This window comes from Liolophura sinensis, chromosome 11 (assembly GCF_032854445.1).
Source record: "Liolophura sinensis isolate JHLJ2023 chromosome 11, CUHK_Ljap_v2, whole genome shotgun sequence".
Lineage (NCBI taxonomy): Eukaryota > Metazoa > Mollusca > Polyplacophora > Chitonida > Chitonidae > Liolophura > Liolophura sinensis.
The window spans coordinates 29,752,447-29,889,613 of NC_088305.1; the positions used below are offsets into that span (position 1 = coordinate 29,752,447).

The 137,167-nt window shown below is 39.5% G+C and overlaps 3 protein-coding genes across 5 annotated transcripts; 2 read left to right on the forward strand and 1 right to left on the reverse strand.

The window, feature by feature from the left end:
* Positions 1 to 35,246: 35,246 nt before the first annotated feature.
* Positions 35,247 to 84,632, reverse strand: LOC135477524 (fibroblast growth factor receptor 4-like). Of its 3 annotated transcripts, none has more exons than XM_064757662.1 (7): positions 84,502 to 84,632; positions 59,267 to 59,753; positions 51,473 to 51,648; positions 50,245 to 50,368; positions 46,139 to 46,314; positions 43,959 to 44,118; positions 35,247 to 41,489 (listed from the first exon to the last, which is right to left on the reverse strand). In XM_064757662.1, the coding sequence occupies exons 2-7, from the start codon at positions 59,370 to 59,372 to the stop codon at positions 40,861 to 40,863; spliced, it is 1,371 nt and encodes a 456-aa protein (XP_064613732.1). In that variant the 5' UTR covers positions 59,373 to 59,753; positions 84,502 to 84,632; the 3' UTR covers positions 35,247 to 40,860. The 3 variants fall into 3 exon arrangements, with proteins under 3 accessions (XP_064613732.1, XP_064613734.1, XP_064613733.1); XM_064757664.1 differs by lacking the exon at positions 84,502 to 84,632 and adding an exon at positions 69,497 to 69,806; XM_064757663.1 differs by lacking the exon at positions 84,502 to 84,632 and adding an exon at positions 64,295 to 64,965.
* A 4,471-nt stretch (positions 84,633 to 89,103) lies between these two features.
* Positions 89,104 to 109,095, forward strand: LOC135478303 (uncharacterized). Its single transcript, XM_064758578.1, has 11 exons — positions 89,104 to 89,266; positions 91,807 to 91,860; positions 92,689 to 92,763; positions 94,204 to 94,292; positions 95,962 to 96,080; positions 96,921 to 96,993; positions 97,607 to 97,661; positions 98,364 to 100,648; positions 103,673 to 103,786; positions 106,045 to 108,635; positions 108,955 to 109,095. The coding sequence occupies exons 1-11, from the start codon at positions 89,187 to 89,189 to the stop codon at positions 109,093 to 109,095; spliced, it is 5,676 nt and encodes a 1,891-aa protein (XP_064614648.1). The 5' UTR covers positions 89,104 to 89,186.
* Positions 109,096 to 110,099: 1,004 nt separating this feature from the next.
* On the forward strand, positions 110,100 to 119,547 carry LOC135478008 (breast cancer type 1 susceptibility protein homolog). Its single transcript, XM_064758258.1, has 8 exons — positions 110,100 to 110,191; positions 111,139 to 111,676; positions 114,145 to 114,761; positions 115,310 to 115,397; positions 116,306 to 116,430; positions 117,416 to 117,548; positions 117,886 to 118,029; positions 119,108 to 119,547. Exons 2-8 carry the CDS (start codon positions 111,172 to 111,174, stop codon positions 119,239 to 119,241), a joined length of 1,746 nt encoding a protein of 581 aa, XP_064614328.1. The 5' UTR covers positions 110,100 to 110,191; positions 111,139 to 111,171; the 3' UTR covers positions 119,242 to 119,547.
* Positions 119,548 to 137,167: the final 17,620 nt, after the last annotated feature.

A 137,167-nucleotide genomic window follows, 5' to 3' on the forward strand; every position in this document is an offset into this window, starting at 1 on the left:
GTTGTGTGAGGCTTATTGATGAATAGTTTTTGCAACATTGCAGGTGTTATCTTTTATACGAAAAATCACCTAGTTTTCCATTCTGATAGTCTGTCTACCACTAAGTTCATACAACATGAACTGAATTCACACGATGCGATGTTTTCCGTACTGACTTACAGAATTCAACAAAATCGAATCGTGTGAACACTTATTATAGCAATTTTAGACAAAATGCACAAGTTGTATATCCTAATTTTGAGTAATACCAGTGACGTGTAATAAAATTGCAAGTAACATTCCTGTATTTGTTTTACATAATTCTGCTAAGTCATGGTGCCAGGTTCGCTACTATATAGGCATTTCCATAAACATTTAGAATAAAACCCTAACTCTGGCGAATGAACAAAAGGCTGTATTTCACCTATTAAATGTGACTATTACACCCTTGCGCTGCTCTGGGTTTTACTCTCTATGCAGTAAGTCTTTTATACTTGACATTCATTCGATTATAGATGAGTTAAAAGGACATCTTGCGCTTTGAGAACATGGTTTGTGCTTTGACATTCACTCTTAAAACAAAGTGTTGCACTTAACACTTTAAGGGCCGGAGGTGTGACTACACACGTGTTACCTACAACACTTGTTAGTGCTATATACAACACTTGTACGTATTACTGGGAATACTGCTGCAGATGAAGCCGCTAAGGCGGCTCTGCATTCCGTTACTACCCAAACTGACGTTCCATATTCGGACTTGCGTTCACTTATTTGCTCCTATATCAAGCGCTTGTTTCAGGCTCAATGGGATGGCCAGACAACCAACAAACTGCATGATATTCGTCAGTTAGTTGGTCCAGCGCCTTCCCTTTCACGGCATCGTCTCCGCTCTTGCATTTTGAGGAGGTGTCGTATCGGTCACACACGTGCTACGTATGGGTATTTGTTAAAAGGAGAAGATGCTCCTCATTGCTTTGCTTGTGATCAACGGTTCACAGTCAAGCACATATTGCTTGACTGTGGCGACTTTGCTCCTGTACGAGATTCCTTTTATCACGTGAGCTCTCTTTCAGAACTTTTCAATTCTGTAGAAAGTGATACTATTTTTGACTTTCTCTCTGCCACTGGTATGGCAGGAAAGCTGTAATTTTAAACTACCGTCTGTGTTTGTTATGTGACTTCTGGTGTCCTTCTTGACTGAATAGTAAATGAATTATCCGTAGTAGATCGACTATTTGACGTTTTATTGTCGCGATAAAACTGAAATATTGTTGAAAACGACGTTAAAACTTTCACTCACTCACTCACTCACTCCTGTACGTGTTACATACAGCAGTTGTAAGTGCCATATACAACACTTGTAAGTGCTATATACAACATTTGTACGTGTTATATACACCAATGGTAAGTGCTATATACAACACTTGTAAGTGCTATATACAACATTTGTACGTGTTACATGCAGCAGTTGTAAGTGCTATATACATCACTTGTAAGAGCTATACACAACGCTTGTAAGTGCTATCTACAACACTTGTAAGTGCTATATACAACATTTGTACGTATTACATACAGCAGTTGTAAGTGCTATATACAACACGTGTAAGTGCTATATACAACACGTGTACGTGTTACATACAACAGTTGTAAGTGTCCTGTCCTACACGTTTTAAACACCTGCTGTTTTAAATGCAACACTTCGGTTTTAAGACTGTTTTGTATCTAATTCCGCTTAACCAAGGCTAATGAATGTATATTCATCGTGCTGAAGTAGATCGTTACGTTGAATATATGAACAGTTGCAGTCAAAGTGTGTCTTGAGATACCGGTAAAGATTTTCTTCCCGACAGTTTACACTCATTCGCCTAGAACATTCCTTGCGTCTCTCCAACATCATTTAAAAATCTTGAGTTCTTCTCCTTGCGGGATCCCGTCTTAATTTCGTACTTTTATATTTTCTTAATTCCTTGGTGGTTTGTGTTAAACATCGTTTTGGGAAATGGCCTTACGATTATTTAACCGGAACCTCTATTTTGGTTCACGACTAATGTACTAATATATTATGACGCATAGATTTTACATTTCATTTACTAGCTACAAGTGACAGATTGGTTATGGGTGAAGCAAACGATGTGGTAGAGGGATACTGATACGCAAGAGAGTTCAACAGCTGTGCCTTACGAGTAATGTGCTTGTACAGTCAGAATCTTGGAGAAATAATTAAGATGAAGCTGGAACAGACCCCATTTAAACTTGTGATAGATTATTAAATGTGATAAGTACGTGGGAAGGGATGCCAGTATTCTGCTGAAGACCGTGGGTTCCCCCGTTCTCTGTCCGGTTTGCTCCCCCAATAATGCACGCTGATGTAAGAAGAATATTCTTGAGTACGGCGTAAAACGCCAATCAATAAAATAAATCAAAATGAATTAAATGTAATTACAACACACCGTTGTAAGTAATTCTAAATCAACAACTTCTAGTAAACTGCGACAAATATGAACGCATTCCTTTCACCTAATTTCGCTGAAGCCTATGTGCTACAGTCGCACAAGTTGGTGCTATGTAATGTATTTACCTGTACTGTTAGAATGATAGGAATGGAGCAGATAAGGGGCCGGAGTGCACCCATTTGACCATGTGACCATTTGTCAATTATCACACTGATATCATGGCTCTGGTTTTGCTCTCCATCCTGATTTTGTAATGTAGAGGTTAAGACGGGGCGATAGACATGAATAATATGAATTCTGACCAACAGCAGATTAGGACAGAAATTCGGTCAGTTCTTCACATTCTTGAAAACGGTATAAAGAACTAGACCGAACCGAGCACAACATGTATGTCGTAAGCCATTAGAAAAAATTGTTTTCTTTGATTCCCAGCCTTACTCAGGTGAAGAACAAGTATACTGAGTGTTACCAAAAGAACGAATCAGACAAGCAATGGGCGCGGCACCTCACCTCCTTGGAACAAAATGTTCAGTCTGAAAATTTGAGTTCAGGGGCCCGTTTTACAAAGCTGTGGTAACATACGTCAAGAGTAATCACCATGGCGACACACCCCTTCACTGTGTTGTCATGGAAGTTACCTTAGGCGTAGTTTGCGACCACTTTGTGAAACAGGCCCCAGGAATCCAGGCCCATAGAGTTAAGACTAGCGGTATATTATCACTAAATGGCTGCCTCTTGGCAGCTGTAATGTCAATACCTCTTGGCATCGCAGCTTTTATAACGCTGATATAACATAATAAACTCCTGTTCAGGCCGGATAAGAACACATGAAATCAATACAGCCCACTTCGTGTAGGATAAAATAATACAAACTTTATTAAGGGTCGATGTTTTCGTGGACCAATAAATCAGGATCAATCCACTTGGCTCTTCGATGATCTCCTCGTAAACGGAAGATGCAGCATGTACAAAACGACCTGTACACGCCTATTGCAATCGAAGTGAGAGAAAAAAAAATGAAATAAAGCTTGATAAAAGAAATTAAAAATGTCTCACTGACTTAGTGAATTCTATGTCACTGACGAAAGTGACAAATTTCGTACTCTCAAAAAATTAATTTGTTCGTTTCAACAGAAAGTCTGTTGTCTGAATGATGCTAGAATGTATTCAGCTATCGCAGCAGATTATTCAGTTAAATATAACGCACATATTCTGTTAAATCAACATAAAGATTCAAGTAAACTAGCAGGATATTATGTTGAACATGACATAGTATTATGTTATAATAACAGAATACGTTCTAGAATCACTCAGACAACAGACTTCCGGTTAAATTTAACAAATTAGTCTTTTGAGTGCAGCGATAGCTGAATATAGGCCGCAAGTTGAAAGAAACGGACTATAAGCATTGTGACTTGTCAATGTCATTTGTAATGTGGCAAGGTTTTAAGTTTTGTAAACTCTTAAAATGAAAGACAACAAATAATAATAATAATAATAATAATAAATCCAGCATTAATGGAACCACCAATGACAACTAAATCTCAAAATGTCTTTACTTATATTTACGAAGTTGTTCAGAGAAGCTATCTGAAATTATGCAGATAGCTTCATTTCCTCTTATTTTATTTTTCATCTATTTATCTATGATTATTTATTTATTATCTCGTTGATTGCTGTTTAACACAATACTCAGAAACTATATACTTACTTCTACTGTTGGGATCAGTTTTATACCTGGAGGAAACTGCAGTGCCCAGTATAAACCCATGACGCCTGCTACTGACGAACTTTTCAAGATCAGATCTGCACATATACATACCATATTGCAAGAAGATAAGTGGTCCTCAACGGAGATTGAATGATCTGGAAAGCGATTAACCCGCATATGGATGTTGTGAATGTCTGTTATGTATTTAATTAACTGATGTATAATTTATTTATTTATTTGATTGGTGTTTTACCAAGTACTCAAGAATATTTATACGACGGCGGCCAGCATTATGGCAGGAGGAAACCGGGCAGAGATCGGGGAAACCTACGACCATCAGCAAGTTGCTGGGAGAACCTTCCCACTTACGGCCGCAGAGGAAGTCAACATGAGCTGGACTTGAACTCACAGCGACCGCATTAGTGAGAGGCATTTGGGGCATTGCGCCGTGCTGGCGTGCTAATCCCCTCGGCAACTGAAGTATAACGCTGTATGTATAATGCAAATTTTTTCGCTTATGCGATAGTGGTCGGATTTAATGATGGCGGTTATCGGAGTGACCTGGAAAAAAGTCTTTTGGCAAGTTACTGACAAACATTAACCACATCTGACGTAAAGATAAGTATAGCATAATGGACGAAGAGCAGTGGTTTCCAACGACGAGAGTCGTCGACGGCCGATTGTCACCAAGGTCCACACATGCAGAGACAGCTGGGGAATCGCTGACTGACCTGTCCAGTTCTAAGGTTGGTTTAGTGTATGGTTTTAATGGACGAAGTTAGCATTCAAACCATAAATTCAATGTAAAAGATAGAGATTTAAGAAGTAAGTGAAGGTCTCTAAAGAGCTTTGTGTTAAAGGTTACATAGAAGACAGGGAGGGCATATGACAAGTGAGACAGACGCAATCTAATTCGAAGTATTAGGAAGTTGTGGGAGCAGCCTCTGTGGGTGTTTGTTGTCGCCCATGGCCCGGAACTCTCTAATGATCCGGGTAAATCTAATAGATTTCACCCACACATTCAAAACAGAAAACCAGCGTGTAGAGCGAGACAATGAGACAATTTGATTGACATAAAACAAGACATCAAATGAGACGTTGTCGTCTCCACATGGTTCTCGTTTGCACATGGAGTGTATATTTTAAAGAAAATGACTATGACTTTGTTCGGCAACACTGAAGGCCTCTTTGTGTTGAAAACAACGTGCAAAATGTTAGTTGGATTTTGAATAGCACAAAATAAATATAGGCCTTTACAAAAATTACAGCATATAGAGTAAAATCAGGCGACAGTTTGATGGTTGGAAAACGGTCATACGTAAACCGTGAAATCTGGCGTCATATCAATTTACCTCAGTCAGGATTTTATTCTAACACTTCAGCTAAATGCTTGAAATGTAGCAACTTAGACTCCCCCTAGCCCCATGGTTTAAGCAAAATTCTTGAAAAATGCAGGTTTAAATTGCAACTTACCAGACGACTGATCTAGAATTACTCAAAATTCTGTGTTATCACCAGATTCGATAAACAATCACATGGAAACAATGCTATTTGACTTCTACTCTTCCAGCAGAACCCTGATTTAAAACCAGTGTGCTAGTTAGCAATGGGCACTTTGGCGGCATGGACTCGCCCTACCACACAGCATACATGTATGCACGGACACCTAATGACTCCTCGTTGTTACATGAATGAAAAATTGCTCAGTGCCACGTTAAGCCCCAAGCATACATATATCATTCTTGCCTGGAGCATCGTTAGGCAACTAACGAAGAGCAATTTTGCATGTTTAAATTAGGCAACGTTGACGTCACAAATCTTTTCAACGACTTATCCTCAAATCCTTCATTCATCAGATTTCCAAAAGGTCTTAGTGACAGGACACAAACTATAGGTCCATCATATCTCTTAAACGAACACTTGTTTATTACGACATAGAACTCCATGCATATATACATACATACATACACACGTACCTACCTACCTACCTACCTACCTACCTACCTACCTACCTACATACCTACATACATACATACATACTGTACAATAAAATAACCTCCTGTGCGAAGCTGGCTGATCAGAGACCGGATGTTCTCAGAGCACACCACCCTTACTTCTTTCGTTAGAATGATAAGGTTTGTAGTCAATTACGAGGTCCAGCATAGGCGTCCGTGGGCTTAAGAGAAAGCAGATTACCAGCAGTCGTGCTGATAATGATCCCCCTATTGTCACAATCACCCTATAGTCATAATTAGGCGTCAAAACAGACATTCATATATTAGCTGTCAATAATCGCATGGCCAGTTGCCCAAAAGACGTTAAACACCAACCATCAAAGTACTAAGAAAGTTTATAATGTACGAAATTAAGACGGTTTCAGGCAAAAAGAAGCAGTCAACAGGTTTCAATGATGTTGGAAAGGCGCAAGGAATGTTCTAAGCGAATGAATGAAATTACTGTCTAAATCGTGTACCATGCCAGTTTATAAGATATCAATAATAAACTATGTTTCACGTGTGCTTTGATTCAAACTATTCATATATCCTATGTGGCGATTGTACAACACGAATGTACGTCTGGGGCGACAGGCCCCGACGGTGGGCCAATAGTATCACATTGTATAAAAACACATCTTGTGTGGGTTGTGATTTATCAATACGTGATTAATTCACCTGCATTACTGATCTGTCGCACAAGCTTTCATTTCCTGGCATTACAGTAGCAGGTCTGTCTGGATCAGAATTTCATTTATTACAAGCGTGTATTAAAATTATTTCTCATATTTTACGGGTGGCTGTTTGATTTATCTATGTCTCGGAGAGAAGAAATTTATTGATTTACCCCAAAAAGACATTATAAGCCATTTTACTATTTTTCATACAGCTTTTAAGGTGTGTGTACAGCTGAAATAAGAAAAGAAAAAAAAGGAAGGAAGAACAAGTGTCAAAAAGCTTTTAGGAAATAGTTTTAACCTGATGCATTGTTCCATTTTTTTTTTTTAATTTTCCCTTTTTGTTTTTAGCTGCAAGTTTTGTCTACCTGGAACAGCAAATGTTTTTTGTCATTATAATATTTTTAAACTGAGCAAAAAGCAGTTCGAGCCCTACTGTTGCCAAGGCCTCTGCGAAAAGAGGAATATAAAAATGCCCTACCCAAAGCCGGGATTGATTTTGCCCCTCGTGTGGCTCATCGTTAGGGTTCATACATTTTAGTTCTATTCATATACGATACATGATCTTCACATATTTCACGGGAATAGTTTGGAGTGCAACCAGACAATGTCATGCAGAAAATGTACAAACCAAGTCGTTAGAAACCTTCACATTCCAGCGGAAGATGATTGGCTGAGCGCCCGAATGTCATTTTCCGGAGAGACAGCGTTGATAATAATACCTGCGACCAACTGCCAACTATTACACTGTCGTCACTGATCTGGGGTCGGTTTTATGAAACATACTTAGTGGCAAGTAGTACTTAGGTACACTTCATATCTATGAAACATACGTTGTCATGGTAGGTAAGGACACACTTGGCTAAGTAAGCTTCATGAAACCGGCCACAGGTTTTACTCTCTACGGTATCGTTGGATGTCACATTCCAGTATATATTGCTATATGTTTCATAGTACTAATCGGTTTCACATTTACCGTATTTTGCGTAGACGTATGGTCATGGGTTCCCCACAAGCTCTGCCCGGATTCCTCCCACTACAACGCTGGCTGCCGTTGTGTAAGGTGAAATATTTCTATCGATATGGCGTAAAACACAAATCAAATAAAAAAGTAAGTAAACTTACCGTCTTTTCCATTAATCAGATGGCTTACTTGTGTATAAATATGCTTCCGCATCTGTATTATTTAATTTATAAATGTATGTAAAGACACGTTCACACGACGCGATCGGTCCAATTCAACAAGTCGGGTGGAAATATGACGTGTGCTGTTTTATGCTATTGTAGCATTCCACAGATGGCATTGTCTATATGCGGCTTATCAAAATGAACGTCCTCGTTCCGCTTGTCGAATTTGGCAGATCGTATCGTATGAACTCGGTTCTGAACTAAAATAATGTCGTTTCGGGAAATGTATCGTATAAAATGGACCAGCTGTTGTTCTTTTATTATTCTTACAGAAACATTAGAGGTAATTTCTACATTCACGTTAAGTATGCTGTGCATAACGAATCATCATGTGTGCTGCAGATCCGATGTGGACGTGGATAGCTATACCCGACAGCTGATACTCTAGCGATTGACCTTTTCATCAGGACGGGGTCCGAGAGTTTGACATTACGATATCTTGTTCATACAATCCCTAGCTAAGCAAAACTCCATGATGGAGTTCTCTTCCATCATGAGACAGCTGCTAAGGGAGATATTTGAAGGAAATCTCTGTGATCGTTCATTAGCACTCACACGCATACATGTAAGCACAAGAATTGGTAGAGGTTGTACTTACCATCAGAAGGTTGATGAAAATAGATTTAGTCCCTGTTTTTAAGAAACTTACACATTTGTCCCATGTTTTCAAGGTGTACAACTCCCGAATCTAAGAAGTTATTTGCATTAGACGGTTTTGTTGCGAAAATCGCCACAAACCGAAAGGCCACATTTGATTTGATTTAATGCTTTTATTTAAACTGATGATCTGATGTCCATAAATCGAATTGCGGAGTGATTTTTTCCGCGCAATGACCAATCGGGTCCAAGCCGGACTGACCCTTGTCCTCCTTTATAATACAAAAGTATCACATTAACAGCTTGACCACCAATCGCCATCACAAAGGTATATGGATGAACAATAGACTACACAAATTTGAGCCGAAGTACTACAGGCGGGAAGCTATGGCTGCCGGTAGATTTGCTGTACAGCGTTACACAAAACCTCTGTTGACACAACAATTTTCAGCTGTTCATTGAAATTCGGTTAATGTTGTCTTTGCTGTTTTGGTTTTCATTATCTGTACAGAACCTTCACATTTTGCGTATTAGTGAACTGAAATATATATGCATGTATGTGTAGAATGTGTGTCTGAAAATTATGGAGTTTATTTATTTATGCCAGTATTTTTAACACCATATTCAAGAATTTTTCACTTCCACGTGGTGTCCAGTCTTATGGGTGAAGGCTACCGCAGAGCCCTGGGTAAACCAACGACCTTTGGTTAGCCACTTACGAACTTTTTTGATCGCTTGTTGTCACATAGCCAGCAAAATAAGAATCTACAAATTCCCTGTCCAAGGCCAGTTTTGAACCTGCACTTCGTACCTGCTAGCAACTGAAAAACAAGCGTCTCTAACCACTGCATAACGTTCCGAAATTAAAGACATGACAACAAAATATTGATCCTTTACACTAGAGAAAGATGAGACTTAATACCTTATATGGCGGGACCTTGTTTCATCCAGGAGGGAAACCTTGAACGTTAATTAACCCACACGAGAGGTTTTTACACGTCTTCCTTCCCGTCGGGAATCTGACAGATCAGATTGCTATTGTCTAGAAGCTGATAGAATGACACAGCTAAACAACAGACCTGGGGATATTCATCATTCTGGTCACGTGATGTCTCTGGCCATACGCATAATACAATTGATATTTCAATTTCTCAACTGGATCTGTTTATTTGCATCCATTATAGCCTTTAAGTACCGTATTGAATTTGTGCGGTTACAAACATTATTCAGTAATTATAGTAACTGAAGGTACACATTTACTAATTAGTAAATCTTTCCTGTTTATAAGTTTCGTCATTTTTAAAATATTTTGAAGGAAAACACATGATTATATCGAACTATAATTGAAGGAATCTTTGCCACTCTCTCTGTCTCTTTGTCTGTTCTATGGTTTTCGCCCCAACTGTTCGTCCGATCAACTTCATCCTTGCCGGGTGTCCTTACTGAGGGTCTAATGGAGTGCAGCACCAAGTATCGGAAAAATGCATATTCAAATTAGGCAATGATAACGTCATAAATCTTCAACGTCCTGGATTTTGTATATAGACCTTACATCAGCCAGATCTCCAAAAGTGGCTTTTAGTAACCATTTCAGTAGGCTGAGGGGTGTGTATATAATATAATTAAAGACGTGCAGCACAGAGAGTAAAACCACAGCAGCGACGACAATGTGATAGCTGACAAATACCACTGAAATACGACCTCTCGTCAGTTTACCTGTCAAGGTTTTAGTCTAAAAAACCTACATTCTTCAGATCTTCAAAGGACTTAGTAACATCAAAGCAGTTTCTCAAAACAAATAGTTTCAATGGGCACTGCATTAGTCTGATAACTTTCCACGCTTAAAGGAGTCCAAGGAGCAACAGTTGAGAAGTCAATGGGATATTAACACCCGAGATGTACCTTTTAGCGAATCATCCAAGCAAACAGTTCTCTCTCTGCCAATGACATGTAAGATTTCCCACCTCGAGACTTGTGTACAAGACAGTTATGGACGTTCGAAAATACTGTGTTGTCACGCACGATTCAGTCTGGTCTCGCGTTACAGGGCATCCAAACCACTTCAGTAACAGAACTGCCAGGAAGTAAAAATGCAAAAACAACAAATAGGTTTTCAATACGAGTATTTCATTGCACTTCCATTGCCTTGTCACTTTGTATATGCTCTCAAATGCCTTCCTGTTCCAAATTATAAGCTAGATGATGTGTGGAAATTACTTATTCCTTCAAAAATTCAAATGTGGGTGTGTTTAATTTTTTAATGGCGTCGCTGCCAGATTGCCCCCTGTATGAATCCCATGTAACGCTTATTTCGTAGATAGAATGAGACGATCCCCCCCCCCCCCCCTAAGCTACACTGGCAACGCAATCAGCTAAGTACATAGACAGATATTTTTAGTGAAACAAGGATTGGAATAACGCCCATTCTTCATGCTCTTAAGGCTGCTTAGTTTTTCTTAATTAGATTGTATCACATCCCGTGTGACGTTTTTGACAAAGTGTTGACGTTTTGTCATTACAAGACAAAAGTGTCTAATCAGCGGATGGAAAAAGAACGAATAATGCGGTATCGCTGTGATGTGCCGTCTGTCGTGATATATATGTTAGGAAGCTGTTGTATATTGTTATATAGAGCCTGATGTGGTTCATGGGAAGGGAGCTCGACTCCAAACCATGGGGCACGTGAGGGAAGTTGATTCATCCTCTCTCACCTTTCGTGGAATTTGCGAGTAAAATGACCAAAAAGCGTCCGCGAAAGTAAGTCAGTAACTTGCCAATGGTCGTTGGTTTATGCCGAGCACTGCGGCTCCCTCAATAAATGAAAATGACCGCCATCCTATTACTGAAAAAGTCCTGGGTATCGTTTTAATTGCACATTTGTTTTCCCCTAAGTGATTGATTGAGCTTTTCTCGAAATGATTACTTTATTGGCCAACTGAGTGGATACATTCATTTATCTACAACTGCATGGCTGACTGACTGACTGACTGACTGACTGACTGACTGACTGACTGACTGACTGACTGACTGACTGACTGACTGACTGACTGACTGACTGACTGACTGACTGACTGACTGACTGACTGACTGACTGACTGACTGACTGACTGACTGACTGACTGACTGACTGACTGACTGACTGACTGACTGACTGACTGACTGACGTCCAGTTCCATCGTCATTCTGCTAACGGTGAATGAACAGACTTATGTCCGGATGCTTATTAAAGTAACTCGTTAGTGGAATAATCGACGGTAAATGTCACAGAATGATGTTGAAAATGGCATCCAAACAACGCCCAGTGAAGCGGAGAAAGCCGTGTGGTTAATATGTGTGCAGATGTCATTATTGAACTACAGAGCAGGCTATTGGATGTAGAAGTTCATGGATGCACACATTTGAAACTTGAATCTGATGTGGTCGGTTTGAGGAGAGACGAGGTGGGTGGGCGGATCTGATAGGGATGCAGAGAAATGCTTTACAATACAGATGGATCCCTCGAAACAAACCTTACGTTTATTGGACAGATAGAGATCAGCCTTTAAAACATAAAGCGGCCTTAGGATGTTATCTTCCCTTATACTTTCACTTTCACTTGTACGACGGCGGCCATCATTATCCTTGTGGTATTGTACAATACTTCAAAACCCTACGTTTATTGGACAGATAGAGATCAGCCTTTAAAACATAAAATGGCTTTGGGATGCTAACTTCCCTTATACTTTCACTTGTACGACGGCGGCCAACATTATCCTTGTGATATTGTACAATACTTCAAAACCCTACGTTTACTGGACAGATAGAGATCAGCCTTTAAAAAATAAAATGGCTTTGGGATGATAACTTCCCTTATACTTTCACTTGTACGACGGCGGCCAGCATTATCCTTATGGTATTGTACAATACTTCAAAACCCTACGTTTACTGGACAGATAGAGATCAGCCTTTAAAAAATAAAATGGCTTTGGGATGCTAACTTCCCTTATACTTTCACTTGTACGACGGCGGCCAACATTATCCTTGTGATATTGTACAATACTTCACAACCCTACGTTTATTGGACAGATAGAGATCAGCCTTTAAAACATAAAATGGCTTTGGGATGCTAACTTCCCTTATACTTTCACTTGTACGACGGCGGCCAGCATTATCCTCATGGTATTGTACAATACTTCACAACCCTACGTTTACTGGACAGATAGAGATCAGCCTTTAAAAAATAAAATGGCTTTGGGATGATAACTTCCCTTATACTTTCACTTGTACGATGGCGGCCAGCATTATCCTCATGGTATTGTACAATACTTCACAACCCTACGTTTACTGGACAGATAGAGATCAGCCTTTAAAAAATAAAATGGTTTTGGGATGATAACTTCCCTTATACTTTCACTTGTACGACGGCGGCCAGCATTATCCTTGTGGTATTGTACAATACTTCACAACCCTACGTTTACTGGACAGATAGAGATCAGCCTTTAAAAAATAAAATGGCTTTGGGATGATAACTTCCCTTATACTTTCACTTGTACGACGGCGGCCAGCATTATCCTCATGGTATTGTACAATACTTCAAAACCCTACGTTTACTGGACAGATAGATTTTTTTTTTTTTTTTGATTGGTGTTTTACGCCATACTCAAGAATATTTCACTTGCTGACAGACCTTCTCACGTACGGCCGGAGAGGAAGCCAGCATGAGCTGGACTTGAACTCACAGCGACCGCATTGGTGAGAGACTCCTGGGTCATTACGCTGCGCTAGCGCTTTAACCGACTGAGCCACGGAGGCCCCCGGACAGATAGAGATCAGCCTTTAAAACATAAAATGGCTTTGGGATGCTAACTTCCCTTATACTTTCACTTGTACGACGGCGGCCAGCATTATCCTTGTGGTATTGTACAATACTTCACAACCCTACGTTTACTGGACAGATAGAGATCAGCCTTTAAAACATAAAATGGCTTTGGGATGCTAACTTCCCTTATACTTTCACTTGTACGACGGCGGCCAGCATTATCCTCATGGTATTGTACAATACTTCACAAACCTACGTTTATTGGAGAGATAGATCAGCCATTAAAACAAGATTGGACCGGCCCGGATAGCACAGTTGGTAGAGCGTCCGCTTCGGGACCGGTAGATCCAGGATCAATCCTTGATCGAGTCACACCTAAGACTTTAAAAGAGGAAGTTGTAACTTCCTCGCTTGGCGTTCAGCATGAGGGGGATAGTGCAACGACTGGTTGACCCGTATCAGTATAATGGCTCGGGCGGGCGGCTTACTTGCCTTCGGTAAGTCGTCTCAGTGAAGCAGCACTAAATAAAAGAGCGGTGGAAATCCGTCCTGCAACAAGGAGGCACATTACAGATACATGCACCCTAATGATTCCTTCGTCGTCATATGACTGAAAAATTGTTGAGTACGACGTTAAACCCCAAGCACTCACTCACTCACTAAAACAAGATTGTGTAGAGATGCTAATTTGCCTTGTGGTATTGTGCAATAATTCTCACGCTGTGCGAATAATTGTGTTGGAATTTAAGAAATACACAGATAACACCACGTCAAAGCAATACAGACGATGAGTTTTTAAACACCTTAGGACCGATTTGGTTTACCGACAACAGTTCCACACAGGCGTTATCTAAGCACATCCATAATCGATTTTATATTCATTTGATTAGTGTTATATAATCGCAGTTCGATAAATGTGTGGAGGAGCAAATCCTTCAAAGTAACAACACCTGGATTCGAACAAGCGACGGTTCAAGGGTCTGTTAGTTGCTGCGAGCCAGTGATTTAAGCATCTCAGGGACTGAAGGAGTCTGTGTGTCTGTTTCTGTATGCCTATCCGTAAGTTTCTCAAACGGCTGTCCGTGCCATTCATTTCATGATTGTTGTGCGTAACACTAAGCAAATAACGAAGAGCAGTGTTGTGTAAGCAAATGAGGAAATGATGACGTCACAATGACGGACACAAACCATATAGCCATCGAATCTAGCTCCAAAATGACTTTTATGACGGAGATCAGGTTTCTTTTTGGAAGAAACCATTCACCTGAGAACCCTTCAAACCGCAGCGAGAGTTGGAGTCGAATCCGCGACCTAATGGGTCTGGTACCGAGCAGGTAAAAAATCTTCATCGCTTCAGAAAAAACACCCACATAGACAACATTAATTATAGACAGTTCATCTGTCTTAACAATGGTTTATTTTTTCCAGCAATCAGCTATAAAACCAAATGATGTGAACAAGACAATTTCATTTGGATCTTATAATTATATTTCATAACGTTGTGTGTCATGTTTTAGTGCATTAATTGCAAATATAATCTGATTTTTTAACATTCCTATCTGACTGTGGTAAACCCAAAATCGTATAACGAGTCTTATAAATATTTTAACACAAATTCAAGGTGCTGAATGTCAGAATATAAGCTTGCGACACAAAGTAAGGCTTTATCGTCAATTGTAGGTAGGATTCTCAGTTGTGGTTCTAAGCCAGTAAACACAATGGTTATCCATCGCATTTTAGCGTACATTTCGTACTATTGGTAACAAGATGTCTTGTTGATCACGTCAGAATTTTGGTAATATTTTATTGCTTCCTTGATTTTAACCAAGGAATACATTCAAATTTTTCGAATGTTCAATATTTCAGGCACAAAATTTTTGACTTTGGCCGCCCCCAAATGCAGAGAGGTCTTTTTTTTAAAGAGACAAAGGTAGATGTCACATCCGTTGTGCGGAAGACATTCGACATTGATTCGTCTTATGCAAACCAATTCATTCTTAGTTTTTTGACGAAATACATGTTACATGGGAGCCAAAAAAAATATTTGTGCTACGGACTGAAATAAATTAACCCTTTACATTTAGCCGACTTATTTCGGATAGCACGGGTCATGAAATGAATAGTTTTCAGTCACACTGTAACGCTTATATGCATTCTGATAAATGTCACTGACCTAAGAATTTCTAGTGAGACCACCTAATGGGGCCTGCAATTTCCACGCTTGACATCCGAGGCAAAAACAGGAATCGAAAAGTGGTGAGCACGTTTGGTGAATTTGTGACTGGTTTGAAGCAGAACTAATGAACAAAATAAGATATTTGACGGGCAGAATGTATGATAAACAGCTTTCTCTCTTCAACAGATTATTGGCGATTGCCCCCAACAACGAGTCAACGGATCAATGGTGGTTTGTTTCTCGGTGACAGCTTCGCTGAAGTTCAGGATGCTTTCGGAAACATGCTGTCATTCATCTGGACACCTGTGGATGAAATGTACAAATGAGTTAGAGGTGCTAACAAAGTCAAAGTCAGCGATGATAAATTGATTGATTGAATGATTGATTGAATTGATTATTGATTTACATGCATTCACTTATTGATTGATCGATTAACTGACAGATTAAATGATCGATTAACCAGATGATCATCGCACTTAATAAGTGATGGATTAATGAGATTGATTTACTGATTAATAAAGAGATAATTAGCTGATCGATTGACCAATTCAAAAACTTATTCATAAATTAACTGACTAATTAACTGATTGATTAACTCATTGGCTGTTTGTTTGTTTGTTTAAAATACTGATGCTATGGCCAATAATTTATATTCAGATGAAAGGGTCGATTTGACGACAAAACAAGGATAAGAACTTTGTGAAAATCGGAGACCATTTGCCTCTTTATTGATCCTTTCGTCGAAACACATGAATGTAAATATCAGACATACGTGCTGAACTTCACGGCACAAACCAGAAGCAAGGGCGACGAATGAGTATAGGGCAGACGTTGAATGAATGAATAAATAAATGAGGGATTGAATGATTCAGTGATTGACGCTTTCTGAGTCAAAATGCATTGGTTGGTCGTCATAACATAGATTTCAATGCAGTAGTAGTACACTGCGTTTATATTGTTCACTAGACTGGAAAATTAAGATTCTGATGTTTAAAGTCATTGGGTTACATCAGTAATGGCTGTTATAACAGTGGAGAGTCACAGATGGTGATCAGATCTATAGATTAGCTCTCATACACCTTCCGACAGCTGATCAATCATCTCCTCTCAGGTATGGTTAATAAATGGAATATTGCCGCGGATAATTAGGTTGTGGCTAAAAGGATATTGGGACTCCGGCGTAAGTAAGGGCCTTAGGGAAAATACCAGCAGATGAATTGGAAATAACACGGGCTTAGATATAAATAAATATATCAGGTCTGACATTAGAGGCTTGTGCACCAGGGGAATTTATACCTGCATTACGATAGCAGATCCAGGTATGAACAGGCCCATTTTACAAAGCTGCCTCAGCACAGTGCCAAGGGCATTCGATATGGTAAAAGAATGGATGAATGCTTGGGGTTTAACGTCGTACTCAACAATTTTTTATTCATATGACGGCAAGGAGTCATTAGGTGTGTGTACATAAATTATGTTTTCTTGTGACAGGATGCCGCCAAGTGCTACCGCCACTGAAGTATTATGCCGAAGACACCAGACCTGACACCCCATCCCGACACATTATACTGACACCGGGTCAACCAGTCTTATTTCTTTGCTCGAACCTCTCAGTGCTGAGCGCCGAGCAAGGCCACAACAAGTAATATTTTTTAAAGTCTTTGCTATGACCTAATCCGGGTTTGATCCCGGGTCCGCCGACTTCAAGGCGGACGCTCTAACCATTAGGCAACCGAAGCGGTCACCATGTACCAGGATGACGTATTTTTTCATGATATGTTGTCACGGAAGTTACGACAGGCGCCAATCGGAGTCCTTAGTAAAACGAGGCCTGGTGAGTTGCGTGCATTAAGATAATAGATTAGACAGAAAACGTTTGCCCCAAGATAATGTGGCCAGCATGTATGTAAATAGATGTCCTTCAGTCAGTTTTAGAATTCAAAGCTCATCAGCCAATATTCGTGAGTCTATGTGCTCTTATCCTGCGTTACAAAGAAGGGACTATAACTAAGTCTGAGGTATCATGGGCAATGTATCGTTTCACCTCCATTGTTAGCAGCGGAAAAGGCTTATCGGAAAACTGCGCTACTCCAAACAGTCCCGGCCTTGGTCATTTTGTTCCTAGCGCCTGGGTGACAACAAGCGGTAAAGGTAACAATAATAGAAACGTTTTTGCGCTCACAGATTAGCTGAACATCAGTTGTCTTATACCAATGTGCCTTAGAGATGGCGAGTCAATATCCGAGGATTGGTGTGATCGATTCTAAGCTCGTGTACAGATAGCTGCCATCGCGAGGACGATTTCCACAAAAAATGCTGGTAATGAGAGCTGATCGTGCTTATGTAGATATACTATATCCCTGTTTCATTCATGCTGAAATATTTATTTATTTGTATATTTATTTGATTGGTGTTTTCATTTATACGACGGCGGCCAGCATTATGGTGGGAGGAAAACAGGCTCTGAACCCCATGACCATCCGTAGGCAGACCTTCTCACGTACGACCTGAGAGAAAATCTGGTAATGGACTTGAACTTACATCACTGGGTAATGATGATTTTCCAGTGCCCAATGAAGTAGTTATCTTTGCGACATTTCCACCGTCATTTCCATCTTAAAGACAGACAGTTTTTGATACTGTCTCTTCCGCATGTACTGTCTCTTCCGCATGTAGAGGGGATATCATTGTTATAGTGCGCCCTGTTTATGAGAAACACCTCATTTACTAAATACTGTCGTGGACTGTCAAGATTTGTAAGTGCGGAGTGTGACGTCATGGACATGATCCTGTGCGTATATCAGAAGCTCAAAGAAGGTTCCAAAAGAAAACGATCTAGGCCTAGACTCCAGGAGGAAATAATTCTCATGATGGACACAGCAAGAACGATTGCGGCAATCTTCTCGAGGCTAATTCAATTTCCCTTCATTTCACCCACAGGAACAGGTGTCGTAACAGCCGAAGTGAGTTCCGCACCTTGACATTCAGTTATTTGATTGGCCGAATTTCACACTGTACACGCTCAAACTTGAATGTTAATTGCCGTCTGTTCTCAGATTCAACTGCTTTCTAATTTGGTTTTTGCTCGCCTCTGGAAACTGTTCAAAATTGTCTTCGAAATTTATTCACGCTGAACAGGTTTTGCGGATTTGTCTCTGTGATCTAAAAGAAAGAATGGCCACTCACGTTCTTTTTATGACGTGAGGGATAATGAAAGCGTCGACACCCCACCTTCCTCAGTCAATACATGGGGTATACCTATACCTCGGCTTACCTATCACTTCTATGGTATCTAAGCTCACCTATCTCCCCGATAATAGGCGCCTGTCCAAGATTATGGAATCAACTATATCTGATATCTTACATGTTGAATTCATGCACAAACCAACATAATTTACTAAGAACACTTCATCAATGACTTCACTCAAAGTTTAAAATCGTGCATCCAGTACAGCACTGTTATAATCAGATATGGACAGAATATTAAGCACCTGTGACGTTCTGTTTCACAGATTTGTTTAATTCTGTTCATATACCATAAATGATTTGGTATTTAAAGTTCACACTTTTTACAATTAATATACAGACCCAGTGGCTTAGTATAAAAAAAAACTAATGAATAAAACCGGAGCAATGACGGCGGTTGGTAAATTGTCGCTTTAACCGGTCAAATCCTAGCTCATCCAGCCGATTTATGATCAGTTAGTAGACCCATCTTATATTATCCAGCGGTTAAATTTCATTTATCTTTACAAACTCTGGCTAATGTTTCGTAAACAATGAATCTTAAAATCAACCGGGATATATAAATGTCAAAACTTGCATCGGCAATCATCTTCAAACAATAACTCAGCCGTTGACACTTCGGTGCTCAAACCTGGGTCAATGTACGCACTGACAGCTAAAAAATTCTTCCGTCCATACATTTCGTTTAAAATTTGATTTGTAATTGGATCCTTTTGTTTTTGCCTTAAAATAGAAGATCGAGTACGATTTTTGTTATATTTCGTTGTCGCAGTACATTTTCAAACGGTCAGTTTGAAACATGGTGGACATCTCTTTGACTTATCGAATCGGATTATTGCTACAGGAAGCTGACCGCTTAGGACCCTCGAATAATAAGGAATAATAAAACTAGAACTGATTCCGTGACAATGGCCAAGATTGAACCCGTACTTCGGGCATGTGCCTTTTTGTCCTGGAGTAGCTCAAGCCACACGTAAGACATCAATCAAAGCTTATAATATAAATGAACGCTTGCTGATGTTATCCTGTCGTGACTTACTGCGCAGAATCTTACATATAAAAACTACCTGATTTTTCAGAGAATCTCTCGACTGTCTTTCAGTCGCACGGAATCCGCTAAAAACACCTGATAGTTATATTCCTTTAACTTTTCGCTTGGCCCACAGTGTCAAGGCAGAATGTAAACTCTTCCAGTGTGACATGCGCAGTGGAGGAATATAAAGGATCGCCTGACCTGACGAAAAGAGTCAAATTATGTGAAACCATACACCAGTGAACATGGGCATTCCCCAGTGACAAAGGAGAGAGTTGGCCGAGTACGGCAAGCCATTCTCAGATAGACACATACCTCCGGGGATATGGCTACAGACTGCCTTTCCGACACGAGGGTCAAGTTGTACACAGTCGATCAAAAGTTACATAAAAACCCTTTTGATTTCTCATCAGTAACCATAGGCAACAGTTTAGACATCTCATGCAAGCAAGGAATCTCAAATTTCGTGAGAATGAGCGAGCACTGAGGTTGTTTGAAAATTTTGCTGAGGAAAGTGACATTTTTTTGTTTCCTATGTGCGTGTTTCATTTCTCCAATTCTCAATACGTCTTTAATTTTCCAGTGCGATGCGATTTAGGTTTCGCGATTTTCCTTTGGTTTTGAACTTGTTTATTTATTATTTTAAACATTTACTTCTTTATTTTTTTCATTTTTTGTTTATTTATTTGGAGTTTTGTCATCTTACACAAGACCAAGGCAGGTTTATTGGTGTACGGTCACCTCGCCGGAGGTGACATACATTGTGACATCACTTTTCCATTCTAACACGTGACACAATTGCCGGAGAACTATTTGTTCAAGACTTTAGCATGCTACACCACTTTTAGCACTGCTAATATCTGTCTCAGAAATTGAAATAATTTCAGTACCTGTTAATCTATGCTTTGATTTATCTGACGATTTATGCCAGCAAAGTTATATTTTTAGTGAACCGCTGACTACATTGGTTTAAATGAATTATCTACTAATTTATGTACTGATTTATGTGTTGATTTATCCATTGATTTATTTGCCCTTAGGGCTTAGAGTAGAACTGATGCAAATCCGAGACGCCTTGTCACCTTGCCAAGAAAGTGAAAACTTTTTACCTACAAAGCCTCTAGAGTTAGATTCGATCCCACATCCCCCGACCTGAAGCTTTCATACGACCGGTTTCTAAAGACAACAGTTAATACTTACATAACGAGACAAGCGGTGATCAGGGAAAGCTGTCATTACAATCTCTCGTTTTAGAATTGCCAACTTCGGTTGTTTCTTTGACGGAATTTGTGGCCAGCAGTGGAAAAACTTTTAGAAGGATATGTTTTCGTTGATGACTTTTTCAGAGCACGAATCAGACCATGTAGGTCGTATATCCTCGGGGTGGAAGGGTTGCTCCTTTCCGTGGGGCGATGCCTTAGCGCCGACTCTGCCTGGATCCGTTTGAGGCGCCAGTAAGGGTACGAGCTATCCCAAGAGTGGAACACTTGGGGATATTTACTATAGCGTCCGTAAGACACAATACTGTCATCACTGTTTATTCCGTATGAAGCGGCCACGCTTATGATTAGTCCCCAGTATAGCAGGCTCCAGCTGTTGATGGGACATAAACACCTTCTCATTGTTTCAGCTGATGATCCCGTGCTGTTTTGGGGAGGAACAGCGTTTTAGTTTGTGACCTTCACTCGCGGTACCTCCTGCTTCACTGGATCGTCTCCAGCTTCCAGCTGGGCTTTAAAGATGGGCAATCGCGTGGAGAGACCTTGTCGGCTCAAAGAGAGACCGGGAGGGAGAAGACAATTGGTCTTTAGATCTGACTTACTGCAGGCTAATATAAAACACCCATGCAAAACACGACAATTTACTGAGATGCGTTTGTCAAAAGATGAAAAGTTCGTGGGGAAAATTGTACTATGGGCGTACGTCACTTAATAGCGGGACTCACGGCACTGTGGAGGACGTCAGGGAGGGGGTAATGAAGCCAGTGTCCCCAGGGAGATGGCTAGGCTAGTTGTTGATCTATCAATGAGGTAGAGGATTGCGATAGTTTTTAACGCAATGGTAAAATTCTATTTTAAACCTCCTATCATCCCAATGACAGTGACGGGGGCGGATTGTATTAAAGAAGGCAAGCCATTCTTAATCGCACGCGTCGCTGAAGGGCACTATTGAACGACACTTGCGGTACACACTGAAAAAAATCAATTACTGCAACGTTGAATGAAAGTTGTGTTTAAATATATTCCGCAAGGGAGGGGCAAGATCGCAGGGTTATAGTTATATTTGCCAATGACGCTTTGCAGACATTTCTATTCTATTTAGCTCGGAGTAGAAATAGTCCAGATGCCAAGATAGTGTATGTACGTGTCTAGTGCATTAAAACATTCATACGTCTTTGTACTCGGCCGACAAGAATAGTAATCAAAGATTTTAGGCTCGCATAGAAATTATAACAGTGTGACCTGTGACTTTATTCTTTCCCCTCGTCCTCTTGACAATATGCTTCATGATTGTGTCTAATTCTGCTTAACCTTGGGCTAGCGAATGTATATTCATCGCTTTGAATTAGATCGCCACGCTGGATACATGAACAGTTGCAATCAAATCGCAAATGAGATACATATTTTATTATGGACATCTTATCTTGTATGGTGCACGGTTTGAATACTGATTTCACTCATTAGCCTGGAGCATATCTTGTGCCTTTCCAACATCATTGCAAACTGCTGACTGCTTCTCTTTGTATAATTCCGTCCTATTTTCGCATTTTATATACTTTCTTGATAGCTTGTGTTAAATTTCGTTTTTGTGAATTGGCCTTGCGATTATTGACCCAGAACGTCATTGTTGGCTGACCGCTGGTATATGAATGTCTGTTTTGACGTATAGATTCTCAGATGTATTAGTTTGAGTGACAAATCGCTGTTTAACTGTTTGAAAAATTGGAGTGGAGGAAACCGAAGTGTTCTCGAATTAAACCAAGACCTGCACGTAGAAGAAAACTTTATAGGCTATCTACCTAGGCTTGATTGCAGTTTACCAGGGCTAGCTTGTAGTTTATACCTAGGCTTGGTTGCAGTTTACCAGGGCTAACTTGTAGTTTATACCTAGGCTTGATTGCAGTTTACCAGGGCTAGCTTGTAGTTTATACCTAGGCTTGGTTGCAGTTTACCAGGGCTAGCTTGTAGTTTATACCTAGGCTTGGTTGAAATAGTTTGTGTATCAAGGATTGTGTGTAGACTGCACTAAGATTGCAAGCTTGTTGTACCAAGGTTTTTAGGTAGCCCGAACGAAGGTTTAACAGATGACTAACAGAGATGTGAATGCATGGGTAAAGCTTGCAATCACTCCTAGACTTGCTGTAGCTCACAATGACCGCGCCTATATTCTGTCATTCTTTGACAAATTGATTCCACAGCATCCAGTGTGATTGTAGACAATTCTTTTGGCGTGATGTTTTCTATAAGGGAGAACTGTCGTAAGTTGATGGTGTATAGGTTTTTGATGTCAATTTGAAGTATCGGGAGTTGGCCTCGGGGGGGTAACAATAGGAAAGACTGTTATACTTGGTGATTTTCAAAAGATAATTTCATTCCATGTCATGTATTTTATTTTGGGGTTTTGTAGCACTAAACAATGGCCTTTGTGGTTCTTTATCACTAATCTATGGCCTGTGTGGTTCTGTAGCTCTAAACAATGGCCTTTGTAGTTCTGTAGCACTAAGCTATGGCTTCTGTGGTTCTATAGCTCTACGCAATGGCCTTTGTGGTTCTGTAGCACTGACCAATGGCCTTTGTGGCTCTGTATCACTAAGCTATGGCCTTTGTGGTTCTGTAGCGTAAAGCTACGGCCTTTGTAGTTCTGTAGCGTAAAGCTACGGCATTTGTGGTTCTGTAGCGCTAACCTATGGCCTTGGGGATTCTGTAGCACAGAGACGATTATCACAAGGGAAAAAGTTGAACATGCGCAAGTTGTCGCATACGATCAGTGGCTAAAACTTAGGTTTAGGTCTCACCACCACAATAGTTCCTTATAAACTCGGTAGAAAACGTGTACAATTTCGAGGGTTTTGAGGCATCCCGCAAAACGTCGATGTCGTATTGCCCTCCTCATTAACTGAAACGCCTCCGTGGCTCAGTTTGTTAGCGTGCTAGCGCAGCGTAATACAGAAGCCTCTCACCAATGTGGTCGCTGTGAGTTCAAGTCCAGCTCATGCTGGCTTCCTCTCCGGGCGTACGTGCGAAGGTCTGCCAGCAACCTACGGATGGTCGTGGGTTTCCCCCGGGCTGTGCCCGGTTTCCTCCCACCATAATGCTGACCGCCGTCGTATAAGTGAAATATTCTTGAGTACGGCGTAAAACACCAATCAAAATCAAATCAAAATCGCAGTGTTTCATGAGCTGAGGGTTTGTCAAGATTTGAAGCTTGAAAACGATTCCATAAAACCATTTTTGACGAATGACTGAAAATTTCAAAGCTTGAGACAATGTTTATTTCTTGTTATTGGAAGCTAAAATTTTGTTACATTTGCAAGGTTACAATTTTGAGAAAACCCAAAATACCACGGAGAAATGTTATCTGCTGTCAGCATACTAACGCTGTGAAACCCAAGAAATTTGGGGAAAACAATCAGTATTCTAATCCTGAGACCAAACAATGCCTCGGAGAAACTTGGTGTCAACCATCACTATACCACTGCCATGAAACCAAACAATACCACAGAGAAACCCTAAGGCCTATAGGTTAACCGGTGTCTGAACCAAGCCTATTTATAACGTATAACAGTGTCTTGGTCCATATATAGTCCTGTAACTGATTGTATGTTGCAACAGTTATTTTACCAACTTTCAAGTGTCGAATTGTGTTTTTATGTCAACCTTAGCGTACTCGTATATTTTCTTTCAAAGAGTGGAGAACATTTGTAAAAGATGAGTTTGCCCAATCCCTTTCATCTATATATTCATGTTTTCATCGCAATATTTTACCAGATATGTATTTCTGTTGATGTAACCATCCAATTTAGAAACCACGTTACCGCGAAAAGAAAAGCATTGGCATCAGGCCTAGGCCTGTATACAACTAAAAAAAAAAGGGAGAGTATTGGTGTTATCGTTCTACATAACCTGCCTACGCAAGCCAGTTCCACCTAAGCTGTGTTAAAATACACTATTCTCCGTTGTTACGATTTACACAGTGCTTGTGAACTACGTCTTTGGTTTAGGAGAACACTGATTTATACAGAAACAGTGACGTATCTTCACTAAAAAGAAGAATAGTACGCCGCTTGCGCCGACAGTTTTTAGGCGGACAACAATAAGAATCAGCCATTGCTATGATTTATTTATTTATTTGATTGGTGTTTGACGCCGTTCTCAAGAATAATTCACTTATACAACGGGGGCCAGCATTATGGTGGTTGGAAACCGGGGGGAAAACCCACGACCATCCGCAGGTTGGTGTCAGACCTTACCACGTACGGCCGGAGAGGAAGCGAGCATGAGCTGGACTTGAACTCACAGCGACCGCATTGGTGAGAGCTATTGCTGTGAATATCTGGTTGTAATAATATCGGTTTCTACAGTACAGATGAGATGTTTATAAATTACACGGATAGATGTGTGACGAAGACGAAGTCCTAGTGATGATTTAATTAGTCAGATGTATACAGCTGTCTCTTCTTTCGTGGATAACGATGTTATCGGTGACTTCATTACTTCAAAGAGGGTTTCGTTGATTTCATACAGATTTATACAAAGTCGTACACGAGTGTCAGGTCTTATCCATTAAAATGGATAATGGCCTATACACGTGATCGTAGATGTGCCATTAAACCCATCCTTATACCGAGTTAATGACAAATAGGGCATATATTCAGCAAAAATAAAATTACATTATATAAACTGCACTGAAACAAAAAAAAAAAAAAAACGGGGGGAAGGGATTCGTATACCTCGCCCCCAGGTGACCCAAGTCAATAGATTTCAGTTTAAAGTTGTATAAGTTTAGATTGGAAAAAGACAAAAAGCGTTGATGAAAAAAAATAGTAATCAATAAAATAAATGAGACAAGACAATGATTTATAGCAATATGCCGTACGCTCAGTTCAGATATAATCTAATTTAATCTGGTTAGTTTATCGTAGAATTTAAATTTTAAAATGACCGAAAAAAAAAGACGCGATGGCTGATAAAGAAAACGATTCAACGAAATAAATGAGATCATCAGTCGATGTTGAATGCTGCATCGTGCTCCCATGTGACCATGCGTAGCCACACATAATTTAAAGTTAGAACAAGTTTATGTTGGACGATATCAACAAAATTAATTCACCAATCGGCTGAGCGCTTTTTCGAGCGGCTATCAATCAAAACACCTATCAGCCCACTGTATGTATATACAGCGCCGTCATTTTGTCCGTCAAGGGACCAAGTTTAATCAAAAGGTGTTGTAACCTTACAGTCTCTCTCCGAGAAAGATGTTTATTGATGTGAATATTTATTTATTTACTAGTAAGTGCCGATAAATACGGGAGATAAAACCAGGATAACCATGCCACCCCATAAATATGGGAGATGAAACCGGGATAACCATGGTCACCCGATAAATATGGGAGATGAAACCGGGTAATCATGTCACCCGATAAATATGGGAGATGAAACCGGGGTAACCATGTCACCCGATAAATATAGCAGATGAAACCGGGGTAATCATGTCACCCGATAAATATGGCAGATGAAACCGGGGTAACCATGTCAACCGATAAACACGGGAGATGAAACCAGGATAACCATGTCACCCGATAATACGGGAAATAAAGCCGGGATAACCATGTCACCCGATAAATATGGGAGATGAAACCGGGATAACCATGTCACCCGATAAAATATGGGAGATGAAACCGGGATTACCATGTCACCCCGATAAATATGGCAGATGAAACCGGGGTAACCATGTCAACGGATAAATACGGAGATAAAACCGGGGTAACCATGTCACCCGATAAATATAGCAGATGAAACCGGGATTACCATGTCGACCGATAACTACGGGAGATGAAACCAGGGTAACCATGTCACCCGATAAATATGGGGGATGAAACCGGGATAATCATGTCACCCGATAAATATGGCAGATGAAACCGTGATAACCATGTCACCCGATAAATATGGGAGATGAAACCGTGATAACCATGTCACCCGATAAATATGGCCAGATGAAACCGGGATAACCATGTCACCCGATAAATATGAGAGATGAAACCGGGATACCCATGTCACCCGATAAATATGGGAGATGAAACCGGGATACCCATGTCACCCGATAAATATGGGAGATGAAACCGGGATAACCATGTCACCCGATAAAAATGGGAGATGAAGCCGTGATAACCATGTCACCCGATAAATACGGGAAATAAAGGCGGGGTAACTACGTCACCCGATAAATACGGAGATAATTCCGGGATAACTATACCACCCCATAAATACGGGACAAGAGCCGGATAACCCTGTCACACGATAAATACGAGAGATGAAACCGGGCTAGCCATATCACCCGATATGTACGGAAGATTTAGCTGGGATAACCATGTCACCTGATATTTACTTATTTATTTACTTGATAGGTGTTTTAGGGTTTTTTACGTGTTTTTTACTCAAGAATATTTCACTTATACGACGGCAACCAGCATTATGGTGGAAGGAAAACAGACAGAGCCCGGGGAAACCCACGGACCATCCACAGGTTGCTGGAAGACCTTCACACGTACGGCCGGAGAGTAAGCCAGCATGAGCTGGACTCGAACCCACAGCGACCGCATTGATGATGTCACCCGATAAGTACGGTAGATGAAAACTAGGATAACCATGTCACCTGATAAATACGGTAGATGAAGCCGTGGTAACCATGTCACCCGATAAATACGGGACAAGAAGCCGGGGTAACCATGTCACCCGATAAATATGATAGATGAAGCCGAGATAACCATGTCACCAGATAAATACGGGAGATGAAGCCGGGGTTACCATGTCACACGATTTATACGGTAGATGACGCCGCGGTAACCATGTCACCCGATAAATAGGGACAAGAAGCCGCGGTAACCATGTCACCCGATAAATAGGGACAAGAAGCCGGGGTAACCATGTCACCCGATAATAGGGGTGGTGAAGGCCGGGATAAATCTCCTACATTAAAGCTTCCGTTAGACCGCTTTGCGCTAGATTCGTGGATGAATTTCCTAGTATCATTTCCATTAATTTGATTGTGTTTAACGTATACGACGGCGGCCAGCATTATGGTGGATGGAAACCGGGCACAGCCCAGGGAAACCCACGACCATCCGCAGGTTGCTGGCAGACCTTCCCACTTACGGCCGTAGAGGAAGCCAGCATGAGCTGGACTTGAACTCACAGCGACCGCCATTGGTGAGAGGCTCCTGGGTCATTACGCTGCGCCGGTGCGTTAACCGACTGAGCCACGAAGGCCCCGCGATCTAATTCAACACGATGAATATACTGTCCTTAGCTTCGGTTAAGCGGAACCAAACACAACCATGAAGTCTAGCGCCAAAGATTCTGGACCCTATAATTAAGGTTAAAAAGGATACTACATTCTCCCAAAACAACCAAGCATACATCGTGTTAATCTGTTACAGCTTGGCAAGGTGGACGATTCTCTCCCTGCAGTTTTACGTGAAGTTCACTGGACATCACTTGTGTGTTATATGGAAAAGTTTACCGGTGTAAGTTGCCAAAGGTCGGTGGTTCCCCCTGGGGTACCTTGGTTCCCTCCTCTCATACTATACTGACCGCCATTTCATCAGTGAAAAGTTCTTGATTATGGCGTCAAACAACAATAAAATCGAGATGAAAGATATATCATAATAACAATATCCTGAAGGAAAATCTTTCCCAAATTCTCTATTTTGTCATCTTGGTCACAACACCAAAGAAGTCGGTATCCAAAATAAACGTTTGGCCATACTAAAATGGCCTCTAAGCTACAAATCGAACACCACACAAAACGGCCTTGGAATTATGCATTATTCGACACTCGAGCACAAGCCACGTCAGAACAACGTCCAATATTACCTACTTTAATTCTGTGATTATTAAATAAAAATGTCTGCTGATATAGAATTGCATTTGCATGAGCTTTCCGTAATTGAATCCGTAATTGGTGATTATGGAAAGTGCATTCTCCACTTAATGGTGTTTGTCAGGCAAATCTCGATCCCAGGAGATATAGATAAGGTTACACGATCTGCACACGAGAATCCGTGATTACGTTGGCGACAGAGTTTGCTCTGGAGTGGTTCGCCTAATCCAATGATTACACAAGCCAAAACGGCTTGTGTAATAATCTCAAAGCTAATACAGCGCTGTGAAAACATGTCGTTGTGGCTTGTGCAATCATACACGCTGGTGATATGTTGGATGTTTGGAGGATTTTTAAAGACTGAATAGGTGGCCTCCGTGGCTCAGTTGGTTAGTGACCCAGTGACCCAGGAGCCTCCCACCAATGCGGTCGCGCTAAGTTCAAGTCCAGCCCATGCTGGCTTCCTGTCCGGCCGTACGTAGGAAGGTCTTCCGGCAACCTACGGATGGCCGTTGGCTCTGTCCGGTTTCCTCCAACCATAATGCTGTTCGCCGTCGTATAAGTGAAATGTTCATGAGCTCGGCGTAAAAACCAATCAAATAAATAAAGAAATAAATAAGACTAAAAATAGTAATCTATGTAATGTGACATAAACGTATATTTTTAGACCCGGCTCCGGGATCACGAAGCGAACTTAGACCTTAGTCAAAACTTCAATCATTAACTTTTGTTGCACAATAACTTACCCATAATTTACGTTATGAAGCAAACGTTTAACCTTGTAACATAAGAAACAATACAATTTATGTGCAATTTTGATGCCAGCCATATCCTTTTCTGCTGGTACATATCGAAGTAAATTTATCTAACAATAAGCTAGTTATTTTTATTTATTTCGTTAATCAGAGTTTAACTCCGTGGACGTAACCGAAGTGCCCTGATGTATAACACCTGCCTTGTGGCACGCAATTGACGGACTGCTCTACATGTGGTGTACAGATGTTTTTTCTGTTGATGATCCTCAATGAATTTCATGTCAGATGCCAAATATGGCCCGGACAGCACTGGGAGTCGGGGATAGCGAGAATTCCTCGTGCAACACAGACATTGGATCCACATCTCATGTCCTAACGATTGCATGATGAACATCTTTATCACTCGTCCAGGATCCGCTCTCCCATAACATAATGCATGCTTTGCCTCTTTCTCTATTAAATTCCATCGACGATCGATGCCCTGTCTTACCTGAATACGCGAATGTGGACAGCTCGTCTATCTGGGGTCAACATACTTGGCTTTTAGTTGCTCAGAATTTTCTAAATTTTCCTGTCCTCACATTTTCGCTGATTTGCATGGTGGCAAAAAATGCAGAGAACGCCAGTTGGGTCATTTAGTTCGTCTTACACGAATTTTATTGCAGATCAGTTGCCTTCCTCCAGAATGGCACACCGGTTCGCACTGAGCGCTCTCTGTTGGTGAAAACCTGTGCAGCCGTTAACGGGAAAGCTCGTCAATTCGGTAAGGTATCCATACTCCACACTCTCTCATTTCATCAATTCGGTAAGGTATCCATACTTCACACTCTCTCATTTCATCCAATTCATGAACTGCTGCTGTTACAGCGAAATATTCTTGAGTAGGCATTAAGTGCAAATAAATCGATCGTAATTCACTGCATAATCAAAATTTGGGAATCAACCTTGAATACAATTTACCCAATCCAAATGTTTAAATTCATTTTTTCATCGATTGACATCCTTTGCACTAAATGGCAGCCCCCGTCTTAATTTAATTGGTGAAAGTATTACATTAACTCCTCTTAAAATGTTATCAAATACAAAGCCACGAAGAAAAACAGCCCCAGCAGGCGTTATGTGAGCTGTCGAATCCAATTGTCTGGCAGGAGTGTTACCCATCTACTACGACCCATCCCTGAAGAAAACAACTCGCTGTTGGAAACCTGAATTTCGCTAACCCTGAAACTGTAACAGATCGTTACGACTGTCGAAATTTTAGATTTGTACCGCGTGCCTTAAGTCAGCAATCACGATCCCCAAAAAATCAAATAGTAGTCAACACTTTGCGTGTTTATGGGAACTATAAGGAAAATCGATATTTTACTGTTACTTTGGCATGTATAAGGCCTGCTAGTACAACGATAGGTATCGTCGTCATCTGATTGAATAATTGCAAAGTACGACGTAAAACCCTAAGCGTACATATATATACCACACCAGTCCACACTTTGCGTGTTTTGATGTGGACAATAAGAAAGGTCGGTACTTTATTCTTATTTCGGGGCCTATTCCTCAAAGCCATTTCTGACTTAGGCCAAGATATGAAACCTCTTTAATAAAAGTGCTTATTTTGTTTTTGTTTTTGGTGGTGGAAGTTGAAATTCGGACACGTTTGTCTTATGACAACGTTTATGAGGTGATCAAACTTTTAATTACAAGGTCCAAAAATATGCTTTAAAATCATATTTCAGATTTTGACTTAAGTCACAGCACTCGCCCTCATTACGACATCCAGTTGAACAGAAAAAACAAATTTTACTGTTATATTTCAGCACGTATGTCACAGCACTCGACATTTTTGCAAGATCACCTGGACGAGAAGATCGATAATTATAGTGATATATTTTAACACGTATATCACATCAATCATCCCGATTGCGACATCACGGGGACGAGAAGATCGATACTTCACGAACCAGCGTATCTTAACACTTATATCACAGCACTCACCTTCACTGCAACATCACAGTGATGAGAATATAACTAAAGACGTACATCATAGAGAGAAAACCAGAGCAGAGACGACCGTGTGATAGCTGGCAAATGGCCTCTTGTCAGTGTACCTCAGTCAGGGGTTTACTCCAACTGTTCCTGTAAATGCATAAATAGTCAGCAATTAACAAGCCTCCTACCACAATGGTTTAAACAGAATTAAGTAAAAAAAAAAATGCAGTGATGCTAATTGCAGTTTATTAGACGTCACTGGTCTAGAAATACTCAAGCACAGAGAGTAAAACCAGAGCGGCGACGACAGTGTGACAGCTGGGCAAATGGTCACACGTAAACCGATGTTAATACGGCCTCTTGTCAATTACCTGAGTATTTACGGGTATTATTCTAACTGTTCATGTAAATGCATAACAGTGGGGATTTATAAATGGATGAGAAGACCGATACTTTGCTGATCAATGTACAGGGTGTCCCAGACGTCGTGCACCATCCAGGTAGAGGTTGAATGCTTGAGCTACAGAGCGGTGTGTTGCCCCATCTCTTCCAAACATAAAAACCAACTCAGCTATTTCTTGTACTGTTAGTTTATTAGCCATAATTAACTCTGAAAGAGACAAAAAATTTAAAATCAGCATTAAATCTGAAACACAGAAAAAAATGGGAATCATGGTGGTGCACGACTTGCACCATCACAGCACTCGCCCAGAATGCAACATCCCGTGGACGAGAAAAAAAATATTTTTACTGGGTATATTTTGACACGTATATCACAGCACTGGACTAAGATTGCGACCAAACGTGGAAGCAAAGGCACGTACTTCAATGTTGCCCGGATTGCGACATATTGGGGTGAAGAGGACACGTATTTTATTGCACTTTCCCAGATTCCGACATAATGTCGACGAGACAACCAGTACTTCACTGTTACCTGTGACATGTATTTTACAGCGCTTCTCCTTACTGCAACATCACTTCGAGGATGAGACCAATATTTTACGGCACTCTGACACACTGAGACATCAAGTGGAAGAAAAGACCTGCATTTTAAAGCACTCCCACACACTGCGATATCATTTGGAGGAAAAGATCGGTATTTTACTGTTATCTCTCACAGGTACCTAACAACACATCTCCCAACGTCACACGGATGAAAAGACCGATATTTTACTAGCATATTTCTACACGCATTAACGCATATTTCTACACACGTTAATTTTTTACTGTTAGAGCTAAATATGAATATACAAAGTCGCTTTCGCATGGTACGATTTAGTCGTATCATCGAATCCTACTAATGGAACAAAACTATAGAGCAAAGCTATTTTATAAGAGGGGCCTTCGTGGCTCAGTTGGTTAGCGCGCTAGCGCAGTGTAATGACCTAGGAGTCTCACCAATGCGGTCACCAATTGCGGTCGCTGTGAGTTCAAGTCCAGCTCATGCTGGCTTCCTCTCCGGCTGTAAGTGGGAAAGTCTTCCAGCAACCTGTGGGATGGTCGTGGGTTTCCCTCGGACTCTGCCCAGTTTCCACCCACCATAATGCTGACCGCCGTCGTATAAGTGAAATATTCTTGAACACGGCGTAAAACACAAATGAAATAAATAAATAAATAAATATTTTATAAGACGTGTTCAATGGAATGGGTCGAATTCTACAAATTATTTGAAATAACGTTTCTCCCATAATTGCACTAATCGAATTTGATTTCTCTGAAATGCACTATTGCTTTTTCTCTTCGCGATATGGTAAATTATATATCTGTACAACGTATAAACACATATCTTGTCAGCAACCCTGTAAGATTCAATAAATGTTCATGTGATACTTGTCGAAAGAGAACTGGAAAACTATCGCCAGGATTCAAATCTCTTGCTTTACACAACAGAACAATCACTAAAATAAGATTGACTGGGATAACTGCACACTGAATTAGGACTCATTTTTTTTTAAATTTCAGTGACACTTCAAACTTGTGAAAGATCACTTTATCTCTTCCCCCGAGGCATCATGTGAAAATTGAACAATAAAGGGTTGTCGAATCCAATTGTCTGGCAAGTGTATTAAAACAAGCCAACAGGAGAATATACCGGATACAAAACGTCGTACGTAATCTGAGAATTGTTATAAGCTGTTTTGGACATTTCAGTGCCCATGGATCAGAGAAATGTACCAGTGCTCCTTATTTGGTGATCTCCAATTCTGTCTAACCCTGCAATGTCAGATTCGATTGTACGGACCTTGAATGTCCAGTACGACCCAACTTTGCGTCGTAAAGCAGAGAATTGAAATGTTTCACTGCTAACCATCTACCATCCCTGTTTCTGTTTCTTTGTCCATTGCCCCAGAACTGACGTTTCGTTTTGCTTTGTCAGTACTGTGTGTTCGCTGTGACCTCTATCAGGTTTTGTCATTAAAACATCCCAAGCAATAATATTGGAAAGTATACCAAAAAGTGCTCATAACTGTATGATATAGTAAACGAGCTATCCAAATCAGTCCAGGTCGTTAAAACAATACACCCAAAGTCAAATTCCAAAGAACAGATTCATCAGAAATAAACATCGCAATCTGTTAAAAATGTATGGAATTTTAAGAGAAGAAAGACCTATAGTTACAGGGAAGTAGAAGTAGTCAACGGTTTCCATTGATGTCCGTGAGAAATACGTGTATGTTACGTGGCCATGTTCTAAACAGGATTTATAAGGAGTCAAGGTAAATATTTATATTGTATCAAGGCGAGTGAGCGCAACAATCATCCAAATGATATTTATCACCATTGTACCAGTGGGTTCTAACCAACAGCAGCCGTAATATTTCAAATATCAGGCTCACGTGCAGTTCGGACATGAGTTATCAGCAAAATTTCACCAGAATGCTAAAATTCACACTGCGGTTTGCTGGATACATAATGTAATATAATACATCTATCAAAGTAGCAAATGAAGTCTCTGATCACTTTGGTGGCCCAATGGTTAGAGCGTCCGCCTCGAAGTCCGACAGATCTGGGATCATACCCAAATACTTTAAAAATGGTACCAACGCTGCCTCGCTTGACGCTCAGCACCGAGGTTAGAATAACGAAAATGGACGGGTTTATCCGGTGTCCGTAAAATGTGACTGAGCTATGTGTCATGTCTGGTGTCTTTGCAATTATACTTCAGTGACGACAGCACTTTGACGGAATGGACTATCCCTGTCACAAGATATATATGTATCTTCAGTACCATTTCATGTGCTTTCTCGTAAGAGTATATACAGCCCTTAGACAATGGGGTCGCCAGTTCGAATTCAAATTTGATGTGGATTAACGCCAAATCGTTTCTCGAAGCCCTGTAACCAGTACCATCTACCGTATTTTTAAACATGTATTTGATTGATGTTTGACGCCGAACTGAATTTTTTTTTTCAACCAAGGCAATGGTCAGATTTAAGTGGAGGAAACATTTTGACGTATCATAAAAGCTGCATTTGATTTTTATAGTTTCTTGACAGCTGAACACCAAAATATTCAACAGAACACACAAGGGACAACTTCAAACACCCTTTACTTTCTTGTTTTAACAAAGGTTTATTATTACGTGTAAACATCTCTACAACTGAATGGGCATGAGAAACTGAAGATATTAAACACATGGGGAAACAAATATTCCATTGAGTTTAACCCCCAAAATAATTGTAATCAAATAAAAAAAAAACACGAGTTCTGTTCTTTTTTTACGCAGTGTTTTCGCTCTGTTAACAATCACAGATTCTTCTCTTTTCCACATCTTTATACTCACACTGGTTTTCCCGGCGCCGTTCTAATGCAGAACAAACTTCTGTTTTGAAGATTGGTATAAAGAATTGTACGTTGACATATAGCGCACAGTGTGCATTCTCCTAACTTAAAACTTCCAGCAATCATGCTGAATCACACGTCTGGTTTGAGGTGATGGATGTCTTGAAGGTAATTTCTTAACGTTTCAAAATGCGCCGAAGCCACAGTCCAACACCGTTTTGTAACATCATGTCAAAACAAACCAAAGTTTGAATCCAACATCATTTGGTAACATCAAGTCTAAATAAGCATACGTTCGAGTTTAGAGTCTTTGTGTAGCGCGTACTTTGCAGAAGTTCACATACTAGAGTCCAACATCAATGGATGAACATTTCCTGCCTGAACAACTCGGTTCCAAGCTGTGTGTAAAACACACCATTCTTTGCTGTTACACCCTAGTGCTTGTAAACTGTGCTTTACGAGCACATCTACATATAAGAACGAATAGTTCACCGCTTGGACCGACTTCATTTTGGCGGTTAATGTTTCTCATTTGTAACACACAAAAACGAGAATACATTACAGTCCAATGTCAATTTGCATCAACGCACATTTTATAGGACACTCACAACATATCCTTTGGGGTCATCACACTTTGGTATGGTTCTCAAAACTGACTAAAATTTTGGACCAATTTCAGTGACCTGACAATCATCAAGTAAAAGAACATGGAATTCATTTTATAAAGTGAACATTCAAATAAAATGTTTTCAAAAAATCAATCAATTGAGCTATAAGCTGCATTGGAACATACTTACTAAAAACAAATAATTAAAAAATAAGAACCAAAACTTATAAACAATCGCAGAATGATGTGAAAATGTACTCATACAAAAATGTGTAGTTTAAATTATGCCTTAAAAAGTAGATTAACCATTGCATAATGTACGCAATGACATAACACATAAGGAAGATACCATTGCAATTCGAGGGAGTATACGTTGAAAATGATCTCACTAGAAATATTTGGCACAAATCGTTTCCTTTCAGCTAAAATACATTAAACCATGAACTGCTGCCTTATCCAATATGCTTTAAGAGGGCGAGGGAAGGGGGGGGGGGGGGAGAAAAAAGGGAACGAAAAGATTAAACGCTTTGCACAATACCGTTTGACTGTAGCACTCTTTGATCATGTTAAAATGAAACCAATGCAATACTTCACAACTGTTTTGTAACCACGGAGGTAGATATATTCTATACCTCAATTCTGTGACTAATACTGTATGGTTCTGGGACTGTAAGATAATAAGGCTTCACCCGAGGAACGGAAAGTTGAAACTAAAGGATTTCTTAATCTGCCGACTTTCTGCCAATGGGGAGAGGAAATGAATTGGCAACTCAACTTTCAATAGTTATAGCCCGGCTCTCATAAACCTGGCGGATGAACGCCGGTGGCCCACCGTTGAATCCAGCGGGACTCTGGAGTGTTCTCATGACGTTGTCTACTGGCGATGACCGGAAAAGTTGAACACCTTAGAACATCAAGGGTGCCGACCGGCGGTGGACCTCTGGCTATAAACTGCCGCCGGTGACCATGTTCTCATACCGCCGATTCTATGAGAACCAGGCTTAATAAAGCCGTGAACCACAACATCCACCAGAATTCTTCAGAATACAGCCACTTGTGCCACTATAAACGGTTGCCAAGGAAAAATTAACCACCAGAAAATCAAAAGCAAATTCCTTTCCGGAGACAAAAAATATTGAGAAAATGCTTATAAGATGAACGGTAATTGTATACGGCTAGTCAGAGACTAATAAAAATAGAAGTTAATGCGACAAGATGATCAACACACAACAATTTTAAATACCTGCAGGTTATTGTCTCAAATTATCCCACATTTCACCCAAATTACATAAAATATTACACATAAAATACAAGATTCAACCCTTACTAGATGTACTTCAATCATCATACTGGCCACATTCTCGAAACACATAATTCTTCCTCACCTTGCATATAAAAAAAACAACACTGAGAGTCCCATAATTAATTATTGTGTACATTTAAGACAACATCTTGAGTACAAAGAACGAAGATCTACATAGCTGCTGTAAGTTTATGTCATATACAGAAGATGATTTCCTAGACAAAATAGGCCTAGATGCTTTTGCTTTCGGTGTATATCCTTGAGACGGTCAGTGATACGAGAGCACTTCAAATACATTACGCATAGCCCTCATAATACACCAAGGTTAACTGTTCTGCAATCAGAGGAGTTCCTGATTGTAGATGGTGTCACAGTGACACCATTTCGTGCGGTGACTGATGGGACAAAAAGCCGTTTAAAAAGTTCGTTACCTAACAAATTCCCTGACTTTAGGCGGCAGCTGATCTAGCAAGATTTGGTATCGAACCTTACAGGTGAGGAAAGCCCCTCATCAGGCTATGTCCACATGTATCTCCTTTAATATCTCCAGTTTGTCTGTAAAGGGCATCACTTGGTCTTTTTTTGCAGCAAACAATATTACTGCATTTACTGCACAGCACTGACTTTGCATCTCAGTGTAAACAGCTCTGTAGATTCCCCCTCCGATTTCCAAGATACTAAGGGCGTTGTACACGCCTTCAATCTAGAGTACTACCCATACAACCCATTCCGAAGATTACAGTGATGCGCAGGGCATGTGGTATAATAAAGTTTGTTGTGAACACAGCTAACGAACTGGACGGCTTGACTGGATGACTGATGAAGTGACCGACTGAAAGCATATTACAGGAGTAACAATACAAAATGTAGCTAAAATGGTTTTACTAATTTTACATGCATTAATACTTCAGGCTTGGATTATTTCCCTTTGAATAAAACACGATTTTCTTTTTCATTCTGGGCTGCCACCTGCTTCTTTTTGTTGATCTATTTTCTTTACGTTCACTTCCACTCTTTTTAGCATAGTATGTAGTCTCCCCCATAAAACCAAGAAACTTAATTTCTCTGAGGAAGATTACGGCAAATTGATTCTGTATCCTTGAAAGGATGAGCCTTCAGTTTAAGAGAAAACAAATCATTTCAAACCCACGTCTGAATTCGTAATAAAATAAAACATGGCTTGGTATCATTTACATCTGCATGTAACTTTGGAACATCAAACTTACATAAACATGCATGTGCATTACTAGCCTGAGAATGAATCGTTTTGATTTTCAGAGCAAATAAAACACCTGATACATTTGTGTTTTGACGGACCAGTCATCCTAAACCTGCAGCATCTAAGTCACAACAACAAAAAAACTATCTTAACACATTTACATATTCACTTACATGTAATCATTGTCCACAAATCCAACCATCATATCCCACAAATCTACATGCACGTGTGAAAATTATAAACTACTTGAAATACAACAGCAGAGCAGTTTGCACATTTGATGATGTACAAGAGACATTTGTTCACATGAAGATATACACAGATACACACACACACCTGTGTATAATGACTTCCATGTATATGGCACAGCTTGTCAACATTTAGTGATGAATTCAAGCCTTCTACATGCATAATCGTACATGTACATAGATCAATCTTTATAATGTCTGTAGTATTTGTCAACAAAGACAGGCGTGAATAGAGATCTTCAGTCTTCTTCCCTTGTTCTTCTTGTGTTGCTAGTAGGACACACTGAGCTGTGAAACCCAACGCAATACAGTTATCAAAAGTTCTCTACCCCAGCCTGACACCTATAATTCTGTTCCTTCCCTGAAGTAACGATTTCAAAGGCATTAAGAAGACCATTTAAAAGCCGCCAATTTTAGCTGTCTCCACAACACCTACATCATAGGTGCTCCTGTCACAGATTCAAATGTACTAAAGTCACCACCTCATTCATAAGGACAACTGTACGAAACTGTGCTATTTGTCATAATTTCTGCTCCTCTGGTGTATCCTCAGTACATATGTATCTGCATGGCAACTACCATTTCAATCTTATGCCTGAGATTATGTTAAAAACATCATCCACATTTTGACAGATCTCAGTGATACCTGTGAGTGCATACACCATTGTCAACATCTAATCCTAGGTGCATTCCACTTTACATGTCAATGTACCCACAGATACAGGTTTCTTATAATGGCATGATTCTGTCAGATGTTCCCACACCTATGACACAGTCACCATTTAACCAAACTTAACAACCTACCATCATACATGTGCTTGTTGAAGACTTCATAGGTGTACACGCTAAATTCACCATTTCAGCATCGGTGTTGAAAGCTTCATAGTGCTGTGGTACACATACTAAAGCCATCATGTGATCAGACCTAACACCATTTCAGCATGGGTGTTGAAGACTTCATGATGCAATGGTACACATACCAAAGTAACCATGTAATCCGATCTAACACCATTTCAGCATGGGTGCTTTCATGATGCCTTGGTACACATATTAAAGCCATCATGTGATCAGACCGTACACCATTTCAGCATGGCTGTCGAAGACTTCATGATGCAATGGTACACATACCAAAATAACCATGTAATCAGATATAACACCATTTCAGCATGGGTGCTTTCATGATGCCTTGGTACACATACTAAAGCCATCATGTGATCAGACCGTACACCATTTCAGCATGGGTGTTGAAGACTTCATGATGCAATGGTACACATACCAAAATAAACATGTAATCAGAGATAACACCATTGGGTGTTAAAGACTTTATGTGGCTGTGGTACACACCCTAAAGCCATTATGTAACATTAGAGTTGAAGGCTTCATGATGGTACACATGATGTACTGACGTCACATTTAACAAGCAGCAAAATTCAGTAGTCCTTATGATTTTGGATACATGCAGTTCTCACATTTCACATGTACACACAGGTACACATATACACATTTGTGTATACTATACACACAAGGATGCAGAAGTCCTTTCACCTGAGAGAGTTTTTTTCCTCTTCCTGTACTACACCGAAGTATGTGAGAATTTAGTGTGAGTTCCAAAGAGATCTGACCACACAAAAATACAAAATGTCTTTGTGTTAGCCATGTTATTTTGTCTTCAAAGAGTCTCTTTTCTGTTAGCCATTGTCATTTTCCACATGCACAGTGCATGATGAAGTGGTTACTCAATCACAGTAGAGCACTCCTTGCACTCCTTCTTTCTTCAACTGTTGTTGAATTATTCGATTATTCATTTTTAAAATTTTTTATTCATTTATTTTTTGGCACCTTATGTGAAATCACGAGCACCATTTGGACACCATCACACCACTGTGATGAAACATTTTTTCAAGCATTTATTCAAACAAATCACCTATTTTTTTTTATATACACACATATATTCCTTTATGCAAGAGGACCTTGGTGATCCAGGGGAGACAACTCACTACCTTCATAGTCAGACAGTAGTTGACTTGTTGAGAGGCCCATCCTCTCTCCTGGCACAGGCTACTGCCACAATCAAAGTCACCAGACCTATCAAAAGAATGCCGCCAGCCACTGCACCCACAATAATATACACCGTCCACAAGTTAATACTTCCTGGTGAGCCAGCACTGCTGTCTGCAACAGCTTTGTCTGCACCATCCTCGTTAGTTGGCTTCTCCTCTGCCATCGTCGGCATGTTGTATACATTGGGCTTGTCAGTTGTCTCAGTTTTCTCCCTTGGGTCATGCTCCAAAACAGTTGTCTTTTCTTTCTTGTTCTTCATCATATCCTTACGTTTAGGGGATCGAGTTTTCGGAGTCATGGTCATAAGTGGTGTGTAGAGAGGCGAGATAGGTTTCCTTTTGGAGCCCCTGCCCCGGCCATTATCTTGGTTAGGCTTCGAGGTTAGTTTGGGTCTTCTCTGTCTGGGGGCATCTGTAACTGTTGTAAGCTTTCGGTTTTTATCCGGTCGCTTTTTGTGCGTTTCTTGTGTTGTATATACAGTATAGGTCACCGGAACTATCCTCATCATGGTTGTCGTGGTTTGTACAGGAGCAAATGTAGGAATTGTTTGTTTTTCCTTCTTTCTTTTTGTTTTTTCTGAAATGTAAACACATGAATTTTTTCAGAATCTTAAATTTACTCCCAGATAGCAACATGCTGAAGAATCTTTCCCTGATATGAAAATTGTCAATTTTATTAGAGGATAAGACCAAAGTGCCTGGTGTAAACCACTAAGATTTTACTGACTAAATATCAAACGCCTGAGGAACAGACTTTATACTGGTGGAAGAAAAGTGGTTTTCAGTAAACATCACACTGAGCACCATGGCCCCAAACTGTAAGAGCAGGGGAATGTACAAACACTTCATTAGAAAACATGTCTTCCTGTTTGTAAACCAAGTGGATCCCAACATAAGCACTGTCCTTTCAGTACCATCTGGCAAGTCATCAACCCATTTTGTTACAGACATGATTTCTGTTTGCAGACCATATTTGCCATTCATTTCAGTCACTGAATCCTGTACAACTATACATACACTAAAATCACGTAACAAACTCCGAGACAGCAGAGACGTCATTTTCATGTATGAAGAATTTTAAAGTTCAAGGTCAACGATAACACATGTACATGTAGAAGTTCATGGAGTGCACGCCTTAGTCTCTACCACACTGAGTTTATACTTGTACTGTACCACAGTCTTCACCACACTGAGTGTATACTTGTACTGTACCACAGTCTTTACAACACTGAGTGTATACTTGTACTGTACCACAGTCTTTACCAGACTGACTGTATACTTGTACTGTACCACAGTCTTTACCACACTGAGTGTATACTTGTACTGTACCACAGTCTTTACCAGACTGACTGTAAACTTGTACTATACCACAGTCTTTACCACAATGAATGTATACTTATACTGCACCAGTCTTTACCACACTGAGTGTACACTTGTACTGTACCACAGTCTTTACCACACTGAGTGTACACTTGTACTGTACCACAGACTTTACCACACTGAGTGTACACTTGTACTGTACCACAGACTTTACCACAAAGAGGGCACACTATATTCATTACCATTCTCTGTGTATTCTTTATCATAATCATTTACTGTAAAGTACTTATTATTTGCCGGAAATTATTTTCGTGGGTTTTCTATAAAAATATGTTCGCAGGAAGTAATTTTTGCATATTTAAGAATATACTGAAAAACAGATCTTAAAATCTTAAAATTTTCAAAGATATAATATGGCTGAAATTATTCAAGCTTGTCAAACAGGTATCATCATGGGTGGCTTTAATCCTCCTTTGTTTCCTGCAACGTCGCTAATCTCTGGATCAGAGACAATGTGAGCTGTATTATCACTAATCAAAAAGATTACTTTCGCACCTACCGTGAGCAGTACTCATACACGTGTCACTTCTTTTCGAATCATTGATAAGCACTTTAAAACACCTGGCAAAGTGACCTGTCACCTTTTAAGCAGTTCAACACAAAACATATGTATTTACCGTTATCATTCTTTATCAAGAAACACTGTAATTTCAGTTGTTTTCAGTTTTAATAGTCCTCTGTAGCAGGCCAGAAACCTCAAACTTTGCCGTAGCTGTCAAATGACCATCGCGTTGTTGTACACACTTCACAGTGTGTTAGAGGCTCACTCACTGGACCATAGGAGAGACACAGCCAATGGCATAGTGTGTATCAGAGCGACATTTATTAGAAGCCAGCACATGCTGGTATCTACTATTCTTTCACTTTGCAGGCATAACGAAGATTGATCAAACTGAAGATGAATAAATCTCCACTTTGTTTTATACCCACCAAGCCTTAGCACCAGAGTTTGTATGTATTCCAACCATAATTTCCCTTCCCTGCTGTTAAAACATTAAGCTGGCCCGTCAGGCTTTCTTAGCGCAACTCTCGTCCCTGGCAAAGATTTCACTTCATTATTACTACTACCTGTAGTATATGATTCAATATTGGATATTTTTTTTGGTGGAATTATTTTTCGTGGTAAATTATTGGCCACGAAATCTGTGAAAATTAGTTCCACATGAAGATTAAGTCCTTCACAGTATACCATACAGAAGGCACAACAGGCCACACAGTTATCATCACCATCCAGAGGGCACACATTATCATTACCCTTCCGTGGACATATCATTAAGATTATAAACAGCTAGAGTGCATGACAGATTTTCACCTATCTTTTATCTAGTGCCGCTTCACTGAAAAGCCTTACCGAAGGCAAATAAGCCGCCCCGCCCAAGCCATTATACTGATACGGGTCAACCAGTCGTTGCACTATCCCCTTCATGTTGAATGCCAAGCGAGGAAGCTGAAACTTCTTCTTTTAAAGTCCTAGGTGTGGCTCGACCCAGGACTGACCCTGGATCTACCGCTCCCAAAGTGGACACTCGACCAACTGTGCTGGTGGGGCCGGTAACCACCATACAGGAGACACCATGACCATAACAATACGTAGCCCATCATTACAACAGGTAGTGCATTTTATTATTGTTACAACACCATAATGTGTGCGAGACACTAATAATACCTGTGGTGGGTGTGGACTTGTTCCTGGGTAACACATTTAACCAGGCATCAGAGTATTTCAGGCCGTTGAAATTCCCCACCAGACATTTGTAAAGACCAGAATCCCCCAGCGAGACGTTCTTCAGGACTAACAGCTCTGGGTCTTCTCCTGTCGGAATGAACTGTTAACAGAAAAAGCATACAGGCTGAATTACCTCTGTCAATCATGTTTTAATGCGTCAAAGGTCATTTGCAAGATCGACCTCTGATGTTTTGAGGGACGCATCCCTGAATACATCTTCTATGAAGTTTCAATGAATTTGCTTTAGACATAATGCTACTAAACTTAATCAATAAATCGTCATTAGACAATACCTTTTGACCAAAAGTTACAATAACTTAAGCTGGATAGTGTATATAACATAAATCATTTTCATTCGAAAATCGCTGCCAGCTCTTCCCTTTTATCCTTGTGAATCTCAAGGTCTCTCTGGTCCCCATCAGTTTTTCTGACTCTAGTTCGGCTATGGTGGCCTTCCCTTGGCCCAGGCCATACCAGGCATGACGATTTCACGGAAAGAATCGTTCCGTTTTGTGTCTGTTCCCAGGTTAAAAATTCACGGAACCGAAAGTCCCACAAGAAAAGGCTTGGCTACTCATGAGACTTAAGATGTGAGCTTTCAAATGGTGTCACTAGGCGCTCGTACTTTGTTGCTACAAGCGGTCTCATTAAAAATGGACCTTTTTCAATCTCTCTGTGTACAGCGAGCCTGCACTGCTATGTGCCACAATGGACAGGAAGTAGCACAGCCGATGAATTAAAAGTACGACCAAAAGAATCAAGGTCTTTGACCAAGTTGTGATTCATGTGAAATTTGGATTCTAAGATTTGTTTGAGTGAAAGGCTCTTCTGGTAGTTGTATTTATCACATGCTGCACTGTACTCTTTGGGTAGAGATATACATTCAGTGACGGTTTTAAACAAAAATGTTGGGGGGGTTATGGTAATTTTTATTTAAGTAAATGATAATTTGGTCTGCAAGAAACACCAAACATTTATTTGATGAAATGCTATTAATACTGAAATTATTACAGGTAAATCGGTTCCCATGGCAGAAATTGTTTCCCACCGTTTCCCAGGCCCAAAAAATGTTTCCCAACAATTCTGAAATCCTCATGCTTGCCATTCTCTACTCACCACCTGTTTTTCTGACTCTAGTAGGTAGTGTTAGCCTTCCCTGGGCCCAGAGCAGTCTTTACTCACCATTTGTTTTTCTGACTCTAGTTTGGTTGTGTTGGCTTTCCCTGGGCCCAGAGCAGTCTTTACTCACCATTTGTTTTTCTGACTCTAGTTTGGTTGTGTTGGCTTTCCCTGGGCCCAGAGCAGTCTTTACTCACCATTTGTTTTTCTGACTCTAGTTTGGTTGTGTTGGCTTTCCCTTGGCCCAGAGCAGTCTTTACTCACCATTTGTTTTTTTGACTCTAGTTTGGTTGTGTTGGCTTTCCCTGGGCCCAGAGCAGTCTTTACTCACCATCTGTTTTTCTGACTCTAGTTTGGTTGTGTTGGCTTTCCCTGGGACCAGAGCAGTCTTTACTCACCATTTGTTTTTTCTGACTCTAGTTTGGTTGTGTTGGCTTTCCCTGGGCCCAGAGCAGTCTTTACTCACCATTTGTTTTTCTGACTCTAGTTTGGTTGTATTGGCTTTCCCTGGGCCCAGAGCAGTCTTTACTCACCATTTGTTTTTTTGACTCTAGTTTGGTTGTGTTGGCTTTCCCTGGGCCCAGAGCAGTCTTTACTCACCATTTGTTTTGCTGACTCTAGTAGGTAGTGTTAGCCTTCCCTGGGCCCAGAGCAGTCTTTACTCACCATTTGTTTTTCTGACTCTAGTTTGGTTGTGTTGGCTTTCCCTGGGCCCAGAGCAGTCTTTACTCACCATTTGTTTTTCTGACTCTAGTTTGGTTGTGTTGGCTTTCCCTTGGCCCAGAGCAGTCTTTACTCACCATTTGTTTTTCTGACTCTAGTTTGGTTGTGTTGGCTTTCCCTTGGCCCAGAGCAATCTTTACTCACCATTTGTTTTTCTGACTCTAGTTTGGTTGTGTTGGCTTTCCCTGGGCCCAGAGCAGTCTTTACTCACCATTTGTTTTTCTGACTCTAGTTTGGTTGTGTTGGCTTTCCCTTGGCCCAGAGCAGTCTTTACTCACCATTTGTTTTTCTGACTCTAGTTTGGTTGTGTTGGCTTTCCCTTGGCCCAGTGTACGTCTTAGCCATTGTATCTGAGCCTCAGGATCATTCATCACGCGACACCGGAAATTTACATCCTCTCCTTCATACACAGTCTTGTTTTCTGGCCCCACAACTTCCAGTGGCCAGATCACCTCTGAAATCATACAAAGTTTGGATGCAAATGAATCAACATAGTAAAAATAGACAGAATTAAAATTCATATCTCGTGAACATACTGTATGCGAGGTAGAACAGCTTGAACCAGATTTATGAGTTTTGTGTATCATTTGATTTTAGTGAGTGAAAAATAAACAGCCTGGGAACCCTTTCAAAGTTTTGAAATTTATTGAATATAAAAAATAAAAAAAACACTATAGTAAGATAATTCACAGATTTTATATTCCAGGTTAAATATGCACAGCTTATGCATGGATCAACCTGGTTTTTCAGAACATGAAGGTCACAAAAAGAATCGGCATACAAAATCTTGTCAAATGTGCATGGCAACCTACGATTAATGAGAATCAATTAACAATTGTTAAATCTGCAAAATTTGTGCAACAGATCAAGGTAAGTTTCAAACTTGATCAGATGTTCCACAAATGTCTACCTGCACACCAGATTTTATGAAAATCAGACACCATTTAGAGTTCTTGCATACAAACCAAAGAGCTCCAGACGAACAGATGGACAGACCCAAATGAATATTTTAAGGCTTTTTTTCTTTTGGCAAATATGTTGGATGAAAAAAAAAAAAAGAGAGAAAAAACCCTTACACCAACAGAAGTCAGAGTAACTTTACTTTTCTTCATCTTACTTATTTACCTACAAAATTCACTTTAATCTTGATATTCATGAAACCCTACACTGTTCTGCAGGTGTTCATTTCACCTCTTTTAGACTTTTAGACTTTTTAGGTTTATTTGCATACTGTTAAATTTGAAATAGTTAAGCTTGTCTTCCCTTATACATTTTAACAAATATGTAACTTAATGGCACCCCTTTATGGCAACCGTAGGTCTATTTTACTACCTTTTTAACATTTAGCATTATTTATGTTTAGACAAACCTAATAGCAGAATATTATTATTTTAGCAATGTTTGACACCAAAACCCACTCAGGAACATCTTTCTGTATGTTAATATAATGCTGTTTAATAACATTTCTACATTCTATATACCATCTAATGTTAACATTGGCAAATTCATCCTATAATATCATAGTAATGAAATCGCATCACAAAGAGACATCACTCAGTTGCCGTAATGTTGTATCTCACGTCTCCATTGCCACAACCTCAACTAAAAGGGGGTAATTAGACTGTTATAGTTTCCGGTGTTCTCACTTTCTTGTTGGGAAATATGGTGTCTGAGCTCAACTGTTACAACGACACAGCTTAATATTAAAACAAGAAATCTCCAGGCTTTCTTTCCTGTTTTACGTTAGAATTTGACTAGTGTAAAGGTAAGATTAAACAGTGCTTTCACTCCTGTGTCAGTGAGAAGTATTAGCTAGGGATAGGACCCCTTTAAGAGTGAACCACAGCACTCCACTGAATTTTAAAGATCCACAAGCATACAACAAAATTGTTACAGTAATGCAAAAAGTACATAAACACAAAAAAAAAAACAAGCTAAAATAAAAAGACAGCTTAAATACATTACATTAGAATAAAATGGAAAAGAATGAGAAAAAGAATGAGTGAGTGAGTGAGTGAGTGCTTGGGGTTTAACATCGTGCTTCACAATTTTTCAGTCATATGACGACAAATGAGGAAAAGAAAATATGTGTGCAAAATGAAATATTGCTTCACTTGTAGCAGTTATGTCAGCAGTGATTGTCTTCAATCTGTTTACATTTGATCACATCAGTCCACTGTCTGTCACATTAGGTGTCACTACATAACATTTCCCATACACAGTAATGCAATGTCAAAGCCACAGAGCGAAATAAAGAAAGTTGATAGAGTTAACCGTTTATATCACTTAAAAAAACTGTACACAAAGAAGTAAAGTTTGTTACAAATTAATACCACTTGTTTTGGTTATCAAAACCTGTACATACCCTTTGCTGAAGATTGATGGAAAGAAAAAAAATCGAAATGGTAATCGTTTAATGTACGAAAATATACATACATATAACACAATATTAAGAAATTTATGTTGCTCAATACACACTTGCCCATTTAGTATTACATGAAAACACATGCATTATTTTGACAAAAAAAACCCAGCACATATTGTTTCCAAAATTTGACTGCTATAATATTGTTGGAACTATTTCCTCCTTGTCTGTGGTCACACTACATAATTTCTCTAAGAATGATTTACAATGTATTAAACCCATGCTTGTATTCTGGCAGAACTTTTTGTCCAACCATCAAGATTATGCAGTGTTTAAAAATTCTGCTACATCATCAGCAAGAGTACAAAATATTATGTGTACCAACATACTAACAGATGCAGTTATCTGCCTCTCAACTGTCTTTACCACTACATCATAAGATTCCACATGGTAAGACTATTATATTTGCACAACACAGACAAATGTATAATGAAACTACATGAACATGGATGTGGCTGCACAAAACCCTTGTTCTGTCTTGTATTACCTGGCATCAAGCAGACTAAGCCCACACCTACACATATGACAAGCTAAGATGACCTGCCGTCAAAAAATCATTGGTAAATTTTGATCGTATGTTAAGTTGCTGGGAATCTTGGCGAATCATAACGAATCTGAAGTTAGTGCTAATGAGCCCAAGGTTCGGAGTTCGGAGTGCTTAAAGTTGGGTTTCTGTGCACGCCCAAGAACCAGCTGTGGTTAAAAACCTTGTGGGTTATTGTACACAATTCTCTAATTTTACATCTCTCCGGCCTTGATGTACAAGCATCGCACACAATCGTCAGGAGTCAAATACACATTATAGTGACTGCTGCGAATAAATAGGGGATCTGCAAACAGGTGTGACAGCAAACAATTTGTTGGGTTTGAATCTGGAGTAAATCATCCATGATTAACCAGGATCAAAAGATTGCAATGCATCTCACAGGTAAAAGGTAATTTTTAACGCGAGGGAGACTTGGCGTTAACAGAACAGTTGTACTGTTTCAAATACAACACCATGTGCAAGCCGTCTTTGATAGGCTCTGTATGATCAGACCTTTTCCTGGTAGACGTCCAGTACAAATAAGTTCACATGCAGAAATCAACATCAATTAATTCAGAATTCACTTGCATTATCGTCTTGAACAGCAGTGTTATGGGTGAATATGATTTATTTATTTATTTATTTGATTGGTGTTTAACGCTGTACTCAAGAATATTTCACTTATATGACGGTGGCCAGCACTATGGTGGGAGGAAACCGGGTAGATCCCGGGGGGAAACAACGACAATCCGCAGCTTGCTGGAAAACCTTCACACGTACGGTCAGATAGGAAGCAAGCATGAGCTGGACTTGAACTCACAGTGGCCGTATTGGTGAGAGGCTCCTGGGTTATTGCCCTGGGCTGGTGTGCTAACCACCTCAGCCTCGAGTTTCCGAGAGAATTTGAAACTTTTTAACCGTTCCACTACCATCAGTAGGCTCTCCAATAGCATGCCAGGTAATAAAAAATTAAGAGACAGACAAGGCTCTGGAAGACCAAACACTGTACAGATGGATGAACAGACAGACATCACTATCATATTCCTTGACCCTCAAATAAAGACAAACAATAGTTGTCTCCAATATATTAAATGTTTGTTCTGACTTTATTTCTTGGTCTGTGGCACATGCAATAATGTACACTACTTTTCTCTATGTCCAGGTATCAAAGACACCAACCTTTTTTTTCTACCAGAACAAATTATTATCTGATCATTACAGAATCAAACATGCATGCTGCCCCAGTTAGTTATATATGACACTGTGTGTTAATTAGAACAATTAGTGAGTCCTGGGGAGTTGGCAAAGAGACACTTGTAACAACTGATCTTGTAACTACTTCTGTAAATTTGTCCTGACCTCTGGTTTTAGTCACACTGCAGGGATTTTTCAGTTATTCAGCATATTAACTACTGTAAGAGTTTCATACTTACTCATAATGCGTATGATGTAAGTCCACTTAATCTCGCCCACCTTGTTGTAGACTTCACAGGTGTAGTTACCTGAGTCTGACACCTGCAGGTCTGACACCAACAGGTTGAACTTCTTCTCCTTAATCTGAAGATAAAAACATCAACATGTAGGATTATTATATGACGGGAGTAGCCAGTGAATAAAAATTCTGTCCTCCTAATAATTATTTCAGTCAGGAGATCTCTCCATAGTCGGGCAGTGCAGGCATGAGGATTTAAGAATTTCTGGGGAAAAGGTTTTCAGTTCCATGTGTTTTGGGGCCAGGAAACAACAGAAAACATTCAATTGGTTTCCCACAATTTCTGCTGTTGGAACAATTTGAACAATTTCATCAAATTTTACTGTTTTGTGTTTTTTCACCACTATAATAAACTAAAAACCACTCTAATCCCTCAACCTTTTCAATAAAATTCCTCTATTTTGACAAAAAGGGAAAGAACCACAAAGTTTACACTTTGTCACATTGAGTTATCTCCCCTGCACAAACTGTACAAAGCAGCCGGTCAACAGCCATTGCATATACTTTCATGTAACAATTTAACATTAAGCACCATTTTCTTTGCCAAAAATCTTGACTGGCTAATATCTACTTCTTGTCCAACCCTTCTGCTATTTCCTGTCCATCTTGTCCACATAGCATGGCTGGCTCACTACTCGCAGTTACTGAAAAATCTCTTTCGTGAGAACAAAGTATAGCCTATTGCATACTGATTTAAGTTTAACAAATTAATTTCATATGGCTCACACCTCAAATCTGACTTTAAATGGTTTTGTAACAGAGTTTCAGTTCTGCGAAACAGACTTTCAGTTCTGTGACTTTTTAACTTGGGAGCAGACACCAACTGGAACATAAAATCCTTATGCTTGCAGTGATACCTAAATCCGGGTCTAACAAAACTTTGTACCGGTATGTATCTCTGCAGGAATTTCAGCCTACCTGAATTTATCTTTTATGCTGTGCTGCAATGTACTACAAAAATTACAGTAACAGTCACTGAGAGTTTGTAACCCAATGATGAGTGGCTCATTCAAGAGCAAGTGAGTAAAGAGCCAATAAATAAACATAGCAATAGTAAGAGCTACAATCAAATACGAGACCTGATTCGTCTCGGGCAGACTGGATGCCATAAGGACAACACCTCAGTTCCCGCAGCCCCTCAAGCTACTTGATATTCACTGCATACTTACTCGTCCTGTTGGAGACTTTGGAATGGGCTCTCCATTCTTCAGCCACCTCACTTTGGGCTTGGGATTTCCATCAGCTGGGCATTTCAACAGCAACTTTTGTCCAGCTTTCTTTGAAAAGACAGCATCACCCTTGGCAGGGTTTGACTTTGGTTTCCAGGATGGCAGTTCAGGGTCATCTGAAAAACATGAACATGTACAATGCATATTTACAACGGACTGATTTCCACACATTTCTTATTTCTCGATCTATCCACCTATCTGTAAAGATTATTCTCCCTAACATCAGCTTAAATGCATTTTATTTCACTGGTGTTTTAACTTCATACTCATGACTTTAATATTTCTAGAATGGCACAGAGTTTGATAGGTGGAGTAAGAATTTATTTATTTGATTGGTGTTTTATGCTGTACTCAAGAATATTTCACTTATACCACAGGCTGAGCTTGCAGCAAACACACGACCATCTGCAGCTTGCTGAAAATCTTCCCACTTATGGCTGGGGACTGCACTAACTATCTTGGCCATGAAGGCCCCACTTTACACCAAAGAACTTCACCAAGAACTAAGAAAATGAGTGCAAGTCTATAACTTCAGTGGTCAGAAACCCCATTGGCGGAGATTAAAATGATGTGTAAGGCAAACGAGCCGGGGAGGACCCCTATAGCCCATATTTGGATGACATGCACATATCTATAGTTGGTCAGATATAACACACACCTCCGTTTTCAGAAAGTTACTGTTAATCAGTGGAGCTCCTGCAGTGCACAAACCTTCCTTGTTTTTCTGGCAGTAGATGAAACTGGATCCACATCATTGGGTTAAAAATTGTACCTCAGAGATTTCTTGTGTTCATGTTACTTTTTGTTTGCTTCTTCACGGCTTAACGTCAACACAGGCAATATTATATCCTCATGATTTTCCTTTAGCTACAGTATTACAGAGATAGTTTTAACATCAACATACATGCATAAGTAGTGGTGCCTCACTGAAATGCCACAACTAAGACCCTAGCCATGACACCCCACCTAGTCACAGTAGATGGACAATGGCCCACTGGTCAGATTGGCATTGCTACATCACTGGAAAGTCACAACAAAGACCCTAGGCATGACACCCCAAATACATATAGTCGCAGTTAATGGACAACTGGCCACTGGCCAGACTGGAAGTGTTGCCTCACTGGAATGCCACAACAAAGATCATAGCCAGGACACCTCACCTATTCAGAGTATATAGACAGCATGTCACTAGTCAGGCTAGTATGCAGCCTACATTCCCTTATACTAAGCAGGGCACAAATCAAGATACTGTACATGAATATTACATGCACATCCACTGACAACAGGCACAATAGTGTGTTCAAATTATGAGAAGTGTCTATGCTTAAGATCTACAACCATTGACATGCTCAATTAATGTCTTAGGGAGGATACACTATTCCCATCAAGCTGTCCCCTTATCGCATCGAATAAAAGACATGGGACACACACATACATATACGAATGTGTAACAAAGGAGTCCAAGTAAATATGTAACTCATGTACATGTACATATACACACATGCTCCACTTGTTTTACATTTTTGCTCAAAACAAACCAAAGACTGATCCTGCGCTCATTTACTTTGGGTACCTTCACCCCATCCCCTCACCTCCCTCTCCTTCCACAGCCTCTGAAATCAGTAGTTTGCCAGCTGCTACAGACAGCTGAACTCTGGCCTCTCCAACAAAATCTGACATTCCAGGGCATGGATTCCCAGAGCAGCCGCCTAGAATTACCCCAGCCCCATAACATTATAGCCTGATTCCTGGGGGGGAGGGGGATTAAACACTGGGCACTACAACAGCAGCCAGGCTGTCTAACCTCTGGGAGTGGGCCTGGCAAGGGGCTAATAATGTTTAATATGACAAAACAGATAATAAGACATCACAGGCTTCAGAAAGAGCCCTTGATGCTGTCAGCAAGGCACAATTATACTGTCAGCCTGGAGGAGGGTCAGAGGCCACCCTGGGGCCAGGATAACCCAGCCCAGCATCCCCCAGGGGACTGTGAGTTATGACAGGGGTTGACAGCCAGGGGCTGGCCTTCAGGGGGTGCTGCAATAGGAGCTGGTATGTTAGTGCCAACGTGGTGCATGTACAGTAATATATCATCTCAAAGCCTAAGGCTGCACCAGCTTGTGATTGTCATCTATGTGCAAACTGTGATGAGCCAGATAACACAGGTCAGCACATGTATGTTTTACACTGCTTCTGCTCCTCAAAGATAAAACCTCTGTTTGGCAAACTTTATAGAACCCTCCACCAGCAAATATATTTAACTGTATCATGTGATATTAGAGTACTCTGAAAAGACCATGTAACTTCAGCAAGAAACGAACAAATTTCAGTACTATATGAATTTAACGCTCAAATTTCAAAACTTTTTTCACGAACAGAGACTTATTTTTTGAGATCATTCATGGAGTATTTACCTACATTATTATTACAGTCCATGAACTGTTTAGACTACTACTTAACTCTTAAAAACTGGTATATACCTGAAATTACATACGTCAACTTTATTAAAAGAGAAGACAACACCAGAACAAATGTATATATGCATCAAAGTGTCCCACGTAAAATTTATTTATTTACTCATTTGATTGGTGTTTTACGCCGTACTCAAGAATATTTTACTTATATTACGGTGGCCAGCATTAAGGTGGGAGGAAACTGCGCAGAACCCGGGGGAAACACAAGACCATCCCCAGATTGCTGGTAGACCTTCCCACTTACCCCCGTAAAATATAAAACAGTATACTTTTCTACTTTGTGATGTTGCATTATAACCCAAAATATCGCAGTTCATAGAAAGCAAAATCCCACAGCAAAAGGAAACCTAAAACACCACCATGTTGTAAATTTAAACCAATCGCGTGAAATTTATTTCTACAATCGAGAGGGCACTGGTTTCTCACGACGACACAATGATGAGCATTGTTTGGCCATTTAGTATTATTAGCATAGGGTAAGAATGACGCAACATCTTATTTCTGGTTTCCTCAACACGGCATATACCATGGTCATGACGAAAATTTCCCGTCAGAATAAAATAAACGTCGGTTATTCCTCTTCTGAAATAACTAAAGGTGTTTCTTTTAAGTATCATATCATCAAACATTTGTTTAAATTACTCCTTGAAATTTGTCATTTTAATTTTCCACAACTTTTCAAACCTGGAAAAAAAAAAAATAAGCAAAACTGCATGACTTCCAGTTTTTCCATTTCCTATGCTAACCCTGCTATAAAGAAATTAGGGCTCCAGGTTCATAGTCTATTGCTCAATTCCATCTCTTTCTTAAGTGTATAGTCTATTGTTCATTTCCATCTTTTAGTCTATGAAGTTAATTTCCATCTTTGGCTTAAGTGTATGGTCTTCACAGTTAATTTCCATCTTTTGCTTAAGTGTATAGTCTACACAGTTAATTTCCATCTTTGACTTAAGTGTATAGTCTACACAATTAATTTCCATCTTTGGCTTAAGTGTATAGTCTACACAGTTAATTTCCATCTTTGGCTTAAATGTATAGTCTACACAGTTAATTTCCATCTTTGACTTAAGTGTATAGTCTACACAATTAATTTCCATCTTTGGCTTAAGTGTATAGTCTACACAGTTAATTTCCATCTTTGGCTTAAGTGTATAGTCTATATAGTTAATTCCATCTTTGGCTTAAGTGTACAGTCTACACAGTTAATTTCCATCTTTGGCTTAAGTGTATAGTCCACACAGTTAATTTCCATCTCTCACTTAAGTGTATAGTCTATGTAGTTAATTTCCATCTTTGGCTTAAGTGTATAGTCTACACAGTTAATTTCCATCTTTGGCTTAAGTGTATAGTCTACACAGTTAATTTCCATCTTTGGCTTAAGTGTATAGTCTATATAGTTAATTTCCATCTTTGGCTTAAGTGTATAGTCTACACAGTTAATTTCCATCTTTGGCTTAAGTGTATAGTCTACACAGTTAATTTCCATCTTTGGCTTAAATGTATAGTCTACACAGTTAATTTCCATCTTTGGCCTAAGTGTACAGTCTACACAGTTAATTTCCATCTTTGGCTTAAGTGTACAGTCTATACAGTTAATTTCCATCTTTGGCTTAAGTGTATAGTCTACACAGTTAATTTCCATCTTTGGCTTAAATGTATAGTCTACACAGTTAATTTCCATCTTTGGCTTAAGTGTATAGTCCACACAGTTAATTTCCATCTTTGGCTTAAGTGTACAGTCTACACAGTTAATTTCCATCTTTGGCTTAAGTGTATAGTCTACACAGTTAATTTCCATCTTTGGCTTAAGTGTATAGTCCACACAGTTAATTTCCATCTCTCACTTATGTGTACAGTCTATATAGTTAATTTCCATCTTTGGCTTAAGTGTATAGTCTATACAGTTAATTTCCATCTTTGGCTTAAGTGTATAATCTACACAGTTAATTTCCATCTTTGGCTTAAGTGTATAGTCTATATAGTTAATTTCCATCTTTGGCTTAAGTGTACAGTCTACACAGTTAATTTCCATCTTTGGCTTAAATGTATAGTCTACACAGTTAATTTCCATCTTTGGCCTAAGTGTACAGTCTACACGGTTAATTTCCATCTTTGGCTTAAGTGTATAGTCCACACAGTTAATTTCCATCTCTCACTTAAGTGTATAGTCTATGTAGTTAATTTCCATCTTTGGCTTAAGTGTATAGTCTACACAGTTAATTTCCACCTTTGGCTTAAGTGTATAGTCTACACAGTTAATTTCCATCTCTCACTTAAGTGTATAGTCTATGTAGTTAATTTCCATCTTTGGCTTAAGTGTATAGTCTACACAGTTAATTTCCACCTTTGGCTTAAATGTATAGTCTACACAGTTAATTTCCATCTTTGGCCTAAGTGTACAGTCTACACGGTTAATTTCCATCTTTGGCTTAAGTGTATAGTCTACACAGTTAATTTCCATCTTTGGCTTAAGTGTATAGTCTATATAGTTAATTCCATCTTTGGCTTAAGTGTACAGTCTACACAGTTAATTTCCATCTTTGGCTTAAGTGTATAGTCCACACAGTTAATTTCCATCTCTCACTTAAGTGTATAGTCTATGTAGTTAATTTCCATCTTTGGCTTAAGTGTATAGTCTACACAGTTAATTTCCATCTTTGGCTTAAGTGTATAGTCTACACAGTTAATTTCCATCTTTGGCTTAAGTGTATAGTCTATATAGTTAATTTCCATCTTTGGCTTAAGTGTATAGTCTACACAGTTAATTTCCATCTTTGGCTTAAGTGTATAGTCTACACAGTTAATTTCCATCTTTGGCTTAAATGTATAGTCTACACAGTTAATTTCCATCTTTGGCCTAAGTGTACAGTCTACACAGTTAATTTCCATCTTTGGCTTAAGTGTATAGTCTACACAGTTAATTTCCATCTTTGGCTTAAGTGTATAGTCTACACAGTTAATTTCCATCTTTGGCTTAAATGTATAGTCTACACAGTTAATTTCCATCTTTGGCTTAAGTGTATAGTCCACACAGTTAATTTCCATCTTTGGCTTAAGTGTACAGTCTACACAGTTAATTTCCATCTTTGGCTTAAGTGTATAGTCTACACAGTTAATTTCCATCTTTGGCTTAAGTGTATAGTCCACACAGTTAATTTCCATCTCTCACTTATGTGTACAGTCTATATAGTTAATTTCCATCTTTGGCTTAAGTGTATAGTCTATACAGTTAATTTCCATCTTTGGCTTAAGTGTATAATCTACACAGTTAATTTCCATCTTTGGCTTAAGTGTATAGTCTATATAGTTAATTTCCATCTTTGGCTTAAGTGTACAGTCTACACAGTTAATTTCCATCTTTGGCTTAAATGTATAGTCTACACAGTTAATTTCCATCTTTGGCCTAAGTGTACAGTCTACACGGTTAATTTCCATCTTTGGCTTAAGTGTATAGTCCACACAGTTAATTTCCATCTCTCACTTAAGTGTATAGTCTATGTAGTTAATTTCCATCTTTGGCTTAAGTGTATAGTCTACACAGTTAATTTCCATCTTTGGCTTAAGTGTGCAGTCTACACAGTTAATTTCCATCTTTGGCTTAAGTGTATGGTCTACACAGTTAATTTCCATCTTTGGCTTAAGTGTATGGTCTACACAGTTAATTTCCATCTTTGACTTAAGTGTATAGTCTACACAGTTAATCTCCATCTTTGGCTTAAGTGTATAGTCTACACAGTTAATTTCCATCTTTGACTTAAGTGTACAGTCTATACAGTTAATTTCCATCTTTGGCTTAAGTGTATAGTCCATATAGTTAATTTCCATCTTTAGCTTAAGTGTATAGTCAACACAGTTAATTTCCATCTTTGGCTTAAGTGTATAGTCTATATAGTTAATTTCCATCTTTGGCTTAAGTGTACAGTCTACACAGTTAATTTCCATCTTTTGCTTAAGTGTATAGTCTACACAGTTAATTTCCATCTTTGGCTTAAGTGTATAGTCTACACAGTTAATTTCCATCTTTGACTTAAGTGTATAGTCTATGTAGTTAATTTCCATCTTTGGCTTAAGTGTATAGTCCATATAGTTAATTTCCATCTTTTGCTTAAGTGTATAGTCCACACAGTTAATTTCCATCTTTGGCTTAAGTGTATAGTCTATATAGTTAATTTCCATCTTTGGCTTAAGTGTACAGTCTACACAGTTAATTTCCATCTTTGACTTAAGTGTATATTCTATTGCTCCTTCCCACCTTTGGACAATCCATTGGCACAGCATTTGCTTACTAGAAGAAAACAATCTGGCTTGGACCAGAATATGCACTGTGCACAAAATGGCGTACAGCCCAGAGGACATCACCACCATCTCACAAACCTCAGGACGAAGTACAAAAAAATCCATGTACATGTGTAAATGCAGGTCTGCAATTTATTCCTTCAAGCTCCTTAAAGCTCACTGGTAACAAAAGTTCTATTATGTGATCATGCAGAGAGCAGACAATTAAACCCAAATGTGACTGGTTTCAGCCTGCCATTTACAAAGTACAAGCTGTGCATTGCTATGTCTTGTACTGTGACAGGTGTACATATATGTCCTGCTTTCTTTGTACATGTAGATCTATGTTTTTAGGCGGAGAGCTACAACATGCACATAAATAGTGAACAATCGACGCACTCTAAATAATAAATGTAGCTATGAACGATGTGTCCTAACCAACTTGGAGCACACTTCTCGTACATGTACGGATGCACCTTTCTCATTCATTAGTTCGCTTGCACTCAAGTTCAGGCTACCCACAGATTTCCTACACGTAACTTAAATCTTCATGTGCCTCAAAATATTGATAAAAATTAGCATTTAAATCTTACTGCAATGTTGAAAATGAAGATTAAAACATATGAATGCATGAATGTACGCAGCATTTAAAGCTGAAGTGGAGATTATCATAACAAAGACTATAACTGATGTCCATTTACACTGCAGTTAGAATGTGACCTCGGGACAAAGTCTTGTCTATATACATGCAGAATGGAAGCTTGGGCTTCCTCACCCTGTGGAACATTAGCCTCCTTTTGCCAGTCTTGTCTTACAAGCTGTGGGATTTCTGACAGCATCCACTTGAATAAATAAAACTTGATGGAAGAGTTCGTAACACTGGAAATAAGGGCAAAACATCTATTTTTTTGTTTTCTCTCATTTCATTTTTTTTTTCTTTTTTTGTTTTATATTCGGCACAGAGATTTATGACGTCCACACTTACCTCTCTTTTTACTCTTGCGAGACCCCCGTTTGGCAGTTGCCATGGAAACTAGAAGAGCTGAGGTAAGGACAAGGGTTAGGAGTATGGTGATGAGCTGTAACTTCATGATGGAAGGGGACAGAGGTGGTAAGTCACAGAGAAAGCAGCTATCACAACCCTGGCCAGAACATCAGTCTCTCTTCAGGGATCACTCACAACAATGACAAAGAGTTTGAAAAGGACGGTTCTCTGTTGGTGAGGTTTCTTTGTGTTGGCTTCCTTTTGGTAGAGAACAACACCAACAATACTTTGGTATCCTATTCCTGAAGACGCTGTTCTCCCTTTGATATCACTCCAAAAAGTGAAGGTATCTTCCTCCACAGGGTCAAAGTTCCTTCTTGAGGTCAGTGATATCCTCCTGGAGGTCACAAGTGCTTAACTGTGGTAGATCCCGAAGCTTTCCCGAAAACTCACACTCGCATGGAACTCACTTCAGTCATCTAGAAACCTGACAATTACAAGGAAATTTATTCATTGATCAATAAGTTCAGGCTTAACACTTCTGTTCAAAACGCAGATTGTTCTGATCCATCACGTTAAGCGCATAAGTGATTTGCACCAACTATTTGATCAACCAGTTCAGAAAGGATAGAACAAATAGTAAATGCCAGATGCTTTTGACAGAGAGCTTACACACACACACCTACATAATTATACACGTACATGTACACTGCAGATCATGAACAAGTGAAATAACAGATTTTATCAACATCTAGAGTTAATTCTTGTCTGAATCTGTGATAGGAACATTAAGGCAGTGCAAATCTACATACAAATAGCTAACCATTAAATTTCTAGAATATGTAGATATAGAACTTTGCAAATTACAGAAAGTATACACTAATACAAGCAAGTTCAGAGTAATAAATTACATGCATAATGTATATACATGTAGGTACATGTGTAGTAGTACTCATGAGGTAAAATTAGCAATACATGTAAGTCAAAGCGATGTTTCCATTTCCCTTTTTTTAAGCCAAAAACTGACCTACAAATGTGCATGTATCACAATGATGAAAGCTTTTGGCACATCTGACATGTACATGTACACATCTGAAAACACATTAAATAATGTGTACATGTAAATCTGGTACAACACATACTCTGCCAATTCAAACCCTGGAAAAAAAAACAAACACTTATCGCACATCCACTGCATCCAGATACACAGACTCGTTTCATGCACACATGGCTAGATCAAATCCCTAAAAACCTGTTCAAGTGGGCAATAAAATGGAGCACAGATTGAATCCAGTCACACTAGGCTAGTCGTTAATGTAGAGGAACAACTGCATCAAGATGAATGGGAACCAGAAAAAGAGCCATTTACCAGGGTAGTCAATGGAGGCAGGAATAAAGCAGGACAGAAATGAGCTCCTTGGCACACACCCTTGACAAGGCTAAAAACCTTCAAGAGAAGGGAATGGCATGGAGTCACTTGTAGACAAACTGTGGGGCCCTTGGGGAGGCTGAGGTGTGGGGGGTGTGGAACAGTGGACTCTCCCAGACCCTCCACCAACAGACTGCCTGGAATGAGGGAGATTCCCAGTTAAACAAGCTGGGTTGACTCAGATCTGTCATCTAACATTAACAGCTGTGGGCTGCTGGCCCCACTGTTCGGCCCCCTACTTCAGCCTCCTCAGCTAACAGTGTTGTGCTGGCTGCATGTCCAAGATGGCTGTGGCATGCCTAATTGACCATGGCTAATAAGATACAAGATGACACCAAAGAAGGGGTGAGGACCAGTGGGGTGTGGAGAGGGGAGGAGATGCGCATGGAGATGGATTAAGTAGAGTAACATTAACAAGACCCCAATGTAAACACTATGGGTGCTAATTAACTGGATACAAGATGAGGACAGTTCCTACAGATTTAGAATCAATACATGCAAATTTCTGAGGTATGACTGCATCGAATATTCTGTAGAGCTGAATCAACCCTGACAATGTGTACAATTTGTCCACATTGCTTGCTATCCCTTGCAACAAATTCTTGTAAACCTTATAGAGAGATTTTAACCTTACTGTAAGTGCAATAGAGGGTTCTAGAAGACCTCATACATGAACATGTAATTATCCAGCCACAAAAATATTTACTTGACTGTGAAGTATACTTTTCTTCCACTATCAAATTTAACTTTTCTCCCTTGTGACTTTATTCTCGTTATCACAGAAATGATGTCAAGAAGAAACTTTTTCAACAAGGAACATGTTTTATACAGTGCATTTCATCATATTAGACTATGCAATTACCAGACATTTCTTGACATTTTGAAAATTCAAATTTTAATTTTTTTCTTCTCCAGAACATGCATATCTGAATTCCCACTGAGGTGTTAAACATTGTTATGTCCTAGATGGAAAGGAATTGACAGAACGTGTGAGATTTGTACTTTGTAGGAAGCCTTTCACCAGCAGGTAAGTTTATGTGTGTGACGAATGCAGCTGTGCTACATGCTGGTGAGAAATCAATGTTCAGTGCTTAGTGAAAGCACACATATTTGGTATGTTTTGTGAAGGTATAAAACTTTATATATTTCTAGTCATAAATGCTCCATGGTCTTACTTTAGAAAGACTTCTCCAAAAAATTCTGCAAGAGATACATGCATTTGTACAGTACATCTTTAGCTGAGTAAGACTTCTGGCTGTAACTATACATGTCTTAGTTACACTGTATGCCAATCTCTTTACCACCACATTTATGTACATGTATATCTTCTGCCATAAATGTACAGTACTGACACATGTATTTGTTATGTATTAGGGAGTTAATATTAACCAAGAAAGTACAGAAATTTTCACTCATCGGCCTTCCAACTAAAGTCCTCAATTCTTTTTCCTAATTTCAATTCAGCTCTTTAAGCACAGGAAGCACCCAAATTAGTTTTTTGTGCTTTTTCTCAACATATCAACAACTCGTAAATCTTATCCTAGCCGAGTCTGTGCTAAAATTTCAATTTGATCTTTCAGGAGAAATAATCAATATTCCACATGCACTTTTATATATTTTTTTTATTAAGTGTATATTCATAAAATGTTCAATTTGGCTTAGAGGCAATAGCAGTTTACTTTTCACACCATGGAATTGAGACATGGAGAATAAACTTAATTAAAATGTACAAGTTTAACTTTAAATTTTTTAAAATAAAGTCCTGAAACTGAGACATAAAGTACAAAACTGAACCAAAAAGTACACATCTAAATCAAATCTGAGTCTATAAACACCACAAAAACACAAAATGGGTTCCTGGTACAAGTTTATCTCTACCCAGTTTTGCAATCTACCCTAAGGAAAAGATCTATCTGATTTTGATCTATTGATATGGGTATTTTGCAGTGCTTCAGAATGATTACCTTGATCTTAGGGCTATCAGGATTATCAGGCAGAGTTCAACTGCTACATACCTGACAATCCTACACGACTTCAGGCTGCAGGGAAACCTGTGATTCTAGCCTACATCTATGACTTCATGGTGAGGATCCTATAGGTTGCTGGTTTTAGTGCACTGAGCCAGCAAGAGCCCTTGCAGTTAGATGTACATGTAATGTAACAGGGCCAGATACATGTACATGCACACTATACCTGTAGGAAGCATTTATCAAGGTCAACTATTGGGGCCTCATGGCAAAGGTCTAGGCTCTGGTTAGCCCACTGGTAAAGGGTTTACAACTTCTGATCACAAACACATGGGTGGATAGGGCCAGTGAGAATTGAGGACAGCTGTACATGTACATGTACATCCATGTAACCTTCTAGTGCATCCACCTTGTCACTCCTTATGCTTGTTGGGTCCCCATGAAAGTTAAGCATTAAAGAGTCAAACAATTATTCTTTCCCTAATTCTTTCTTTCTTTCTAAGAATAATACAGAACTGCAAAATTTCCGCCCCTAATGTCACATTCAAACTTGAATTGTACCCAACCCTGGGTCTAACTTTTCAAGGCACTGAAATTTTTTTCAGATATTTTCCAATTTTCAATAAACAGCTACAAAAAAAAAAGAGTTTTTAGGGAAAAACATTGTGTTGGCAAGACGTGGACACTGCTCCACCATTGTGTCGACATGGTGTTCTTCTTTCACAAGACTATTTTTTTGGTGTACTGTACAAATGACACCAAGTGAACGGAGATAGTGAGTGCGTGCTTATTGGTATTAAACAATTTTTTAGTGATATGATGATTGTATGTGATGTGCCTCCTTGTTGCGGGACAAATTTCCACTGCTCTTTTATCTAGTGCTGCTTCACTGAGACCACTTTCCGAAGGCAAGTAAGCTACCCCACCAATGCCATTATACTGATACGGGACTATCCCTGTAATGCTGAATGCCATGAGAGAAAGTTCCTCTCTTTCAAGGTCTTAGGTGTGACCTGACCCAGGATTGATAGGATTGATCCTGGATCTACCATACCCCCCCCCCCCCCCTACCCCAGACACACAAAAGTGGAGGCTCTATCAACTGTGCTATCAGGACCGGTCTAAGTGAACGGATAAAGACCTACAGTAGCTTCATAAATGAATAAAATGAGTATTAAAAATTATTCATGCACAACCAAATATTTTCATGTTAACAATCACACGCATCTATGAACTCATTTACTTTTCAACTGATTGGGTTACTCAAAAATATTCATAGACCAGAGAAAACTACCACCCTTCACCAGATATATGACAAACTTCAAGCCATGGCCGATCCAAAGAGAGATGGATTCAAGCATGAAACCAATAAAGAAGAAATCAGCTGTGATGTCAGCACTGCTTAAACCAAAAAAAGCCAGTGAGGGCCTCCTCCATATTGCATTCATATAAGCAACAATCAGCATGCACATCAAAGACCTGTGCATCTCACACTTATATGTTCATGTTTACAAGTGATTCTGATACAACGTACTGTAATTAGGAATTACACACATTACATTCACCTGAAGAGAGAGATTTAAGTTTACCACATTTCCTCCTTTACATGCTACATGTTACCAAAAATCTCACCATAGGAAACCCCAACAATATCCCTTGTGTAGCCTTGAATGAAAGCTTAAGTGCTGTCCAGTGTCAGGTAATCCAAGACAGGGCACAATGAGGAATACAGATCCCTTCTTGCCTAATCTCCAATAAAGCACTTGCTCAGAGTAGTAATGCGTAGCTGGATCCAAGCACAGTTAAGAGAATTAGTCACGCATCCATCCAGAGGATCCAAGTCAGATCAGGATATAAAGTGGCAGTCAAACTTTCTGGTACATGCATATACATAGACTGGGACAGCAATCCAAGAACACACTCCTTGTTACTATCCCTGAACGGAACACAGTAGAACCGTTTTAAACAGAACAAGGCAGAAACGAGGAAGTCAGCAAAGAACAGAACGGTAAAAGGTCACTAGAAAGCAGAAGTCTCAAACGGAGTCCCCCAGGAGTTGATATCCAGATGGTAGTGGTGAAGCTGGGGTACATGTAAACACTGCAGAGAGCAGCAATGGAGGGAGAGAGTTGGATACAGGTTCCAGAAGTGTACCCCAGCTAGTACACACATACACCCTTGCCCTGGCACAAGACAGAGGGAGCCCTGGAGAACTCCACTGATGCCTTTAGTACTGACCCAGGGCTTAACTCAAGCACACTGCCCATTAAACTTGCCAACTACATGCACAGTTCCCTGGGTCCAATTCCATAGGCAGTACTAGCAAGGAACTAAATTCACTTGAGCCCGAGAGCCAGCAGCCTCAATGGGTCTATACCCTGTAGTAGTACAGCACAAGATGAGAGGGGCCATGTGGATATGATAGCTGGAGATGCATCAACCAGAGCTCTACCACATAAGCCTACAAAAGGAGGGGTGCAAGGTTGGCACATGTCCCTAAGTAATCCAAAACGACTGCTATCTGTGCTGTAATACACAGCTACCAGAAGTAACAGGACATGATACATGCACGAAAAAGTCTTCAAACTTTTAGCATCTAAAGAGGAAGGGAAATAATTGGCGGCTCACAAAGCGCACTAGTTTTGACTGATAAAAACAGACACCCGCATCGATGTATGTAATTGATAGCTGGCTAGAATGAGGAAAAAATAGCTCTGAAAAAACCTGCAAATTTATTATAGGCCCCACAATTGCCTGAGACTGAAATTCGAACCGGCACAAATTGGCCCAGACAGTAAATCAAATCTACCGACAGAGAAGCTTCATTAGGCGTAGAGCTCATCTTTATCTGTCAACTTGCACCTCGGGCAACTGGACTAGCTCTCCCACTAACCATAATCAGCAGACATAAACTCATCCACGTAAGTTACCCTGATATAACAGATACACAGGACAGAAATTCTGCAACACATTTATAATCTACTTCGCAGAGCTATAACCAGCAGGATTTGTCACACAGATCTTGACATCTGGCATAACATATATAGTTCATACATATATTTGTGACAGGAGCAGCTTTCCAGTGCTTATACTGGAATTATGAATATTAGCTAGTGTGAATTTAGCTTTAGCTAAGTTGGAGGGGGGGGGGGGGAGTGCTGTATTTAGGGAAGGGAGACCAGAGTTAAAATCCCTGTGTGACCCACAGAGACTAGTAAAGCCTTGAACCAAACTTAAATGTACATGTAGTCATGTATGTATGAAACATAAAATCTTTGCCTTCTGGAAAACTCTCACAGTCATATCGACATGCATTGTAAGTTCCCACTTGTCCTGTCTGTGATTTTATTTCTTTCCAGTGTGTTGTGTTTTCTCCCATTCATCACCTCTTCTATTTACATACACCTAACCCACATAACAAATTCATGCATCAACAACACAAAGGTACATCACTCGCACCAGCACTTGGGCAGCATGGACTCACTCTGCCACAAGAAGACAGGAACATATGTACACACACCTGATGAATCCTAAATGTCATATGATTGAAAAATGGTCAAGTACGATGTTAGAACCAAAGCATACATTGTACATACAGAAAAAAAAATGCTACTTGGATCATCATACTGCATAATACCAAACATTTTGTGTAGACATAGTAGTGAAGGCATCCAAAGCTGGAACTTCAGGGTGCAGCACCCACACTTAATTCAAGCTTGCTTCAGTATAATGAAGAAAAAAACCAATCCACCAATTGTTCAAATTAACAGGCCAGAGGATTCAGCTTAAACGTATGTCCCATTTGGAGAAAACAACTCCTCAGTATCAAGATTTCCCACTATGATTTGCACACAACAGTAATTCAGTTGGTCATAACTGTACGGGTTTCTTTGCTTGCTTCATTTCTCCTGCATGTCCGGAGTCTTAAGTATTAGGTTGTTCAAGAACATCTATCAGTGCCACATTAGTGGAGGGTTCACAAGCAGTGTTTTATCTTGGATAATGACCACAAATAGCTTTAATGTTTTCCTTATCTGCGATCCCACAAACCCGATATTTTGTCAGGGAACTTAATTTTGAGGCTTAAACAAATTGATCATTTGATCAAGCAGCATGTGAAACAAGCTCTGACAAAACATGCACATGCGTATAGCTACATGTACTTGTAGCTCAAGAATCTTCCAATATATTTCCTGGAAAGTGTGTTTGGCACAGAAGTAATTTACAGTGACATGTATATTTCTAACACACATACACACATAGGTACATGTAAATGTAGTTATCCATAAAAGTGCTGACTGGTTGTTAGGATTATTTGTGGGAACGGAGACTAGTATATGAAGACCAATCTATTCATTCTACACTAACTTTTGAAGTGACTGTCGTGACCGTTGACCACAGAGGTCACATGTTCAAATCCACCTCTTGCTGCTTCAGATGCGAGTTAGGGATATTTGTCATGCACCTGGTGAAGGGTGTTTTTTTCAGAGCTTTTTTCATAAAACTTTTTGAACAGAGCGTTACACGCTAATTAAGTAAGTACATGTAAATAAATGTACATGTACTTGACTTTGCCACACCTCCACAATAACACTCTACTGCAGTAACGATATAGGAAATGATTTGATGGGACTTAAAAGAGACGACCAACAGTGTATTTATTAAGTGACCTTCGTTTTCACTTACTTAAATTCCTCTTCTATATTTTTCAGAAACAGTTTGTTCCCTTACTTAAAGTGTCTTAATCCAACTTCAGAAAGATAACCTTGGTTTCGGAACATCTTTACAAAAGCGGCTTCTTCCCTGTCCCCTAAAGTAAATAAAATTTTCAATACCATATAAATCTTAACACATTTTTGTTTACTTGTACAAGTTATAGACACATGTACATGTACTTATTTCTTACTTATTTGGTGTTCTGCATTGTATTTAAACAAGAGTGTTGCTTCCCTGATAAAACTGTACCCGGGTATGTTGATGCGAGAAGAAAGAAAATCTGGGCTTTCTTTTCACTTTGTGAAACTTAGTAAATTATCTAATTCCTCTCTGGCCATAGGTGGGAATGTCTGCCAGCAACCTGCACATGGGCGTAGGTTTCCCTCAACCATAATGCTGGCAGCCACTGCATAAATGAAATATTCTTGAGTATGGCATAAAACACCAATAAAATAAATAAATAAATCATTATCCTGTAATCCTAGTGTTCTAGATAAGTTTTTCTGGTTAGAACATTAATTTCTATCAATTTCTGTGCAGGTATATCAGGCAAGTGAACAGGCATAGAGTGCTAGTTTACTCTTTTAAGCCTTAGCAGTAAACAACAACATGTGAGGTGTTATATGGGCCACATGAATACATGTACTATGGAATCTGTCAAAAATAACTTTGAATTTTTCATTACCTTTTCCCCTTCTTTACTCTCAGCCTTCCTCTTAGAGGTCATAAAGGGCATACAGTACACCAACTGGCTCAGTTGATGAATTTTTCTGCTGCCTGATTTTCCTGTTTCCATTTATAATCCTGCTTTGTTTAGTTTTGTTTATCAGCCCAGATGTCAGGAGAGAGTCCTTCCTTTGTTGATGGAGGTCCCCCTTCTTCACCATTTGTGTATCACTCTGGCCATTATTTGTTTTAATATGCAGGAAGGGTGACTGGATGGCTGCTCCATCAACCATCTGGGAGGAGTCAAAGTGTTTACCAGGCTGTCTGTAGTAGGTGGATTGTGACACTTCACACAGACTCAGGGATGTGCACTACACAGTGAATCTACTGTAAATCTTCAAATGCTTTCCTGTAATCTATCAATGGCCCTCTCTGTCTCATTTGACTGAAGCTTTATTGTCCCTGTTTTTATTGCAGCTTGAAGTCAGAAGATTTTTCAGGGATTACCTGCCCCCATACCCACCATTCATAAACCTGACCCAACAGAAGTGTTCAACACCAATGAAACCAGAACATCAAATTCAGCATGCTGCTGAACAACTTACAATCAGTACAATCCGTATGTGGAAAGGTCTTCCAGCAACCTGCCGCTGGTCATGGGTTTCCCCCACGCTCTGCCCAGTTTCCCCCTACCATAATGCTGGTCGTTGTCATATAAGTGAAATATTCTTGAGTCCGGTGTAAAACAGCAATCCAATAAAAAAATATTCCCAAGTATGGCATGAAACACCCACCAAATGAATACAATCACAGGATACTGGGTAAACAAGTAAAAAGTACAAATTAATAGTCTGCACACGTAAATTTTGGGATTATTTTTACCCTGGCATGTACAGTATATATGCTAGACAATATTAACATGAACTGTATTTCAGCACATTAATTCCTGAATTTAAAAAAAATCTAAAAATTCAAATTATCCATTTTCTCACCAAGCATGTACATGTGCCTAGGAAGACATTAGGATCATCTTAATTACGACTGAACAAAAATGTTTACAAGAACTTGAACCTATCATACCTCCATGTCCACACTTCTCTCAATGTCTGCAACCAGATTTTCCCATCACCATTTTCAAAACATGAATATTTATGCTATAATTTATGTCAAATTATGAATTTACTATCATGCAGATATGTCAGGTAGCACCATCAAAATCCCAAGCAAAAACAAATCGCGTTAATTACGTCATTTGGCCAACTGTACATGTGCCACCCACACAAGATTCAGTACACATGTCTAAAGGGCTGCTTGCAGTGCGTCCTTGCTAACTCAAGAGCATTTCACGTACAAATTGATCATACTTTCATGTGTTACTTTAACATGTAGGCTATCTCTCCACTGGTGTATCTCCAGAGAATGCTTGAAAAGTGGATCTGTCAGTTTACCCACCTTATTGATGAAATATTACAGCCATTGCCGAGCCAAGCTGGGTATTCATGGCAATTTGTCAGAGGTGATATGCAGCCAAGGAGGTTCAACCGTCAGGCCTATCCCAGGTAAAGTCTGTTATCTACACCCAGTCAAGCCCATCAACTTGTAAACACAGGGCAGATTGATCTACAAATAGGCACCAAGCTGTCCCCTAACAGGCTGTAGGTGGCAAAGTTTTGATAGCCACTGATGAATTGAGGTTGATAAATTGGAGTAACTGGTCAGTGAAAGGGCCACATTCACTGAACCATTCAGTGTAAAGTTCACATTTAACTTTATCAGTCATTGGACATATTTTCCTTGATGTAACATTCAAGCAAATCCTACATGCAGACATATCAGTATTGCTAAAAATTTTCAATCTCCTTCCAAGAACAATGTACATGTAAGTTAATTTTTTTTCAGTATTGAGGAATTGACATTGCCAAATCTAACCATGAAGCAAATCACATGTAATATTTTTAGGAAAAATCATACCCCTGCCATTCAGGGATAAGAGTTAACCCATTGATAGTCTTGCCCCCCCCCCCCCCCCACACACACACACACACCCACCCACCCGATTTTCTAGTCCTGCTGACTGCAGTTGATCAAATTTGAAACCCAGACGTGTGTTAAATAGAAACCAACCAAACCATCAGATGTCTTGTACATATATTTCCCCTCAATCACACAACATGCTTTCCTGGAAAGAATATCAAAGATTTCCCTTACAACACACAATTTAAGCCTCATACTCAACGGACAGGGTTTATTTAAAAAGTATACATGTACATAGCCACATACGTAAATATGTATATATATATGTACTTAATTAATTTGTGAGCCTCTAGTCTAACAGCCAAGTCAAATATTTTTTCCTGAAAATGCACAAAAACTACTCACCCTCACCCATAAGAGAATTGGTTCGTTCCACTAATCTGTGTCAACAGGTTACAAGGTGCCCCAGTTCAGAGCTGGGACAAATCTGCCTAAATATCAGTGAAATAAACTCTTATCCCTGGGTGCCAATGAGCCATATAAAACAAAGAACCCCTGACAACCCCTGACCTGTGAAACCTCTGACCCTGATACCACAGGTCCCTGCCGCAACACTAAGGTAGCACCCTACTGTTCCTCTTACCATGAAGACGTCTGGGTAAATCAGACCTGACAGAAAGAGTCATAGTCTCTCCTTACCATAGAAGGCAGACCATAGACTTATCAAACAGCAGACATACTTAAAGCCAAGTTCAACAGATGTACCTTCTGACATGCAACTTTCAGTACATACATATTATCTAGGTATTGCATGGCAGGTACACTTTTTTGATCCTAAAGGGCATCTAGGAACCAGACTCTGAATTAACCTACAGCAGATTGTGCCCCGATTATGTGAATTAAAAAGCATCACAAACTTTGAATATGCTTTCACAGTTTACTTTCATAAGCAACATTTGACTTCCATTTCCTGCAGGTGAAATATTTCAACCGAACAAATTGGACACGCATGAAATTTATACAACTATGAACTTAATGCAAGCAGTGGAGAAATCCTTTGGTACAAATTAGATTCAATTTTCTTATCTAAATGCAGACCATGTAAACTCTTCCATAGACTTACGCATCTTTATCATGGGGTTTACTGGAAGGCACTGACCAGCTACGTGTAGCCTGTTACTCCTCCTGAAAATTGAGCAGGTAGCTGTCTACCTTGAATAAAATTAAGCTCTTATTTTATTTCATTTGATTCTCGGTCACTACTTTTGCACTGTAACCTTCATCACAAAAGACAATGAAAGCCCTGTTTTATGACTGGAGTTTATTAACCTGGAGTTCAAAATGTACAAGTTGGCTGAGGTATATGTATGCACAGTTCCCATAAAAATTCTTGAATGGCACTTATTTCAAGGTTTGTATGCACATGTACATGTACCAGAACTTGTCCATGATTGTAGTTTAGCAACATTTCTCTCCTTACAGACACACCCACATTCTCACACCCAGACCGACACCGTATCACTTTTTCGTCAGCAGAAATGGAGTCAGTTAGTGAATGCTGGAAGGTGCTAATGCCACAGATACTAATATCACTTTTTGCTGAAGTCATCTACATGTACTTAGGTCTCAGAGCCTAAAAGCATTAAACTTTCCCAGAGGGATAATTTTTGTATAGGGTAACATTTCCAAGCATGTTAAGAAACACGTTTCTTTGGTGCATGGACCAAAACTTCTTAGCTTTGGAATTCAGAAGAACTTATGAATTCAGGCCATGTGAGCACTGAGTAGGAAAAAAATGTCACATTTCATTTTTAATTTGTTTTTATTTTTGGGGCTGATGTTTATCTAGTGCTAGGTTCACATATGTGTTCCTAAGGTATCTAATGTCTGAGAAAAACACAAATCTGCCCCCTCCTCCTCCCCTCCTATAAACCCTCTTATTTCTCACCCCCCTCCTTCCCCATTCATCAGCCTTGTCAGACTGGCACAGTGAACCAGCATGGCTTCATCTTCCCTGATCCCTAAGTTTTCATCCTGAAGCTTCCATTATGGGACTTCTTTAGGAAGCGTTATAACATCAGTTAGATGTTTCACATCCATGCTGGGAAATGTTTGCTACATTCTTTTTCCAACACACACACAAACACGTATGTGCACGTCTGATATATAAAAACCATTCTACTCACTTTGAAAAATTCCAACAAACTGAATCCAACTATCTTCTTGGACAGAGTTTAATGGTTGTTTGTCTAACAAATACTTCGTTTTAGTCTTTTCTTTGCCTTTAACATTAACTTTGCTCTCCTCTGAAAACATAAACATGGTAAGCTGCCATACATGAATCCCTAAAAAGTACTTTCTCTTTTTGATTACTGAATTTAATCTATTCCAACTGTTGAATGTTTATTACAAATACTTTTTCAAGAGGCTTAGATACATGTAACAGGGTTCTGCCCACGGTGGGCGGCCGCACCCGGCACTGAACACCCAGTGTCATGGAATCATGGAAGGGACAGGATATGTAGACTAGCAATCTGTCGTACCGTTTGGCAACCCTTGTGAACACTGTCTCTCAAAAGTGATCACACTGCTGTAAATGATTGTAAATGTTGTAAACATTGCCGAAAAGTGGCATGTACAGATGTTTGCAACACTGTCTTCGGCACATTTCTCCATTTGGCTAATTTCCTCTCCCTGACGTCGTCAGATGGTGCTATCGCTTTAGATTCAAGGTACCGATACGCAGAATATAACAGGGAACTAGACCGATCTTTTGGTAAGCAAGGATTCCGAGAAGTTGACTCAGTATGACATGATCAAAGACATGATCAAAAATACACTTTCTGACCGTATGACAAATATCCATTCACAGTGGCAAATGCAAACTTAAATAACGAACCATAAATAGTCTACTCTCAGTTCTTTTCTAGTAGTAAAGCTATCCAAACAACAGAAAAAAATGCATTGCTAACTTCAATTTGAAATTGTAAATACAACTTCAAAAACAACTACAACATTGAATTTACAGCGTACACTGTGTAGTAGGCCTATAAAGTATTTTGCATCCTACATTTCTGCTGATATTCTACTGTATTCCACAGATTCTGTTCCAGCTTTCTTTTTACCCTGCATACATGTAGTTCAGATCGATGCTCTCTCAGAGCACCATTAGATGAGAAAGTTTTGAACAACTTATTCCATGTGAATGACACTTCGCCCCCTCACCGTCCCCCACCCCCACCCATTTGCTAGCTGCAGTGTATTTCCATACTTGGTGCCCACTACTCAACATTTTCTAGGCAGAAACATGATGTAATAACCTAATTAAACATTATCCCAACTTACATTTTCCCATCACAGACTCATACACCACTGTCTATAGCATTTACCATGAAACAAATAAATTACACGTTTATTTATTGGATAATAACACCTTTCACATGCATGTATATGAGTGCAGCTCTGCCAGAACTTGTTAGACACCTCTGCCAGAACCTGTTAAGACACCTCTGCCAGACGGGTCCTCTCACAAATACATGTACATGTCTCCCAAAGTGACTGGGTGCATCAAATTCAGTCATGTAGATCACAAGTAACATAATATCCCAATAAAGCTTTTTGTCCATTTTTCTGAAGCCGTGTATATGTAAACTTTGTTCCTAAATATTGAATCTGGAAAACATAACATACATGTATATGTAGCTCCACAGCCAACACCCATAATACTTTTATCAAGATTCAAAACAGGAAATCCATCCACTTCAGCCTAGTCCTGTCTATATCCTATCCACCGCAAATATGATAAGACACAAACAAATGATATGTCCAGAAGCATTTTCAAACTGAGTTTACAAAACTTTTCTGAAGTCAACTTTTATTGTCAAATATTTACAAAGTAGGACATATTTTGAATTCCTCGGATAAACATGGAAACGTTTAATCAAATTTTCTGTAAATTATTGCCGAAAACAGTATACTGTATTAAAGTACTGTACATTACTTATTACATGTACATTAAATATTGTATATTAAGTCGCACACTATGCACCCAACTGCTCCGCCTTGTATTTATTTATTTATTTATTTGATTGGTGTTTTATGCCATACTCAAGAATATTTCACTTATACAACGGCGGCCAGCATTATGGTGGGAGGAAACCGGGCAGAGCCCCACAACCATCCGCAGGTTGCTCCGCCTTGTATTACTCCTGCCCAACATAATGTTGTATGTATAAGTGTACATATTCTCCAACCTTAGTTAGTGTATGTGGCAGGTCAGGATGTCCATGCAGTATCTCAAGGTAAATGCATGTGTATGTACACTGCTCTTCTACCATGGCCTGTGGCACAGCCACACAAGGGCAGTTAAGGGGTTTGGAGAATGTGGGGCTTGAGTGGGAGCAGCTGTACAAACACCAGCACCCTGGATGACCAATGCCTCACTGTGGCCTCTAAGTGGACATGCCTTTCTAAGGCTTCTACAGGAGAGAAGTGAAAACACTTGCCAAGCAAACAGAATAGACACTGATTGGCTGAGTGTGGAGACAGAGGATCATCAAGCCACCACAGCTTTTACATGCTGGTAAGACACACTCAAATGCAGTGCACACAAGCTGCATTCTACTTGTTTGTATACATACAGTATACAATTCAGGCTCATCTGCTTTAAGACTTCTTAAAAAAACCTGACCACAGGGGAAAAAGCCAAAAAAAAATTACCACTGAATATGCCTATGGATCTCGGAAAAGTATCATCGATGTGAGTGAATGAATGAGTGCGTGCTTGGGATTTAACGTCGTACTTAATTATTCAGTCATATGACAACGACAGAGTACACGTAATGTGCCTCCTTGTTGCAGGACGAATTTCCACCATTCTTTTATCTAGTGCTGCTTCACTGAGACAGTTTATGGAAAGCAAGTAAGCTGCCCCACCAGAGTCATTATATTGATACGAGTCAACCAGTCGTTGCACTTTCCCTTAATGCTGAACGCCAAGTGAGGAAGCTACAACTTCTCTGAAAGTCTTAGGTGTGACCCGATCCAGGATTGGCTCTGGATCTCCCTCCCTTGGAGCGGATGCTCTACAAACTGAGCCATCGGGGCCGGTCTATTCATGGTTATGAATACTAACTTTACCTACACGTTCATGTACAAGAGGCAGATACGTGTAGTTTGTCTAAATCATCTTTGGGTTCTTTAAGAGACGTATAGAATTTGACAGAAAATACAAGTCTTTGCTTTGACCATCAGCAATTACTTACGGTTGGAGGGTGCCATACAAATGCCTTGAGAAACCATGGCACTTTGGTATAGACACCATAAATCTGTTCATTTGATTGATGTTAATCAAGAAATATTCACATATAAAAAGGTCAGAGATTAAGTTCACAGATGAAACCAGAATGCTTTGAGTAAACCACCACCTTTGTCTGGGTACCTGAAAAAATTCTTGAAATTTATAAGGTCACAGATGGACCAGGGAGAACTGGATTAGAGTCTGACTCCATTGATCAGGGACCAAACGACTGCAATCAGAGCAATCATTCAGTCAAATGAACCAAGAAGAGCCTTCTACATAAATATAACCATATACGTGTATATACATGTGCATCAAACTTAAGGACATCAGACTAAAATTTGCTCTGCGGGAATTACTAATCCACAGTTCAATCACTGAGATAACCTGAAGGAGATACACACATACATATTGTAGATGTACGTGTGGATACATACACGTATGTTGTTAGGACACATTGGCGACGGCCGACCCGTTTGCTGAAGTACATGCATGAAATGCACTTGAACACTTAAATCAGTATTTCCTACATGAGGATAAGCCACTTAGCATCATCCTGACCAGACAGCTAGGTCATGGCAGTATCTCTCTTCAAACAGTGCAGCACACGATTTTAATAGTAATATGATCGATTGCTGGCTATCTTCTGTCTCCATAAATTTCAAGCTTCTATGGATGTTTTCCAAAACTTTTGGCCTTACAGTGATGCATTTACTACAAGTATGTCCCAGTTTCCATTTGTCTCATGTTGGATCCATTAAAAATTTCCACCCAGAAAATTTCTGGCATTCCATAAATAAATGGCCAAATCCTTAATGCCTTATATACTCGTGCAGAAATGATAAAGGCTAAGCTGTTTACAACTTTGGTCAGTGTGTTTGTAAGTTTTGACTGTATGGAAATCTATCACATTGTCACTACTATCCTCTGAAGCTTCAGGTCAGAAAGCTGAACTTAACACTTCCTCTGGTCACCAGATCATCTCATACATTGATCAGATGTTGAGACTTAGCTGAAAATTTAAATAAAACAAAAACTGATCCTTTAAACTGTGTTCAAGACGTTTTCGTCACGGTGAGATGGTGTCCTTCACAGTGAGATGGTGTCCAACTGTAACACACTGCATGCTACCAATAACTACATGTACACTGCTGCCTCACAAGGTTACTGGGCCTAAACAATCATGAGACATGACAACCGAAATCCAGTAACGGCAATCCTTTTTCAAGGGTTGAAATATTTAAAGCTTCCTATCTGTCGCTTATGACATAGCCTGTTTTTCTTCCTGCATTTTCTCTTCTTTTACATGCATATCTCCGGGGTGGCTAAACAACATGCTGCAGATCAAAATGTGATGTTGTAAGTTCCACTAATCTGAATTGGACCCAGTTATATCTCAGAAATTTTTAATGAACTATGTACTAAACTGCACCTGTTGCATTTGACAGATATTTTGTATTTATAGTCACCATATCAGAAACAATTTCCTGTCCACATAAATTTGGCCAGAATTTGAAATCAGGCCATCTCCCTCCAATTTTCTTCTATTTTTCCTATCTTTCCCATGTCAATTTTGTCAGAATAGAAATAAATACTGCAACCTGCTGAAGAACCAATTTTGATGAAACAGGTGTAAATCTCAGCCAGGATTGAACCTATATCCCATGCTTGCCCACAATAATACTTAAAGTCGTCAGTAACCAGCCACTCATTTGGCTATGCCATTTTGCCATGTTATAGCTATCTAGAGTGATGTCACAAAACCTAGGAGCTCTCCCTTACCATCTGTATTAAATAATGTGACAATGAGAAAATGCAAGAGCGCCTGATTCCCAACCACACAGTGTCAGCTCTGTTCCATGTTCAAAGGGTTGATATTTCTTTTAGTTGGCGCTCAGTCAGAGCCATGTTCATGGACACAAGTGTCGTGTTTTAGTCATCCTGCTGGTACTCGTCCTGCATGGGTGTAAGCATTAGGCCTAGCTGGCTGTACTCACTTCAGCGAATTTACTGAACATAGCAGGACCCTCTGATTGATAACAGACTATCTCATTCTGATTTTGGGAAGATATATTTGTAATAAATCTGACTTAGCCAAGGAAAAATAATGCAAAGTCGCAATACTTTTCTTCAAGCAATGACTCTCCTGAGGCGTTTAAAGTTAATGCAGTGTCCTGGCCAACATGTACGCACCGCAACATGGGCTGCCATTCTCAGTTGTCTGCTCTTAAATGTGTGGTCAAAAACGCACCAGTTTAACACTTAAACTAACGGCAAAATCCAATTTATTGCATCAATATCTGTCTATCCACCATAAGAAACCACGCTGACAATCGAGAGCTAATGGATTTTTTGACATGACAGCCAATTATCATGTGAGACTTTCAGTGCTAGTGATTGGCCAAATTCATCAGGCCTTTTACAACATGGCTACACAAAGTGAACTGTCCATCAGTGCCATATCCCTAATGCTGAACTTTCATTTTCTCAGCTTTCAAAACTTTATAGCTATTTTTTTTTACATATTTTTCTTTGATAACCATGACCTATATCATTTTTTTAGGTATATATAGTGGCAAACTTTATGTTCATTTTAAACACGCATTTAAGAAATCTGAAAACAAAATACAGATACAAAGAAACTGTGCTACTGATCCAATCAGCTTTTACAACATGTCAAATGTATACTGTGTATTCCAATGTAAATGTATTCCACCGTCTATATTCATATGTAACATAGTCCTTTAAACTGGTGTTATTGCTAGATAATCCCGCCTTATTAACCGTGATCATTATTTGAAATGGCCTTAGAGACTTAAAGTGAAACTGTAAGCTAACCCTTCCCAGCCTTCTTCAACCCCTCCAGGATCTGTTTTATTTCCCTGTTATTGAAATAAACAGCATTTCCTTTGACAAGTGAAGGTCTAAGCTGGGAGGGGGTGGCTGATCTGGTTTCTGCCATAATAACCCTACCCAACAGAGAAAGTAATCCGCTTGATGATTAAGTGCTTCCCACTTTATTTTATTTTATGATGTTGAGGGTTGAGAGGAGACAAACCCCTCAGGGGATTGTCACTTTCACATCTACAAACTCAACCTCATACCCAGGGGAAAGCCACCATCTACATGTACTAACTCCTTCCCATACCCAGTCTCCCCTAGTAAATTTGCATGTATGTGAATTTCACAAAAGTAGTTAAAAACTGTAAAGGAACTATTCCTGCATGCCCCTTCTTACTACTGTTTTATATAGGTAGCAAGATTTTTGGTGGAAAAAATGAACAAAAAAAATTATATATGTGCAACAATATAAACTTAATATTAGATACTTTCAAACCACAATGGCTGTGTCAGAAATTTATTATGATCCAAAGCAAGTGAAACTGGATATATTTATCTGAAGAAATGGTAGCTTGGAGATAATAAAAGTCCTTTAACAGAGAATTTGTAGATTTCCACACTCTCACTGCTTGTGGGGCCTTGGTGAAAATTCAGGGTCAATGGGACTCGTTATAATCTAACTATCTGTGCATCATGTTTCAAAAAGTTTGTTAATAATTTGCCAAAGGTCAGCAGATTACCCTGGACTGCCATCATACCAATGAAAAATTCTTCAGCATGGCAAGCCAAAATCAAATAAATAAAGAAATAAATAAAAAGGGTAGTGAACATGTTTTTAGGGTATTAAGAGTGCGGACTTATATGAATCCTACCATGTCAAGCTACTGTTTAAAGCCCGTCAAAAATTTTCCCATTAGGACAAGTGGAATAAATTCCCGGTTTTGCATTAGTCTGAAATCTCTCTTTTTTTTTTTGTGGGGGGGGGGGGATTTATTTGGGGTACTTAATATTGAAATACATTATACTCTCCCATATACATGCATGTTTAATCCCTCATGTTCTTGATACTCGAATTCATGGCCCAGGAACAGTTGTTCAAAAGTGTATTTGCAGTTAAGTCTGGTATTAGCTTTAGTCTTGACTGAAGTTCCATTTGTTTTGTTTTAGGCCAAGACTTCTATTAAGATTTCAGCCTGGCTTAATACACTTTAGAACAACTTAATACGATTAAGAAGCCTAGAATGCTCAGTTCCACATACAATACTTCTTTGCATATTCTCTACCACTGGCCAATGTTCAGACTGCTCGCCTGGAAGTACATCTACCAGTCAAGCTTACTAATACTCCACAGTTTACATGACTGTCTAGTGACTGTCAGCTTTATACTTGTATGACAGTGACAGTGTGTGCTTAAAGGGGACAGCTGTCTGTGGTTTGTCTACAGTACACAGAGATTAGGGTGATTTGAGGCTCTTAATACTAGCCATGGTATAACAGAACAGATACCATCTTTGGTATTTCTCCACAGAACCTTCCAGAGACCAGTCAACTGTGTGTACCCTGATAACAAGGGCTGGAGAGTTAGATCTGGTCTTTCTGTCCTGACTGAGGCGAGAAACTTTTAATGATGATGATGTGCCCCTAACTAAATGTCATCCAAACCTCCAAATGCCACAGTCTGTCAAGAAACACTAGGACTGTCCACAGAAATCAATGCATGGTTGGAGACATTTGGGACATTAATGTCAGCGAGTCTGTCAGCACACCACAGCCACAGTTGTTTAGATATTTATCACATGGTACCAATTCTACTGAGTCACCCAGGCTAGAGAAAACAATTTGTCAGGAAGAGATTTTAGGGTACTGAAGATTTTCAACAGAAATCTCACCTGCATGTGCATGGATGGTGGTACTGGACTGGTTATCCCATGTTCGTCATCTAATATTTCACATTTAACTGTTTCCTAAAGATACATGTACATGTATGTACATGTAGCTGTCTTCATGTTACCTGTACTTGTTTATTGGCACATGCACATGTACATTAATTTGCAACCTGGTCTGTATTTATATCTGTAAGAAGGAGATCAATTTTATGGGGGCGACGGTGCGAATGATATGCCCGGGGTAAAGTCTGGCAAGTTCCTTGACTAAGATTTCTACATGGGCCACACAGATTGGTGAGACTGCAGAATGTCCCATGAAAGGCAAATCCAGGATTGAGCCCACATCTCTTGTGTAATCTGTTTGGGAGTCACACACCTTACCACATATTGGGATCCTTCTCCAACATACATCAGGTTACCACATAAACTGACCATATTTATATGTTTGACACTCTAAGTTACAAACAGCATCTTCGTGAGTGCAGCCTAATACAACAATCAATCAAATAATTTTGGCTCCTTCTTACTAGATTCACCGGGAATGACAGACAGCCATTAACAGCTGAAATTTGATGGAATAGTGCGTATGAACAACTCACATAATGCTTTACATTGACGTATTTTCAAATATTCACGAAACTAACCTCCCAATCTCCCACTGACGACACTGCCATGAAGTGACAAGTTGTCGCTGTTATACTTAATAAAGATGGAGTGGCAATGGGGTAAGCATGACCATGGGTAAACTAAGTGACTCACATCAGAATCATTTGATAGCAACTGACAGATTAAACCATAATGATGATGAAATATGTGCACATGCTGTTTAGTTTGACAGCAAAACGAAGCCTGTGTAAATCAGATTTTCAAGAAAACAACATATAGTATAATATATACGCATATTCCGAGTCTGCCTACATTTGCTACAGCCAATTTTTTTTTCTGCTTTTTCCACTGAAGGATATGTTTTAACAACATGCACCTGGACATTACTGTAAAGAGTTCACTTCTACACAGAGACAAGGTCACCACACTTCATGGAACCTGCATGAAATGTCCAAATTCACCAAAAATTATCCGCCAGAATGTACATGCACTGTACCTGTAATAACAATCACAGGGTGTAGGGAGGTGGGGAGAGGGGTGAGATGGTAACTGATTGAGGTGAAGAGGGACAGCATTTAGTTGATGCACATGGGCTAAGGTTACAATATTTAGAAGTAATCAAATGTACATGTACTGATAGACTATACATGTTACATGTATATGTACTTCTAGATCTATACTATGTTCTACCTTTCAGCAAACAGGAAAACATCTATCTCAACACCATAAGGAAAAGCAAATTAATGAGGATGAAAATAGAGCCGTACCAAAACAACTCTGATCAATTTGACAGCTGATTTACCGAACAATGACATCAACTAATTATGGTTTTAAAAAGCTCTCCACATCAACAAACAAAAGTCAGAAGTAATCAATGCATGACAACCTGTGCTGGTGTGTTGGTTTGCACCTAGATTCATACAGTTGAATTTCTGCATTACCTCTAATGAGATGGAGCAAAATTCATTATAAACACAAAAATCCACACATGTAAATAAATAAATACATACACCTGACACTCATGTCTAATTTTGTATGCATACTGCTTCTTATTTAAAATTATCATCATTCTAAACAGATTTATATATTTTGTGAAAGTTATACACTGTTTTGTATCTCTGAGTTAAATCAATGCGGCCGTTGTCTCACAGAACCAGGATGAAAATTCACACAGCATAACTAAGTGTTCATGTCTGTTCAAAATGCATACAAGTACTTGTAAGATAAACCTACAGCTTTAACATGGACATGCATAAATACAGTTCCTGCTAATGAGTAATATTTTCCACAAATACAGTTTACAATTCACACTCACACCACCATCAGATGTTAGGATACCTCAAGTTCCAAGTGTACAAAGCTCTGCCTTTTGGCAAACTTTTACCATTTCACATGTACAGCCTGAGATCAGTGTAGCTCACTGGCTTCCTCCAGGAGTACTGCATCACAGGAGAGCAAGGTGTAGTATGTCAGTCAGAAGCCCAATGAGAAGAAGGCAAACCGGGCTGAGGTTCAGTGTTAGAAAGCAATGATAGCAAAACCAGCTGTCCTGTGCGATGCTTTCTGCACTGTTGTTTGGATCCTCTAATTTCTAGCGTTCTTCAGTGGAGAATGGTACATTAACTACAATGCATTGTTTGCACGTATGTAGCTGCATGCTATTTGTGTTTTACTTTTTAACTTAAAAGCGGGTACATCCTGTGCACATACAATTGGAAACTACTCCAAGGAAAGAAAAAAAGTGACAAATCAGAAATAAGCATATAATTCAAAGATTCAAAACTTTGAATTGAGACTTTCACAAATAAAAATTCAACAAAGACATGTCATCAAAAGGTTTTCACTTTCAGAACTTTGCTCAAATCCCATTTAATTTTTTAGTGAATTACTTAACACTGTTTCACATCATTAACTGTCACAAACAATTACATGGAATCCCCAAAATCTGTTTTGCACATTAAAACCATACCCTTGGAACGGCAGGTTAGTAGTACTTTATATCAACTAGTGTCTGGTGGCCTATATGCAGCAAAGTGAATCCACAAGAGTCTAACTCCTTATATATTCTACTTCAACAAATACACACAAAAATTGCATATTTGTCAGTTAACCATTATAGCAGAACTTTGCAAAATGTTGCGTACTTGAAATTAAAGAATAACCAGTGCAATTTCTACACCTTAACAATATATTGGTGGTTGTATAATGAATTGTATTTTAGTCTGTTACCATACCTAACATGAACTCTTGATGTAGCTGTGCAGAAGAGTCTGGGGTAAAAGTATCAAATTTTTCAGAAAAATAAGAGACAGAGATAACATGAAAATGTGAGCTTATTCATAGATCCAAGCATCCATGTTGCTTGCAATGACCAGAAGGTGATAAATAACATGGAGCTAAATGGGCGATATGCTTATTTTTGTTGATTTCTGAAGTTTAAAATATTTCAGGACATTATATCATGAGCGCTAGGCACCGTCCGTTTACCATTCCACAAAGAATTTCTCACCTAAAAGATACAGATTTCATTTTCAGGGGTAAAATCTTATTCAAGGCCTACCTCTGCTGGGTTAAATTGGCTCTGTTTTCACCCCCAGTACTCTAGTGACGTGACCAATGCGTTTGCATAGATCACCTATGACATCACTGCAAAGCAATGAATCGGTGATATTCCCCTTTACAGTAAGCGTTTGAAGACAATGTACAACTACCAGTGACAGTTTTGGATACAGGCTTTGCCTTTATTTGAAGAAATAGCGCAAAGACAAAAATACCCTTCTTAGGTGACCATGACACATTAAAAAGCCTCTCACACACGCTTCAACCTTTTGAATCACAGTTAGCCTACACAGATCTTCAAGCAATACGCGACATTCGCATTTCTGGATGCGCGCCACTACACTCCCCACAACAGGACAGCCATGGTCAAATTAGCACCCAGCCACGGACAGTGGCCTTTGAAGTTTAAGGTTACCACTGCTTTTCACGGCCAATAAAATATCAACATTTCAGTGTAAAACTTTCTACTTAGCATTTCAGTTTCTCCATTGTTTTCACTATAAGTCAATGTGAATAAGGGCACAATTTTCAATGCAGAACTTCAATGAAACAGACATATGTAGCAAGCATGCTGCCGCTAGGTTAATCTTTGGCCGGTGAGTGAAAATTAGCACCCAGCTCCCATGTACTGCAAGATCTCACGGCATTTCTAGTAAAAAAAAACGGTGGCCATCTGAAATGTAAATGTAACTTATCGATAAAATACCCTAGTGACTGGACGGGAATGAAGGTTAGTAATCAACTGTTTTCCGAAATTTTACTAAGCTTCCTATAATGGTGAATGGCAGAAATCCATGACAATGCGAGTGTCAGTACAAATAAAAATGAGCGTAGAATAGTCATCCAAGGCTACAAATCCCCATAAATGTCTATTTATATTATATGTTCAATACCACATTACATGTACAATATCATATTTTATTGGCTGTGTTGGGCATCTAGGCCTGTTAATAACCCTAGTATTATTGCAGGAAGACAATTTCATAACATACATGTAGGGCCTACATATTATCGTATGAACACTTACTAAAGTATATCCTGAAGAACCAGTCTGATAAATTTTAAGTTTTTAAATGATGTAAAATGCAATAATGCAAAATCTGGACTAGCCAGCATTCTTGCATGTAGTGGAACTATCAAAGCTCGCCATTTCTGTAACTCCATTCAGACTTCAGTTACTCGAATCTGAGCACTTCTTTCTCAAACATACTTGTAATTCGGCAAGTTAAAACAGTTAACCAACTCAAAGATAAACCCAAGAAATCCCAGCTACTTAATGAGATGATACTCACGCCAAATGTCTTCTAGCTGGTTAGAAACGACAACCTCTCAAATCGTCTTCCGTTTTCTCTGCGAGGAAGCTCGTAAAGATGTCGTTTTTTCCCAGTTGAATAGCAAGATGGGGAAATCTCAGACTGCTTCGGCCAACATGGCGAGATAAACAGCGCGTGCAGGCGTTCGAGTTTCCCGGCGTCGGCAGAGTCCATCAGCAGAAGGGGCGCACACGCAGCCACGTGCTATCTCTTCATGATCGGGCAGACAGCATTGCTGAGTGCCCCCGCCCTTTAAAACTGAGACGCATTCCAGGCGATTGCTGGTATTGGATTTCCACTCGAAATCCCAGGAGGCATGGACAGTTGTTAATGGGAAAGCCAACATAATTTCATATTTTCACTTCTTTGTCATCGTGTCATTCATGCACGCTTATTACGTTCCACAGAATAATACAAGGGAAGAAATAATGGCTGATTCAGGCGATTAAATACGCAGCGAATGTTTCTTGACAGTTGTTTATCTGGAGTTTTATCGTCTCAGCATTGTTACATTCCTACACTGGGTCTTGCCAAAGTCAAATGAGTTGACACCGGCCATGCCTGGTAGCAATGGTATAATAATCCGTAACATTTAACACAAAAGCAAACTGAGTTCCAACGCGTTGAAAACCTTATTAATGAAGTTATTCGGGTATATCAACGTGAAAAGTTATTACTGCATAAAAAGTAATGGGCCAAGGATATATTACATCAAACGCCTTCACTCTTAGAAAAAATTCTTAATGTTACAACCCAAGAACCTCTCACAAACTTGGTCGCTGTGAGTTCAAGTCCAACTCATGCTGGCTCCCTTTCCGTAAAGTACGTGGGAAGGATTGCCGTCAACTAGCGGATGGTCGTCTGTTTGCCCAAGGCTCTGTGCATTTTCTTCCCACCAAATATCATCTGAGGTAAATATTTTGATTATCGATGACTCATAAACTATAGCATGATACTCGATTCGGATGCTGATTTAATTCATTACCCTATCGCGTTTTCTCACCATTATTGAAAACTGTTGACCACTTCTCTTTTCCAAATTCCATCCTAATTTCGTACTTTATATTTAGTTCTTCGGTAGTTTGTGTGGGAGCGTTATTTTGGGAATTGGTCTTGAGATTATTGACCCTCAAGGTCAATTTTGTTTGACGGCCGGAATATATAGATATATACGAATGTCTATCTTAACAGCTGTATAGTATACATTTTGAATCAAGTGTCAAAAGCGATAAATGAAACATTTCACTCTCTTGATTATATCATATCCTCTTAAAATCTTCAGTATCTAGTGCACATTTTGTTAATCAAAGTGAGAAAATATCCAAAAATATCAGGAAGCGCCATTAGAAAAACAATTGAAAGCTACATTCAAAGCAATCTTAATTATTTTATAGGCCTTTTGATTGAATATAATAAAGTTTATACGTGTGTGAATCGTTATATAATACGCTTTTTAAACTAATTCAGATTTTTGTAAGTTTTCTTCTTTATCTAAATACCCTGTATTTGATGCAGGAAAAGCTCCTGTGTGTGCAATGGTACACGTTACACTTGTAAACGTCACGAGAATTACCCAATTAAAGATAAAACATATGAGTACAACCACGGAGTTTTCCTATCAACGCATGCATCTAATATTACCAATATTGTCTACTGTCAAAAAGAAAAAGACCAAATATTGAAGTATTTATAAATGCATTTATCGAGTAAATAAAATAAACGGTGACTGGTTTGGAGACAGTTTTCAATGGTATACGCAATCCAGGAAGTGCCAAACATAAAAATGCTATCATTTAAACTATGCAACTATCTATCAATTACGAGAAAATAATCTAATTACTACGATAAAGCTACCCAGTCATTACGCGATACTTTCATATGTCGTAGGTTGACATGAGACGCGAAACCATGCAGAAGACAAAGGGGTATAGTATGTGGAGGTTTATAAGCATAGGCGTATATAAAAGAGTCGTATGAAGCAGTCGGATATATACGTACTCAAGTTTCCTCTACACAGAGCAATATAGTATAGAAGCCGTTATTTTGGTATTTATGAAGAAATAATTGAAACTTTAGTCAAGTCTCCTTCATACGACATTTATTGTGTTCAAAATCTTCCATTTCTGACATCGGCTCTGCTTTATGTATAAACTCTGTCACATTGACTTCTTCATATATCTACTATATTATATAATATGCATGAGTTATCATCAGGTCCGTTAGCTTTCAGCCATGTAATCTGTCTAAACATCCAAAAGTTATGGCTGACTATCTTTTTACAAGTGATACATTAATTGATTTGACTAACTTACATCTTTTGGGCTTCGACTGTTGTAAGATAACAACGTGTTGTAGAAACCACGGCTTTTGGCCATGTATGTATGGTGGATGTACCCGACGCGTATATAAATGTAGCCCAGGAGGTTGATATCAGGATTTTAACAGTAACCAGCGCTCCGTTGTGCACAATGACACAATCTCTAAAAGACAAAGAGATACCTCTAAAATTAACTGATGGCAAACATCACCGAAACTTACCAGCAAGCTATACACATCATTTATATATTTGTTTCTAGTGCAATGATTACATCCACTTGAAGTCCTTAGCCCTGGTATCAAACCCGGGTTGGGTCATATCAAAGATTTTAAATATGATTGTTGTTGCTGCCTTGTTTGGCACTCAGCACTGAGAGGTTAGAGCACAGAAACATGACTGGTAGGCTCAGTGTCAATATAATGTGACTGAATGCGTTTCGTCATGTCTGGTATCTTCGGCATGATACTTCAGTGGCGGCAGCACTTTAGCGGCATGGACTCGGCCTGCCACAAGAAGACACAGAACATATGTAGGCCTAGACACACACACCTAATGCCTTCTCGTCGTCACTTAAAAGTTGTTAAATCTTACGTTAAACCCCAGTCATTCATTCATTCAATGATTACATATATGTGGGTACCTTTGCACATACTCAGTATGTGGAAACGCCGGTGGTAAATAACGGGGATATTACTAGATGAAAAATTCAGCTATACAAGTTGAAGTCATTTCTTTTAAGTTGAACATTGCATGCATACTATTAAAGTTGATGTTAAGATCAAATGTAAAGTCGTGTATTGAGTGGAAAATGTAAGCGTAGCCATTACATAAAAGTCAAGTCTAACAGTTTCAAATTAAGTTATAGTCAAAACCAACCAGTTAAATAACCATACCATACCCTGAATCCGTAACCAGCGGCCTTGAGTACGTCCCAATGTAAACCCCGAGGCCAATAGAACACAACAAAGGCCACTGTTTTGCCCAGAAAAATGAATCGAAAACTGTTTTTTTTTTCTTGTTTGTCCTTCAAGTTCTAGCTTACTATATGACAGTAAGCCTGCTACATAATGATGATGATTCAAAGGCCGCCGATTCCATGTTTGATATCGCAAACGCGGGATCTCTAGAGAGTTCAAGATACATGTTCAAATGTTGACCATCATATTAGTATCTGGTATAAATACGAGATAGTATCTAACTAGTAATTACTATATATATAGTTTTCTATGGTCTGTTTCACGAGGCAGTCGCAAATTGCGCCTGGCGTATTTTCCATGCCAACGTTTAGTGCAGAGATGTCACCATGGTATATGCGCTTGACGTAGTGATGCGACAGCTTTGTAAAACGGGTCCCAGACATGTATTTTCCTGTAATTATAATGTTTGGTATCAAGGCTTCCACTGTTCACTACGCGAATGCAAGTTTTTGAGTGAATGCTTTCATCTTAAACTCTCTTTTTGGAAATCATCAAAATTAAAGGTATGTCGGCGAATAACGTTATAGAAAAGAGGTCCGCGTTGATTGTGTCGTCTGGTTCCACCGGAAGCTGCAAAGGATTTGAAAAATTAAATTCAACAGTCAAAATATTAATCAAATTCGAAAAATGGTGATCTGAATACTTCGGCACTGCGCTATTTTTTCAGTAAACAGGTATAAAATTATTTAGAACTCTTTAATCTCACAAGGCTGAATCAGTCCAAAAAGATATGTTAATTTGTTCACACAAGTAAATGAAATAATCGTCAATATATTTCACGGGGCCTCCGTGGCTCAGTCGGTTAGCGCACTAGCGCAGCGTAATGACCCAGAAGCCTCTCACCAATGCGGTCGCTGTGAGTTCAAGTCCAGCTCATGCTGGCTTCCTCTCCGTCCGTAAGTGGGAAGGTCTGCCAGCAACCTTCGTGGGTCGTGGGTTTCCCCCGAGCTCTGCCCAGTTTCCTCCCACCATAATGCTGGCCACCGTCGTATAAGTGAAATATTCTTGAGTATGGCGTAAAACACCAATCAAATAAATAAATAAATCAATATATTTCGGCTTAGTAAATAACGTATTACCTCCCTTGATATAGACATCTTATGTGGATAAAGGTAAAGACGACCCTATTTCTGGGCGGGATGTGCGAAAAACGGAGTTGTGTAATTTTTTTAGGGCGTCTGGGGTGTTAACTTTGAATTTGATCGCCAGTATTGCTCCAGAAACTCTGGTTTTATTTGTACTAAACATGGAGATCACCCGCACAGACAACTGAGACGCAACACCAGGCATAACCAACCACAACAACGCCAGCATTGGGCTTTGCACCGCACTTGGAGCCTTCAGTTGAGCAGTCGGAAAAGACTTTCAAAATGAAGGAGACGGCGACAAGAATTCGGAAGGTTGAAGAGCTGATTGGGCTCATGCAGAAAAACTTGGAATGTTCAATTTGGTATGTTCAACGTTCAGACATGTTGGTCGTCAGCGGGGAATAGTAAAGTTTATGTTACTCTATAGTTACTGTTAATGTTAAATCATAGGGTAGATGCAAAGGCTCTCGAAACCTGTCCGTAAACCCTAAATATGCCATATACCAGCCGCCTACATATATATAGGAGGCTGTTATATGACATACATGTGTATAGGGTATACAGACTGATTTCAAGCACCTGTGGGTAGATGGTTTAACTGCACGAATGTGGCTAAAGTGATCTATCGATGCAGACGTGCCAAGCAGACAGAGCCACACTGACTTCTGGTATCAGACAGGATGTCCAACAGATCTGTGAGTAGCAGTAACAAAACATTAGGTTTTTAGAGATGTTATTTTGTCCTTACCTGCGTAAAAGTGAATCTGTGATCGTATCAACATGTAACGGATGATTCAAAACAATCATGTATGGTCTCTACTCCAAAATATTTCACAATATCAAATGATTTCGGCGCACAGGTTGCCTCCACGTGAATGGGGTACTTACCATTTTTGGCTGCCATACTCATTGTCATGTGACCTGGGGATTCCGGCTGGAAATGTCATAAGCCATCAAGCTATAACTAGCTCGCAAGTCACACAGAGCTTCATGCATGGTGTGTTCACCCTGATATCTGGCCCTTCTGATGCGTACTCCTTACAAAGCAGGCAGGAGGATTTCACGAGAACGATGGTTAGGTTTCCATGTTGGTTCCCAGGTTAAATATTCATGTTAACTGAAAAGGAGGGAGGGATTATGGCCATTTTTACTTTACAAAGTAAATGAAAATTAGATCTGCAAGAAACGGCAAACACCAAAATTTATTTAATGAAATGCCACTAATACTTAAATTATTACAGGTAAATCAGTTCTCATAGCGGAAATTCGTGGGATCTGAAAAAACATTTCCTATCGTTTCCCAGGTCAAAGTCAGGATTGTTTCACAACAATCCTGAAATCCTCATGACTACAGGGCATGCATCGCTCTCAAGCAAAGGGTGGAATGCCCTGGAAGGAGTGTGCTTCTGACATTTCCGGCACAATATTTTCACAATATCACGGGACATGAAATTGATTATTGTGTGAAATTTAGAGTCCAAGCATGGTGGAAGTACACTGAAGCGAAGACTTTTCGTCAAAACACCAAGGATTTACTCTACTCGTTGATTGGAACATAAACTCAAGCTACTATTGTATGCAGAAAGGATTTATCTGGTCATCAATGCATAAATCTACAAGGTCAGGGTTTTATTTAAGATTAAATACTCAAGATTTAAAGCCGCTCTTAAGGGAGAACAGCGAGATCAGCTGGGCTCATTCCAGGGGCGAGTGAAGCAGACCTAGCATCTCGGTACGGTAGTTAAATTTGCTGTCAGCTTCACTCGTCAAGCTACATGTAGGCAGGGATATGACGTCAGTTCATTGAAGAGTGAGTATTTCACGATTATCATCTGGGATAAACAATGCGGTATGGGCGGCAACCCTGGTTCGAGTGGCACAACCACAAGAATGACAACGTGAAACGCTTTTTAATGTGTCGTAATCTCCACAGAAGCATATTTTTCGCTTTATTTCTTCAAATAAAAGCACGACCCACATCCTCAACTGTCACTGGTAGATGTATGTTGTATTCGAGCACTTACCTCTAAGAGAAAAGCCTCAGATAAGCTCACTGTTTTGCGTTTTCTCATTTTTTTGACAATGTCACGCTCTCTTTCCCTATCCCAGACTCCTTTTCACAGCTGCCGCAGAAGATTTTAGGCAAATTTTGAGATTAAAATACAACTCTTCTGTGTATAGATGGAGCAAAATATCATACACAGTTGATTGTGTTTTGCACAGTACAAATCAGAGTTAGATGTTCGCAACTATTTTTCAACATAAAAGTTAGTAGTATTTAGTATTTCCTTTATAGCTCTAAATTTTTAACTATTTTAGAAAATTATACTGAGACAGCATCATGCTCCTAAAACCTCACAACCAAACTTCCATCGCGTGATTGGAAACAGAAGATTCTGCAACGTTCTAAACAGTTTTAAGCAACTCAGTATTGCACAGCAGTTGAAAATTACCCAATTTGCTGCAAAGTATGCTGTTGTATGCGCTGTTAGTTTACTATTGGGAAGCTGTCAACAAATGACAGCCCCACAAGGGCTAGGAGAATGTGATAGACCAATTATAACTGTCAGTGTATAATAAAAGACAGGTGCTGATACTAGCCTGGGCTTCTGGCCATTCTTAGCCCAGACAATGTACGTTGTACACCCAGTTATCATATTCTGTCCTTATGTAGGTACCCATTAGATGACAAAGTTGGCTACATATGCCATGCATAATACCTAAATCCACTTAATACATGTCCTGTCTGTCAGCTGAGAAGGTTAGCCCACATTTTGCAAAACTGGCTTCAACGTTTGTAGTATAATTCCTAAGACTGTGAGGTTATGGGTGGGAGAAATTGAGCAGACGTCCTGATGCTGACCAAATCAATAAAGAAACCTTTATGTTCTTTTTACTTCAGTCTTGATTTGTTGAAAAATCCTGTATCCACAAAGTGCGACCACCAGTTTTGCAGGTAAGTTTGCTACTTTCTTTCAGTTTATACAGGCTTCTTTTCAGTAAATAAGAATGTTACATATATTCTAAAACTTACAGTTTTCCTCTTCTGAAAATATTTGTGCTAACTTGTAAGTATTATTTCATTGGCTTTTTCAAGCTTAAAGAATCTCTTTCATTTCACTAGCTACTGTAAGCATGTAATTTCACATGATCTGGAACTAACTCTGCATGATCTGGAGCCAATTCCACATGATCTGGAGACAATTCCTCATGATCTGGAGACAATAACACATAATCTGGATACAATTCAACATGATCTGGATACTGTTCAACATATTCCTAAGCCAATTCCACATGTTCTGAAACCAGTTCCACGTAATCTGGAGTCATTACCACATTGTCTCTAGACTATGCCACATGACCTGGAGACAATTCCACATGATCTGGAGACAATAACACATAATCTGGATACAATTCAACATGATCTGGAGCTATCTCTGCATGATCTGGAGACAATTCAACATGATCTGGAGCCATCTCCGCATGATCTGGAGCCATCTCCGCACGATCTGGAGCCATCTCTGCATGATCTGGAGCCATCTCCGCATGATCTGGAGACAATTCCATAAGATCAAGCTCATTTCACACAATGTGAAGCTAACTCTGTAACAGCCGGAGCTAATTTCAGATAGAAAAAGTTTGAAGTGTAGTTTTAATTCTTATGTTTGTATCCGAGACTACCAGAAATTAAACTACCAGCATCCATAGTGAAACTGCTGGAGAGTGCGTTCTGTAAGGTTTCTCTAATGCTCATTGTATGTGCTTTGTGTTTTGCCATTTTCAGGTTTTGTATCACAGAGTTTCTCCACAAGAAGTCATCTGTACCCTGCCCACTGTGCAAGAAACCAGTCACAAGAAGGTGAGCATTACTGTTAAATTACAGCTTTAAATTTACAAGACAAATCAAAATAATCAATGCACAGAACCAAGCTAAGCTTCTACATGTACCTATGGTATCCACAATGACTGAAATCATTATAACGCAGTCGTCACTTCTGATGTCTAGTCAATTCTGCTTGTCACTCATTTTTCAGTCAGAAATTGGACTCAGTTTTGCAAATCAGCAAAATGGCTTGAGAATAGTTTCATTGCAGTTCATAGGAGAATAAACTGAAACTTCTTTTTAAGATGTTTATAACTGTATTGACATGTATGGTTGCTGATGATATCTGTTGCTGATGATATCTATTGCTGATGATATCTGTTGCTGATGATATCTATTGCTGATGATATCTGTTGCGCACACATGAAAGGCCTGTGTATAACTGATATACGCCCGGTTTCCCCCCTGTCATATAAGTGAAATATTCTTGAGTACGGCGTAAAACACCAATCAAATAAATATATAACTATAACTGATATACCTAACAAAGACCATCGTCTCTGTAAGGGTGTATGTGACATGTGAAACATCTCTGTTGCCCTGTATCTGTCTCTGGTGTTCATCATGACAATATATTGTCATCACCGTGTATCCATCACTAGCACACTACTCCCTCCAAATAAAGCAGTCATCCGAACCGAAAAGATTTGCCCCAGGCAATCTTGTAATTGAATCTGGGAAAAAATCAAATCCGGACAAGGGAGATAATTAGTAATGGCTAGAATAAGCAGAAATCTGAACGGAACTGACAACAGTTGTATGATACAAAATGTACACAAGAAATTCAGGTACCTGTACTTGTGTTGATTGAGTTACCTGGTTTAATAAAACAATATCAGTCATAAAATTAATTTATCATATTACGAAAATTACATTGATGAAAACTTCAAACCTGATCAAATCTGGCCAAAAGTGATGCCTAAAGGCATATTTGTGACACTAGTTTTGCCCCTTTTTCCCATGAATATTTTGATATCGGCAAAAAAAAATAGAGGACACCTCCTCATGTTAATTTGGATAATGTGTCAAATCGATCGGCATAAATTCAAGGGACCACTAGTATTTATATATTATACCTCTTTGATTCTGCATGCTGGCTTTCTCTCCAGCCGTAAGTGGGAAGGTCTGCCAGCAACCTGCGGATGGTCGTGGGTTTCCCCCGGGCTGTGCCCGGTTTCCACCCACCATAATGCTGGCCGCCGTCGTATAAGTGAAATATTCTTGAGTACGGCGTAAAAAACCAATCAAAAAAAAAAAAAAAAAAAAATCTTTGATTCTGATTTAATATGCTCCTAGCTCATAAAAATACATTTATACATGTATATGTATACGTTGTAGTCTTAGACTTCTCATTCATAGCATTACTCAATCGATAAATCTTTAGCTCCAGGCCTGCCTCTTCTGTGTTATACGTAGGAGTCTGAGTGAGCGGCCCAAATTGGGTGACATTGTGAGTGGCATTCGGAGGCTTATGACAGCCTTCCATACCGATCAGGAATCATCAGGTGAGTTTCTCGTCCGAAACTTATCTGCTTCTTTGCTCTCACATATTATTCTACCAGGCCTTCAGTCTGATGGGCTCTTTTGGTTTTAACAAATGCAGAATAGTGGACCGACTAATAATTGCAGCCGAGTGCAAATGCGATTTTTTCATTTTCTTTTTAGAAGTTTAAACTAATATGTTCTTGTTTTGATATTGTTCTACTTTTATATACCGCTGAGTGAAGTTAAGGGACTACACTAGGAATCACGCAGTTTGTCCATATGTCTGTAGATTTTATGCATGCCTCTCCTCCCCAACTACTGCGCTGATTTCGACCAAACATACCATACATATTGCCTAACGTCTGAACTTGTGCATGCTGAAGTTTAATAACAGTCGGGTAATTATTTTCATAATTTCACTCGTTTAGGACATTGCGTAGAAGTGGGTTTTGTGTCTTCAGAGTTTGTCTGTGCATCCCCTCCCAAAAAAATCAGTTTTTAAGAAACTTACCATACATCTTTATTTCATCTCAACTTGTGCATGCTGAAGTTTAATTACAATAGGGTAATTATTTTCATGATTACTGCCATTCAGGTACTTTTCATGTGCACTGTATTCTCTTCTGCATGCTACGTCTCCATTCGAACTGGATGTACCTGTAGTGCTGTGCACAGATTGCCCATGAAACAGCCTGTAGGATGCCAAGCTATAAAGCAACATGACATGCTGTCATTTCTTTTAAGATTTTCATAGTTTACTTTCTTTTAGCTTTGCAAATGTTAGGGTATGGAAGAGGAGTTTTTCGGACATCCGGATTTTAGTTTATTCTCCGGTCATAATTGTGTTCAAATTGTTTATAACAAGATTCAGACATTTTTATCTGTGTTTATTTGCAACTTCATAAAAGTATTATAAGGATAAAGGTGTAGCAGTCAAGGGATTCATATAAGTTCAAATTTTACAAACCGAAACTCAAAAACTGAGGTTTGTTTTTTACCAAATTGAGTTTAATAAAAATTTACTGACCAATTTGGAGTCCATATTGAGTTAACAAAATTTTACAAACCAAGCTAACTTTTCTGTTGCACTGTATATATATTTCTGATAACATCCATGTCACAGCTTGAAATGTAGTACATGGATATACAATTAATAAAGCAACTTATTTGTAAAGATAACATGTGTTCTCTAATTCATATATTTGTTTTAGAACTTTTCTTTTCATCTTCAAATACTGTTTATTTAATACTGCAGTTTTCTTTTAAATATACTTTTTCTGCTTTATTGTCCATGAGAAAATGGCAGTTTGTTTAGCTTAACCTTCTGAGTTGAATAGAAGCCAAGACATCTCCTCCGTTAGACACATAATGACCCATTTTATTGTAAAGAGGCTCAGTAGCATGTTGATATGCAGTGGCTAGGTAATGGAAATTGGATCATGTACAATGCTGTAATGGCCTGAGAAATGGTTTTAATTTGTGTTAGAAAGTTCAGCTGTACAAATTCATTTTTCTCACGTTTTTTCAACATTTTGCTACCAACAGTTAAATCCGGTATAGTTGTTTCTGTCATGAATATTTTTTTTGTGTTCTGAAAATATTCCGTTTCTGATGCCAGACTTGAGCATATGGATCCCTGGTATGTATATATGGAAGTTTGACAGGTTTACTTTTGGTTGTGTTCATCAGCAAATCCATCACAAAGTTCACAGAGTGGTCTCCCTTCATCAACAGCTGTCACTCTACAGTCTGGCTCTGCAGGTTGTTTTAAAAGATCTCTAGAGCAACCAAACTCTGCCTCCATACAGGTAAGACCGGGATATTGAATGAGAGCACAAAATTTGCACAAAACACAAATAACTCTCCACTTGTGCTTCTGTGAAAGCTTTTACAACACTGAAAATATCCAAGAGTTTTTGTGTGTTTTCATGGACATTTGGACTGAACCCACCAAAAATGGGTTTTTAACTATCATCTTTAGTTTTAAATGTCTTTTATAACAATTATTTTTTTATTTTGATTTTTGATTGTTTGATTTATTTTTATGTGCCTTTTCCTGCATTGTAATGGCAGATATTTTACACAAAAAAGAACTACTTATATTATATTTTTATTTGGGCAGTTTCTCTGTTAAATCAAGTTCATCTACTCTTATCTATTCTTCTTCGTGTATTTTTCTTGTTAGGTGATTCGCTGATAATGGCTCCTCATGAAAGCTAATGTTTTATATGTTTTGTAAAACCAACGTTAAATAAATTATTGAGGCCTCCATGGACGCGGGCGTTAGCGTGTCAGTGCAGCGCAGTGGACCAGGAGCCTCTCACAGATGCGGTCGCTGTGTGTTCATCTCCAGATCATGCTGGCTTCCTCTCTGGGAAGGTCTACCAGCAACCTGCGGATGATTGTCTGTTTCCTCCTTTCTCTGTCTGGTTTCCTCCTGTCTCTGTCTGGTTTCCTCCCACCACATTGCCGGCCACCATCATATAGGTGAAATGTTTTCAAGCATGGCATAAAACACCAAAGAAATAAATAAGTTATGTGATCTTATTTTAGTATTTTTAAAAATTTGGATTAAGACGTCTGTTTTATCATCACTTTGATATTCCATCTCTTCAGTCTTGCATCACTGTATAAATCTATCCTTTCAGAATGATAAGTCTCTCAGGAACCTACGTCACTCCAAGAGAAGAAAGACCGAGGTCACACATGTGTTTATTGATGGTAAGCTCTGAATATATCCTTAAAAAACCTGTCTTAATCTACAGCTTTTGTCATTAGAAATTCTTGGCCCTAAAAATAAGCAAAGTTTTTGTGTTATGAAAGTGTGAGATCCATCATTAAAGGTAAGAAGAAAAGAAAGAGGTCATGTATGTACTGATGGTGTGAAGTTCTTTAAGGAGAAAGCTGTCATATTAACCTTCTGTAAGTAGAAATTTGATAAAAAGCCAAAGTTAGGGGCTTTTACGGGCAAGCCAACACCAAAAACTCTAGACATGGAATAAAAATAAAACTGAAAAATTTTGATCTTGATGTGTTTTGTTATTTTCCTGTTTTTCAAGGCATTTCAATTAAGTAAATATGTCTTCAACAGGACAAATTGCCAAAACAATCTACGTATTCCAATAATTAGATGATTTCCAAGTTTTACTTTCATTACTATACTTTCCTCTGATACTGAGAAAAAATTTAGTCTGCTCGTAAAAAAAAAAATAAATTTGGTGTGGCCCTGTGTATTATGAAAATTTACCAAACATAATAGATTACATTTTTAAGTTGATTTATCCATTACCTGTATCTTAACTGCTCTCTAGGTTTTTTTGTTATCCTTTTACAGATCTCACAGAGCCCTCGGAAGCGGCAGATTTGGTTCAGACCCATGTCAATGTTAGGTAAGTGCTAACATGTACATACATTTAGGATAAGTTTATTGTGGATTATCCTATACCTTTGCAAAAAGTCTGTCATAAAGTTGGTGATTCTGCAACGCTTTAGTTTCGGAAGAATAACTCCTCCACCTGTTGTCTCATTTTGATATCTTTTCTTGTGCAGGTACACTTTGTGGAACCTCAGATCAGGTTCCAAAAGCCATCAGATAAGATTCCAAAAACATTGAAGTGCTTGATTTTTTCTGTTTAATATGATATTGATATATGTTAACATGCTTATTTTGCTATCAGTAGCACTAGTTCATTACTAGCTGTGAAGGAAGGATTCCCTTCTTCTGGTACTTGCAAAGTGTTGGAGGCACTAAGTGGTTGACGGCTGTCATTAGGCCATCTGTATATTCGTGAAGTTTGGTATGGATCGTGAAGTTTGGTAGAGATCACTGGCTTTACATCACTATGGCATTCTCCATTTGCCTGAACTCATACTGCAGGTGAAAATCTGTGTGTAACATATCAGAAAGCTGCTTGCCAAACATCTGTGATCTTGTTTCCTGCGCCCCCTACAACTAGCTGCCTCTGTTTAGGGTAAAAAATGTTCCTGCTTCTCCGATCAGTAAACAATTCTTCTTGTCTCTGTGTCATGTAAATTTGGGAACATGCTTGTTTTAAATATAACTTACAAGTGAAAGTTTTTTTCTTTTACAGTGGAGGATTTCCTGCGAGCAGAGTACATGGTAAAAAGTGCGCTAAGAAAGGCAACGTCGCCTCACGTAAGGTAAAACAGTCAAACAGTGATGGAGAACTGACCAGTTTACCAAATCCCACAGAGCAAGCTGATGATGGGGAGGGTTCGTGCGAGGTAGAGCTGGTTAGGTACTTAGTGGAAGCTTCCTGTGGCGCACACTCCTCAAGTTCAAATGTCACGACCCAGAGGTTAGAGGAGGAGGATCAGGATGAGTCAGATGGAGGATCAGTGTGCAGAGGTAGTTATGAGGAGGAGGAAAGTGTGCAAAGTGAGTCAAACTGCAAGGAATTCGGTGACTGCGCTACAGAAGACAGAGATGATACCCATGATATTGTACATGAAGATGTTGTAATGCTTGAGAAGGGAGATGTTTCTGGCCATGCTAAACCAGAAAATAACCATGATCAGAACCCCAAACATGGACCAGGGGAAGAGAAGCATACATGCTCTAATGAAAATACGAAATTAAATGCCAAACAGTCCAATGACCTTTGTGATCTGGCAGATAGTTTGGATTATGGATTCATGGAGGAAAAGTTTGGCACAGTTTCTCAAACAGGAAGTGTTCCGGGTTCACAACCGCCAAAAGTTACAAAACCCATTTCGATTGGGACAAATGTGGCCGCTAAATCTAGTGTACCCTCTGGGGATCTTGAGATCAGTGTTCCTGTACTGGACAAGTCAAAGTCCTGCAGAACTTATGCAACAAGGCAGAAGATCAAGAAAGTCTCCAACTGGATGTACAATTTGCCACCAAGTGTAGGAAAGAATTCCGTAAATTCTGGCTGTACTTCAGAACCCAGTGTTTCTACAGGTGCATTAAAAAAAAGTGATTTGGCCTTGGAAGGTAATGTGGAGTCTGAGTTGACAACAAAACGCCCCCTTCTGGCAAGGAGGATATTCAAGAGCAGACAGCTGTGTGCTGTCAAAAGATCAACGCCGCCCAGAGAGGAAATCACAGACCCTAGTGCTGAAGATGATCCTTACGTGTTCAAATCTAGCCAGAGAACTCCGAAAAGAGGGAAGAACCAAAAAGGCCGAAAGGGAGGGAAGAGGGCTTCAAGAGGAAGAGTGAAGCAAAGGGCAAAGGATAGAAAGCCCCAGCTGTGTGTTGTTCAGATGGAAAAGACAGATGCTTCTGTGACATCAGATAATCAAGCTACAACTCCTCAAGTGGTCTTGGAAACACAACCGTTTGAGATAAATGGCAACCCTGATGAGGATGTATTAAATGGTGAAGAGGAATGCGAATCCATGCAGATCCGCAGGCAAACATCTGATAAAGTTTCTCCAAAAGCGATGGGCGAAGTGGGTGGAGCGGTTTCAGGTGAAGTTTCAGGGGTGAGTGACAGTGATTCCGCGGTAATTCCTCCTAGTGTGTTTGTACCGCCACAGAGAAGAGTGCTGAGATCATCTAGGCCGCAGCAACCACTGATACTTAACACTGATTCTTGTGCTGAGGGTAAGAAGATGGGAAAGCAGAGGAAAAACAGAAAACTGGAAGTTGAAGCAAAGAAGCAAGCTGATCAGAGAGATATGGATAAGCTGATTTCAAAGATTAGCCAGGCTGAGAGTTTTGAATTATTATTCTCCAGTCAGGATGTTCACAAGCAGATGACTGCAGAGACCAGAAAAAAATCACAAAGATCTACCGAGGACAGAGCTGTTCAAGAGTCTGAGGCATCCGATGAAGGTGGAAGTAGTTCTCAAGACATAATTAAAGATACACTTGAAACAAATGCTCAGTTAGAATCAACTAAAGGCCCAGGGGATCCCAAAACAAAATGTTCTTCAGTGCCACCAAAAAAAGTGATATCGTACGAATTGCCATCAATAGCTTCCAGGCAGTCTGCTTCTAGCCCCAAGAATCTGACGCACATTTTGCCCTCAGCAGATGTAATTGCTCCTACTTTATCCAAAATGGGGAAATTGCTCAAGTCCGTACAGGTTAAACGAAAAACACCCTCTACTTCTGCCAGCCCAGATTTACTGTCTAAACGCCCCGCAGTATCTGATTTTGTAGGGGAGACCTCTGAAGACAGTAGCGTTTCCATCATTTCACCCACTGGGCAGCCAGGCCAATTAGCTAAAGCATCAACCCCACCCACACAGGTCAGTCCATCAAATCAAACTGGTGAAGTTTACCACAGTTCTGGGGTCTATTCAAAAGTAGCCGAGGATGAAAACAAACCGGTTCCATCCTCATACAATATGCAGAAACCAACAAATCTTCAAGATGCAACAGGTGGGTTTGTAATCATAATGCTTATGTCCATACTTGTAGGCTACTAACTTGTTGATGTTCAATTCATCATCTTTATTGCGGAACATCTTTAATATATAAAATTAAATTTTGTCATTCATGGTGCTTTCTTAGAATGTGAAAAGAGGATTAAGTGGTTCTCAGGACAGTGTATTTGTATCTTCTGGTCACAAAGCTTGTTTAATTTTGAAGGCCAGTCTGATCAAGTTTCTTGTGAACATTATTCTGTGGTTTCACACAGAATTAAATATCTTGACTCGGTTTTATTTATGGACATGCAGTGCATAACGATTGTGTTGATTTGACTGAAAGACTAACACTCAGTCTGTATGGTGCTACATGTAAACAAGTTAAGCTAGGCATCAAAACAGGCATTTCCATGCCTGTAGAAAGGCATTGTAGGACTAGAACAAGCACGACAAAAATGCTTTTTCAGAAGCAGATCAAGCCTAAAATTGAGCCTTTTGATGCCAATACTTCAGGGCAAAGAGAACACTAAAATATAGTTGATATTGAATTAAAGGCCTTTAAACAATGTTCATGAAATTAGTTTAATTTATTTTTTTTTAGAATTTTTCAACCCAATAAGATGTTTTTTTTTTTTTTAAACATCTGTAGTGATCCAGAGGATATGAGTGACTTCAAATCCATATTTTTAACTTGACATTTCATGTCAGGGTACATTCAGCGAATACATTCCTAGCATCTACAAGTACATATGTATACAGGTGCACCATGGTCTTCCTCCGTTCAATGTTTTAAGAACTGATATCTTCAAGGGGTTATATACTGAAAATGATACTTCATTTTGAGAATGCCATCACAGCACTCATGAGCTCATGTGCAGATGAGAAGGGATGGGAAAGGGCCATCACCCACCCACTCATTCTGTGCTTTGAACATGTGTATCATTAGGTTCCAACTTCTGGAGGGGATAGGAAGGCCTCAGTAATGGGCCGTCTCCCACTCACTCGTTCTGTGCTCTGAACATGTGTATCATTAGGTTCCAACTTCTAGAGGGGATAGAAAGGGGTTAGTAATGGGCCGTCTCCCACTAACCTACCTCTTCCATTGGTTGGGATAGTTATGGTGGCAAAATTCGTACTTGCTTTTATTATTATTTCACTGTTTTTGTGTGGATTTCATTTGTAAGATTTAAATATTTATAATAAAACTAACAAGTAAACATTTGCTAAACACAGTACCACGGCGCAATTTAAGTCCATAGTTTGTGATAGCATTTTCAGGCCCTATACAAACGGGGTGAGCATGTGAAAGTATAAGCACATTCCCGTCCGGTGGATACCTTTGACGGAGTCAAGTGGAATGTCATTACATAGTAACATAAAATACATGTATATACTGAGAAATCTGTTTTCATTTTCTTTAATTTGCGAATTGTAATTAAACTTTTTGAGATTTAGAGGTTTCTCCCTTCATGTGAAGGAGTGTAAGCACCCTAGTGAACCTCAGTTCAGATCACCAGCTTTGACCTGATTTATACTGTCCATAATTTATACTGTCCAAAACATTTCTAGGCGAGGTAGAGGAGAGCCAAAATCATGTTGTGTTGCATGAAGATTAACGGATGGAACAGTTTGTGTGTGAACTTCCCTGCGTTGAAAATGTACCTGCTTTTTCTGTTGTCATTACTGTTGTTTCCTCTTCATAATAATGTGTAAGTAAACAGTTACATTTTCTATCCACCAAAGCATCTGGCGGGGGTAATCTCAATCACAGTTCAGGAAATTATACCAATGTATTCCCAACTACATGCTCAATGGGATACAGTTTTGATGGGGAGAATAGCTATCCATACACCTGACTAACCTTTTTTTAAATTTTGGGATCTACCGAATGGTATTTTTCCGTGCCAGCTGAAGGGGCTCCTGTGGGGGCTTCTGATACCTGTGAAATGGGATAAACACCAAAGGGGTTCTGTTTGGGATTCTTTCATAACGTACATGAATTGGTTTATAACAAAAATCTTCTGTTGTGGTCATGATTATTATCATTTGGCTATTTTAATTTTGGCCCAGCGTGCTTTGAGAAAATTTTATTAGTCTGCATATTTCACACTTTTAAAGTATTTTTACACCTTTGGTGTAGTGGGGAAAACTTCATCGGTTTATCTGATGAAGTCGGCACTATTGGACATTGGAACAAACTATGCAGAACTGACAAAAGCCCCACACCTCCACATGTAGGTGAAATAACCCTAGAATATTTCTTGTCCGGCCAACATCCAGTATCTTATTGGTACTCCTTTAGTAACACCGACTACTGGAGCTAATCTTAAGAAAATTGACCATCTGTTTCCTCTTTCCATTCGAATCACAAAAAAATGTTGCTTAACTCTCAACTGCTGCCACAAAACTAAAATGTGTGTAAATCTAATTTTGATGCAGTAAATTTATCTTTTATGGTTTGTTTATATTTGATGATACATATATCTTCAAACATACTATGCTAAATTGATGTCCTCTCTTTTCTTGTAAATATTGTCTTCTTTGTATTAATGTATTATAAACTTAACTGTGATCCTATCACCAAACTACTGTAAATTTATTTGTTTTCCTTTCATTTGTATCTAATTATTTGAGAATTTCTTTGATATGATACATGTAAGTCGATGTGTCTCTTCTGCAAATATTGTAAGATAATGTATTATATAGAGGGCCTCTGGGCAGAACAGTTCTTGAGAACTGACATAGCTATGTCTACATTTGTATCATAATTACCCTCTGAAAATAAAGTTATACATGCACACACACACACACACCACACACCACACGCACACCACACACCACACACCACACGCACACCACACACACACACACGAATGTATTGGGTGTATGATATGACTTTGATGTAGTTTTGTACACAAGTCCATGTTTGTGTACCTATATGATGACTGACTGGTCGATCATATTACAGTATTTGTGCACTTTTAATATATGAGGAAAACAGATAAAATCAGTTCTCTTTTGCCTTGTGTTTGTTCAGAAGCCCCAGCAACCAGCCCAGGATTGTTGTTTTGTACCGAAGACAGTGATAGCAGCTCCACAGAGGACTTGGACATCCACCCAACCTCTGATGAGTACGCCATACCCGCACTAGGTAAGTGAGACAATTCCTACACATCTTTTGTGATTCACTTCAGCAAAATGCCAGATGAAAATTCATTTTCCAACATAAAAAAAATAAATCAGGGGGGCAGAACTCATGCTTTGAAAGCCTGCTTTGCTCGATACCCAAGTGAGGAAAATAATTGAAAGGAATATTAGTCCATCTGTAAGACTTTAACTGGAATGGGGACCTCCGTGGCTCAGCTGGTTAGTGCTCTAGCGCAGCGTAATGACTCCTGAGCCTCTCACCAATGTGGTTGCCGTGAGTTCAAGTCCAGCTCATGCTGGCTTCCTCTCCGGCCGTACGTGGGAAGGTCTGCCAGCAACCTGTGGATGGTTGTGGGTTTCCCCAGGGCTCTGCTGCTTTCCACCCACCATAATGCTGGCTGCCGTTATATAAGTGAAATATTCTTGAGTAGGGCATAAAACACCAATCAAATAAATAATAAATTAATTGAAATGTATTCCAATGCCATTAGATGCAGAGGAGATCTTAGTTATCAAGAGGAACACAGCAACTACATGTATTTTTAACAATACATGTAGCTTCTGTGAGACACTGTAGGACTGTTTGCTAACTGCTTTAGAATTGCCTTCACCGTTTGTTTAGTGGGGGTAAGGTTTTTCAGCCAACCATCTTTGCACTTCTGTGACTGGAATTCTTCACCCTTTTTGCATATTTGCAAGGTGTTTATTCAAGCATATTGTGGAGGCATTATTCTGTGTTAACTGATAAAATTATACTTTCTGTTAAGCCTTGAAATTGTAGGTTTGTCCAACCCAACCTAAGAAGTTTTTGTACCCAAAATCAGATTTAAAAATGTGCATAAGTTGCACTGAAAGTTGCTCTTTCATGTGCAAAAAGGTTGAGGAGTTAGGGTAATCTGTATTGTCTTGTCAGGTTAAGGAAGTCTACAAATCTACACAGGTTAAATGCTCTCTATAGGTTGTCGGCTTGTCGGATACATCACAAGTCTCGTCCAACATTATGCCAATGAAGTCACTTGCCTGTAATTTGTCAAGAATGCTTTCCTCCGCGACTTGTTCTATACACTCCTCCATTTCGGAGACAATTTGCGGCCGTTTGTAGTACTGCTTCACTTTTACACCATTCAAAACTTGCAAGTCCATTAGGTCTCGAAAATTATCAGCGGCAATGTTATTTTTGGCCATCACAAAACAGTTCTTAGCTGAATCGTTTCGCTGTTCATTTTTTCGTTGTACGTATTTTGGCTGACTTCGCGAACTTTTTTCATGGCCGCATCTGTGTGAGAGCGCATATGTAAAATCTTTACAGCCTCGATGTGTTGTTTAGAATCTTGATGGCGGGACAATGCGCTGAGTTGAAAGTTACAACAGCCCTGGTTTGTTGTGAAGGAATTGTCAAAATTTGCACTTTTACAAGTGTTACATATCATACCCGAGGCCTGGGATTCGGATTTGGCCCTACTCAACCATGGAAATTTCATTTGCCATTCGGTTTGAAACGATCGAGTGCAAGCCCGTTTAGGTGCCGATACTGCGTCTGTGTCAGTGTGTGAAGTTTTTTTCAGATTCATCCGGCTCAGGTGATTCAGAATCACGCATGACAACAGTGTGGCTAGACTCGGATCCACCGCCGAAAAACTTTGACAACTTGGACTGTTTGCTCATGATTTGCTTTGAATGATAGCACATTTGCTCAGCGGACCGCTTACACTTTACAGCGCGTGCTGTGTGCATTGAAGCAGTGCGTCAATTCATTGATCCCCCTCTAGCAGCATACGTTGCAATTGTAGGCCACGCATGCTATTTTTAGCGCTGGATGTGCCATGTTGCTACCGTAGAACACATGGATGCTGGTTTATGAAAATAACTGGATACATGAATTATTTTAGTGATAAATCAGCTTCCATGGGCACTTGGATGTGGTTGTAAATTTTGGGGGTTTTTTTTTGTTGCATCCTATGGGAACCCTGCCGATGCATTTTTTGCGTCCAAGTCAAAAAACACGCGTCAGAGACGCGTGTTTTTTGCGTCCGGTAAATCCCTGGATTACAGTAGTATATGTATGTGTAGAGCTTTAGCAGAACAATGGAGCAGTAGTAGAATGGTAGAAGCTACATGTAGTGGTGGGTGAGTCATTGCAAAAAATTGATGAAACACAGTGGACATATCTGCCAGTCTGTTTTTTATTTTTTTGGTTTGATTTTGAAGGAATAATTTTCAAACCGGGGCTAGATTGAACTGCTCTTTTGTCCTTTCTTCCAGGCAATGTCCATACAATGTCTACGAAAAGTGTGGCAGAGACATCAAGCCAGTGGTTACCTGCTGTTGAAGAAGCCATTGTGGATGAGGATACATCCACAGAAGCTCAGGAAATACCCCATCTCAGTTCTCATCCTGTAACAGATGTGAGTACAAGATTGGAGCAAGACACTGCTGCAGTGCAGTCTGGCATTCATCAGGGTGGCATCCGTGATGATGCACAAGGAAAAGTGGACTCCATTCAAAGTGTTTCAGAAAACTGTGTTCCGGAAAGCCCTCTGGTGCTAGATGGGGATTCTGCTCCAAATCACCCAACCCCTACACATGAGAATTCGACACCAGTAGTTGGGACAGATTCTGTTGATCTGGGTGCCACAGCTGATAAATTGAAGACAAAGAATGATGATGACTTTCTGCAAACTGGGAATGTTGCAGTAGCTGAAGACAGTCCAAAAGAAGTTCACTATGCCTGTGTTGGCCAGGATGGCAGAGGGACGGAAATGGAAGATAAAAGAAATGAAAACAGGGATATGGACACGCCAGTTGGAGAAGCAACTGTAGCCATTAAATCTCAGTCAGATGATGGTAGTGCTAGGAACACTCAAGAATTGAAGTCTGGAGACAACATTTTTGACTCTGACGTGGACTTACGTTTAGTTTCAGAAAGCTGTGGTGGAAGTCTGTCCAAATCTTGTCATGAAATGGAAAGCCTTACCGTTGTCCCACTATCACTCGTGGAGGGTTTAGATGAGGAGCCAAAATTGAAGCAGGTATCACTGGAGAACAAGTCTACTGGTTCAGTTGTAGGTGTGCAGTCCAGTACTGGCCACTCAGACTCAAGCCCTAAAAACACACATCAGAAGATGTCCAGTGCTGTGGTAGAAAGTAGTTCAGGCTTTGTTTCTGTCACTCCTGGAGCCTCGGTTGAGGTAGTACATCCAATACGCACAAGTTTTAACTGTGCAAGAAATGCTTTGTCCAAGACGACCACAGATGAGACAGCCAGTCCTAAGTCTGCGGAATTCCCTGTCATTCTGCCTCTGTCTGATGATAGACCATTGTGTTCCATGAGAACAAAGTCATTCAGAAGGAGATCTCCAAGAGTGTCTTACGAAAACCTCGCTCTTTTTTCTCAATCCCCGACTCAACTGAAGTCTGGTGCAAGTAACTCTGATACCACAATACCTCAGTCCCTGGACGATTGTGCATTTCAGGAAGGCTCAGGTGATAAACCTCAATCAAATAATTCAGAGCCGTTGGCCAGTGGCGTGGTGAATGAAAATCCTGATTGGAGTCAAAATAAAAGCTTGCCATCGGATACTGCTAAAGATAAAGATGAACCTGCAGATCCACAAGCAACATTGTCTCCACAGAAAGAAGATGAGGGCCTGAACGACAATGCTGTTGACACCTGCACAGAAGAAACTTTGCCCCCCAGTATGGATCTGGACGATTTGAGTGGCAGTGGGATTCACCCTTCGTCCGTGACCGAACCTCAGTCCTCTGTCGTCCTGGTACAGGACAGCGCTAGGGTCATTCCATGCAGTTTAGAACCCCCAGTTTCCAGTGCGCAAGTATCCGTCATGAGGCCTTCTAGGAAAAGAACTCGTAGATCTGCAAAACAGGAAGCTAAAAATTCTGATTCTGATTCAGAACTGAAGGAGGAAGAACCCCTCATTCGCAGGGTGAAGCGCACAAGGAGCCAACGAAATCTGGTAAATGGTTCAGGAAGTTTTCTGTCCGATTCCAGTATCTCTCAGTCCATTCTTACTGAACCAAAGACAAAAGCTCAAGGTAAAAGTCAAACTGCAGAAAACCCTCCAGAGCCAACACAGATCTGTGAGGATACTCTGAGAGAACAGTCCCCAGAGAGTAGAACATCTTCTGCTAAAACCAAGGGCGCTCATCTTGATGATTCCCTGGTGCTGATCAAGAATCTGGTCAAGACACAGGCTTTGAAAGCCAAGATGAGCAAAGGCAAGGTTGATAGTCCCAGCAGCTCTGTTGTGGGAAGACCTTGTCAGAACACATGTACTGCGTCTCAATGTCCAGACAAGGTGAAAAAATTTACACCAGCAGTGGTGTGTGATCATGAAGAAGATTTTGGAGAAGGTCGTAAAGGGAAGGAAGATGATCTCCGAGTTTTGAGAAGCTCAGCCCAGCCGAGAGATGATGACAGTAAATGTTCTCAGAGAAATGAGTCGCAGCCATATGAAACTGCAAAGGTAGGTACAAGAAAAAAGAATCGTTTCACTGATGGTCAGGGTGTGAAGGACACATGTGACAATCTTAACGCAGCAACCACAGAGGGTGGAAAACAGTGTTCACCAGATGTTGTGCTTGGTAGTGGAGAGATTCCTCACCTTGGTCCTGGACAGTCTCCCGTGGAAGAAGTCTCAGAGAAGTCTGAAAAACTGCGCAGAAGCGGAAGACGTCGACGGGGGAAAGTGATTAAACCAGTGATTGTTGACACTGATTCAGATTCCGACAGCCCCTTTGAACTCACCGATGCGGCTGAGATTGAGGACCAGGAAGATTTGCCAGAGTTGGAGGTTACCAAGGACCCAAAGCCTGAATCAAGCCAACAGGCACAGGTAGTTATTAACTCAAAGTTTCAGGCCTGGGAAATCAGTGAATTTAAAACGTGTTTGTCTAACCTTGAAAAGCACATAATAGTAAGATGTTTGAACAGTATACCAAAAGCTGTTGATTTACAAAGGTTTTCCATTCTTGCTTCGTTATTTTCATTATTGTGCTTGGTGGGAGGGGGTTGGGTGTACTGAATAATCTTTTCAAATGGAGTCAGCTACATGTTCATAGACAAAGCAAACTACTCTGATCAAGTAGAAAATGTTTTCTGTAATTTTATTTTTGAATTGTGGGATACATATCAAAATCTGGTGTTTCCTTTAGGTGTGCTTTGATAGAGAGCAGAATGAGGGAAATGATGGGTCCAAGCCAAAAAAGAAACCTGTTCGTCCTGTGATCAGTGATGACAGCGATGATCCAGATGATGATGATGATATTGTGAAGCCCGGTGATGCTGAAGGTTAGTATCCAAGAGAAATAAGGGAAAGGTTTTATTCAAGTTTCCTGTGATTTCTCTCTCTGTCTTTGACTTACATCCAAACTGACAAAAGGTTGTTGAAAAGTGAAAAGGTGTGTTGTCATGTAGATGACTATAGGTTGAAATATTGTGTCAGGGATGGAAAACCAATTTAGCTGTTCCAGGTGACCAATTAAACCAAAGGGAATGACACTGTAGATAATATGCAGGTACTTGTAGTATCATCCTTGCTGTTGTTTCCTTTGTGAGTTAAGCCATATTGACATGGTATGATTTGTCGTATTGAATTTGTCTAGTGGACTGAGAAATGACAGCTGATTTCAGATGATGTGAATTGCTGAATACTACAATGCGTGAAATAGGACTAGTTGAATGTGACTGGTTTGACAAATATGTCAGTGCACCTAGTGGTATTTAGTAACACCAGAAGTTCATTACCTAGGAGTATGCAACTTCCCTATACCTAGTCTCCACGGCACGGTACACATGTTACATCATCTGTAGAAGCTCGCGACACCTGGTGGAGAAATATGCCAACTTCTTGGGTGGCAATCATTAACTGAATCACAGGAAATCCAATTGTAAACGGCTGCTACAAGAACTGGCCGTACCTTAAAACCGAAACTCTGTATTTAAAAACTACAATTTCGATAATCATTGTTGGCATGCAGCTATAAACCCATTGACTATTTTTTGATATTTCCAAGCAACTCTAAAACAGTTACTGTCATTGTTGTCTATTTACAAAACACTCCATAGTGGTAAGTTTTTAAAGTCTATTTCAACACAACTGCACAATGGAGAAAAAAACATATACGGCTGCTCAGGAAAGTTGCATACTTCTAGGTAATGGACTTATAATAACACTAATCTATACACGTACATATTTGCAGCAAGATGTAAGAGTTGTCTAAAATATATTTACATTTTCCATTACCAGTTTTCATAAAAATGTGAATGAAATGAAGATTATATGCTTATTTGATTGATATTTCAGCAGAAGACTGCAGTCAGGACAATAAATCTGCCAATCTGACTTCCTCCAGTGCCTTTTCAAGCCAAAGTGAGCTCTTGTGCACACAGGTAATTTCCACTCAAGACTTCCAGTACATGTATGTAGTATGGAGGAAATGATGCCTCAATCAGTCAACAACTCAGGTTTTGAGTTTTGTGTTAAAAAAACAAATAAAGAAAAAAAAATGGCTGGGTCACAAGCTGTGATACATGTACATGCTCATTTCACATCATTATTAAAAGCAAGAAACTCGGTTTCCTCCCACCATAATGTTCGCCGCTGTGCTACTAGTGAAATACTCTTGAGTACAGTGTAAAATTCCGCTCAGATAAATAAATAAATGACAAGCAAGAACACCATTCCCACAACAACATCATTAGTGTGTTCCTCTTAGAGCTGCTTGTGACATCTGATAGTGATCAATTTTGCCAAGGTCCAATTGGTTTGTCTGAAAATTCAAAAAAACACAGAAAGTCTTTCAGCACTATTGTAGTAGAGCCTTGCTGACAGTTACAGTGTAACTGTTGACTTTTTGCTGGCTGCTCACTTTGATCATTGAGATCAACAGGTTCAAATCCAATAATCCTGTTTTAATGCTATGGTGCAGGGATTGACCTGTCTTCTTTTATTTGCTGCTCACTATTAAATCCAGAATGTATTATCATAGTTAAATGTATTAATTATTGTATTGAACCTGCGGATGGTTGTCTGTTATCATCGGGCTCTGCCTGGTTTCCTCCTACCATAATGCTGGCCGCCGTTGTATAAGTGAAATATTCTTGAGTACGGCATAAAACGCCAATCAAATAAATAAATAAATAAATAAATTATTGTATTGTCCGTACTTCAAAATTTTCAAACCTTGGTCTGTAATCATACAGCTTTGCCTGAGTGTTGCACTATTTATTTCATTTCCTCTAGATTCTTGTATCAGTTCTGTCTGAGTGAAGTGTTATGGAATCAGAATCTTGAATCATTTACGTATGGTTTGTTGTATATCGTTTATCTTATTCAGCAACGCTCCAAGCTTGAGCAGGATGTGGAGAGAATGAAGCAAGAGATTGAAGCTTTGGAGGCCCAGTTGGCCGCTGAAGACTCTGCTCTGCTGGAGAGCACTGTAAGAGAAGCTAATGTAACTTTGGAAACCAGTCATCTTGAAAGCATTGTGAGCAAGCCTAGTGAAGTTGAGATGGAGACTAGTAATGCTGATCTCACTGTGAAAGAGCCAGGTGATGTTGAGACAGAGACCAATGATGATAACATCACTGTGAGAGAGCCTTGCGAAGTTGACAATGAGACTAGTAAGGCTGGTATGACTGTGGGTGACCATATTGAAGTTGAGATGGAGACCAGTGATGATGACATCACTGTGAGAGAGCCTTGCGAAGTTGACAGTGAGACCAGTAAGGCTGGTATGACTGTGGGTGACCATATTGAAGTTGAGATGGAGGCCAATGATGTCGAAAGCTCTGTAATAGGGCCTAGTAATCCAGATGACATCCACAAGACAGGCGTTTGTGGGTTGAAGAGGAAACCAGAAAGGATGCCAACAAGTGAGTTTTTGCAATGATGGTTCTTTAGCCTAATTCCTCAACCGTTTCGCTTATTAAAGAGCAACTTTCAGTGCAATTTATGCACCTTTTTCATTTGATTTTGAAGACAAAACTTCATTAGTAGGGTTGTCTCATTTCAGGGCTTTACTAAGAGTATAATTTGATCAGTCCACACAGACTAATGTCCTCTGATCGTCCTGAAATATACACCTTGCAATTATGCGAAAAGGTTGAAGAATTATGGTAATGGTTGTTCCCGACCTCTGTCTGCAGTTCGTTTCAGCCCATCATGAAACGTTTTTTTGAGACTTTGGTTTGTAAAATGATTTGTCATTCTGAATTCAAAATAGGTATATGGCTTCACCATGACAATGCTTAGTTTAGCAATGTTTAGTTTGGCAATGTTTAGTTTGGCAATGTTTAGTTTGGCAATGCTTAGTTTAGCAATGTTTAGTTTGGCAATGTTTTGTTTGGCATTGTTTAATTTGGCAATGCTTAGTTTAGCAATGTTTAGTTTGGCAATGTTTAGTTTAGCAGTGTTTAGTTTGGCAATGTTTTGTTTGGCATTGTTTAATTTGGCAATGCTTAGTTTAGCAATGTTTAGTTTGGCAATGTTTAGTTTAGCAGTGTTTAGTTTGGCAATGCTTAGTTTAGCAATGTTTAGTTTGGCAATGTTTAGTTTAGCAGTGTTTAGTTTGGCAATGTTTAGTTTAGCAATGTTTAATTTGGCAGTGTTTAGTTTAGTAATGTTTCATCCATTTTCAACGAAATAAAGGCCTTTTATCTGTACTTTCATTTTGAACATCAGGTTTCAGAATGATTCATTATATTGTATTAAAACTTGGTACATGTGTATGGTCTCGCATAAGCTACTAATGAAATGTGAGTTTCTTGCTGTTTTGTCCATTTTTAACCAATTGACAGCTGTTTTCGTTGTGTGATATAACCTGATATACATGTGAAAACACAAATGGACTATTTTGATGGTAGGGAACAAGTATTGCTTTTATATTCCTCCCAGATGTCTAGTTGCTTTTATCTGTTCTAGCCATAGAAGAAAATTATGACCTCTTGGAGTTCTGATGTAGCAATCACTTTGATTTAACATGACTAAGGCATGCGGATATCTGCTAATTGCAAAGTCCTTACTTCAAACCTTGCAGTAGGTGTAATAATGTGACAGTACATGTATGACCCAAATCATAGAACTTGCACATGGAGACTTACCTGCCACATAAAATATGGGTTCATACATTTTCAGGAGAACTAATTATTTCATTTTCAGCAAGAAATTAATTTATTGCCCTTTTTTCTGTGCAGAAATTTTCTGTAAATCATTATTTATTTATTTGATTGGTGTTTTACGGCGTACTCAAGAATATTTCACTAATACGACTGCAACCAGCATTATGGTGGTAGGAAACTGGGCAGAGCCCGGTAAAAAACCCACGACCATCCGCAGGTTGCTTGCAGACCTTCGCACATACGGCCGAAGAGGAAGCCAGCCTGAGCTGGACTTGAACTCAAAGCGTCCAGTAAATCATGTGGATTTTTAGGGGAAAAGCCTTCCACATTGTTCAAAACTTACTAACGTTTATTCTGTGTTATAACACAGTCATCGACCCAGGGATTTCACAGAAAAAGGTGACTTATCAAACCACAAAAGCTTTCTCCTATGTGAATTGGAACTTTATGGGCTTACACTAACAATGCTACCAAGTAAAATACACCCTAGCCCTGGCTTCCTCTCCAGCTGTACGTTGGAAGGTCTACCAGCAACCTGAGGATGGTCGTGGGTTTCCTCCCATAATGCTGGCCGCTGTTGTATAAGTGAAATATTCTTGAGTACAGCATAAAACACCAACCAAATAAAAAAATAAATACGCCCTAGCCTGTGATGTTCTTATAAATAGTACTCCCTCATGCACAACTATTCAAATAGTGAACTGTGGTTTGAAATGCACTGGTTGAAAGCGGGATGTTATGTGACCCCTTTTTAGAAGAATCCTTTTCGTCCTGCACATCATAGACACTGGGTGAAGGGAGTGACATTCTCACTGAGGTACTCTGACTAGAAGCAAGATACCAGTTTGTATACCTGTGTGTGACTGGTATATTTAATATCTTGAGAAAGTTTTGGTTCATTCACTGCATACTGTAGTGAAATATTTCATGGCCCAGAGGCTTAGAAAGAACTGGCCTTGATTCACCTGTGGTTTCTTGTGTTATGTTTTCTTTGGATTTATGAAAATGCAGTAGATATGTAAGTCAGTTTTGCTGGAGGTCATTAGGCAAGAAATTAAATAAAAGGAAAGCATAATATATTTGCAAATGTTGAAAAAAAAACTAACCCTTTTTGTGTGATCTTAGGGAATATTGGAGTGGAAGAATATTTAGGCTTTGTACTGTTTCTAATTCTGGGAAATTCTGTGCCAAACTGAAACAGTGTGGATTATTGCTTGTCACAGGTTTAAAAACATGTCCACTGGAGGAGGAGAAATGTAGCCCAAGTAGAGAAGAAGATCGGACAAATAAAGTTCCTCCAACTGATGCCACTGAGATAGATATCCAGTGTATATCATCCAGTCAGGAGAGTGAAGACTTGTTTTTGAGTCCTCGGTCACCTTCCCCTCCACCATCACTACCAGACACCAACATTAAACCTTCAGCCGTCTCTCAGGTTGTTCTGAAACTCAAGGAGATATTTAAGGCAGTATCACCTGGTCATTGTGGCAATAGTCCAAACAAATACAGAGGTTTGAGCCCAGACAGTGCCAAGTCAACACCGCCATGTTCCCCTCGCTCAGAACGCCCTCTGGTTTCTGCCCAGAAATCTATCTATAAGGATCCCACTTCTGACACCAGTCTGGCAAGTCCGGCAGGATCGAGGGTAAAGGCAGGCCTTCCCAAACCATTCCAGTCCCCAGCCTTTACTGGTGTTCTCCAGGGCAAGGGCTCTCGTTTTCGGACCCCGCAGAGGTCTAATGTTATGTCACCCCTGGGTCGCACAACACCCAGCGGGGATGGAAAATCGTCCAGTCGAAGACTCTGTTTTGTAACAACAGGGCTTCACCTGTCTCAGGCTGTAAGTATATGTAACCACTGCTTTGAGTGGTAAATATTAGGCCTTTCACCCATGAAGCTGATTACCTGGTAACATATTGGGCCTGAAACCCACGTTTTCTCAGAACCCCATTATCTGGTGACCAAATTCAAGTCACAGGAAAATGACATAATTTATAATTATTATCTTCGTGTGTTTTCTTTGTGTTTTCAGTGTGTACAGTTTATCTATCATCATGTTGTTATTCCTCTAAAAATTCCTTTTCTATAAAAAATCATTTCTTTAGACATTATTCTCAAAATTTCCTTTGTATGAAGGTCCTCAGAGCATGGAGGAAACCATCTTGCTTTGTCTGATCTCCGACAAACTTCCTCACTGTAAATCTCAGATGAACCAGCTGGACCGAGAATTAAACACAAAACCTTAAATTTCGAGTAGCAGTTTTCTTCTGAAAGAACCCATCACCTTGTCAGTAAGACCATTTCTAACAGTATACATTTTAAAAATAACGGGGCCTTAGTCTAAATCTGAAAGTGCAAAAATGTGCATCTCTTCATTTTCGATTGCAGCAGAGGACACAGAAACTAGCTCAGATGTTCAATATCAAGATACAGCCTAAATTTTCACCAGCAGCAACTCATGTGATCGTTAAGACAGGTAAGTATGTGAATGAAAGGGACACATAATGACTGCTGATTGTCTTACACCTCTGTGCAAACCATTGTCTCTCTGGTGCCATACATGTACATGTAAATGTACCACACCCTAGCTGACATTCAGCCTAGTCTTTGCATAGCCTGCACTTGCCTACTACTTGTACAAGCCAATTGGCTACAATTCTGCTTCCTGCTTTAGTAAGAGGCTTTCACAAGCCAAACATGTTTTTAAATATATAGTGCATGTATGTATATGTAAGCCCTTGACATAGTATTTAGATTTGCCGTCTGTTTGGTACAGTTGTAACCTCTGAAAGGTTGTGGGTTTACCCGGTTTCCTCCCACCATACATGGCCCGCCATACATGTAGTATATGTGAAATATTCTTGAGTATGGCGTAAAACACCAATCAAATAAGTAAATAAATAAATGTGGTACGGTTGTCGTGAATATGCATGTAAGATGCATGTGGCATGAATATGTAAAGATGCATTTGGCTTATATATGTAAAGATGCATTTAGTATGAATATGTAAAGGTGCATTTGGTATGAATATGTAAAGGTGCATTTGGTTATGAACATGTAAAGACACATTTGGCTTATATATGTAAAGGTGCATTTGGTATGAATATGTAAAGGTGCATTTGGTATGAACATGTAAAGATGCATTTGGCTTATATATGTAAAAGTGCATTTGGTATGAATATGTAAAGGTGCATTTGGCATGAAAATGTAAAGATGCATTTGACACAAATATGTAGAGATTTCATTTTATGATAATAAGGATTTAAAAGATATTAGGAGAGAAAAAATCTTGTGTTAAAGTGCCCTTTTTTGCATGGTCGGTTATGTTTAACACCACAAAATATTTATATTAAATGTTTTTAATTGTTGATGTTTTATCCACAGTCTCAGAGGACAGTTTGGTGTGTGAGAGGACATTCAAGTACTTCCAGGCAATAGCTCATCATTGCTGGCTCATCTCTTACCAGTGGGTGGAAGACTGTATAACAGCCAATGAGATCCTTCCTGAGGTAATGTGGTTCAGTCACAAACCCATCTGAGTAGAATTAGTAGCCTTGATACTACCTGCTTTCCAAAGAGGCTAGAGCAAGGGAATAGGGGTGGTTGGCTCAATGTCCGTGTAATGCAACTGGGTGCAGTGTCATATCTGTTGTTATCTGTAGGATACTTCAGTGTGGCAGCACTTTGGCACATGGACTCGCCCTGCCTCAAGAAGACACAGTGCACTATATGTATACACACATCAAGTGATTCCTCATCATCCTATGACTGAAAGATTGTTAGGTATGATGTGAAAACTAAAGCATGCATACATGTATGTGTACATACTACTTGTCATGGCACTCCGCATAAGGGGATATGAAATGTACATTCAGTATGGACTCAGTATGGGCTTAGGAGGGTTGTCATGTCTGGTGTCTGTGGCGAGGTATTTTATTGAGGCAGCACTAACAAATATGTTGATATTGAGATTGGCCTATAACAGGAAGAGTTAAAAATATGAATTATTCATACGAAGAAAAAATAGTGTACCATAAGTGACCTAAAATTTCGTTTCCAGATTCCAAGAGTTCTGTTTTTTTTTTTCATAAGGTGTCCTTACGTTTGTTTGGAAGGTACGATGGTATCCTACCTTTCAGCACCAAAGTAATATTTTGTGGCATTTATTTGCACTTTGTTGGTCGACATTCAAGGTTATTTAGGGTATATAAATATGAAATGAGGAAAAATGAGAATGGATCAAATAAGAAAGCCTGTACATAAGCCTAAATGACTGCCTTTGGATTAACCAGCATTCACACGGTGCAATGCATTCTTCCAAAAGATAAAATTCAACATAAATCAATATTTCTGAACTCTAGTAGTATAGAGGTTGTTTTTCAGTCCACAAATTGCATTTGACAGTTGACAAAAGTCAGTAAGACAAATGGCATCGTGTGAACACAGCTTTACATGACACATGCATGTGACTAAGTGCCAGTCATTGTGTTGCAGACGGGGTATGAAATCCAGGGGGACACTGTGAGTGGCCCAAAACACAGAGGACCCCGCAGATCACGACTCTACAACAACCCAGTCTTTGCAGATTTTGAATTCTTCTGCAATGGGGATTCCCCTAACCTTCCTCCCAGGTGAGATCTCAGTGGATGTTTTGACTTTTGGTTTTGAAGTTCTGTTTTACTGGTATAACCTCAGCCACCCCCTCATTCCATGGAAATTCTCCAGTCCTCCTCAAAATTCTCCAGGTGAGTTTTCTACTTTGAAGTAGAGTCATACACTTTGTGAATTTCTCCCAACTGAATTCTGAACTTTGTGAATTTCCCCTCAACTGAATTCTGAACTTTGTGAATTTCCCAGTTTAACCTATGTACATGTACTTTGTTAATCCATCCAAAGTGAGTTCATTTCTATCAGATTTCCTCTCTGTGGGTATTGTTTTCTTTTCACTCTGCTAACTGTGTTCACAGGAGAGTTTCAGAACCTGCTAACTGTGTCTGGTGGGACTGTGGTTACCTCCCCTGATGCACTGGGCGTGGACCCAGAAAAAACACAGCTGATACTGGACTTGAATGAAGACCAGCATCCAAGCAACATCAGGCTATTTAATCGTAAGTGTTCCAGGTAACGCATCATTAAGGAAAAGTTTCAGATCAAAGATGAAATATACCCATTGCCATGTGAGGAAAAAGGTTAACCCTATGGGGATAGGTTTACATATACATGTAAATGTACGAACATAGCCCTATATGCAGCCTGCAATCCATGGTTTTCAGTGTGCTGTACTCAACAGATTGATGCTGTTTGCTGTCCCTCACCATGTCTGCATCAAATGGCAGTTTGGTGATATTCTTCACCTTGCAAACGTGCATTGGACCAGAAATTTTCTCTACAAGACTTACATTTGTTCACAGCTTATGAGCCATGATTTATTGACTTAAATGTTTGACTGGTGTTTTATGCTGTCTTCAAGAGTATTTCACTGTGACCGTCATGAAGATGGGAGGAAACCAGGCACAGCCTGGAATAAATCCACCACGACCTTCAGCATTTTCAGCCCATGTTTAAGATTCCTGTATGATCACCCAGCATTAAACGGCGACAGCCATATTTTTCAGAGTAGGCCTCCATATGAAGTAACAAGGGAAATCAAGAAGTTTGAAGTGTTATCGATTAATTTATTGTCTGATTTATTTGATAGTGTTTTACACTGTACTGAAGAATATTTCACTTATACGACAGCAGCCAGCATTATGGTGGGAGGAAACCAGGCAGAGCTCAGGGGAAACCCACTAGGTTGCGGACAGACCTTGCCACATACGGCCATTGATTAATTTTGCAGGAATTTGAATTTTAGGTTACGTACGATACTCAGAAGTTTTGGTCCTTGGCGGGCCAAAAGACAAGGAATATCACTCTGACATGCATCAGACACATTAAACGACAGGGATTACGGACAACCATATCAAACAAATATACAAAGCAATAAATATACGGATTACTGAAGGGTTGTAAAGGTAAAAATGTCAATTCAGAATGACAGAAAACCAAACAGTATTACTACTGTACCCCACCATTATCCTTGCTTGTGGCTCTCCTTGAGCTGTAAATAGCTGTATTGTGGTTTTTGTGAAGTTTATTCACAGCTTCAAAAATTTATTTATTTATTTTTATTTTTATTTCTGACAGGTCTGTACAGAAAATATGGGGTTGTGACTGTCTCCAGAGAGTGGGTGTTTGATACAATAACCCAGTACAAAGTACAGCCTCTCCCCCACTACGTTCTCACATCCTTACCAAATATAGAACTGCCGTTTGTCTAGCCGTTAATGTTACCAAGTATATGAGCACTACCTAAGCTAATTATAACAATGTCCTGGATAACACTTTGAAGTTATCATCAGATTGCTTTGTGATTTTGTAAGCATGTGTATGGGCAACAATTTATCCTCAAACTGGTGCATTTTTGGGAATCAGGTTGTGATCAAACTGCTTTCTTTATCTGTATGTATGTGGACAATAGGCTATTTTCAATCTGCTTTACATCTTTTGCTCTGCTACATACACATGCATGGGCGTCAGCTCATCATCAAACTGTTTTTTTGGTGTACTGTCATGGCATGGATGTCTTGGAATTGAAAACCAGCAGAATATGACATTTGGATATTGCATGCACTTATAGTGTGAGGACATAATGATATCATAGGAGCTTTTTTTTTTATTTGTTGATTTGATTGGTGTTTTACGCCGTTCTCAAGAATATTTCACTTACACAACGGCGGCCAGCATTATGCTGGGTAGAAACCGGGCAGAGCCTGGGGGAAACGCATGACCATCCACAGGTTGCTGATAGACCTTCCCATGTATAGCCGGAGAGGAAGCCAGCATGAGCTGGACTTGGAACTCACAACAACCGCATTGGTGAGAGGCTCCTTGGTCATTACAGTTTTACAGTACTTTGTACATCTACAGGTATATAAGCATCAACTTATCTAGTATTTTACTTCATGTTATCACAAAGGTGCTTCAGCATATGGACACGGAGTTATTCAGGTGTTTTCATCAGTAGATAAGGGCCGCAGGTTATCATCATGGTGCTGTCTTCATTTTTACACAAAGATTCCATTTATCATCTACAACTGTTGTTTTTTCATGTGTACATATGGGTACCAAGTTATCTTCATGGTTCTGTCTTCATTTGTACACCAAGAACCCATTTATCATCTACGACTGTTGTTTTTTCATGTGTACATATGGATACCAAGTTATCATCTTGGTGCTGTCTTCATTTGTACACAGAGTCCATTTATCATCTACAACTGTTGTTTTTTCATGTGTACATATAGGTACCAAGTTATCATCAAGTTGCTGTCTTCATTTGTACACAAAGCACCAACTTATGGTCAGTGATTTTTTTTTTCATGTGTACATATGGGCATTAAGCTATTGTCAAGGTGCTTTCATTTGTAAATACGGCAGCCGAATTATCATCAAAGTGCTGTGTGCATTTTTACTTGGTGAGTGTCAAGTTATCATTAGAGGGTTGATGCTGTAAACATTAACTTCATGTAGACATATCGGGCAGAATTTTCCAGATAGATGTGATTTGCAGGTAGATGTGATTTCCAGGTAGATTTGATTTGCAGGTAGATGTGATTTGCAGGTAGATGTGATTTGCAGGTAGATTTGATTTGCAGGTAGATGTGATTTCCAGGTAGATTTGATTTCCAGGTAGATGTGATTTCCAGGTAGATTTGATTTGCAGGTAGATTTGATTTGCAGGCAGATGTGATTTGCAGGTAGATGTGATTTGCAGGTAGGTGTGATTTCCAGGTAGATGTGATTTCCAGGTAGATGTGATTTGCAGGGACATTATTTGCAGAAGGATAAAAAGTATATCTCAGATTATCAGGCTCAATTCCCGTCATGAATACTTCAGATTGCACTTTGTGTTATTGTTATCCCGATGTCTAGCTCACACAGACAGTATTAAAGAAACATTCTATTTTAAGGCTAAAGGAGGCCCTTTACATGAACTAAGGTAATACAAAATAATGTTAAAGTCCGTGCAGAAAGCCTCCAGCTGTATACCTGTAAGTGCAGAATGTTGTTCATGCTTTGATGCAGACAGATATTACCCTAATTCCTCAATCTTTTCGCGTATTAAAGAGCAACTTTCAGGGCAATTTATGTATGTTTTTAATTTGATTTTGAAGGCAGAACTACAATGGTTGGATTAGCCAATTTCAGGGCTTTACAAAAAGTGGAACTTTTATCAGTGTACATAGAATAATGCCCTCAGAAGTTGCTTGAATGAACACTTTACGAACATGAGAAAAGGTTTGAAGAATTACAGTATTGTGACTGACAGATTTAACAGTTGTGGTTTTGGGGTGAACATAACATGTATTGTATTCATTGATTCTAATAGTAGTACATCGCTGATCAACATTGTTATTCCATCCTATGTGAACATTGTTCATGTTTAGTAGTACATCGCTGATCAACATTGTTACTCCATCATATGTGAACATTGTTTATGTTTAGCAGCACATCCCTGATCAACATTGTTACTCCATCCTTTGTGAACATTGTTACTCCATCCTTTGTGAACATTGTTTATGTTTAGCAGTACACCCCTGGTCAACATTGTTACTCCATCCTTTGTGAACATTGTTTATGTTTAGCAGTACATCCCTGATCAACATTGTTATTCCATTCTATGTGAACATTGTTCATGTTTAGTAGTACATCCCTGATCAACTTTGTCATTCCATTCTATGTGAACATTGTTCATGTTTAGTAGTACATCCCTGATCAACATTGTTAATCCATCCTGTGTGAACATTGTTTATGTTTAGTTGTACATCCCTGATCAATATTGTTACCTAATCTTACGTGAACATTGTTATTCCATACTTGTATGGTACTGAACCATTCAAGCAAATTCATATTTGTCTTCCTGAAGGAGGAATGGCCGAATATCAGTTGTCATATAATGGTACAAAGGTTTGTGTTGGGTGTTGTTTGTTCATGGGTACCTTAGGTGACATACAGGGATGAGCATTCTGTGGGGCGACACGAGACCAGAAATCAGTACCGAGGAAGGTGTCATGTATGGTGTCCCTAGTGTGATGATTTAAAGAAACAGCATCGCCTTTAAAACCCAAAGGGAAATCAACCAAACGAGCCTAATCCAAACACTTCCCTTCGTTTGCCTTTACATCGTTTTGCGAAGTGTAGGTATACCAGCCATAGGATTGGGTGAAACCGATAGTAAATAAATGGACCGTCCAAAATTAAGAATAGTGTCAGTGCTTCTGTGGAAAACCCAATGCCTGACTGGATTTATATTTTAATTCGATTGGAATTAAACGCCGTCATTCAAGAATAACTATATAAACTACCGACGTTTTGAAAGGGATTGACAAACTTCCCTACTTGTGGCGCGAATTTCCATTCGCAGAGCGAGCTGACAGTGTTATACCATATACTGGTGGAAGGCGAGTTATTTCCAGCAAACTCTCAGACTACCGACACAGCTGTACGATAATTGTGGACTGTTTGTTGTCGCTAGAGCAGCAGAGGCGGGAGAATCCAAATTATTCTGTTTCAGACGCTGACAGTAAAACGAACAGGCCGTGTGTCCTAGCGGTTGAAAGACAAGCACCTTGACCTCTCGACCACGACCCGTGTCCACTGGAAATTATAGAGTGAGTCAGGTGCAGGAGCAGTGTAGATTGTGATTAGAGTCTGTGTCGAAACAGACGTGTTTATACAACCCGTCAAGCAAGATGGACGTTCCAGGTCAATTATCGCAAGGTAAATTCCCAAAGAACGACGTATACCACAACCTACAAAAGAACTAAGAAAGCATATAACATTCGAAAATATTACTGAATCATGCAAAGAGAAACAGTTTTCATTGGTGTTGGAAAGAATGTTTTGGGCGAATGAGTGAAATCATTATTCAAATCGTATACCATGCTAGAATAAAATATGATAAAATATGTATCTCAGTTGCGCTTTGATAGCAACTGTTCATATACCTAACGTGATTTAGTTCAACACGATGAATATACAGCCCCTCGCCCCGGTTTAAGCGGAATGACACAGTCATGAAGCAGATAATTATGCTCGTTATAAAACTTAAGAAACTTGGAGTGAAGGTGTTTGATGGAATAACCTTGACACACAAGTTTTTGTAGCAATAACTTGTGACGTTGATTGAAATCGTCACATAACACACAATCATGCTCTAACAAATGCCAGAAGGCGAGTATTGCAATGGTGAGTTTGCCCTCGTACTGTGGGAACACCGTGACTGTTAGATGTTACTAAGACACACATATTCATGTACTTGTTATAGCTTCCATAGTGTAATATTTTATTTTACAAAGAGGAACTTTTCCCGTGGCCCACGTGATCCGTGTATGTCAAGACATATCCTATTTTCGAATTTATTAACCACTCAGAACAGTTTAGACTGTTGAAAACAGACTTACTAAAAGGTAATACTTGTACCCTGATAGGAGTTTTGATTTAAACAACGTACCACGAATTTGAAATGATCCAGGGGTTCGCAGTGCTGTGCTGAATTATTCCAACATCCGAAAGCCCTCATGTATTATTCTTCAGGGTACATTTGTGACTATGAATCGTCCGACTTTACCTACAGCTCATGTAAAGATGTCTAAACGGGTAACTTGAATATTGTAAATAATGATGATCTACGAAGTCTGCTTGTGAGGGGTCCGAAGTATAGAGAGCGGAGAAAATATGAGAGCTTATAAGAAACTTGTTCTTTCGGAGCATGAAAACTATGCTGTAAACTGGAGAAGGTAGACACTTGGCTTGAGCCAGTAAAGAAAAAGGTTGTGTATGAAATCCACCATATCAATACTAAATTAATGATAATGTAACAGCCAAACAAGTTCTGAAGGAATCTACCGTACGAAAGGTACTTGGTGACCTTCAGAGAAAATACGCTATTGCGCCTGCAGACAAAGCCCCTAGTAATATATTTTTCTGCAGGAATTATTACGATCAGGTTCTTTTAGAGAAGCTAAATATCACTACAACTGCCGCAACATCAACAGATTCAGTAACGACCCATACTTTGGAGCAACTATTTTTTTTAAATCAGTCCTTTCTCTTACACAGGAGTACATGTACAACCCCTCCTTCTCGTTACACTTCACATACCACACCTTTACAGGATTCCAAAAATGCATTAATCCCAATACAAAGCTCGCTTTGTTTTCGGGTCAAAGTACCAGAGTAGTATCTACTCTCTTAACGAAAGCCCAACAAGAAGTCATTTTGGAAAAAGCACTGTTGTGCAACTGCAAAACATTCAGGCGTCCTTCTTTAAACTCCAAACGTCTTAAGAACTACACGCTTAAATACCTGCCGTAAAAGCTCATTTCCACTTGGGATTTCTCTACTCTTTCTACTACTATAACTGATGCCGATTTAGCTGATAGAATTTCATTACTAAGTGTATCGTTGTTCAGTAAAACTGGTCACCGCTACATTAACCCCAATGGCAAAAAATCCTTATTCAGATCTATTTCATAAAATGCGATGTTTCGTTGTTCATCGAGTTGCTCGAATTTCTTATCCATTACATCTATGTGAAATTGGAGGAAACCATATATCAACAGTGTATAGATATATATTCCGATAGTACAAATTGTGTCCTCTTTTTGGCTGACCTACACCTGTTGTCGTATGAATCCGACTATATGTAAAAACTGTTAAAAGTAGGGGGTCTCCGTAGCCGATGCAGTTAGCACGCCAGCGCGACGCAATGACCCAGAAACTTTTCACCAGTGTGGTTGTTGTGAGTCCAGCTCATGCAGTCTTCCTCTCCAGCCGGACGTGCGTAGGTCTGTAAGCAACCTGCGGATGGTCGTGGGTTCCCCCGCTTTCCTCCCACCATAATGTTGGCCGCCATCGTATAGGTGACATATCCTTGAGTACGGCATAAAACACCAGTCAAATAAATAACTAAAATATTAAAGAGTAATCCTCACCATGCACGATGTTTCTCATTCACGAAACGGTGTATTGATCGCCTATATAGCTTTTAACAAACCATACATAGCAAAGGCTGTGAAACCAGTACATGCATCTTTGCTGGATTTAAGGAAAACCTCTGACTCTCGGGATAATGCATTTTATCTGGACCTATATTTGTACAAAGACTAAAACGGTTCCCTCCCTCGCAGACTTCACGACAAGAGGGATAGAGTCAGTTTTGACAATGTTAATTATTCTTACTTGGACAGCAATATACCGAAGGGTCCTACATAGAGCGTGTACATACTTATATCTCACCTTGTAACATTTGTTAAATCCTGTGAGTTTTGACGATTTCAATGAACGTCACACGTTATTACTGTCAAAACTAATGTGCCAAGATTATTCCATCAAACGCCAGCATTATGGTGGGTGGAAACCGGGCACAGCCCGGAGGAAACCCACGACCATCCGCAGGTTGATGCAAGACCTTCCCACGTACGGCCGGACAGGAAGCCAGCAAGAGCTGGACTTGAACTCACATTGACCGCATTGGTGAGAGACTCCTGGCTCTTTACGCTGCGTTAGCGCGCTAACCAACTGAGCCACGGAGGCCCCTAGTTTTACAATGAGCTCAGCATAACTCCCTTGTAGGTAAATATGGACAGAGCGTGCAAAATCTCTGACACCCTTGTTTCATGCTTGTGTCTTAATTCCGCTTAACCCGCGGCAAGGGCTGAGAATTTATCGTGGTGAATGAGATCGCCACAATGGATATATGAACAATTGCCTTCAGAGCGCGACTGTCCACTGAGACTCATAATCGGCAACTTATATATTAGCATGGTACACGATTTGAATACTGAATACACCCATTCGAACCGGCCCCGATAGCACAGTTGGTGTAGCGTCGGTAGCGAGTGGTAGGTCCAGTGTCAATCCTGGGTCGAGTCACACCTAAGACTTAAAAAGAGGAAGTTGTAACTTCCTCGCTTCAGCATGAAGGGGACAGTACAACGACTGGTTGACTCGTATCAGTATAATGGCTCGGGCGGGGCCGCTTACCTGCCTTCGATAAGGTGCCTCAGTGAAGCACCACTAGATAAAAGAGCGGTGGAAATCCGTCCTGCAACAAGGAAGCACATTACATACACTCTAAGGATTCCCTCATCATCATATGACTGAAAAATTGTTAAGTACGACATTAAACCCCAAGCACCCACTCACTCATCCATTCGGCTTAAACATTCCTTGTGTCTTTGCAACATAATTGAAAACCCTTGACTGCTTCTATTTGCCTGCTTCCGTCTTAATTTCGTTCTTTATATACTTTCTTAGTTTTTAGGTGGTTTGTGTTGAACGTCGTTTTGGGAATTTGCGTTGCGATTATTTACCTGGAACATCCATTTTGCTTGAAGGTTGGTATACGTCACTGGTCTATAGAATTAGTCAAAATGCTGTGCTGTCATGACGTTCAATAATGACACGAAAACAATGCAGACGACCAGGCCTTGGGAATTCTTAATCCACGGACTTAATCCTGGTTCATATAAGAATACAATATAAAAGACTACAGCGTATAGAGAGCAATACCAGAGCAGTGACGACAGTGTGATAGTTGGCTACGTGTCACATGTAGGGGCCTATTCGGTGAAATCCGCACTCGTGCTTTAGTGACCTTTGGAGATTGCGCAACGCATGCGCAGGTGCAGCTGTTAAGGTTTAGCCTATACTCCCTATAGCGCATGCGTCGTATGTTCCTTTCCCTTTACATCACTTCCACCAACATACAAACTTGACCTTTGGAGCCTGTGAGACGCACGTAGTCTTGTTTAGGCTTAACCTCATCACTTGTCTCCTCCGGCGGAACTATATAATCAGCATCCATCAATAAAAATGTCAGGTTTTGGTTAGAATCATGTTGTACGTACTCCAGGTAAAGAAAATGCATATTTATATCGTATTATTAGAGACAAAAGTTGAGACGGATTGTTTGGATTTTCTGACACCACTTCCCGCCTAATCACGGTGACCCCAGTGACCTCGGCGTTATTCAAGATTTCTGTACAAAATTTACCAGTGGTGGCAGTGATGCAAAGCGAAAGCTGGGGAGCGACGCATACGTTGTAAAGAGTATGGGCTTGGCCTCTCCATTGGTGTCCTCGTGGGGAACTATTTAATCAGCATTTATCAATAAAATTGTTTCATCCTTTTAGAGGTAAAGGTTTAAAAAGGGGTTTTGTATTTTCCGACATCACTAATCACTGCCTCATCACCGTAACCCCAGTGGCTTCGGCATTTTGTTCAAGGTTTCTTTACAAATTTTGCTAGTGGTAGCAATGATCTAAAGCGAGCGTAGAGAGCAGTGCATGCGTTTGTGTAGATTAGTCTTATCTCTTAGTCGTTAAAGTAAAAGCTATAACAGATGAGCTCTTGCCGATGTTACATTAGCTTTTCTATTTGGTAGGTGACATATGATTTCGTTTTAAAATTCGGTAAAGGAAAAACTATGAGACGTTCCAGAATCATAACCGTGATGCTGCCCCAAATCCCTAATATTATGTTAACCTTTGCTTAACCCTAATACCTAGTGCTGATCCTAATTTCACCCTAATCATAACTTAATCCCAGTACACAGTATTAACCCTAACTAAACCCTAACTCCTAACTTAACCCTAAGTCTAATCTTTACCATTAACACTAAACCGAGTCTAACCCTAAACCTCAGGTGAAAATCCTGCCTAAAGATCAAAATGTCATGGGCATGTGTGTTTAGTAGAATTAACACAGCCCATGCATCGTGGGAGGGAGTTGTCGGAAGCAAAGTCAATGCAATTAACAGTTATTCTCATTGACAAATCCGCTAACTTTTTCATGAGCGCCGAAAACAGGTGGGACTGACAGAAGTGGCATTCAAAGGGTATTTGGAGAAGTGGGCGAGAATTTCGTTTCGTTTTCAGGTTTAACCTTGAAGAATGACCTTCTCCGTGATCATGTTTCACCGAATGGTTCACCAGTAAACGCTGATGGCTCACTCCGTCCTGGCATTCCGGTTTCCTAGACCTGATTGCCGTCGCATGCGTGTGAATAGGGCGTTTAACGGGATACAGAATCGATTCTGATTGGTGAATGTGAGAGACAGACAAGTCCAGACTATGTCTTGTTTAAAGTGAATTTTAGGTGTGGCAGATTTATTCAAGTCCTAACCAAGGCTGCAATATTTAACCCAAGAAACCCTATTTCTACTGTCAGCCAATCATCGTAGATTCTGTATCTCTTTAACACTAATCAAATAAGTAAGATGTCTCTGAGATGGCGATGAATTAAATATTTTTGTGAGTGTAGCTATGCAGTGAAATTCTGCTTGTCTGACAACTTGGTCACTTTTCCTTAGGATAGGGGAGCCTCTAATGTAAATGCACGGGTTGTACGAATACATTCTGAATGATTTTCACCATCTACAATTGTTCGTATTCATGGCGATGTTTTATTATTACTTTATTATACTCAGGCCCCGGGATCACGAAGAGATCATAGACTTAGGTCAAAACTTTAATCATTAAATTTGGTGTATTCCTTTCCGCCTTTTAGCTGAATTTTGTTGCATAATAACTTACCCAGAATTTACGTTGTCAAGCAACGTTTGACCTTCATACCTCAGAAATAACAATTTTAAAATGATTTGTGATTTTGACTTAAGTCTAAGACCGCTTCGTGAGCCCAGGGCTATGTTTTAATAGGCCTATATTACAATGCAGAAATTAGACCGCGACACTTTAAGAGCTATAAATGTATGTACATTCAAAGTGTACACTGTCACATCTGACCAAAAGCCCTGTTTACCCGTCAGCAAAACGTACGCTCTAAAGCCAGAGGTGAGCCACCGGCTTTACTAGTACTTCGTTTTAACACGGGGTCGCAGAAGGTTAAGCAAACGTGACCTTTGGTGTCCACGTATTCTGGACCCTCTGGTTACACATGCGCAATTGGTGGAACTGAGTTCAGAATTTGCTTCCGAATTGAAGAATGAATGGACACTGATTGGATAATACTATCACACAGACATTGTAGGATGTTGATACACAGTAAATTTCTGCACTTCTTTTTTGTACCCAGTTAAAATATATCCGAATTTTTGCCTTTTTTTGATAGTTCTGCAAATTTTTTGCCAGTGTTACTACGTACCCTCCTTGGAGGTTAACAAGGTGAAAAAATGCAGAGCCTTCATTTCCATCACTAACAGCTCAAAAAATGGTTGCCATGTTAGTCTGTTTTTATTTTTACATGTAGAGAAAAGTGCCTGCAAGCTGCGTTGCGTGGTATAGCATGGTACCACGCGAAAGTTAGGGGATATATATTTTGGGGGGTTGAAGATATCAAATTTACTACATTTAAGGAGTTTTTGCGTTCGCACGATTACGTATTGGGTTTTGTAAAAACATCCAGGATTTTTTGGCAATGGTTGATAGAGTGATTAAAAAGTGGTACCATAAATTCGCTAGCACTGGACTGGCCCCGATAGCACAGTTGGTAGAGCGTCTGCTTTTGGAGCGGTAGATCCAGGGTCACTCTTGGGTCGATTCACACCTAAGAGCTTGGCGTTCAGCATGAAGGGGATAGTGCAACAACTGGTTGACCCTTATCAGTATGATGGCTCTGGGAAGGAGTCCCAGTGAAGCACCACTATATAAAAGAGCGGTTGAAATCCGACCTGCAACAAAGAGGCACATTACATGCACTGTAAAGATTCCTTTGTCGTCATATGACTGAAAAATTATTAAGTACGACGTTAAACCCCAAGCACTCACTAACACTGGAATACCTTGACGATACCGTGTCGATAACTAAGGCAAATGATTCGAGAACGCTCCGGGAAATGAACAGTTCACATTTAATAGAAAATGAAGAAGGGAATGTATCACAGAGTAATGCAGCAGATATAAACATTTTTAAAAGTTAGCTAAAGTAATAACAATTGTTTTAAACATACTTTATTTGGATCATGGAACAAAAGTAAGCATAATACGGATAGTATTGATTCGTTTACATATGTCGAGGCAACTGGTTTACAATAACATAAATTTAACTAATGGGAAGAAAAATGTATATCGTCTACAATTAGATCGCATGGAGGAACCTCGACGGTTCCAATGGCGATTATTTCTTATCGCTCTACCCGGTGTCGTCCATTGACCGCCGTCATATGAGCGAAATTTTCTACGTCGTAAAAATGTCAAATGAAACCAAAATAAATAAAGAAAATGGCTTTTTTTCTCACTGGCTGAGGGAACTATGACGAAGCAAATTTAGCTACCGATAATTGGAATTAAATTAAGTACAATTCTAAGTCCAATATTGTATTTCACTTGCAGAATTAATTTCATCAAAAGTACATAAATAAAGATGCTCTCAGCTTCTGTGTATGTACTAGTCAGTAGGCCGGGATTCAAAGGCGACCTCATTGGTGAGTATGTATAGAGTTCATTCACATACATGCAAATATACACATGCTGAAGGATTCTTCTTTGTCAAGACATTAGGCTGCCCGCATGTCCACAGCAAGAAAACCAAACATGCCTTTTGTAAATAGCATCAACGTTTCTGATTTCTACCAAGTGAGCTATATCGATTATTGGTTCAAAATAATACACCAAAATGTACGACAAATCAAATATATGTTCGTCTTCAACAATGACCAATATGTAGTGTCTAATGGAAAGTGAACACAATATCTAATGGCAATCCTTGTAAATCCGAGCTAAAATTAAAAACACTTTGTTGGGAGTTTAGCAGGTTACTAGGTCATCCTAAAGAACAAAGAACGACGGGCTTGCTAGACGGATTTATAAAAGGCAATCTCATTGGTTTATGCCCAGGTGTCGTTCATCCACTGATTTGTGCACAGGGCGTGAGTCCGATGCTGCCTTAGAGTAGACAAAGGACGAGTTTTATTATCCGCTTTGAAGTGACAGTACCTTACCCTCAAGTGGAATCGATCGTTGTAATCCGTGCCTATATGTATATATAGAAAAATCTGTATAGGCTGGTTTAGTATCGATTTTGGTGAACGCATGGAACCAAGTGTCTGCAGCAGTGGTCATTAATAGTAAACTGACCATGTTACAAAACGGCTCCCATGAGATGGGCTGGTCAGTGTAGAGGTTACGGTTGATCGATACTGGTCAGTGGTTCTATGCTGGTCTGTGGCATTGCAAGTCGAGTGGTCAAAGACGGTGGGTCATCTAGGTAAGTGTATATTTTGTATAGGACTTATAACAATTTAACTAGGGCACAATGATGTATGGCGGTTCCTAATATATAGAACCAAATTTATACGTGTAGCTTTGATTTATTTGTTTATTAATTTTATTTCATTGTTGCTTAACTCAAAAACATTCGGCCATTCAATGGCCGCCATTAAGTGGGTGAAGCAAACAGGAGAAAGGACAGACCTTTGGCAAGCTATAAGTGTGGGTAAGGAAAAATGTTTCTATATACAGCAGCACGTTGTATAAAGATTAGAACAACGATTCCGATGAAAATAGCGAGTTCGAATCCAGTTTCCGCGGTACATTCCGAAGAGTTTTGGTTCCGCGAAACCATGTCCAGTTTCCTGTACCAATAAACCCGTTATCATCCAGTGAGAGAAATATTCTTGAGTACAACATTAAACACCAGTTATCGAATAAAATTGAATAAATAAATGCACAGTGAACTCCCAGTACCGGGTACCTTATATGTTGTTTCATCATAAATTCTATTGTGCTATTTATTTAATTATTTGATTGGTGTTTTGAGCCGTATTCAAGAATATTTCACTTATACGACAGCGGCCACACGCAAAAAATTAATCTGTAAAATTTAACAGAAAGTCTTTGTCTGAGTAATGCTACAATGTATTCTGTTATTGCAGCAGATTGTTCCGTCAAATATAACACACACATTCTATTAATTCATCATAAAATTCTATTAGACTAACAGGATATTATGTTGAATATGACAGAATATTATGTTACAATAACACAATATTAGGAGTACATCCTAGCATCACTCAGACAACAGGCTTTATGTTAAATTTAGCAGATTAATTTTTTTAGAGCAGCATTATTTTGCTACAACAATGCTACAGTGTATTCTATTATTGCAGCTGATTATTCTGTTGAATATAACACACACATTCTATTAATTCATCATAAAGATTCTATTAGACTAACAGGATATTATGTTGAATATGACAGAATATTATGTTATAATAACACAATATTCTGATTACATCCTAGCACCACTCAGACAACAGGCTTTATGTTAAATTTAGCAGATTAATTTTTTTAGAGCAGCATTATTTTGCTACAACAATGCTACAGTGTATTCTATTATTGCAGCTGATTATTCTGTTGAATATAACACACACATTCTATTAATTCATCATAAAGATTCTATTAGACTAACAGGATATTATGTTGAATATGACAGAATATTATGTTATAATAACACAATATTCTGAGTACATCCTAGCACCACTCAGACAACAGGCTTTATGTTAAATTTAGCAGATTAATTTTTTTAGAGCAGCATTATTTTGCTACAACAATGCTACAGTGTATTCTATTATTGCAGCTGATTATTCTGTTGAATATAACACACACATTCTATTAATTCATCATAAAGATTCTATTAGACTAACAGGATATTATGTTGAATATGACAGAATATTATGTTATAATAACACAATATTCTGATTACATCCTAGCACCACTCAGACAACAGGCTTTATGTTAAATTTAGCAGATTAATTTTTTTAGAGCAGCATTATTTTGCTACAACAATGCTACAGTGTATTCTATTATTGCAGCTGATTATTCTGTTGAATATAACACACACATTCTATTAATTCATCATTAAATTTAGCAGATTAATTTTTTTAGAGCAGCATTATTTTGCTACAACAATGCTAGAGTGTATTCTATTATTGCAGCTGATTATTCTGTTGAATATAACACACATATTCTATTAATTCATCATTAAATTTAGCAGATTAATTTATTTAGAGCAGCATTATTTTGCTACAACAATGCTAGAGTGTATTCTATTATTGCAGCTGATTATTCTGTTGAATATAACACACATATTCTATTAATTCATCATTAAATTTAGCAGATTAATTTTTTTCGTTCAGCATTATTTTGCGAGGAAACCGGGCAGAGCCCTAGGGAAACCCACGACCATCCGCAGGTTTTCTATTGCTTTCACCAATGACTGGGAGTGTATTGGAAGTTTATATGGTTCAGTGAACAATACTCAAGTTATTCATATTCTCAATAGATACGTATGATATACAGAGGTGAACATTTGTAAAAAGCTGTGTTGGTTGGAAAAAAATATTCAGCGTTTCATGGTGTGACTCTTTTACGTCTGACGTGTACACGTACAATCGAGCCAATAAGACGAGCTCAGCTCACCAATCAGTATATTTCCATGTGTATGCATGATTAAAGTGAAAACATTGAGAAAATGTGCCGTCACTTTGATCTAGATTTGATTCGCGTAAATGAGTCCCAGATCATAATAATCAGCTTCCGGGCTGCTTTTGTCCAGCTGACATTTGTACTTTTGTCCAGCGGACATTTGTACTTTTGTCCAGCTGACATTTGTACTTTTGTCCAGCGGACATTTGTACTTTTGTCCAGCTGACATTTGTACTTTTGTCCAGTTGACATTTGTACTTTTGTCCAGTTGACATTTGTACTTTTGTCCAGTTGACATTTGTACTTTTGTCCAGCTGACATTTGTACTTTTGTCCAGCGGACATTTGTACTTTTGTCCAGCTGACATTTGTACTTTTGTCCAGTGGACATTTGTACTTTTGTCCAGTTGACATTTGTACTTTTGTCCAGTTGACATTTGTACTTTTGTCCAGCGGACATTTGTACTTTTGTCCAGCTGACATTTGTACTTTTGTCCAGTTGACATTTGTACTTTTGTCCAGCTGACATTTGTACTTTTGTCCAGCGGACATTTGTACTTTTGTCCAGCGGACATTTGTACTTTTGTGCAATTGACCTATGTACCTTTGCGCAATTGGCCTTTTTTACTCTCTGGCAAAATTTATAGAACCCAGTAGTTTTCTAGCTATGGACTCCAGAAACTAAATCGATACATTTAACATAATGTAATGTTTTTTGAGTGATGTTAGAATTGATTATGTTACCGTGACATACTGTTATGTTATAGACAACACAATTCTACATCACACCAACGTCCAGTTTCCTTCACCCATAAAATTATAATCGCCACCATATACGTGTAAGTGAAAAAATTGCTGAGTATGGCGTTAAAGAACACTCGCGTCAATCAAGTTACACTAACAATAGTATTCTTTTGGAATAACAGAAAAAGTCTGTCAAACAGAACAGAACAGCTAGAACCAATAACATAATTTATTCTGCCATCGCTGAGAAAACATAGCATTCTGTCGATTTAACAAATTAGTTTTTACAGTGTAACGCTATGTACGCATACACTGGGTGTTTAATGAATGTATGTTCCCTTCAAATCCTCTGGGTGGCCCTTGAGTCATTTTCACGTTTGTCAATATAAGCATGAGGTCAGATCGAGGTGTTGGTCAATATGTGGCTGTTACGTAACTGAGACAACTTAGGCCGATCTTGTATCAATAAAGTATATTGATACCGTGCTGACTTCACGGGTCAGCCGTGGAGGTGTGTTTGTGTGAAGGGTATGTATAGCGAGCCTCCCTTGATCGAATGGGGTAGCGCCAGTATAGCAGTATAGTGTGGTATAGCAGGTATATCACATAGCTGGACGTTAGACCCTAAGCACGCACTCAATCACAAAGCCGGACGTCTATAACAGTAAGGAAGAGTAAGGTTCATAATTCAATGAACGGCACATAAAGCTAGTTACGTGATTACCGGACCCACTGAAACGTCATTACTGGCCTCAGTGAAACGCCATTACCAGGACCACTGAACATCATTACCCGCCCCAGTGAAACGCCATTACCCACCCCAGTGAAACGTCATTACCCACCCAGTGAAACACCATTACCCACACCACTGAAATGTCATTACCCACCCCAGTGAAACACCATTACCCACCCCACTGAAACGTCATTAGCCACCCCACTGAAACTGTTGACCGCTTCTTCCAGAATATGCTTTTGTGTTAAGGGCTCCACCTTGGCCCTTTCGACCAAAGTGTTGTTCTCTCGATAGCCGATCGACCCCTGATCCTAAGGAAGTCACAGACCGCAATCCTGCTCTTGCTGGCTCGGCTTCGGCTTTAAGTCAGGAGTTGTTAAGAAAAGTTTTTCAGGTGGTAGGCCGTTGTCGGCGGTTTCCTCTGGGGACTCTGTTTACCTCCCACCCCGTCTGTCGTCTTGAAAGTGAGAAATTCGTTAGTTCAATAATATCAATCTCTCCTTGATCAAAAATTATAACACACTGCCTATAATACACATTTGCACAACGAATTACATATTAACGGGCAAAATCCAATTTTTCCCTTACGACCAGAACAAACGTTAAACCCTAAGCATGCCAGCAAAGATCAGAACCCCGTCGGGAAACGAAACTGATAATCTGAGAAATTGTCAGCACAAAAGCTGGAATAAAAATAGACTGCGCATATTAGGCCAGAATTGCTTTAGGCAGGAAGGGTTTTTCTGGGTAATCGTAGGACAGGGACTTAATACTAAATTGCAATTAACATCAATGTATTTTCTTTTTGGCCTAATTCTGCTTATGTAAGCCATGGCCTCTTTCAACGTATTCAATCCTTTTCCGCTTAAACGTCCTGGGTTAGTTTTATGGGTAAAGGAATCCGGTGTGTCTGACGTAAAGCATCGAACTTCAGCATGCTACATGAGAACTATCCTCTATGTGACGTATACACATGCACACCATATTAGGGGGAGACTTGTGATCTTCACCGGGATCTAGACTGCGCAAATGGCCGCACGATCGATGTTGACCACTTATCGTCACAAGATTCCACAAATCTGTCCAAAGGCTCAAAATGGCAAGTTGCCATTATGTTCGGGAAAAGGTAAAATAAAAAGGTGACAATGTGAGGTGATTGTTAAGGCAGATGTATACTTGACAGCACCTGGCGGAGGCTTCGTCTCTGGACGTTGAGCACGTTATCCCAAGCGTCTTATCACGCGTTATACACAACATAATTATCAGATACTAATATGTTTTTCCTTTGTCTCTTTTGTTTTGGTTTGTTCAGGAAGGCGTATTTAGCAATTGCTTTCCTCGATGTTTTGTTTAGTATCGGGAAGAAGCACAAAAATCCCAGCAGCGAAAACGGTCTCAGCAGGGAAAATCTTAAGGTAAATGGTTTATTTCTCTTTGTCCTTTTCTTTTTATCTTTAATTCACTATGCCTTAAATTCAGCTTAAAGCTGGTTAGGGGCGTGGGTATTTTTTTTTGTTTTGTTTTTTTTGTTTAAAGGTTTAACATTAATTTAAAGTGTTTGGTGCTATATATTATATCTCTAGGCTGATAAAAAAGATCAATATTGCTTGGCACCGGAGGATAAACCCAAAGAAACTCAATGAATAGCAGTGACATCCCGTCAAAGACGACCGTTGAAATATGGGGCGAGTGAGATATTGCTTACTTTTGTCAATTATAATGACTTCAACAGCAGGTGTGCAAAGACATCTCATCACACTCACTGCTTCTCTGTGTCGCCATGTCAAGCCCATCCGTTAAGGCAATCTGCGACCGAAAACTCACTGGTTACCGTCATAAATCTTGGATAAACCATATGATAATTCGAAGGCGATGCTAGCGAATGTTGATAAATCTGTAGATGCCACTAGTGATGGCGAGGCAATCGGAGGGGTCGGAGTGATCGGATGTGTTTTTGGTGCACAAAGACCAGCTGCGGTCAAAACTGATCAGTTCTTATGTCGTACATAAATTCTAAGTATTCTTAATTCGTCGGTCTTCCCTTTGTATTGTTTTAATGGTATTGTATGTTAAATGTGATGACAACTCAGTGTTTATTTTAGACCAGTGACGTCTAAAATATTGCAGTTGACGTCACTGCATTTTTTTGTACCTAATTCTGCTGAAACCATGGTGCTAGGGGACAAGTAATTTGCTTCTATTTGAACATTTACATGAATAGTTAGAATAAAATCCTAACTGAGGTAAACTGACAAGAGGTCGCATTTCACCAGTTACGCGTGAC

Bases quoted from the DNA above. Each gene is read 5' to 3' on its own strand.
- LOC135478008 (XM_064758258.1), top strand. From the start codon at position 111,172: ATGAAGCAAGAGATTGAAGCTTTGGAGGCCCAGTTGGCCGCTGAAGAC. The intron at 117,549-117,885 runs CCAGGTGAGATC...TAACTGTGTTCA, and splicing joins GGATTCCCCTAACCTTCCTC to CAGGAGAGTTTCAGAACCTG. The intron at 118,030-119,107 runs GTAAGTGTTCCA...TATTTCTGACAG, and splicing joins CAACATCAGGCTATTTAATC to GTCTGTACAGAAAATATGGG.
- LOC135478303 (XM_064758578.1), top strand. From the start codon at position 89,187: ATGAAGGAGACGGCGACAAGAATTCGGAAGGTTGAAGAGCTGATTGGG. The intron at 97,662-98,363 runs GTAAGTGCTAAC...TTTCTTTTACAG, and splicing joins CAGACCCATGTCAATGTTAG to TGGAGGATTTCCTGCGAGCA. The intron at 103,787-106,044 runs GTAAGTGAGACA...CCTTTCTTCCAG, and splicing joins GTACGCCATACCCGCACTAG to GCAATGTCCATACAATGTCT.
- LOC135477524 (XM_064757662.1), bottom strand. From the start codon at position 59,372: ATGAAGTTACAGCTCATCACCATACTCCTAACCCTTGTCCTTACCTCA. The intron at 51,649-59,266 runs GTAAGTGTGGAC...CATGTTTTTCAG, and splicing joins TCGCAAGAGTAAAAAGAGAG to ATGACCCTGAACTGCCATCC. The intron at 41,490-43,958 runs GTATTATTAGTG...TTTACATTTCAG, and splicing joins CAAGTCCACACCCACCACAG to AAAAAACAAAAAGAAAGAAG.